This window comes from Cotesia glomerata, linkage group LG5, assembly GCF_020080835.1.
Source record: "Cotesia glomerata isolate CgM1 linkage group LG5, MPM_Cglom_v2.3, whole genome shotgun sequence".
NCBI lineage: Eukaryota > Metazoa > Arthropoda > Insecta > Hymenoptera > Braconidae > Cotesia > Cotesia glomerata.
Genome location: NC_058162.1, coordinates 23,042,447 through 23,169,404, shown reverse-complemented (window position 1 = coordinate 23,169,404; position 126,958 = coordinate 23,042,447). Strand labels below are relative to the sequence as shown.

At 26.9% G+C, this 126,958-nt stretch overlaps 5 protein-coding genes across 5 annotated transcripts; 2 read left to right on the top strand and 3 right to left on the bottom strand.

The window, feature by feature from the left end:
- Positions 1 to 5,796: 5,796 nt before the first annotated feature.
- LOC123265615 lies at positions 5,797 to 15,946 on the bottom strand. The gene is made up of 7 exons (XM_044729408.1): positions 15,476 to 15,946; positions 12,317 to 12,434; positions 12,103 to 12,235; positions 8,515 to 8,645; positions 6,735 to 6,990; positions 6,118 to 6,451; positions 5,797 to 6,013 (listed from the first exon to the last, which is right to left on the bottom strand). The coding sequence occupies exons 2-7, from the start codon at positions 12,359 to 12,361 to the stop codon at positions 5,896 to 5,898; spliced, it is 1,017 nt and encodes a 338-aa protein (XP_044585343.1). The 5' UTR covers positions 12,362 to 12,434; positions 15,476 to 15,946; the 3' UTR covers positions 5,797 to 5,895.
- A 20,606-nt stretch (positions 15,947 to 36,552) lies between these two features.
- On the bottom strand, positions 36,553 to 94,827 carry LOC123265256 (heparan sulfate glucosamine 3-O-sulfotransferase 5). Its single transcript, XM_044728939.1, has 4 exons — positions 94,556 to 94,827; positions 58,043 to 58,134; positions 38,887 to 39,454; positions 36,553 to 37,276 (listed from the first exon to the last, which is right to left on the bottom strand). Exons 2-4 carry the CDS (start codon positions 58,099 to 58,101, stop codon positions 36,611 to 36,613), a joined length of 1,293 nt encoding a protein of 430 aa, XP_044584874.1. The 5' UTR covers positions 58,102 to 58,134; positions 94,556 to 94,827; the 3' UTR covers positions 36,553 to 36,610.
- Positions 94,828 to 97,541: 2,714 nt separating this feature from the next.
- Positions 97,542 to 105,336, top strand: LOC123265188 (probable protein phosphatase CG10417). The gene is made up of 4 exons (XM_044728829.1): positions 97,542 to 97,894; positions 98,003 to 98,675; positions 101,423 to 102,345; positions 105,025 to 105,336. Exons 1-4 carry the CDS (start codon positions 97,784 to 97,786, stop codon positions 105,238 to 105,240), a joined length of 1,923 nt encoding a protein of 640 aa, XP_044584764.1. The 5' UTR covers positions 97,542 to 97,783; the 3' UTR covers positions 105,241 to 105,336.
- Positions 105,337 to 106,058: 722 nt separating this feature from the next.
- LOC123264891 (intraflagellar transport protein 20 homolog) lies at positions 106,059 to 107,222 on the bottom strand. The gene is made up of 4 exons (XM_044728408.1): positions 107,207 to 107,222; positions 106,960 to 107,089; positions 106,530 to 106,684; positions 106,059 to 106,455 (listed from the first exon to the last, which is right to left on the bottom strand). Exons 2-4 carry the CDS (start codon positions 107,081 to 107,083, stop codon positions 106,342 to 106,344), a joined length of 393 nt encoding a protein of 130 aa, XP_044584343.1. The 5' UTR covers positions 107,084 to 107,089; positions 107,207 to 107,222; the 3' UTR covers positions 106,059 to 106,341.
- Positions 107,223 to 110,138: 2,916 nt separating this feature from the next.
- On the top strand, positions 110,139 to 124,066 carry LOC123265209 (BTB/POZ domain-containing adapter for CUL3-mediated RhoA degradation protein 3). The gene is made up of 5 exons (XM_044728865.1): positions 110,139 to 110,398; positions 110,498 to 110,942; positions 112,460 to 112,772; positions 112,853 to 113,051; positions 123,560 to 124,066. The coding sequence occupies exons 2-5, from the start codon at positions 110,591 to 110,593 to the stop codon at positions 123,761 to 123,763; spliced, it is 1,068 nt and encodes a 355-aa protein (XP_044584800.1). The 5' UTR covers positions 110,139 to 110,398; positions 110,498 to 110,590; the 3' UTR covers positions 123,764 to 124,066.
- The last annotated feature ends 2,892 nt before the right edge of the window (positions 124,067 to 126,958 follow it).

Sequence of the window (126,958 nt, the reverse complement as noted above, 5' to 3'; positions counted from 1 at the left end):
AATATCGGCTTAATTTTTCATCTCAGCAACGTTTTAAACAAAAGCCTTTGTGATAGTCAAGAAGAATATATAATATTTCAAGTTATTATTATTATTGTCAGACTATTTTATAATCTATTTGGTGTAAGAGTTTAAAAAGTCTCTATGAACATCTGCAGTTTACAGTTTGACGATTTATTCATAATATTTATCGAAAATTTCAATTATAATCTGTGTAATAAATATAAAATTATTAATAAGTCATAAAATGTAATGATTGTTTAGTAAATGCGTAGATTTATTGATAAATATTGTTAGTTTGTGAAATAGAACGCTGTTGACAAGATGGCGGGTGTCTACAAAATGGCGGCTTAAATTCTAACCTCATTTTAATTTAAAAAAATATTTATTTTAATTGTTATGCTTGTGAGACTGATACTGCCCCAGAATTGCAAGCTATCAATTAAATTTGAAAGTAATTAATTTATTAATTAAAAAAAAAAATTAATCTACTTAATAAACTTGAGAGCAGTCGCTTAGAAAAAAACAAATTAGAGTAATGTCGTCGAGCTCAATTGTTAGCGTGATTAATTGTAGCAAAAAAATTGTATAGAATAATTCTCTCGCGCTTAAAAAAAAAAAAAAAAGTAATAATGAATAATGATAATTAAAATTGTAATCGTAAGTAATGAAAAACTATATAAGCAATTAATTGATTTGCCATGGTGTGAATTTTATGTTTATAATTATCGATGTCGTGGGCACTGATATTACGCTAATTAGCCATTATCATTTAACAATCATGATCATTTCAAGCCATATATACCTATTAATTAATTAATTTATTGATTAACCTTTAATGTTCTTGTTTAAAATATTTTAACCTCCAAAGTTTAAATTTTTATGAAAATGAAGTTAGCCATTTCAAAATTTATTGAAATAATTTCAATTAAACACTTAAAAAATAAATTGCACATTTAAAAAACTTGAAAAACTATAAGTGCATTTTTTTAAAAATATCTTTTTAGTTGTAATTTAATTAATAAAAAAAAATAAATTTTTAGACATTTGCTAACTTTAGTGTCATAAATTTTTCCATTAGTTCCTTTTTCGGCCGCTTGGCGCTGTAACTGATTTCTTATTGGCTGAAGCTCTATAGGAGAGTTTTGATTGGTTAATCGGCCTAACCTTAAAATGTTGATTAAAAAAAATGAGTTTTTAATAATTAATATTGTTTTTTAATGAAATAAAAAGGTGAAAATAGATTTTATTAACCAAGAACACTATTATTTAAAGAACGTACCATCGAATTAGCTCATGTACATTCAAAAAAGTAACAAATGAATGAAATTATTTTTATTGGAAGTACATATGAGTTTGATTGTAATAAAGTACCTGAAAAGAAAGGAACCTTGGTATTAAAATAATAAATAATAAAGAGTATTATTTGAGGCCTACTTCGTTTGTAATAAGTACAATTGCTTTTAAATTAACGCCTAAATATATAAATATATAAATATATAAATATATATATATATATATATATATATATATATATATATATATATATATATATATATATATATATAATTTATCAGTATGAATCAGAGAAATTTGATTAATGATTAACTAATAAACGAATCAGCCATTCGTTTATTTCTAAATAATTTATCAACTCATATGTACTCCCAATGCATTTAAACATAATAATAAATTTTTGTACGCGAATAAATTCGTCCACGTAGACTAATCGACTATTATAATTATTAATTAATTAATTAATTATTATTAAACAGTTAATCCTGGCATACCTCGATAAATAAAGTAACTAACCTAACATTGTTCACTTAGTCGCGTAACTAGCTGATCTTTTTTCTGGATTGTTAATTAATAAATTGTTTAAGAATTAAAGAAAGCGATAGAAAGACTTGTTCATAAATAACTATATAAATAAATAAATAATATAAATAATAAAGCCAGTAGATTAATCGATGTCTACATAAATGAGCTTCAGATTAACGCGACCTATTGTCTTTGATTATTGATTAATGATAATGACCTCAAACTTGCTGACATAGTTGATTGTAATCATCGCTGATAAATATATTGGTAAAATATTGAAATATATTATAATAAAAATAATAATATTACTAATTGTCGATGCAGGTGATTGTAGAAGTTGCGATTAGTCTCGTAGGGCTGTAATTAAAAGTAAACTACTTATTAATTAAAAGTCTAATGATTAATGATATCTTTATTATACTGGTATATATTATTAATTAATGATGATATATATTATATATATGAGTAATGTTAAATGCTAGTGGCCAAGTGCTAAGAAGCACAATTTTATTTTTAATGCTATGTTAAATGTTATTGACTTTAAATAAATCGATTATTTGAAAATATATTCATTTTTTTTATTAATTTTAATTTTTTTTTAAATGCCAAAAATTAGGGTCAGCTCAAAATATGAATCTTAATCAAATTAAATGAATTTAATTTATGAATAAAAACTCGGTTAAGTTTGAAAGTGGGTAAAATGGTCCAGTAATTTCAAAGTTGTAAACAATACTAAAATTAGCTGGCGTTAAAAAATTTTTGACTTTTTTATTAATTAAATTAGAACTAGAAAAATATTTTTAAAAAATTGCACATCTAGTTTTTAAAGTTTTCTAAATGTGAAATTTTTTCTTAATAATTTTTCAATAAAATAAATTATGAAAATTTTCAGATGTCAGCTAATTTAATTTTAATTAAAATAATAATAAAGTTAGCCGACATTTTCGATTTTTTTATTTTGCTTAATTCATTAAATTATAACTAAAAAATATTTTTAAAAAATTGCACTTATAGTTTTTGAAGTTTTAAACAAATGAAAAAAATTTTTTTTAATTTTTTTGTAATAATTCTTTAATAAAAAAAATCATAAAATTTTTTAGATGTCGGCTAACTTTATTTTCATTTAATTGAAAATTAAGTTAGCTGACATCTAAAAATTTTTAGAATTTCTTTTTTCATTTCAAAAAATACATTTGTAAAAAACTTTAAAAATTATAGGGTGCAAATTTTTGAAAAATATTTTATTGTTCTCATTTAATTAATGAAAAAAAATTAAAAATATTATCTAATTTTAGTATTATGAATTAGCCAATGTTTAACAGTTTTTGAATTTTTTTTATTAATTAAATTAGAACTAAAAAAATATTTTTAAAAAATTGCACGCATAGTTTTAAAAATTTTCTAAATGTGAAATTTTTTCTTCTTATTTTTTCTTAATAACTTTTCATTAAAATAAATTAAAAAAATTTTCAAATTTCAGCTAATTTAATATTCATTGAGAATTAAGTTAGCCGACATCTAAAAATTTTTAGAATTTTTTTTTTTTTTCATTTAAAAAATTTTATTCGTAAAAAACTTTAAAAATTATAAGTGCAATTTTTAAAAAATATTCTATTGTTCTTATTTAATTAATGAAAAAAAATTAAAAATGTTGGCTAATTTTAGTATTATAAATCAGCCGACGTTCAACAATTTTTGATTTGTTTTCGTTCAACAATTAAATTACAAATAAAAAAATATTTTAAAAAATTGCACAGATAATTTGTTAAATCTTCTATAAGTGGAATTTTTTTTTTCAATTTTTTTGCAATAATTTTTTCAATAAAAAAAAAAAAATTACAAAAACTCAAATTTCAGCTAATTTAATTTCTCATAAATTGTGAGTTTAAAAAAAATTTTTTCATTTTAATGAAAATAAAAATTTTACGAGATTTTCCTAAATAACTTAAAAATCATAATTGATAACTGAATTCTGACAATTGAATTTTGTTCATTTTCTTCTTTAATCACTTCTTCTATTTTTTCTGGAGCTTCTAAAATCAGCGAAAATATGAAAAACAATTATTTTTATGTCGGTATCTTCGAATAACAACTGCATAACTCATTGTATCAAAATTCTGTGAAGTGCATGAAATAACTCACAATTTTTAATAATTAAATGTATAATTTCCCGTAAATTTTTAAATTTTATAAGCATTTTAATGGTAGTATCAAATATTTTAACTATTATTACAATGAAAAAAAATTACCTTCAATTAAAAGAAAAATTCTTGAGTGAAAAAAATAATTTTGAAGAGTTTAATTATCTTAAATCAAGATGAATTATACTTAATTTAAATAAAATTTATTTAAATTAATAAAAATTTCTTAATTTAAGAATTTTTCTGCTCAAATCAAGAAGATTGTAACGTCCACGTTTTCAAAAATATAAATATCTAATTTGTCCCCGGCTCGAAATTTGCTCGCCGGAGTCCAGGGTCATAAACGGGGATCACATTATCAATAACAAAATATAAACAAAACACTTCATTTTAAATAAATCAAAAAAAAAGGAAACCTCTTTATTGGCCTGATCATATTAATAAACGATATAAACAATATAAGCAAATTAAACAATATAAACAATACATTAGAACACTCTTTTTACACATATTGGCGATTCAAAATCATTAACGCGGTTCAAAATCAAAAAAACAATATAAGCAATATACACTAATACGATAGAAACTTTTTATCCAAACATACACGACGGTATTCACGGTTCAAACTAAAAAAAAAAGAAAAAAATCGCGTTCTCCAGTTCGCGGCGCTAGTGGGTCAATTTCCTACTCGGGATTCCCCCGGAGAAACGAGAGGATAGTCTTTAACTCCCTTCTCCCACGGTGCTGCCACCCAGGTCCCCGAAGTCGAGGTATCTAGCCGACTTCCTCGACCTCCTAATCGCCGTCCCCAAGGATCGAGAGGATAGTCTCCAGCTCGATCCCACCTACACGACTATGATCACCTACCGTACCTCAGCTGAAGGATTCGGCACGGGGAGAAGCACTTTCATCCGATCGGTTCACGATACTTACCTGGGCCTTGGTCAGACTCCAGGTAGAGTATCATCCTCTCGAATTACTTGGTGAAGACTATTCAACCGAGTAATTCTCCCGAGAAAGAATTGCTCGCCTTATCGAGCCAAATTTTGGCGTTTATCATTTTTCCCCTAACTCTCTTGTAACGAACCGGAAGGGTCGTTTTAGACACCTGTCCGGTGTCCTCGAACTAGCATTCAAAAATAATTATTTATTATTTTAATCGTAATTTCCTTCATTTTCTATCCATTCGTCTCGCCAAATTCTAAGTTTTTATTTTCGAAACTCAATTCTTTATTATTTTAATCGCAATTTCTTTCATTATATATCCATTCGTTGATTTTCCATACTAAATCTTGTTCGGAACTTAAAATAATTTGCCCAGTCTTTTAATTTCTTTTACAGTTAATTCGCTCGGCTTCGTAATAATTTCTCACACGCTTAATTTCTTAATTTAATCATACCTTCGGTAACAATAATATAAAATTATTAACCAAATAAATACAATAATTAAATAATAATCACCGCACTAATAACAATAATTATTTCTATTAATTTTTAAGTAATTAATAAAAAATAAACTAAAATACTCAAATACACCAAGTAAAATCTGGGTCATAAGATGCTCTTCAAAATAACCCTGATAAAAAGAAAAGTATTGAGACAAAGAAAAAAGTATTGGTTTTCTATTCAATCCAATACTTTTTTCTTTGTCTCTATACTTTTTTTTTATTCAGGGATTATTTTTTCCGTGTATGTGCTCAAATAAAAAAATCTACTCTTTTTTTTTTAAGATAGTTACATTATACTTATTCATAATTCAAAAAGTATACCAAAAAAAAAGGAAGAAACTAATCCAGAACAAAGCAAAAATTATTTAAGGTTATGTCGGAACAAAGTGCTCAAACTGGCACTTCTAAGGAAATAAAAACAAAAAAACTGATAAATTATAAATGTACAAGGCATTTATTGATTATGAAAGCATTAACTAATAATTTTAGTAGCATTGACACCGATTAGCCGGACAATCTGGCGGGTTGACAAGGCATTTATCCATACAATAGACATCAGCGCCTTTTCTTCCACTGAATTCGCCAACAGCGTCGCATTGTTCTCTGGAGACATAAATTATTAATTAGTTTAACTGATGATTTACTGTCTTAACAACAAGTACATCAATAATAATAATAATAATAATAATTGGATAATTCATACTTACGGACAGGAACAAACAGTCTGTGGACAATTAGGCGGATAGCGAAGACAGTTTTCAAGGCACCAATCATTCATGCCGGGAATGAAGCGGTAAAGTTTTGTCGGTTGGCAAGTTTGGGCTCTGATAACCAGCGGATATACATTATCGTTATTATTATTGTTACCAGAAGTACGGTAGTCCTGATAGTACAATAGAAAGGGATTGTACTGGTGAACAAACATCGGAGGGACACCCGAAGTACTTGTTACAATATTAACATCCGCGCAATTGCGAAAAGTTTCCGGTTTTCCGCAACCAACGGCCTCGGTTCCATTCTCGCAGGTACCCCACATATTACCTGAAATTATATATAACACTAATTTAATATATATGAAGCTAAACTTAACTATACGCCCAATTACGCCCATCGTAATTTCGGATTTTTAAGTAAAAAAAATTGTTTTTGATTATATAAACCAAGTCAAGACCTTGGACCCTACTTTCTCTGGAAATTGATTTACCCAATCTGTATTGAAGTTATCTGGTGGCATTGAGTCTGGATACTCGCATTAACTCGGTAAATTATTTACGAGAAAAAACACTTACTGTAATTTATTTTTATTATTATTTTTGATAAACACCTGTCAGATAATTCCACTGGATAACGCACTGAGAGCAGGTTATGTACGGAGGCAGTGTTACTCTGTAATTAAATATCGCCTTCTTTGGGCTGTCTTCGGGGATAATAAACGCCGGTTCTCGTGTTCCTGATAAATACAGAGGGTACTTGTCGAAGCACTCTTGAGTTTCTTGTTGGGAAGGATTGTTGTGTGGGCAAAGGTTAAGTTCGAATCTGCCTTGGTGGTTCGCTGTTAGTTCTATCTCGATGTCGATGTCCTAAAAAAATTTATTTTTTAATAGAAATTGGTTTAAAAAGAAGAAATAAATTGTTTTTATTAAATTTTGCAGCTGATTTTTATAAGATTTCATTAATTTTTGATAAATATTCGTTGTAGTCACTGAAAACATCAAGATGGAGGGTTGTTACGAAATGGTGGATTAGAAATAGATCCACGTGCCATCTCTGTCACTTAATTTTAACTTTTCAACAGTATTAATATTTTTATAAATAATGAAGACGAATATCGAATGAAAATAAAGTTTGTAAAATTTATTTTAAAAAAATAAATTATCATTTTTATTTTGAAAATATTTTCAAACTGAGTTTTTAAAAAAAATGTTCAATTTATTGAATTTTACAGCTAATTTCTATGATGTATTGTGAATTTATGGTAAATATTCGTTTTAATAGCTTAGAACATAAAGATGGAGGGTTGTTACTAAATGGCGGATTAGAAATAAATCCACACGCCATCTATCTCACTTAATTTTAACTTTTCAACAATTCTAATATTTTCAAATTTGATTAGCAATAAAATATTTACAAATAAATAGTTTTTAATGATTGTTATAAATTATGAAGAAGAATATTGAATGTTTTGAATATTTAAAAGAAATAAATTATCATTTTTTGTTGAAAATAATTTAAAAATATTTTTAAATTGAGTTTTAAAAAAAATGTTTAATTTATAAAATTTTACAGCTAATTTCTATGATGTATCATACGTTTATGGTAAATATTCGTTTTAGTGGCTCAGAACATCAAGATGGAGGGTTGTTAATAAATGGCGGATTAGAAATAGATCCACGCGCCATCTGTGTCACTTGATTTTAACTTTTCAACAGTTTTAATTGATTTTAATATTTTTAAATCTGATTGGCGATATAAAACTAATAAATAAATAGTTTTTGATGATTTTTATAAATAATGAAGAAGAATTATTTTTAAAAAATAAATTAGTTTTCATTAAAAATATTTAAAAATACTAAATTTTTTTAAAAAATGTTTCATTTATGAAATTTTACAGCCAATTTAAATGAGTTATTATAAATTTATGCTAAATATTTATTTTAGTGACTTATAACATCAAGATGGCGAGTTATCACAAAATGGCGGCTTAAAAATAGATCAAGGTGCCATCTTTGTTACTTCATTTTAATTAGAAGAAATAATATATATCGAATATCAACAGTATTCAATAATTAAAACTTATTTAAGTATTTTTAAATCTAATTTTGTTAAAAAATTGAAAATAAGATCCTTTTTACTCTTTTTTAAAAATAATCCAACATTAATTGGATAAAAATAAAATTTATGTTAAAAATTTATAAAAGTAGAAAAATTCAGTTTCAAATACAGAATATTAATTTTATAAAATTTCACTCCACTTCATAGGACAAAAATTTTTATTCCTCGAGGCGTTTCAATGTAAATAAAAACAAAGATGATGACTGAAAAGTTGTTAACTGTCACAGCTACTAATTAGTGATGTTTAATCTTACCATAATTAAAAAACATACCTGTCCAGCGGTGTAGCGTCTAACAATAGTTCCTCTTGCGAATTCACCACCTGCTTCATGAGGTCTAGGATGACTCAAATGATAAGCGTCACCGCAAACTCCGCATTTTCCTTCATTTTGGACCCAGTGGACTTTAAATTACAGGTTGATTATTATTATTTATCAATATATTGCAATTTTGTTAATTTTTATACTAAATTAATTAATAAGATAAATATATTTTTTTTTAATTTTTAAATATTGATTTTTTTTATAGAAATTAATTTAGAAGATATTTGAAGATATATTACAAATAAATTATGGCGAAAAAAAATTGTCGTGTAGAAATTAAAAAAAGTTTGGAAAATCCAAAAGTGCACGCCTCATAACGCTCATTCATTTTTTAAGAAAACAATTAATTGTGTAATTGATTAAAAAAAAAAAAAAAATTATAATTAAGTAATTTCTTACAGAGTATTTTTTATTTTTTTTTTAAACATCGGCGCCCTTTTTTCTTGTCATATGCGCACGCAGTCTAAAAAAATCTAGCTTGATCAAGTGGCGCCATAGTTTTCACGTGACAAATAAGAAAAGTTCGTTTGGCTTTGTACGGTTGTATAGTAGTGAATTTTAATAAAAATTCAATTAAAAAAAAAATACGTAAACTAGGCCACTGATATGAAATACGGACCCAGTTAATCGAATTCTTAAACTAATAAAAAAGGTCCGGTCTTGAAATATCAATTTATTCGGGAGTAATCGTTGGTACATCCAAAATGGGGTGACATCCGGACGTCCACGTAAAATTTTTTTCAAAACGTTTTTCTTTTCAAAATAGCAACTTAAAATGATTTTAGAAAGTAAAAGATGGTTTAATTTAAGTGTTTTTTCGGTGTACATCTACTTATATCATTGTATAAGTGTAGTATGCTTGTGATAGAGGCATTTAAAGATCACAAAATTGCTTGAACTTGACGAGTCGAGTGTAAAGCACAACCTCACGCGCTTCGCGCTATGAGGTGTGCAAAAATTAAAAATGCAATTTTTTAAGAATAATTTTTCTGAATAAATTTATTTGTTAAAAAAAATTAAAAAATTATCAAGTGGCAGCTAAATTTAATGTTATATAAATTATGACAAAAAAAGTGTTAAAGTTAGCCGACATTTTTAATTTTTTTAAAATTTTTTCAATTAGAATTAAAAAATATTTTTTTAAAATTGCATTTGGGGCATTCCATAGTGACTAGTGGGACATTTGACTCTAGGATTCCATCAATTATAAGCTATAATTATGTCACTGAAACTTATGCTATAGTAAAATTTATCTTATAATATAGAAGAATAATTAACAACATCCCTTTGTCAAAAACCTCCATTACTTTTTAAGTTTCTCGTAATTATCATTTGACTGAGTATGACTGGTGGGACTAAGAAAAATCCTTCTCTCTTACCAAAGGTATACTTAAAGTCCAATTTCAGTTCGAACACTAAACTTTTGAAAAATACTTCCCTCTCAATAGAAAATTTATCCTACAAACATTCAATATTATGAAGAATTAGACTGATTACCTACGTAGAAACAATTAAAAAAATTTGTTTTTATTGTGACTGGTGGGACAAGTACAAAATGTCTACATCAAGTTGTTTATTAAAAAGACTTTTATATTATTGCAACCTTAGAAACATTATTATTTATATATTTAACTATAAATTATTTCGAATAATTAAAAAACACAAATTAAGGATTTAGCATGCTGACAACACGATATTGATAAACTTAGGTGTTAATTAATAACAAACATAAAATGAATTTATTCTTAAAACTATTAAAACAACGTTTAAACTAGATACAATTTAGTATGACTGAAAGTTACTAGGAGAGAAAAATTGATTTTCTTATTGATTAAAAAAAAAATTTTTTTACAAACTAGTAAAATATATAATTTTAATAATAAATTAGGACTAAATTAGAATGAATTAGAGGAATTTTAAAATTTTAGTCATTTTCCCATTTCGCATAGAATGTCCCAATAAGTATTTTTTTTTACAAATTATTATTTTTCTAGCTGCTGTAAAAGATCTACAGAAGTTTTTTTAAAAAAGGTTACTTGCGATGACCCCGATATCTTCAATTTAAGTCATCGATATTCAAAAATCAAAATTTTTTGTTGATATTATTTAATGATTAATCGGAGTAATTATAAAAGTATCAATTTTTAACAAAATGACGGCTTCATAAAAAACTATAAATTTTTACTAAACATTTTAGCGTTAATTATTTATAAAAATAGAAAATATTAATCGGAATTATTAATCCTTATGTCAATAACTAAAAAATATAGTTAAAATAATTAATTCAACAACTTAATTAAAAAAAAAAATTTCTAATCTAAAAATAAAATTATTTATTTAATGCCGTAAGATGGACGGCGGAGTTTCTTAGATGGTTCTAACTTTTCTCACCGGCTTTGAAAATTTTCTATATACTTAAAAAAATGTCCAAAAACAAAATAAAAAACTAGATTTTTAAAAAATTTCAAGTGCATAAATCCCCTTAAAAAGTAAAAATTCAAAACGTATATTAGATTAACATTTAAATAATAAATTTCCCGCGTTTGGTGCTGACTATTTCAAATGAGCCAATAGAATTTCTCGAACCCGCCATTTTAGTTTTCCCCGCCATCTTGACATTCTTGAGTGCTAAACCGAATTTTCCTCATAAATCCCTCAAATTTAACGAAAATTAAAAAAAAAAAATTACTGCATAATTACTAACACTACAACTATCCATTTCTAACTACCTATTATATGTAAAAAAAAATCCGTGTATATTTACTCACAAAACTCACCACTAAAAAAAAAAAGTAATCAACAAAACAAATAAAATCCTTGGATGTAACAAACCAGAAAACGAAACAAAGTGAATGCATGAGAGTGGGAGTGTAAATAAACCTTCTAAAAAGAACTGACAATAATTCCTTCTGGATACTGACAACACGATCTTGATAAACTCGGGTGTTAATTAATAACGATCATAAAAAAATTTGTTCTTAAAACTATAATAATAAATATGTTAGTTAATAACAAACATAAAATGAATTTTTTCTTAAAACTATCAAATTAACATTTGACTCGGATACAAGTTAGTACGACTGAAAAATTACTAGGAGAGAAAAATTGATTTTCTTATTGATTAAAAAAAAATTTTCTTTACAAATTAGTAAAATATAAACTTTTAATAATAAATTAGGCCTCAATTACAATGAATTAGAGAAATTTTAAAACTTTGGTCATTTCCCCATCTTGCATGCAATGCCCCATTTATGGTTTTTAAAATTTCTTTACAAATGAATTCTTTTTTTTTTTAATAAAAAAAAAATTTTTTTAATTTTTAGATGTCAGCTAACTTAATTTTTATAAAAAATAGACATGTAGAAATAAAAAAAATAAAAAATTCAATTTTTTAAAAGTAATTCTTTATAACAAATTTATTTGTTAAAAAAAAAAATTATCAATTGACTGCAAATTAATATCATAATTTTTTGTAAAAATCTAAAAAATTGTAAATATCTATTGAATTTAATTTAATAAAATAAAATTGTACAGTACCTGCATAACCGCCACAGAACAATTCATTGTCATTATAATTTACCGGATTCGGATATCCGAAGCGCCACATGCTGTTCCTGGAAGGCGGATCCATCATACGGCCATGTCCGTCAACGTCGACATTTTGTAAAGCCTGCAGGAAAATTGAGAAAATGGTGGAAAGTGAGAAGAAATGAATCTCAAGAAGAAATAGATTAATTTTTAAAAAACTTACCAATATAATGAGAAGAAAAACTAACGGGCGTGATAGTGACTCCATGGCGAGTCGATAAGAAGTGAGTAGATATAATATCTTCGGAATTCCCGGGGCGATCCGGGACCAGGAAGAATATCTAATGAAATTTATATTAATGCCATTAATAATACAGCTTATTAGCATAAGATCTACTGAAAAGGAGCGGCGCTTCTTTTATATAGAACAGAATATATAATACATAATATATGCGGATAAATAATGTAAGAAAAGATTTTTTAGCTGGGTACTTTGCTCCAACGGGTTATCGAACGTCCTAGAGCGTTAGTGGATTTAAATGATTTAGCATTACAGCTGATTTATCGAGAGTCCTCGATTATAAAATAAAATATATATATTTGTATTTAAACTTTCGAATAACTCTACCTTGACACTCTACGTGACAAGTGATTCAACTTGAATTACTTGTTAATTAAAACCTTTTTTTTTGGCTTATTCAAATTGGATGTCAATTTTTTTCTGGTAATCTTAAATCTAAAAAAAATATTTTTTGAGTTCTATTAAATTTATTAATAAATTTTTTGGTACAGATTTAATTACCGATAGCCCGATATTAAAATTTTTCGTATCATTAAATTAAAAACGAAAAATGAAAAAAAAAATTGTAGTCGGCCTCGGACGGAAATGCTAATCCTAAATGCATTATCTGATGAATAAATTTGTCGAGTGAAATTGGATTTATAAAAAAGGTTTGATTTTTTATTTTGTTTTATCTGTCGGGAGAAATTATTTTTTTTGTCCTGTCATTGACCGTCAGATTGTTTTTTAAGTACAATAAAACTGAGTTCAACACCAAACCGGACTTGCAAGGATGTAATAAATTACAATAAGTACTAAAACTTATTTTGGCTTTGATTAAAAAATAATCATTTATTTGACAGCAAACTCGATAGATTTTAATTAAGCGGTTCTCACTTTGGAATTAAAGATAGTCTGTTATTGTTTTTATTACGGTAAGTAGACATTACAAAAGCTCATTTAAGATAATTTTATTCTGTACTCATTTTTTTAGACATTAATTTATAATAAATTTGATACTTTGCAGGTAAATGAGAGTTTTTAAAAATAAAATTGCAAGTTAAATATTAATTTGTGGGAAAAAAAAATTTTTTTATGATACTTAATTTTGTGGGAAGAAAAATTTTTAAAATTACTTAGAAATTTATTAATTGTTAATTTTTGAATTGAATTTAAGTTATTGAATTTTTACCGCAGCCTTCACTGTCTAAATGGCAAAAGAAAAAATTCACTTTATGTGAATACAATACATATTTAAATTTTTTAATTAATTTTTACAAGATTAAAAGAACTTACACACTTGAACATTATAAATTTAGGATAAGAGTAATATTGCTTAGATATTATTTTTGTAAGAAATAGTTTAGATGTAAATTATTGCTAATAGTTTGCAACATTTATAATTTTAATTATAATAATTTAACTAAAATTTAAATTTACAATTTAGGTGTCTAGATTAAAGAGGTGATCATAAAGTTTACTCTTGAAAGTTTCTATACTGGAAGTATTTATCATGTAAACTAGTAATTTTTCCTAGAGACGAATGCAAGTAACTACAAAAGACAATTCATAAGCAATTGTCGCAAATTTTGGTAACTTAAAATTTACATTATTCTTTTTTGCTGCAAGTCTTTCAGAAATATTACTAAATTCTTTCAATATTTAATACAAATTTATCTTGAAGAAAATAACATTTATTAATTGCTAAGGAATATTTATTAATAGTTAATAAATATTGATTAACAATGAGAGTTTTTAAAGATAAAATTTCAAGTTAAAGTTTAATTTTTAGGTGAAAACAATTTTTCTTGATTAAACTTATTTTTTTGTAAGAAAAATATTTAAAATTATTTAAAAATTTATCAAAGGTTTATTTATTAAATATTACTATAAATTTTTTAATATTTAAAAAAAAATTATCTTGAAGAAAGGTACATTTATTTATTGCTAAGAAATATTTTTTAATATTTAGTAAATATTGATTAATAATTCATGAATTTTTTGGAGTGAAGGCGTCTCATTGTTTACAGCGCCATTTGAAGATCATTCATAAACAAACAATGCCAAAATTCTTATAATGAAGATAAGATACACTAATAATTTTCTCTACTAAAAAAATTCTGTATTTATTTCATTTCTTCTTTTTTTTATTCGAAAATTATTAATGATTTTGATCTTATAAAATTTTCTATTGAAGCTATAGCGTTAAAAAAAATGTCAAAGCTTAATTTTTATACTCACTTTTTATTTAAGGGTATAAAAAAATTTTATTAATAATTAACAAATATTTATTTATTTATTTTTTGGAAAATAAATGCATTCTTGTAACAAATTATTTTTTATGAAATTTTCAACAATTTTATTTCTTCAATGAAGAAATAAAAATTTTTCTTAATATAATAATTAAAAAATAACAATTTTACAAAGAAAACTTGTAAATTTACAAATTAAAGTTTTCTTGCCTTAATTATATATAATAATAAATAATAACAATAATAATAAATTATTATAAATACAATCGGTCAAAGAAAAAATAGCTATGAAAATAACTTTGTTAACTTGTAAATTTACATTCAAAATTGTTTTTTCTCCAAATCTAACAAACTTTTTTTTCAACCAAAATGTTGTTGTATCCACAAAAAACAAATTTCTTCCGCCAAGAAAATTTTAAGGAAAATGAAAGATAATTTGGAGCAAAAAAAAATTTTCTTGACTCAAAAAACTTTTTCATTCAAGAAATTTTCAACCTTTCTTAATATTTTCTTGAGCCAAGAAAATTTACACTCCAGTCAAGAATTTTTTTTTTTACTTTAAGAACAATTTTAATTTCTTCAGCAAAGAAATAAAATAGTCAAAAAAATATTCATTTTTTCTAAAAGAAAATTTTTTTCTCAGTATATCAATAAATATTTACCCGCAAACTGATTATAAATATTCTTTAACTATTAACAAATATTTATTGACTGTTAATAAATATTTATTAAATCACTTAATGTTAAAAAATAATTTATAAATTTTAAAACACTCAATAAATCTAATTAAGTATTAAAAAATCTTTCTATCAGTGTATAACAGTAATTATAATAAAATAACAACTCTTACCGTTGGATTCCCGATAGACGTCAAAATGGCGATTAGATATTCAAATGGCGTACACTAGCACGTAAGTAGGTAACTTACTTACAAAATTTGGCGCGAAGCTTAAAACCGCGTCCAACCGCGATCAAGTTTAAACTTGTAGTACGGACAGAATTCTGGGTTTATCAATATAAAACCTCCGAAAAACATAAAAAAGTTAAAAATTTTACACGTTTGACGGGTTTTTTTTAAACTCACTATCGAAATAAAGCTTGTTTTGGTTCAAAGGGGCGCGACATCACGCCGCGTGATTTTAACTCGCTTTTTTTATTTATTTTTTTAGTGTTGTTGTTGTTTGTTTTAAAAGGAATAAAGTTTGAGAGTTTTTATCCGACGTAAGTGGTATTGTGGTGTTGTTGTGATACGCCGAGACCTCGAAGGTGAAAACCAGCAAAAGAAGGGAACGCTTGAAGACCCGGAGGAATACTGAACAGCACGCTCTCGTGCGAAATCCAGTGGCCTATTGTAAAAATAAAAATAAAAATATATTTGTATGTGCACACACATATTTATTCGAGTCTCAGGTAAGAATGGATCATATACATGCGCAAGATTTATTGCGCACTTTTTTTATAATACTATTGTTTTTAGGACGGCGCTTTTTTACCCAGATCTTGATCACATATATGGCGTCATTAAGCAGATTTGGTGACAAAATTTTGTTCTTGTTCATTGTATGCGGTTCCATTGGTTCTGACGCAGTGTTGCCAGATAGATTTATCCATTTTTCCCTTAATAGCTATTTAAAATTCCCTAGATTGAATCAGAATTATTTTTTTAATTTATTTTTTTGATAAATAAATTATATAAAAGTAAATTTAAAATTTGTATAGGTAAAATTTAAAAAACCCGGGAAAAAAAGTTTAGATCTGCTCTGATAAAATCAGATCAAATTCATCAGATCTGAGCAGATCTGCATTTTGGCCAGATCAAATTTGATCTGATTAGATCAACTCTGATCTGTTCAGATCTGGTTCGATTGAAACAGAATCAATTTATAAAAAAGTTTATAAAATAAAAATAATAATGAAATTTATTTTATCTCTACTTGCAAATTAGAAATTATGTATTTTATATCAATTTTCCGTGATTTAAAGTCGAATTATCGTTGAAAAATAATTTGTGATGTTGGGGATTCGAACCTGGATCCTCCTGCATGTCAGTCCCAGAGCGTACCATTCAGCTACTAGAAGTACCTGACTGAATTACTCTTCAGATAATAGTGTAGGCACTGTATTATCTTTTCGTAAACTTTGAGATCGGTGTACAAAATATGATTAATTAATGTATTTTGACCCGCTGAAACCGAATATTGCAGTCATTTTTGCGAAATCCCGGGCCATCTATTGTTTATAGCCATTTGTTTAAACAATTATTTGAGAAATAATTTTTTATGAGATCCAATTTTTTTTTACAATATTTTAGGCAATTGTAAGATGAAAATTACTCTCATAAAATTTTCCGTAAGTTGATAGTTTCTGAGTTATAAATTTTTGAAAATTGAAAATTCTTGATCTTCAACAATTTTGATGATTAATTACAAATAAATAAATTACTTAACACCAGGTTTCATGCACGTGATTGTAAAGAATAATACTCAAAGTTTCTATTGAAAAAATAACATCCGGTTATAATTTTTATTAAATAAAAAAAACGTGATCAAAGTTAGTGCATTTGTAAGAGCTATTTATTAGAACATAAAGTATAAAAAGTCGTACCGAAGTAGATCTGCTCTGATCAGAGCAGATCTAATTAGATCTATCCATATCACCTTTATGATTACATATATTCATCAAGCTTGATCTGATTTGATCTAACTTGATCTGATCATATCTAAACTTTTTTTCCCACTTAATAATCAGATTAAATTAGATCTGCATAGATTAAGTCAGATCTATTTATATCTAATTTTTAATTTAATTTTGATCAAACTTGATCTGGATTGGTCTAATTTGATCTGACCGGATCTAGTTTGATTAGAACAGATCTATTCATATCTACTTTTTAATTTCATTTTGATCAAACTTGATCTGGATTGATCTAATTTGATCAAAGTTGATCTAGTTTGATTAGAACAGATCTATTCATATCTACTTTTCAATTTCATTTTGATCAAACTTGATCTGGTTTGATCTAAGCAGATCAAATTAGATCTGTCTATATCTACTTAGATCTAAATTTAGATCAAATCTGATCTGCTCAGATCAAATTTGATCAGAGCAGATCTAAACTTTTTTTCCCGGGAAGTTTAAATACTAATCGACGGTTTAATTAGCAATTGGTCTAGCTCCTTATTTTTTAGAGATTTTAGATTAGATTAGATTTATTAATTCATGCCAAGGCACAACAGCCAAATGGCAAATATAAAACAATACAATATTCACAGTATTTACAGTGAAGTAGTCTTAAAACTGTATTAATCTATATAAACAAAACAAATTTAGTATTCTACGTACAAAAGTACGAAGAATACTGAGGAAATTATTGTCAATACAGTTTTTAGTAGTTTTAATATCAATCTTAATCGAGTTAGCCAAAAAGTCTTATAGAACAACAATACAAAGTAAACTAAAGTTTATGTTTCGAAATTTAGTTATGGTATTTAAATTTTAATCTATGCTCATACTGCTTTCTTCATAATTTAACCAAAAGAAAATTATCAAGTATCGAAATCAAACAAGTAATTAAACATCAGATTTTTAAAAATGTCTAAGCTCGATGCATTTATAATCTCTGATCGAAGTTCTTCCCAAAAACGAATTGACGTAACAACAAACAAATATTCATAGTAGCTTGTACTATAGTTTGGAATCTTAAAGTTTACGTTATCCACAGATTCGGTAGAATCTGACGCCAAGTTCCGTTCAAATCCGTTGTAAACGGAGCGCCAGACTACCGAGTGTGTTTACTGTAAGCAGAACAGAACGGTATTTCGAGGTTGCAAAATTTTATTTAATTCTACGGTACTTCTTGTTCCTAAATTTTATATTATAACAGTAATTCATACTTTATTTTACTGATACCAATTAATTATATTCAATTATAACAATTAACCTACTTGAAATTATTAAATTTTATCAGCACAAACTATAGCAAGCTCAAAAATTTCGATCCTGACTTTTTTTCGATGTAAAAAGTGACATGCCACAGACTAAGTAATTCGACAATGCATGGTAATCCTCCAATAGATGGGAAACTACAGTTAAAAAAATAAATTTTACAGCTTGAATCTACACCCGCCAGGGTGCGCTGCAATTATTTTTACATAAATTGTAGCTTCAAGGGGATAGTTTGCTATAAAAAATGCAGCCAACTTGAGATTTAAGTTGGTACCCATTGTAAATTTTTATTATAATTACAAAAAATACTGAAATCCGAACAAAAACAGTTTCGCTGTGAAAAAATCGCGCCAAGTCCACGTTCATAAGACTATTAAAAAAAAAAAATTTTTTTTTTCTTTACAAAAAGATATAAAATAGAAAAATTAAAAAATCCAAGTAACCGATATAATTGTATATGATTTTCGGAAATTAAAAAAAATTTTGTTGTAAATTTAAAAATTAAGAAAAAAATTTTGGAACGTACTTGGTGTGCGTCATTGTGTATTTCAATTTTTTTAAAGTCCTAGTAAATAGATTTTACGAATTTCATGAAAAGTAAAATATTTTGCAACCACGCACACTAAATACGTTACAAAATTTTTTTTTAATTTTTAAATTTACAACAAAATTTTTTTTAATTTCCGAAAATCATAAACAATTATATCGGTTACTTGGATTTTTTAATTTTTTTATTTTATATATTTTCGTAAAGAAAAAAACAAATTTTTTTTTCTTAATAGTCTTATGAACGTGGACTTGGCGCGATTTTTTTTACAGTGAAACTGTTTTTGTTCGGATATGTATTTCTTGAAGCAAGAGAATTAATTTTGTTGGAATAAGTGAAATTTCTTGTGTCAAAAAATTTTTTTTCGCCCAAGAAAATAATTAGCAAGAAAAATATTTTCTTGGTTCAAGTGAACCATTCTTTCTGTGTATTTTTCAAATTACAGGATTTTAAAATTTTCAAAATACACTATTTTACAGCTTATTTATCGAATAACTTTTGAATATGACATTTTGTTAAATTTCTGTAAAATATACCTGAAAGCTTTTTAGATAAGCTTTAATTTTCATATTTTGTTGTATATGTCAAATAAAAATTACATTTAAATCTGCTATTTTTTTATGAAATTTGCTGTTGCATTAGTTTTTTTTTCCTCGAAATTACTGAAATTTTAGAACTTTTAATTGATTAAACGCCTTTAAATTTATTATTTTTATTGAAGTATGAAATCTACTTCTATTTCGGCTTCTGAATAGCCTTTTTTAACATTTTTATGTAGCGATAGTCCAATTATAAATTATTTGAACGATCCAAACCAAAATATTATCCCCCTATTGGATATTAAATTGTTTTTTAAAGTGATAATAAATTTTAAACTTATTTTTTTTCGTACAAATGGAAGATTCCCTAAAATTGAGTTAGACAATTTGCTAATTAGAACGTCGAAATTTTGGAATAATTTTTTTTTTTTTATAAAAATTTATCTGTTAGAAAAATCAAAAAATCAAATAATTTTATAGATTTTTTAAATAATTAAATTATAATGAAAAAATTCTACATATGAAAATTAAAAAATAATAATTTTAAGTACAAATTAAAAAAAATATTTTTTTTGTCTGCCAATTTCAATTTCATAAAAAATTACCAAGTTTCTTCTTTTACTACGATTAAATCAAATGTGGTATATTTGATAAAGAATCAATGTAATTATAAATTATTTAATAGTTAAAATTTTTTAACAATTGTTTAAAAAATATTTATTAAAATTTAATAAATTAAATAATTATCTTCAAATAAATTAAATTATTAATAGTTAATCCAGAAATCATCATTTTCCGTGATTTTTGGCTCTAAAAAAGTTTGACTTTGTAGCAAAAATAAATTTTATAATTAAAATTCTTAAAAGTTAATTGAATTGATAAGTTACAGGGAAGAAATAATAATGAAATAAAAACCAAAAAAGTTTTGACGAAATGTCGGATGAAAAATATGAAGCGACATCAACAAACGAGTGTATCGAAGTTTGGTAAGCTAGAAAGGTCTGTATGGAATGGAAGCAGAACACAAACTCCAATATATCAACAGAAGTGAAACGTACAAAGGAATAACAGCGGACTTGATTGACAATGTCAGGTAATTTGTAACAAGTTTAGACACAAACCCGTTAAATAAAATCAATTTGCCGGATGAAATTTGGTCAATACAATACAATAATAAAAAAAGTTCCAGATCAAGATGGTCATGCGCTCTTGCTCCTGAGAGAATTTTCCGTTTTCACTATCACAATCACCAGCTCCATGCTTTACAATCCAATCTCCAGAGCAATGAGAGATAACAATGACAAAGACAGTACCAGCTGACGAAGAAGACAAAGCGAGTTTAATGCACCATTCAAGAACAGAAGAAAAAATAACTGAAATTTTATATTTGCTTTTCTTTTCGGCTGTTATCTTCTTTTTTAATTTTAATGTAAATAAATTAAGAGATTATTTAATTAATAAATTAATAAAAAATTTAGGCATTATTTTTATATTTAAAATGAAAATCAACGCATTTTTTGTTTATTGATTTACTTATTAATTTTAATAAAACAATTCAACTAGACAACAAATAATAAAATTTACATAATTAAATTACATTAACGATTTTATCTTTATAATTTTCAGATTAACATAATATCTATTTGGGTTGATTCGCAAAGCATGTGTACTCTGTTTTAGGTATTATTGCTTTTGTTCGACACACATATACACCTTATCGAAGTTATTTCGTTTGTACGATGGATAATTAGTCAGAAAATGCTGTATATGATTGTATCTGATTTAGATTTTTGGTCTCAAATTCAAGAAACTAAAGTTGGAGCTATATCTGATAGTTATGTGATGTATCTGGTTTATATTTGTTTCTTTGTTTTATTATATCTAATTTATCTGGTTAATATGATCAGATATGGACTACATGATTCAGATATGTTTAAGTTTTTTCAATTTGTAGGGCCAAAATAATATCTGATATCTGGTTGATAGTATCTGATATATTTTAAATATATGACATGATTCATATATAATTATCAGATACTAGACTCATTATTTTTTTGTAATTAGAAGGTATCTAATATATCTGGTTCATAGTATCAGATATAGTTTATATGATTCATATAGACATCAGATATGATTTTATCTTTTTACCTTTTATAGAAAAAAAAATAATACTTGATGTATCTGGGTAATAGTATCAGAAATGGTTTATGTGATTCATATATAATTATCAGATATAATTTACATTTGTTCTTTTTTCTGATTAAACAATATTTGATTTATCTGGTTCATAATATCGGCTATGTTTTATATGATTCTCATATAAGTAACAGATATAGTTTGAATTTGTTACTATTGCTATCTAAAAATATCTGATATATCTGGTTCATAGTATCAGATAGAGTTTATATAATTCTAACGCATCTGATGTTATTAATTTGTTATTCTCACTATTTAAAAAATATCAGATATATCTAGCTTATAATATTATATATGACTCATAAACATTAGATAATACTTAAACTTCTTATCTTTTCTAGAAAAAACAAATACTACTTCATGTATCTGGTTTGCAATATCAAATACATTTTATATGATTTATATATAATTATCAGATATTGTTTACATTTGTTTTTTTTCTTGAATTAACAATATCTGATATATCTGGTTTACAATATCTGATATGGTTTATATGATTTTCACATAAGTATCAGATATATTTTGAATTTGTTACTATTGCTATCTAAAAATATCTGATGTATCTGATTCATAGTATCAGATATGACTTATATATGACTCATATAAACATCAGATATGACTTAAACTTTTTATCTTTTGTAGAACAGAAAATAATACTTCATGTATCTGGTTTATAGTATCAGATACGGTTTATATGATTCATATATAATCATCAGATATTGTTTACATTTGTTCTGTTTTTAGATAAAACAATATCTGATAGATTTGGTTCATAATATCTGATATGATTTATATGATTCTCATATAAGTATCAGATATAGTTTGAATTTGTTACTATTGCTATCTAAAAATATCTGGTTCATAGTATCAGATACAGTTTATATAATTCTGACACAAGTATCAGATAAGTTTTTAATTTGTTATTCGCATTATTTAAAAAATATCTGATATATCTGGTTCATAGTATCATATATGTTTTATGTGACTGATATAAAATAAGCATCATATAGGACTTGAACTTTTTATTTTTCACAATAAAAAAAGAACATCTGATATATTTGTATTATAGTATCAGATATGGCTTATATGATTCATATATCATTTAAATCAATTAAACCTTACATGCATATGAATCAGATATAGAATTTCATTCTTTACAATTAATATCTGATTCATATAACGTCTATAACTTGATCAGATATTTTTAATATATTTTTATTGATTTTAAAAAAAAATTATCTGGTTTAAAAATTGTTCAACATTTCTTCTTTAAGAATTTACATTTCTTCTTAAAAAAAAAAAAAAAAAAAAAACTAAATTTGTTCATATAAATCAGATACAATCACATACAGCAAAAACAAGTCATAAAAAGTTAAAAATCAGACAAAAGTCGCACAGATATAAAAAAAATTTGTTTTAACACACTGAATAACAAAATTATCCATGAATGATAAAAAATTAAATAATAATTATCTGTATTGTAAAATCCCGTATAATCGACGTATTGTATCGAAGCTCGATACACAACAATCAGAATTCAACGATTGTATATGCATTTAAACAATTATTTCATTTAATATATATATAATATATTTATAATTTATATATTTGTTCCATATCTGGCTATACACGTAAATGTCAATAAAAATTTAATCGTAAAATTGCAATTGTTATCGTTATAATAGTAATTATTAATAAGTCTGCTTTAATTCGTTTTTTACTCCGTGTATACATTACATTTTTTTTTGCTTTTCAGTTTAAATCTACGTTTTGAAGAATTTTTAAGCGATTTTTGTACGAGCACAAAATTTACACGGCAGAAGACTATTATTGGAACAAAAAAACCCTCGGAAATATTTTATTATAATTTTTAATATACTTTGTCACTCTCCGAAGGCGTTCGTAAAATTTTTATTTTTCGCATCAGACATTGTTTTTTTTTTTATTTTTTCTTTTTTTTTTTTTTTTTTATTAAATAGTGATATGTTATATATTTATTATTGATATGTTTAGACACCGTCTTATTATTTATTTAATTATTTAATATTATTATTAATATTACAGTATATTTAATATAAAAATAATAAATGTTGAGATATTCAGCCAGAGTCTATTGTTTTATATATTCTTTTCTAAATAATTTGTATAATTTTAATTCAAAACTGTTTTTTATCGTTTCTAGGCGTTATTTTTAATTATTTTTTAGTTTATAATCTTGTAAATATCTATAATTTTAAATAAAATTCGTTTTTTGAGTGTTTGATTGATTTAATGACTTTGTTCTGAGAATTATAACCTCAATCTTTGTTCCAACTCTGATTGGTTAGTTCCTCTTCTTTATTATAGTAAAGCGAACTTAAGGCGCGTTTTTATGAAAATTTTCTTAGGTTCTAAAAATTAATGATGTTAATATATAAAATAACAGTATTAATAATTAAAATCAAATATTTTTAAATTGAAGACAATAAATTTAATGTTTTTATTTGAAAAATAAAATTTTTGCAAGAAGCTAACCTTAAAAAAAATGTTTTTTTATTCAAATTCTGGCTAAATAGTTAAAAATATTGAAAAATTGATAAGAAAATTTCTTATAGTGAATTAAATTACCAAAAAAAAAGATATTTTATCATTTTTTTTATATTATCAATATCAAACTCAAAATTTTGATATTAAATTTTAAATATATTTCTTCTGACTCAATAATAATTTTTCAATTTTGATTTAAAATTTTTGCAAAAATTTTTTCAAAACACAGTAACTGACAATTTTAAGATTTTTGAAAATTTTTCTTATTAAGGAGGTTCGAACGAATCTAATGTGAAAAATAATTTCCAACTTTGAGCTTTGAAATTAAGTATACGTATAAATAAATACGTCATTTATCTAATCTCAAAATTTGAAAAAGATTCACCGTTTAGTTACTTAGATACTAAATTTTAAAAATCATATATTCTATCTCCTTATACACGGGCTCTTATGGCGAACAAACTTTTGTCAAGACTTTAATTATTTTTTTCAATATTAACCTGCCAATTTTAACGGATAAAAAACTATACACAAGAAACTTGGATTATTGCAAAATATAAAAACAATTTAATAATAATACATTAGCGATATAATTTTTGAAATATCTAAAGTTTAATTTTATGTTTGTAACTCGTTTATCGTCAGCTATTTATTCGAATAAAGATTTGACAACGTCGCGTCAACAGCTGAGAAAAAAGAAAAGGATAGAAATATAGTCACAGAGAGAGAAATGTTTAACTCACACAATCATGCACGTCTGTAATGGGTATAATCAAACGCGCTATTGCCAAATCTGTTTATTTAATCCGGCAAGTAATAAATACCGAAGTAACAATTATTAAATTGTTTAAATTATTTTTAATTAAGATAAAGAATTTTGAGAAATATTGGGAAGACTAAAATTTAAAAAAAATTTTAACATTATTTTGACTCATTAGTTACGCTCGAACTTCCTTAAAAAAAAAGTTTGCGCGCGAAATTAATAAAAAATTTGATTTATGAATAGAAAATACTTGAATATGAATATTTTTAAGAAAAATATACTTTAAATTACGGTCTACAAGATAGAAGAAATTCAGCAATACTAAAAAAAAATCAGATATAAAAATTTTGCAGTTACTGTGTTTTAAAATTGAGCAAATTTCCAATAAAAAAAACTCTCTTATAACTTCTCCATATCTCCAAAATTTAACCCTTAAATTACAATTTCAACTTTTCATGATTTATTTCAATTTTAAAAAGTCAAACAAAGTGTAATTTTTCATAACCTCAATCAATATTTTTGACTTTAATTGTTCAATTATTTCTTCTTCCTAAAAATTACATAAAATTTGCACAAAAACTCAATAAAAAGTTCAACAAAATTACAAACAACAAATTAAATTAAATTACACTAGGAATTTAAATTGCGCGCCTTAATTTTTCAACCAATAAGGAATCGGGGATCATATTTTCGCGATAATTCGATACTCAGTTCACTTCACACTTATTTTCAATTCATCTGTTTAAATATAGAGTTACATTATAAAATTTAGGTTATAATCCTCCATTTTGAGTAGCGCATGAGCATCCATTTTGTGCAAAACAATAACTAACAATTCTTTACACTGTAAATCCAAAAAAAAGAAGAAAATAACCTAAAAACTTTCAAATTGTTTTACAAAAAAAATATTAATAACATTATAATAAAAATAAAAGCCTAGAAACAACAAAAAACGCTCATTCTTACAAACGAATACTTAACAATTGAAATAAAGCCTATACTTGAAAATACTGTTTGTAATCGTCATAATTAATAAATCTAACTTCATCCATACATTGTTTACAATATCCACATTTTATAATACACATTTATATAATATATTAAAATTTTTTATGTCTATAAAGTAAGTAATAAATTACGCGCCATGCATTCGTTTATTAATTATAAATAATTATAAATAATAATAATTACAATAATATTTAATATCAATATATATATATATTTAATATCTTTAATTTTTTTTAGTAACTAGTGATATGTATCAGGGTTGAACTATCGTTCAGTTTGATGCCAGTCTCCCAGCGATAAATTATTACTATAAAACATCAAAAATACAAATGCGTAAGTAATATATTTATATATTAATATACTTTTTAATAGTAGCCTCAGATGAAAAGTCTTTCCAAAGACTTAGAATACATTGATGTGTATATTTTAAAAATTTCATTAAATCCTCAGGACATTAATTAATAGTTTATAATTAATAATTTATATATGTATATTTTATTTAAGATTTAGAAATATTAATTTTATTAATAAATATAGCTTCTAGTAATGGAGGGCAATTACATTGCATGAAAATGTTTAGTTATTAATAAAATCGTTGCTTAAAAAGCAGGCTTGACATTATTGCAAAGCAGATCTTGTGGTTTCCCTCACATTCTTATTATTTATTTATTTATATATTTATTTACTTAGAAGTAATGATATGTAATTGTAAGTGGGCGTAAATTTTTAATATTAATCACCGTCAGGCAATTTCTGATATGTATCGTTTCATTAATGGCATCGTCATTATTAAGACATTTCTTCTTTTTTTTTTCTTCTTAAATCTAATTAATTTTTAATTGTTAACCGTTAATTAATGATGATTAATTGTTGAAAAATTGAGTTTAACTTTGGTATTGGGGATTAATTATTAATCATTGATTGTTAACGTAAATTAATTGCTGATTAGTGAAGAGATCAATTGTTTATCAGTAAGGATTACTCATTAATTAGAGATCATTAATTGTTAATAAAAAGTAACTAATTGATTGATTATAAGTTAGGACTAATTATTAATTTTTTTTTGTAAAATAATTTTTCATTAATGAAGAGATCAATTGTTTATAATTAGGGATTAATCATTAATTATAAATCATTAATTTTTAATAAAAAGTAACTAATTAATTATAAGTCAAGATTAATCATTATTTGTTTTTGTAAAATAATTTTTTATTAATGGAGAGATCAATTGTTTATAAGTAAGAATTAATCATTTATTTTAGATCATTATTTGTTAATAAAAAGTAACTAATTAATTGATTATAAGTTAGGATTAATCATTAATTGTTTATGTTAAATAACTTTTGATTAATGAAGAGATTAATTGTTAACAAATTGGGGATTAATCATTAATTATAGATCGTTAATTGTTAATAAAAAGTAACTAATTAATTGATTGTAAGTAAGGATTAATCATGAATTTATTATGGAAAATAATTTTTGATTAATGAAGAGATTAATTGTTTATAAATAGGAATTAATTATTGATCATTAATCATTAAAGATGAAGATATAATAATGCTTAATGAGAATAATTACAAATTAAAAATAAATAATGATTAATATTGTGTTAATAAAGATTAATGTATGATTAATGAGATAGTAAAAATTAGGATTAATGACTAGAAAAAATAATTATTAAATTCTTGTCATAAAAAATTAATGACTAATAATTAGTTACAAAAAATTAATGATTAATAAACATAATAAATGACTAGTTGTTGACAATATTAAATAAAAATAAGTGATTGAAGATAGATTTTTGTGGTTAATGATTAGAAATTAGTTACGGATGGATAAATATTCTTGAAAATTTATAGTTAATCACTGATTGTTAATAATATTAATTAGCAACTAGTGATTTATGATTAAGTAATTGATTTATGATTCAAAAATTAGTTTTTAACACCGAATGTTTTATTAATAACTGATAAAAATTGATGATCAAGGTCTTAATATTTATAATTAAGAATTAATTAAATACTGATGATTAATCATCAATAACTAATTATAAAACATTAATAATTAATTAATATCTTCAAAAATTCATCATGAATAACTAGTTTGTTAACAATATGAACTTAAAACCAATTATTAATGATTAATCCAATTATTAATGATCGACAACTAATTATAAAACATTAATAATTGATTAATATCTTAAAAAATGCATCATTAATGATTAGTTTGTTAACAATACTAATTAATACCTAATGATTAATAATCCAAGTATTTTTGAAACATTAATAAATAATTAATATCCTCAAAAATTCATCATTAATGACTAGTTTGTTAATAATATAAACAAAAAAACCAATTAATAATAATTAAACAAATTATTGATAATCAATAATTAGTTATAAAACATTAATTGATTAATATCCCCGAAAATGAATTATTAATGACTAGTTTGTGAGTAATATGAACTACAAACCAATTAGCAATGATTAATCCAATTATTAAAGATTAATAACTAATTATAAAACATTAAAGATTGATAAAAATTGTAAAAATTTAACAGTTAACGACTAGTTTGTTAACAATATTAACCAATAACTAATTATTAATGATTCAATTCTTTTTAAAGCGTCAGTAATTAATTAATATCTTTTAAAATCAAGCATTAATGACTAAGTATCAACAATATTAATTATTAAGTAAGTCAGTGATTAATAATCAAAAATTAGTAATTAAGGACTAATTTTGAATAATAATCATTAACTTTTAATTTCTAAAATTTAAAGACTAAAATAAATTAATCAGTTATCAAAAATTGACGATTAACAATTACCAATAAATATTTATAACCTAATTAGTAATTAGTAATTAGTGATTAATGGTTAATGAGTGGCGGTTAGTTAGTGAAAAAAAATAACAAAAACAAAAAGTAAATAAATGAATCGACGTGACGCGAAAATTTTAATACTCTCGGGATCCCAATAATTTATCAATGCACCGCGATAGTACCATACCACACCACACCACACCATCCCTTGTACCTTCGGGATCGCGCATACACCCCCCAAGACCTTGATGCACCAATAAATCGATAATGCCAGGGTCGACCGGCAGAACAACGACCCGTGGATTTCGTGTAATCTCCACTTCAACCAACAAATATTTATCCCCGTTATCATTTTGATGATGCTCAATTTTTCATCCATGATTAACGATTATGATTATGATTCATTAATGACTACCTGCCTCATTTCACTCAACTATTCTCTTTGAATCATTCACACTCTACTTGTTTTTGGCTCAAAAACTCGGTTAATTATTTTAAATAATCTGAAACTGATAAAATTGATAAATTAATTCTAATTTTTTTATTGCAAAATTAAAATTTAAATATTTTTTCTTTAAAAAAAAAAAAAAAAAAAATTGAGGTTGCATCAGTTCATTTACTCGCGGGTTATAAACGAGAAACATTACTCTAGATGCGCTTGGAATTTTCAGTATGTTTGCGTGGTTTCAAAAAAATAAATACTCCAAAAAAATAATGAAGAAGAAAAAAAATATCATTCCCGAGAATAATGAAAGGAAAAGAGGAAAAAAGTTTTAATGGAGGAGGAGGGAGGGGGTGGAAGAATCTTGGAAAAAAGTGAGGATGCACGCGAGAGAGAGCCCATAATAGTAAACGAAGAAGAATGGGTTGTATAATGTTCGGGTATGTGTATAGTCTTCTTTAGTGTGCCGTATAATACTGGGGCTTGTGAGCTTTCTTTTCCTCGCAGAAGCTTCATTTCTATCCTCGGATTCTTGGCAACTCACGACGTCAGTGTCTTTATAAACAATTTTTTGTTGTTACTTTGCTTATGTTGCGGAGGCATAAAATCAATTTGTAAGACTTTTCATAATGTTTATATTTAGAGTTTTCTTCGGTATGTTGTTTCGGGAAAATAAAATTTTTTATCGGGAAATTTTGATGAAAGAAAAGAAAAACTGAGTTTTGTTATAAAAAAAAAAAAAAAAAAAAAAAAAAAAATTAGACTAAAATATTTGAAAAATTTTAATTGTTTTTAAATTTGGGGAAGAAATTTTATTTTTTGTAGAAAATTGAAAAAAAAAATTAGCAATTTTAAAAATTAATTCGAAATAATAAATGGTTAGAATATTTATGATGTAATTGGTAGATAAAAAATTTTAGTTCTTAATTTTCCCGATAGGTGGCGCCTAGTAGCGGTTTTCTCGTATGCAGTAAAATTAGTGCGATTTTTTTGCAGTAATATGAGATTTTTAATGTTTAAAATTTAACCTTGAACGTGAATAACAAAAGAAATTGTACGGCTATGATCCAATTGATTTATAGATAAATTTTCTTTATAAGAAAACTGCTAAAAAAAGATATTTATATTGTAATTATTAGAAATAAAAAATTATTTTATTAATTAAAACAAAATAAATTAGCAATTATTTGAATTTATATTGAATAATAATTTCTTGTAAGAATTTTTAATGGTTAATATAAAAAAATAGTTTTAAAATTGACCGCTAGATGGCAAATGATGAGGACTTTCTCGCATGTAGCGTCATTCGTACAATAATTTAAATTACAGTGGAAACTCTATTTAACGAAAAACTCGATACAACGTAGAAAATACCAAAGTTTGTTTGTGAAGAGAAGAGAGAAGAGAGAAGAAATTTCTGAAGAGAAGAGCATCAATATTTATCTTTGGATAATAGATAAACAAAAGAATAGCTTTATTTAAATTAAGTAAAAATTATTTTAATCAATTTAACAATTTCTTGAGCTGAGAATATATATTCTTGAAAATTTTCTTAATAAAAGTATTTTTTTTCTCAGTGTATTATTCTTAATTTAAACACTCTATATAGCTTCACAGACACTCTTTGTAATGAAATAATCCGCTTAAATTTAAATGCAGTAATCGACTCAAAACCATAAATATTTCTAGGAAATATTCTTAGAAATGAGGCCAAAATTTGAAGATTTAGATCAAGCAATGCTATCTTGGTATTATATTCACAGCGCTAAACTAATTGTTTGTATTTAATAAAATTCATGACGTTTTGTGGAATAAATTAGAATTGAAGTACTTATTGCTCGAATATTAGTCTCTATACGTCTTCTTTTCGTATAACGAAAAACTATTTATAACGTAAAAAAGTATTCAGTCCCTTGAATTTCGTTATATAGTTTTCACTGTAATTAAAAATTTTGTGATATTCTATCAAACCCTGAACTTGAGAAATAATAAAAATTATATGGCTAGGTTAAAATTAATTTATTAATCAATTTAAAAAAAAAAAATTGCTAAGAAATTAATTATTATAAGAAAAATAATTTTCTTCTTGATTAAAATGAAAAAATTCAGAAATTTTATGAATTTGCATAAAACAGTAAATATTTGTAGTATTTTGTTGTAGTTATTATAAAATAAAAGTTAGTTTTAAAATTGGCCGCTAGATGGCGCACAGTGGCGACTTTCCCGCATGTGGTGTAATTCATACAATAATTTAAATGAATTAAAAATTTTGTGATATTCTATCAAACCTTGAACTTGAAAAATAATAAAAATTATATGGCTGGGTGAAAATTAATTTATTAATCAATTTTTTACAAAAAAAATTGCTAAGAAATTAATTAATTATTATAAGAAAAATAATTTTCTTTTCGATTTCGATGAAAAAATTCAGGAATTTTATGAATTTGCATAAAATAGTAAATATTTGTAGTGTTTTGTTGTAGTTGGTATAAAATAAAAGTTAGTTTTAAAATTGACCACTAGATGGCGCACAGTGGTGGCTTTCTCGCATGTAGAGAAATAAATCCGATAATTTCAATCAATTTAAGATTTAAAATTAATTTTTAAGTTTAAAATTAAACCTTGAACTTAAATATCAACAAATATTGTATGGCTAAAATAATTAAAAATTATTTTAAAAGAAAAATTGCAAAATTTTTTATAATAACAAAAAAATCATGAATTTCATAGATTATTAATAGAAATTGACAAAAATATTTCTGATAATAATTAAAAAAAAATTAGTTAATGAATCTATTAATAAGACGACAGAAAGAATAATTGTATAACCGTAATTGCAGGGCGACGTAAATCAGAGCGGTCGATATAAATTAGATGATTGAATAAAGAAGCGAAAATACAATCAAGCGATCCCCTAACAGCCGACGACAAATGGGTAATATATAACATCAAATAATATCCACCATAACATAACAGTATGATCTAATAAAAGCACTGAAAAAGGAAAAAAAAATAAATTCCAGAGGAAAATAGCCTGCGAAAGTCTCGACGTTTAATGAGTGACGTCTAATCGATAGCCCTTGCACGTCCTTACAAATGTCCTAGTCCGCAATAATTTATTATTCTCCCCCCGTCGGCCCTTGCATTAAACCCCGTCAATACGCCCAATTAATAAATAAATGTCTTCATTAACCTCCTCCTTTGTTATCCGGAACAGAAAGAATAAAAAGAGAACCGTAAAACGCCTATTGTGCTCGAAAACTGTTCCGGCGAAGCTTTTCAGATCACAGACTCATAAATTATGATAAATAACCGAGCCTTTGAGCTCTTGTTTATAATACTGTTGCAAATTCTATTTAATTTTACTTAAATTATACATTTTTCTTTAATATTTTATCCGGAACTTTATAAATCATTTTTTAACAAAAAAGCTGCAGTATCGACAAAACTGTCTTAGTTCTTTGAAATGACAAAAAAGGAATAGATTTTTTGTGATTTACGATTATTATAACTTTAGATTTTATGTTAATGAATCTTTAGTTCATTTGAAGGCTTTTGAGTCTAAATTTTTAGCGCTAGAAAGGCTTAAAAAACTTTAATTGTTTCAGAAACTGCGTTGGATAACTTGAAACACTTGTAAGTGCATTAAAAATTGTTAATTTAATATATCTGAAAAGTAAATTTTGATAAATTTTGGGAACTAAGTTAATATTAATGATAAAAAATACAAATTTCCGTTTTACTGACTGTAATAACTGTGGAGAGGTTAAAAACTTAAAATTTTTAGCGTTAGAGGGAGGCATAAAAGTCGTAGAACTTGTCTTGTTCCAGGAACTTCACCTACATAATCACTTTCAAATCTGCAAAAAATTGTATTTTACATTCAAAATTTATAATTAAACAATTTAAATATCTAAATTTTGATCAATAAGTTTTAATTTATGATAAAAAAATACAAATTTTTGTTTCACTGACTGTAATAACTGTGGAGAGGTTAAAAAATTGAAATTTTTAGCGCTAGAGGGACTCAGTAAAACTAATTTTGCCAGGAACTGCGTCGGTTAACTTTAAACACTTGTAAATGCATTAAAAATTGTTAATTTAATATTTCTTGAAGGCAAATTTTGAGAAATTTTGTAAATTAAGTTAATATTAATGATAAAAAATATAAATTTCTGTTTTATTAACTGTAATAATTGTGAGGAGGTTAAAATGTTGAAATTTTTAGCGCTAGAGGGAGTAATAAAACTCGTGGAACTTGTCTTGTTCCAGGAACTTCACCTACATAATTGCTTTCTGCAGAAAACTTGCTACAAATCTGCAAAAAAATTATATTTTGCATTGAAAATTTATAATTTAACAATTTAAATATCTAAATTTTGATAAATAAGTTTTAATTTACAATGAAAAAATATAAATTTCTGTTTTACTGAATGTCTAAATGGTATAAAGGCTACAAAGTTGAAATTTAGAGCGCTAGAGGGACTCGGAGAACTCGCGGATTTTATCTTGTTCTAGGAACTGCAGAAAAATGATATTTAGCTTTAGAATTTAACAATTTAAATATTTAAATTTTGATAAAATAATTTTTAATTGATAATAAAAAATTTAAATTTCAAATATAGAGTGCGAGAGGGACTCGGAGAACTCGCGGAACTTGTCTTGTTCCAGGAACTGTATTGATTAATTTTGATTGTTTATAAATCTGAAAAAAATGATATTCTGCATTTAAAAATCTAAGTTTTAATAAATAAGTTCTAATTAATGATCAAAAATTTTTTTTCTGTTTTACCAACTGTTTAATAATAAAAAAAGTTAAAGAATTGACAGTTCTGGCTCTAAAGGGACTCAAAAAACTCATATTGTACCGAGAACTGTTCCAATTAACCTTAAACTTGCAGCAAAATAAAATTTTACATCAAAAAATAATAATTTAAAATTTTTTAAAGGTAAATTTTGACAAAATTCATGAATTTAATTAATAAAAAGTACAAACTTTTGTTTTAGTTAAAGTTAACTTAGTTAACTTTTAGTTAACAAGTTCAAGTTAACTTTTTCAACGCTAGAGGGAGTTAGAGAACTCGCGGAACTTGTATTGCGCAGGGAACTGCGCAGGTTAACTTTAAATACCCGTAAATCTGCAGAAAAATGATACTTTGTGTTAAAAATTGATAATTAAAAAAATTTAAAGCTCAAGATTAATAAAAATACTATAAATTTATGAAAAAAAATAAATTTATATAATTTATAGTAAATATAAAAAGAATTTGCAACGAATGAACTAATTCCTAAGCGACACAAATTTTTTTTGGTGATTTTTTTTAATTTTATAAATTTTTTTAAAATTTTATAAATTACCGACATTCACACAAGCAGTCAACGATATAACAACGTTCCAATGTGGATTATAAAAATATTAAATCTGTTATTAACTTTAACCTTAAGATCTACGGACCAATGTGATCCACGGAGATCGATTCCAAGTTCTGACAGTTTGTTACACTATTTTTATTCTTATTACTAGACTTATCAAGTTATTCATTAAATATTAAATACATTTACGGCGACCTGGCACGTCTGTCGTCGTTGTCGGTTGTCTGCGTGACATAACATTGATCACACGGCAGAGCGAGCATCCTCTAGTGTTATGTGTTATGTCCATGGAATATACTCATACTCCAGCTCTACTCGGAACTATTTATACCTTTTTTTAACTTATTAAAGATTATTATCGCATTACTGACGCCGGTAAGGGTTAATGCTGATTAAAAATTCAATTTGCGTGCTACGCTGGATTCTTCGCTTTTATTATTTAATTAGTTGGCTTTTCGGGTAAAGACTAAGTAATTGACTGGTTATATTTATATTGCGTGACTTTTTTTAATTATTTTAACAAATGGAGACTCGAAATTTTATAAGTTTTTTTTTTTTTAAGATAAAATTCCGAGTTTACGAGCGAAAATAGATAACAGTACTGCATAATTTGAATAATTATGCGGTTGTGATTACTAAAAGTCGTAAATTATTTTTATTGATTTTTTAAAAATACTTTTTGTTTAATTGTAGGTAATCAAAAAAATTATCTTCTTATTTTGTAATAATTTTTTTTTACTAAAAAAAAAATAATAAAATTTTCAGAGAAAAAATTTTTAAGAACTTAAGAATTTTATAAAAGTTCTTTTTTTAATTATAAAATTTAAAAAAAAGGTAAATTTTACTTTTTTAAGACACTAAAATTTTTTTTATAAAAATTTATTTATATTTTATTAATAACTTTCTGTGAGCGCGCAAAATTTTCAACTATGCCACGCCTAACGGTAAATTTCCGCAACTTTGTACGTTTTTTTAATTTCGCAATTTTTTTCGACGAATTCAAAGATTAAAATTTCTAATAATAAATAAATTTTTGTATGAAAAAATTTTTAAAAATTACAGACTTAGTTTTTGATAATTTTTATCTTTAAAAAAAAAAAATTTTAAGAACTTAGAAATTTTATAAAAATTATTTTTTTTTCAATTATTGAACAAAAAAAAAATTGAATTTTTACTTTTTTAAGACACGAAAATTTTTTTTATAAAAATTTGTTTATATTTTATTTATAACTTTCTATTAGCGCGCGAAATTTTTGCAACTTTGTACGTTTTTTTAATTTTGCATTTTTGAACCAATTTAATTTAAACATTATAATTTTTGATAAATAAATTTTGTATAAAAAAATTCTAAAAATTTCAAACTTAATTTTTGATAATTTTTTTGTTTAAAAAAATTGAATTTTTACTTTTTTAAGACACGAAAATTTTTTTTATAAAAATTTGTTTATATTTTATTTATAACTTTCTATTAGCGCGCGAAATTGCCGACCATGCGACACCTAGCGGCGAATTTCCGCAACTATGTACGTTTTTTTATTTTTGTAATGTTTTTCAATGAATCCAAACATTAAAATTTCTAATAATAAGTAAATTTTTGTATAAAAAATTTATAGACTTAATTTTTGATAATTTTTTTGTTAAAAAAAAAAAAAATCATTTTTATAATAATTTACTTAGAAAAAATTTATAAAATGATTAAAGGTCTAAAAAAATTTTTTCTCCAAAAAAAATGAAACTAATATTAAAATAAAATAAAAATTTTAATATTTTCAAGTCTCCACTTATAAAAACAAAGTCCAGCGTCAGAAACAAAATAAAAATGTTATTCCTCCGGCCAGCCGAGATCCTCGCCGACGAGTTCATAAAACCGTTGATTGTGTTCATTGAAGAACCTCCTGAGTTTAGAAACGACGAGGGGATTAACACGGGGATGTTTTCTGCCCTTGCTCTCTCTCAGACATTTGTCCGCAGTGTCGTTACGCAGACAGTAGAAACCCTTGGTGTGATTAAAATAAAAATTATGCCTACCGATACGGGGCTCCAGACCGAGGAACATTTCAATCCGTTTTAACTGGGGCAATGGATCCTCAATAAGCTGATCCCCGTTAACAACCAGAATTTGTTCCCGTGAAAATACTTCCAGCCATCGGTGCATGTAGTTGTGGTAGAGGGAGATCGTTATAGGTCGATAGGACTCATTTATACTACCGTCGGGCCGCAAAACCAGCTCTTCGAAGGTCCGACTTGACGCTGCTCCGCGCTGACTCTCTTCTTCGGCAAAAGTTGGGGTTAGGATTCCGCCTCCTCCTGGAGGTCGTGCTAATGATGATAAAGATGACGTTGAGGATGTTGTCACTGCTGAGGATGTCGATGTTGTAGACACTCGTGTTCGCAGCTGCGTGTAGTCTGATATCGCTCTCGTTACTGGTTCTCGGACTATCAGCAGCAGTTTTATACTCGCGTTCATTGCTCTTATTCTTTCTGGGACCTGAAAGTTTCATAAATTATTAATATTAATTTTATAAATCAAGTTTTTCACAGGAATTAATGTATTTTCTATTCAGCTAGAGTACTTGTCAAGATGGCCGATGACGCGAAATGGCGCAGAGCCGTAAAAATTCAAACTTAAAAATAGCGGGAAATTTAAATTTTTTATAAAATGCCACAAATTAAATCTTTTATTAATATTTAGTAATTTTTAAAAAATAAAATTATATTAAATTTATGAAATTATTACAGAAAAATTTTGTTAAAATTTAAAATATCTATATCATTTATAAATTGAGTTTTTTTACAGGAATTTATACAATTTTACTTCAACTAAAGTACTTGTCAAGATGGCCGATGACGCAAAATGGCGCAAAGTCACAAAAATTCAAATTTAAAAATAGCGGGAAATTTAAATTTTTACAAAATGCGACAGATTAATATTGTTATTGATATTTAGTAATTTTTTAAAAATGAAATTATATTAAATTTACAAAATTATTGCAGAAAAAGTTTGGCAAAATTTAAATTATCAATATCAACATTATAAATCGAGTTTTTTGAGGGAATTTATCAGTTTTAAGTTGTTAATCAGAGTACTTGTCAAGATGGCCGATGACGCGAAATGGCGTAGAGCCGCAAAAATTCAAACTTCAAAATAGCGAGAAATTTAAATTTTTATAAAATGCGACATATTAAAACTGTTATTAATATTATATTAAATTTAATAATTTTTTAAAAATAAAATTACATTTAATTTATGAAATTATTGCAGAAAAAGTTTGTTAAAATTTAAAATATCAATAACAATATTATAAATCAAGTTTTTTAAGGGAATTTATCAGTTTTAAGTTGTTGGTCAAAGTACTTGTCAAGATGGCCGATGACACAAAATGGCGTCGTGCGGTAAAAAATTCAAACTATATAATTGCGGAAAATTCAAATTTTTGTAGAATTTTACTATTTGTTGACAGTATATTTAACTATGTGACCGAGTGGGTAGAACTTTTGGCAAGTAGAAGGTTGGCACAACGAGTAAAGTGTGTGTACTGACACACGAGTGCCAAAAAATCTTTTTTACTTAGTTTATACACAATTTTACACAATATTGTGATAAATTAGTTAATACAATTATATATTATTAAAAAAAAATTATTTTCCTCAACAGTACACAGAAAAAAGAAAACAGGAATAATTACAGCGTAAAATGTAAAATCGGTCCTGTTGTAATCAAAACTAGAAAAATTACAATTCGAAATAACATTTTTCTAAATTCAAATTTTGAATGTTAATATTCAGAGCTTTCAATGTAATTCTTATAAAATCTGTAATAATGACAATCGAAAACTGTAATGTTTCCAGTTTTCTTCGCGAAGCGCCACGTTGCATTATATACTGTAATTTTTCGAGTTTTTTTTTTTTTTTCGTGTAGTAATAAAATAAAAATCAATCTTATTTCCAAAATATAAAATAAAAATTTTCTATTTTATCACAATATTGTGCGAATTTTTTTGCAAATTTCGGCTAATTCATTAATAATAATAATAATTTTAAATATTTCTTCATAATTCATGAACGAAGCCATCTCGACAGAAAAAAATATTTATTTACCTCAGGTGTAACAAAATAACTAGGACTTTTCTCAATAGTTATCTGGCCCTTGAGTGAATAGGGCATTTTTTTCCTGTACCACTCTAGACCTTTCTCATAGTTGTCGTCGCGGTCGAAGAAATGAACCTCCCCGGCGGCTTTCTGGATCTGGGGATGAAGGAACAGCATCTCTAGCAGAGCACGAGTTCCACACTTGCGCACTCCGACGATAATGGCTTGCGGGAGGTGCCGGTTTGTGCGTGAGAAGTGGGCCTTGCTGACTAGACTTGGTGGAGGGACGAGGTCCTTAAGGTTATTGGCCTGCTGCGAAGACGAGGACGGCTGGAGGCGACGAGGCGGCGCTGGATCGAGCTGGTTCGTCGCCAGCTCGTCCGATGAGTCGAAGACTGATGCCGCCGCGTCGAGACTGTAGACGGCGCTGTCGTAGAGGATGTGGAAGGTTAGGAAGAGCGAGACTAGGGCTACCAGTAGAAAGGCCGCTGCTAACTTTGGCCGTGACACGCCGACCACCAGGATGCAGTCTGACGTGTCGCCCTCGGCCGGCCTCATGGCGGAGCGGGGTATCCACCTACAAATAATAGTAATTTTTTATTATTTTAATTGTGTAATTTTTTATTATTTTAATTTTAATTTTTTATTATTTTAATTGTAATTTTTTATTACTTTAATTGTAATTTTTTATTATTTTAATTGTAACTTTTTATTATTTGTTAATTGTAACTTTTTATTATTTAAATTGTAATTTTTTGTTATTTTAACTGTGTAATTTTGTATTATTATAATTGTAATTTTTATTATTGCAGGAAAAGAAATTTATTAAAATAATAAGGAAAAATACATTATAATGATGGAAAAAGTAAACAGAAAAAAAGAATTTGAATCAAAAGAAAAATTCTTGGACCAAAAAAATAATTTTCAAAAGTTTCATTGTCTTGAATCAAGACGAAAAATTCTTGAATCGAGTAAAATTTACCTAAACCAAGACAAATTTTTTAGTTTAAGAATTTTTTTACTCAAGTCAAGAAGATGAAGTTCTTCAAAATTATTTACTTGATTCAAGTGAATTTTTTTTTCGGTTTATATCTTCAAATAATTTTAACTGAAATAATATAAAGTTAAGTGTTGAATTAAATACTTAGTAATTAAGTGCTCTCTCAAGTTTTTGATCTAATTAATAACTTTATATAATAAACAAAATTAAGTTATTATTTATGTCGTTAGTGTCTGATCTTATGAAGATTATTTTTTAAACTTATTTTACTGAATTTTAATACTAAAATAATTTCAACTTTATAACTATTTTTAATTTGGCGAAGGTTACTATGAAAGAAGAAATGAAGCAAAACTAAAAATTAACAATACAAAATCATTTAATAAAGTTAGATTGATTCGAAAGATTAAAAATTTCTTCATAAAATCAGGCGTAAATAAAAAACATTGGTAGTAATAATTTAATGTGTGTTATTATATGAATTAATTTAAGTAATTGATTAATTAGTTATATTAAAAACAACAGAAATTATGTAAGTTTTGGGTTTTTAATTAATAGTAATGTATTATCTCAGTCTTAATAATTTAACCAAATATATGTACTAATTTTATTCAATTTTTCAAAATCATTATTATTATCCTATGAATAATTTTTATGATTATAGAAAAAGAGATTTATTAGAATAATAAGGAAGAATACATTAAAATGATGGAAAAAGTATATAAATTTCTTCAAATAATTTTCACTGAAATAATATTACAGGTATTGAATTAAATACTTAGAAATTTAGTGCTCGCTTAAGTTTTTGATATAATTAATAACTTTATATAATAAACAAAATCAAGTTATTATTAATTTCATTAGTGTCTGATCTTATAAAGATTATTTTTTAAACTTATTCTACTGAATTTTAAAACTAAAAAAATTAGGAAAACGGTTGACCCTGAAGGCCATCCCTGCAACTTCCCGCTAATTCCATACTTAGGCGCTTAAAATTGCACAATGATGTTTTTGAGCTCTTCGAGCTTAAAAATACAATTTATGGGTTATTTTGAGCTCTCCGAGTTCAAAGAGATTGCTTTCCTATGCTTTTGAGCTCTTCGAGCTCAAAAGTCTGATAGAGATTTGATAAGACACTATTTTTTGAATTTTTAAACCGCAATAACTTTTGAATGAATAAACCGATTTTCACGCGGTTGGCAGCCTTCGACGCAGTTTTTCAAGCCTCATAAAGAATCTTAAATTTTGAATTGATCGCGCTAGGAATTTCGGAGTTATTCCGAAAAAACACTTTTTTCGGTTTTCTTTCGTTCACGATATCTCTCGAACGAATCAACCGATTTTGACCGGACTGGTGGCGATCGACGTGGTTTTTTGAGGTTAAGAGCTGATTATTTTTTGGAATTGAACCATAAAGCCGTTTAAAAGTTATTCCAAAAAAACCACATTTGAAAAAAATTTTTTTTTCAGTTTTTTGAAGATTTCTCAAAATCTATCTATCTGAATCGGTCCAAATAGTTTTCAAAACCTAAGTTTGGTCAAGCCCTTTCGAATGGCACCAACCACGATGAAATCGGTCAAGCCGTTCAAAAGTTATAAGCGGTTCACATACTTTCACACACACACACACACACACACACACATACAGACGCCGTGACAACCTCGCGGGGATAGTCAGGGAAGCTTCCTGTGACCTTCAAACGTCGAGATCTGATGAAAACTCGATTTTTGCAAAACAGGGTGAAAACAATAACTTCCCGATTTTTGAAAATCTTCGATTTTCTCAGCGGGAAGTTAATAATATTAACTTTATAACTATTTTTAATTTGGTGAAGCTTAGTATGAAAGAAGAAATGAAACGAAACTAAAAATTAACAACACAAAATCTTTTAAGGGGGAACACCACTGTGACGATCGAAAAAAAAGATGATTTTTGGGAATTTTTTTGACAGGGAAAATAAAGGAATTTGGGAATCGGGTTTTTTTTTATTTTATTAAGGGTACATTAAAGATTATTACCCTAAATTTTTATTAAAAAATATTTAATTATTACAAAGTTATTAACAATCTCGTCAAGCATAAGTCAAAAACAGATCATCTGAAAATAAAAATCCAAATTGCTTTTTAATCAGTAAGAATGTAGTGATCGTCGCACGTACGGAATTTGAAAAAGTTTTGTTTTAAAGATTTTTTTAGCTGGGTTAAACCAAAAAAAAAAGAGTAAGAATAGTGAGAAAATTTTCAATCAGTCGCCATTTTTTTAAAAATTAAAATTTTCAAAATTCCGTAAGTGCGACGAGAACTACATCCTTACTGATTAAGAAGCAATTTAGGTTTTTATTTTCAGATAATCCGTTTTTGAGTTATCGAACCGACCATGAAAGGGGAAACTTTTTCTAGTGCTCTACGAGATTGTTAATAACTTTGTAATAATTAAATATTTTTTTATAAAAATTTAGGGTAATAATCTTTAATGTACCCTTAATAGATTAAAAAAAATTCGATTCCTAAATTCCTTTATTTTCCCTGTCAAAAAAATTCCCGAAAATCACCTCTTTTTTTCGATCGTCACAGTGGTGTTCCCCCTTAATAAAATTAGATAATTTCAAAAGTTTAAAAAATTTCTTCATAAATTCAGACGTATAAATAAAAAACGTTGGTAATAATAATTAACTGTTTGTTATTGTACGAATTAATTTAAGCATTTGATTAATTAATGATATTAAAAGCAGCAGAAATTATAAATTTTTGGTTTTTAATTAATAGTAATGTATTATCTCAATCTTAATAATTTTACTAAATGTACATCCTTATTTTGAAATATTAATTAAAATCTTTTTCCATTAACTTGTTTTAATTATAAAATAAATATTCTGAATAAAATAATAACATTAATAATTTCAGAAATTTTCATGATAAATTTATAGAGAATTGAATGAATTTTAAAATATGCTGCTTTTATTCATGTAAATTTAATCAAAGTTTTTGAATTTTTGATAAAAAAGCAATGGATTAATTACTCTTGTCCTTTTAATTCCAATAAAAGCTTTTATTTATTAAAACAGAGATTTGTTGAATTAAATAAATGCTTTCTATATAGAAATTCAATTCAACAAAAGCTCGAACTTTCTGATCTATTGAAGTTATTTTTTATATCTCCCCGCTTTATTTAAAGTACCTTTAAACTTACTTCTGAAGAAAATACATTAAAGGTAATCTTAAAAAAAAAAAAAAAAAAAAAAAAACAATAATTTTTTTTTTTTTCAAATTTTTGTTATTATTATTTTCATTAATTTATTTCTAAGTACTTGTTTTAACCTAAACTTATGTTATTTTTTTTATCTCCAGATTCTATCGTCACGTTACTATTTTCTCTCAGCACGCGATGATTGTGTATTAAAAATATATTTACCCATTACTGCTGTTTTAATGAAGCAAGTGAACTTGATATTTTAATTTTTTTTAATATATAATAAGATCAATATAATTAACTAAAGCTTTTGTAATTATAAATAAAATTAGCATTTAGCTTTTATTACTGGTTACTAATAATAATTATAATTTAGTATTAATATATCTGAACTTTAATTTAACTATATTTTTAGTATAAGAAATTGATATTAAGATAATCGTCTAAGTGAATTGATGAAAGCTTCTATTAATTTTATTAATGAATTCCCCAGAAAGCTCTTAGAAATATTAATATCATAATCCATTATAATAATTTTGCGAAATCAAAATTGTTTCTTATTTTTAGGTTCCAATTCTCTGAAGAATATTAAACTTTAATAATTAAATAAGCAGTAGCTAAATTTCTTCTTAGAAAGTAAAGTATTAATAGAAGTTTCCTCAGTTGGCTGACGCATGGTTACTATATAGCTTAGTATCTAGAATTTGAGCTTAAAGAGCTCAAAAATATAAAAAGTGCAACTAGCAACCTTGCAGTCACTATGTGACTGCCGTGACTTGTGAACTATAAATAAATAAAATTTTGCTTTATTAAATAATGAGTTTTGTTAAATTACCCTGTATTTTCTTCACTATTGACATTTATGAAGATATAAGCTCATACCGATGTTATACTTATCAAGAGCTTTCATTTGAGTACCCACATGCATTTTGATATATTTTTCATATATTTATATATAAAATATATATAAATATATAAAAAATTGATGTAGGTACTCAAATGAAAGGTCTCGATGAGTGTAATGCCAGGATGAACTTATATCTTTAAAAATGTCAATAGTTCATTAGATACAAGGTCATTTCTTAATTATTGAGATTTTTTAAGATATAAACTCATTTCGATGTTATACTCATCGAAACCTTTCATTTAAGTACCCACATGGCATTTTTTATATATTTTATATATGTGGTATTTGTGAAATATATAAATATAAAAAAAATATGAAAAATTGATGTGGGTACTCAAATGAAAGGTCTCGATGAGTGTAATGTCGGGATGAGTTTATATTTTTAAAAATGTTAATAGTTGACAAGATACAATGTCATTTCTTAATTATTGACATTTTTTAAGATATAAACTCATTTCGATGTTTCACTCATCGAGACCTTTCATTTGAGTACCCACATGATATTTTTTATATATGGTATTTGTGAAATATATAAATATATAAAATGTATGAAAAATTGATGTGGGTACTCAAATAAAAGGTCTCGATGAGTGTAACATCGGGAAGAGCTTATATCTTTAAAAATGTCAATATTTTACAAGATACAAGGTCATTTCTTAATTTTGTATGTAGAGATAGAGCATTTTTGAATGCAGCTTAAATACTTATTATAATAAATTGAGAATGATATGAAAACTCGAAAAGGAACAAATTCAAATTAAGACCTCTGCAATGACACTAAATTCCAGTTAAAATACCGATTTTATCATTTGACTATCCTGGACACAAAATTTTTCTCATTATCTTAATAATATAGATTATGAGCGCTTAACTATGAAATTAGCAGCAAGTTACAGGGATAGCCTTGAGAGTTAAACATTTTCCAATTTTTTTTTTTTAATTAAAAATTTTTACAATTTTATTTAAAACCAAACATACAAAGTTGATTAAATATTTATTGAAATTATTGACACACAATTGCACTTAATTTCAAAAGTCAGAACATTCCCATTGTTTTTTGTTTTTTATTTTTCACAAAAAGAATTAGACAGTCTGAAGAAAAAACCTCTTGGATTAAACAATCACCCTGTGTATAAATTCATCTCGCAGGTCCGGTTCGTCTTGGAGAATTTCTTGTATTAGACTCACGGTTCGTTCTCTTGTCAAAATTTCCATAGTGTAAAAATACAAAGTTTTCATGAAATTCATACGTGCATCGTACCTTCCAGTTCCTAGACGATTATTAACTCTCAGTACATAATTCCATAATTCTACTAGTGTCAACTTATAGAACGGATAAAGCACTACAAAATACACACTAGCCAAATAGTTATTAAACATTTTATCCAAGATTATATTTAATTTTTGGTACTATTATTTCACTATTTAATTTTTTGGAAGTATTATTTCACTTTTGTTCGCAACCGTGGCCAGTAATTTATATTAATTTAAGTATTTATATAAATTTCAAATTTCTATTTTCACAAAAAAATTCTTTCGTTACAATTATTATCACAACTCAAAAATTTGAATAATTACAGTATAATATTTTTATTTTATATTGGATTATACTTGAGTAGTAGTTGAATTTGTACTAATATTACTGTCCTTCAGCACTGTCCCAAACGGTCTGTAAGAATTTGGAAAACAAATGGCGGAAAATCCGATGTGAAAACAATGGTAGGGAGTTACAAATTGTTGAACCTTTTAGTAATGTTTTAATCTTTTGTCGCACTTCAAAGAACTGAATTTATTTATAGACTGTATTGAAAATGTATAAAGTATTCTATGAAGTTTTTAGAATCTTTGATACTATATACTTTAGCATTGATATTAATATTGTTATTATTTCTACATTTTTTTTCCCACTTTAACGCACGTGCAGTTTTAGAAAAAAATTTCAAGTAACTGCGCATTTTTGTCTTGTTAATTAATTCTAAGCTTTCGTAAAAATTTTAAGATTTTTTTTAATTAAAATTTTTGGTAATGGAGCTCGAAGAGCTCAAAAATAAAATATGCGATATGTTGAGCGCTTAGGTACACAGAAAAATAGGTTCACTTGAGCCGAGAAAATGTTTTTCTTCCTAATCATTTTCTTGAGCGAAAATAATTTTTTTTTGACACAAGAAATTTCACTTATTCAAACTAAATTAATTCTCTTGCTTTAAGAAAATCTTGTTTTGAGAAAATCCAGCCTCCTGCTCCAAAAAATTTAGTTCTTGATAGAAATAAATTTATTTATCTTGAGAAAATTTCTCTCTTGCTCCAAAAAATTAAATATAAAGATAGAAGTAAATTTTCAGTAATATTTTTATTAATTAAGGGGCACAACCAGCGTGAAATTTTCAAAAAATCGATTTTTTTTTCATATAACGATAGATTATACCTGTAAAAATAACATATTCAAATTTTAAATCGATATCTCAAATAGTTTTTAATTTATAGTGTTCCGTCGTACGATTAGTTTTATTAGAAAAATTTAAATTAATTAAATAATTTTATATTTTTTATTGTATAGTCAAAAAATATTATTTAAATTAGTAAATAATATATTTTATTTTAAATTCAAACCCGTATTCTTAAGTATTTTATGTTATCTAGAAAAAGATGAGTGTAAATTTCCCAGCCTATGTATTGCAATAGCAGTCTAGACAATTTTTTCCTTTTTTTTATATTTTAGTTATTTTCTAGCTTTAGAATAGAAAATGAATTTTTCATGGTAATTTTTAGGATATTTTCCTAAATAGTTTTTAATCTGCTTATGGTCATAAATTTGATACCTGGGTTATATTACTCTGGGTTTTTACTTTTAGCAAATTTTTTAATCTTTTTAATTGCCAACTAAGTTTAGAAATATTTTGTAAATCTATCGCCCATCCAGATAAAAACCTTAACATCCGTATTCCCTTTCCTGCTTATTTTTCCAAAATGCATAGCTTGCAATTATCCCGCCTCCAAATTACTTCCTGGTCAACTATTCGTTGCCAAATATTCCTACTCCTAATTTTTCTTGCTTGTAATTGTAACGCCTAGTTCTTACTCTCCTTGTAACAATTTTTGTATTTTCTCTAAGTTAGTTATTCTCACATACCTTGTAGCGCACAGTCACATTTCTTTGCTTTAAAATAAATTTAAGTTAAATTGAACCTCATTGGTTTTTTTCCTTGGCGCAATCTAATTGTAAGATTGCCCACATACCTTGTGAATTAAATATTTAATTCACAAACAAACTCAATTAATTATTCGGTATAAAATATAATTATTAATTTTATACGTAACCGCAAAATTACTCGCGATAAACTAATCGCGAGTCAAAACATACAGCCATGTAAAAAGTAGCCGCTCGGCAGTTAGATCGTTGCATTAGTTAAAGAAAAACGCGTTTTTCTCGAAACAGCATTTTTCGAATTTGCTGGAGTAATTACTCGAAGACAAATGATCCGATCACTACCAATTTTTTTTCTGCATGTTCTGTATATAATTCTCCGTGCGATAACTCTCCAGTTTTTTGATCTGATTTTTGATATTTATCTGTCAATTGTTGATATTCTTTCGACCGTGGGTCGTCGTACGGACAATATCTTCTAGTTTAACGAGAATGTTTTTTTTTGGTTTTATCCACGGAGAAAGTCGGAATCACTCGAGCAGTGGAGGACCTTTTTTTTTAACGCCGTCGAAGATCGCGTGTAACTCGGAAAATATTTAGTTTTTTTTCTTTAAAAATTTTACTGTATATTCTTAAAATATGTATTAATACACCGTTAAAATTTTAAAACAATTCATACAGAAGTTTTTTTTTATTTTAATTCCCAAAAATCACCTTTTTTTTTGCTGTCAAACTGGTTGTGCCTCAAACATGTCAAATGGGAAGATCAAATAATATTGAATGATTTTTTTCATTCAATATGTATAATTGCACGTTAAAATAATATAAAATGGGTATCAAATGTTCAAGAGAAAAATTTTCTCAAGGTGAGAACATTTTTTTCTCAGCTGAAGTAGGTAGCGCTGCTTTTCTAAAGTATCTAAAAATCTTGATCAAATATAAAAATTTACTGTATCAAGTATTAACGATAATTTAAATTAAAAAAAAATAACTTCCACCAAGAATAGAATTTCAAGAAAAATTTTTACTTTAACCAACACAGCTTCGGTCTTCCTTCAGGCACTCGAAAATTTTCTTAAGTCAAGAATTTTGTTATCCAGTCAAGAAATTTTTCTTTCTGTGTAAACCTTAATAATAAAATAAGCGGTAGCTAAATTTCTTCTTAGAAAGTAAAGTATTAATAGAAGTTTTTTCAGTTGACTGACGCATGGTTACTATATAGCTTAATATCTAGAATTTGAGCTCAAAGAGCTTAAAAATGTAATACGTGTAATTATGAGCGCTTAAGGGGTTATAGGGGTAGTCAGAATTTTCAAAAAATCAATTATTTTTTTTTTGCATTTTCGTTATGTGTAATATCTTAAAAATATTCTCTGAAAATTTCAAGTCGATCCGATAATTAGTTTTTGAGTTATTCAACAAATAATAAAGAGAGCTCGGGTACTTCAAAGCGCTCGGGAGCAGATAGCTACACAGAAAAAAAAATTAACTTGATTCAAGAGAAAAATTCTTGAACCAAGAATATAATTTTGAAGAGGGTAATTGTCTTGAATCAAGACGAAAAATTCTTGAATTAAGTAAAATTTCCTTAAATCAAGAAAAATGTTCTTAAATCAAGAATTTTTCTATTCAAACCAAGAATATTGAGCTCTTCAAAAATATATATTTGATTCAAGAACATTTTTTTTTCTGCGTAGCGGCAGCTTCAAGAAACCCTCTTTTAGGGTTCTATTGTCATCCATAAACTAAGACTTTGGTGTATGTAGTAGTACCTAAATTTATAAATACCTAAATATATATAATTACAATTTCTAGGTAGTATAAGTGCTACAAATTATTTTTTTTTCGCCACGTCACTAGTATTCCTGTGGCAGTTGCGGAGAGCAGTCAATAGTTGTGCGTTACTAAAATATATTATTTTTGAAGTTATTTATTATGGGACGTGATACGAGAAAAGTTTCGAGAGAAGTTCGGAAATCTGAAAGTATCCGTAAGTCGTATTCAAAGAAACGAAAAAATATATTTAACCCAAAAACGGCGGAACGTGATGAAAGTATTCGGAGTACATCATCTAAAAAACTGAAACAAAATACTGAAAACGATGTACCCGAAAGTTGCACCTCTGAATTTCGAATAATTAATTTTATTACGGTATTCACTGCCATTTCTGCTCTTGTGAAATGTAAGAAATGTGATGGAAACATTGAATTTCTAACAGCTAGTACACGTGGGCTGGGATTTAAAATTGTAGTTTCATGTAATAACTGTGACAGTGAATATATTCCTTCCTGCTCTTTCATTGGGCATTCTTATGAAATAAATAGACGCTTTATTTTTGTGATGAGAATACTAGGGATAGGATACGAAGGTTTGTGCAAGTTTTGTGGCCTGATGGACATGCCGTCTTTTTTAGATAAAGCTACGCATACAATATTATTGAAGCACATTTTAGATTGTGGTAAAACCGTTGCAGAAGCCTTGATGAAAAAAGCTGTGAATCAAGAAAAAGAAGCGACAAGTGAAAATGAGAATAAGAACGATTTGACTGTATCGGGAGATGGAACCTGGCAAAAACGGGGATTTACATCGTCATTTGGAGTTTCTTCTATAATTGGCTATTATACTGGAAAGATTCTTGATATAAACATTAAAAGTGCTTATTGTAAGCTATGTGAGTATTGGAAAATTGCCATATTAAAGCAAATTTTAAGGGAGTTGGGAAAGAACGGATAGGGGAAAGGGGGGGACCTACTCAGTGGGAATTTTTCCGTAATTGAAAAAATAATCAGACAGCCCAGACTGGGAATCGAACCCAGATCTCTCGGTTACGCGCCAAGGGCTCTACCAGTTAAGCTATCCGATACAAGTACTGACTACTTTATTCAGTCACGTATACAAGACCCACCGAGCAAACAACGCCACCGTCCATCTTACGGTAAAGAGCCATATTAAAGCAAATTTTAAGGGAGTTGGGAAAGAACGGATAGGGGAAAGGGGGGGACCTACTCAGTGGGAATTTTTCCGTAATTGAAAAAATAATTACAGAAAAGAAATACGGTTGAGTTCGAGGAATGGTATGAATCGCATGAAAATGAGTGTAGTGCTAATCACAAGAGGTCCGGGGAAAATGGAGGTGGATGCGATGATTGAAATGTTTCAGCAGTCTGAAACAAAACATGGAGTTAAAAATACAAACTACATTGGCGATGGTGATTCAAAATTTTTCTCATTATCTTAATAATATAGATTATGAGCGCTTAAGAATGGAATTAGCAGGAAGTTACAGGGATGGCCTTTAGAGTTAAACATTTTCCAATTTTTTTTTTTTTAATTACGAATTTTTACAATTTTATTTAACACCAAACATACAAAATTGAGCAAACATTTATTGATATTATTGACACACAATTGCACTTAATTACAAAAATCAGAACATTTCGATTGTTTTTTATTTTTCACAAAAAGAATTATACAGTCTAAAGGAAAAACATCTTGGACTAAAGAATTACCCTGTATATAAATTCATCTCGCAGGTCCGGTTCGTCTTGGAGAATTTCTTGTATGAGACTCGCGGCTTCTACTCTTGTCAATCTTCCCCTAGTGTAAAGACCCACAGTTGTCAGGAAATTCATACGTGCATCGTGCCTTTCAGTTCCTAGGCGATTTTCAACTCTCGCTACATAATTCCATACTCCTCCTATTGTCAAATTATACCTCGGATGATACAGTTCTCCAATTTATCCACTAGCCAAATTTCCATTAGACATTTTATCCAAGATTATATTTAGTTTTTGGTACTATTATTTCACTATTTAATTTTTTGGTACTATTATTTCACTTTTGTTCCCAAGCGTGGCCGGTATTTTATTTTTATTAGTAATTAATTCTAAGCTTTCGTAAAAATTTTAAGATTTTTTTTAATTAGAATTTTCGGTGATGGAGCTCGAAGAGCTCAAAAATAAAATATGAGATATGTTGAGCGCTTAGGTACGCTTTTTTTTTTTTTTTATTTTTAAGCACAAAGTTAATTTTTCTCTTATTATTGAAATGAAAATTAACAATTTAAAACATATAAGTATTTCAATGAGATACGGCATTATTGCCTGGACTTATGTCTAAATAATTTAGGATATTCTGAATGTCGCCAACTAGTGATATTTTCAACATCAACCGGTTAAATTCAAATAAATAGTTTTTGACAAAAAAGAAGTTAAAATTGCTCTAAAGACTAAATTTTAACGACTTTAAACTAAAACTGTCTACATGATATTGTATTTATAGATAACTATGAATATAATTGCAAATGAAATTGATAGAGACATATATTAAGGACGTTCACGTTCAAGACTTAATAATAGATATAAATTTATACTTTTTGGTTTTGATAAGTTTAATCATACAGTGATCTTCTCTCAAAAATTTAAAATTCGTTATCGATTATTTCAAAAAGTTATTAATGATTAAAAATTAGATTTTTAACATACAACCTTATGGCAGATCAGCGTTTTTTTAATTTTAAAATTATAATATTTATATTATTAAAGTAGATACCGTAATAATAGTATATTTCTAACCTAGGGCAGGAAAATAAGAAATGTCTCAGATCACATGTAATTGTTGACCGAGGCGAAGCCGAGGTCGACAAACATGTGATCTGAGGCTTTCTTATTTCCTGCCCGTGGTGAGAATACTATTTTCCTCCTCGACGGAGGCGGAAAGCGGCGTTTTCGCTTAGCGCCGCGAGAGGAAAATGACACTTTCCGCCTGGAATGGAGGAAATAATGTTTGTAAAAATTATCTGATCCATGCAGTTTTTATAAATGCATCAAAAAGATAGTGTTGACGAACGTTTAAATTAATTATTTATTATTTTACTTGGTATAATTAAAATTATTTTAGTTGATTTTCGACCGTACTGAAAACAACTACCTGAATACAGCTGACTACATTGTTAGAAATGACAGATTTGTCAAATTTAATAAGCAATAAAGATGAACGTCAAATCAACGACTAATTTATATTTACTGATTTTTTAAAATAGAAGCCTAAAAAATATTTCAGGCAAATAAAAAAAAATTATAAGTCATTATAAGATTATTGATATACTTAAAAATTTTTCTTAAGACCCTAATAAATTTCATAAAAAGTTAGTATTCATTTGACTCTAGCATACTGCATGAACGTCCTCAAGTTATTGTTAATAACTTCTATTCTGAATTAAGTATTATTGAATTATTATTTATATTATTAATATATTATTTAATTTAAGTATTAAAAATTATTATTAGCCGATCATTAGTATAAAGTAATTCTGAACATTTATCTATACTAATATTATGAAGAGGAAAGATTTGATTGTTTGTTTGTTTGTTTGTTTGTTTGTTTGCATCGAATAGGCTCCGAAACTACTGAGCCGATTTGAAAAATTCTATCACTGTTGGGAAGCTACACTATCCCCGGGTGACATAAGCTATATAACATCATAATTAATGTTGAAATTTTTGTTAAATAGCCGTGCGAAGCCGGGTGGACTGCTAGTATCTAATATTCTCAAACTAGTGAAAAATTGACGTACTAGTTTCTCACAGTAAGCCTTCACTATCTAGAAAAATTGGGCCCATAACCTTCTTAAACAGAAAGTGTCAACAATACATCATATTATTTATTACGAAGATTAATGACGTCACATATACTACTGCCATCTAACAGATTCCCTTCGTACTAATCCTCAGCGGTTAAGTTGCTGATGATCGGACGAACTGCGAAAATTTTATCACGAATTAAAGTACAAGACGTTTATGGAAATAAGAAAGTTTGAGGAACAAGTGAGGTAATTGCTAAAAAAAACTATAGAGCAATTATTTATTTATAGTTTACAAAAGCAATTTCTCTGGCATTTCAGACATTAAGACGTTGATTTAAGTTGATTGATGTAAGATTGAGCTAAAAAATGATTTTTATACCGAAAGTTACTATCATAAGACGTTAGTTCGTGACTGTAAGCCATTTCTCAGTGAAAATTGAGGAGCTTACTACGTACACTAGAAATACATATTCAAGATATTCTCCCGGGAATCAACATCGATTTTTCATCCTCTTTTTTTGCACTTGGAGACAAATTTTCTAAAGCTCTAGTCTGCCGTACTTTATTATAAACACTGAATAGTAAACGGCTTATAATAACAATACAATAATAATAATAATAATAAATGTACCTGAAGTTCCGAACGTTCGTAAAAAAAAATTTAATTTTTTAAAAATAAAATCACATAATAATAGCATCAACTTGAATTTTTAGGTACGTCAACAGTAAATAGCTGTGAAACTATAGAAAAATTTCCACCCCTCTAAAACCACCGGAACCACCCCAAACTTCATCCCTTAGACAAAAAAAATTTATATTTCAAGAATAATTTCGATTGACGCCCTGGATTTTTGTACATACTCTTGTATTAACCCCATAAACATACCAAAAAATCGCCATCCCTTTAAAACCGCCGGAACCACCCCTAACTTCATCCCTTAGACAAAAAAAATTTATATCTCGAGAGTGGTTTCGATTGACGCCCTGGATTTTTGTACACAGTCTCGTATTAACCCCATAAACATACCAAAAAATCACAATCTCTCTAAAACCACCGGAACCACCCCTAACATCATCCCTAATACGTAAAAAAAACAATAAAAATTTATATCTCGAGAGTGGTTTCGATTGACGCCCTGGATTTTTGTACACAGTCTCGAATTAACCTCATAAACATACCAGAAAATCGCCATCCCTCTAAAACCACCGGAACCACCCCTAAGATAAAAAAAGAAAATAAAAATTTATATCTCAACAGCGATTACGATTAACACCCTGGATTTTTGTACGCACTTTTGTATTGACCCCATAAAGATACAAAAAAATCGACACCCATTTAAAACCACCGGAACCACCCCAAACTTCATCCCTTAGACAAAAATAATTTATATCTCAAGAATGATTTCGATTGACGCCCTGGATTTTCGTGTACACTTTGTTATTAACCCCATGAATATGCAAAAAAATCACCATCCCTCTAAAACCACCGGAACCGCCCCTAACCTCATCCCTTACATAAGAAAAGAAAAATAAAAATTTATATCTCAAGAGTGACTTCGATTGACGCTCTAGATTTTTCTACACACTCATGTATTGACCCCATAGAGATACAAAAAAATCGAGACCCCTCTAAAACCACCGGAAACACCCTTAACATCATCCCTTAAACAAAAAAATGTATATCTCAAGAGTTTGACTATTTTAAAATTCATTTCTCGGTGTCTATCAGTGATGAAGGAAAAAAATTCATGGAAATCGTACACTGTACAGAAAATTTCCAGACCCATAATCGATCGATCAACCCCATAGGCACCGAGAAACTGCCCCGTAAGTGGCGATTTCTGCCAAATTTGCTTGAAACTTGACTTATAAAAAATTCAGTTCTCGGTGGCTACTGGAGATTAAGGAAGGAAACTCATAGATATCATACAGGAGACTCTATGGAAGATTTCCGCACCCATAATCGATGGATCCATCCCATGGACACCGAGAAACAGCCCCGTAAGTGGCGATTTCTGGCAAATTTGCTTGAAACGACATAAAAAATTCAGCTCTCGATGTCCACTGGAGATTAAGGAAGGAAACTTATAGATATGGGATGAATCCATTGATTATGGGTGTGGAAATCCTCCATGAGTTTCCTTCCTTAATCTCCAGTAGACACCGAGAACTGAATTTTTTATAAGTCAAGTTTCAAGCGAATTTGCCAGAAATCGTCACTTGCGGGGCTGTTTCTCGATGCTTATGGGGTTGATCGATCGATTATGGGTCTGGAAATTTTCTATACAGTGTACGATTTCCATGAATTTTTTTCCTTCATCATTGATAGACACCGAGAAATGAATTTTAAAATAGTCAAACTCTTGAGATATACATTTTTTTGTCTAAGGGATGAGGTTAGGGGCGGTTCCGGTGGTTTTAGAGGGATGGTGATTTTTTTGCATATTTATGGGGTTAATAACAAAGTGTACACGAAAATCCAGGGCGTCAATCGAAATCACTCTTGAGATATAAATTATTTTTGTCTAAGGGATGAAGTTTGGGGTGGTTCCGGTGGTTTTAAATAGGTGTTGATTTTTTTGTATCTTTATGGGGTCAATACAAAAGTGTGTACAAAAATCCAGGGTGTTAATCGTAATCGCTGTTGAGATATAAATTTTTATTTTCTTTTTTTATCTAAGGGGTGAGGTTAGGGGTGGTTCTGGTGGTTTTAGAGGGGTGGAAATTTTTCTATAGTTTCACAGCTATTTACTGTTGACGTACCTAAAAATTCAAGTTGATGCTATTATTATGTGATTTTATTTTTAAAAAATTAAATTTTTTTTTACGAACGTTCAGAACTTCAGGTACATAATAATAATAATATAAATCTGACTTTTTTTGTTGGCTATCCAGTCTATTGCACGAATTTTTTATCTAATTATTTATCTAATAATTTATAATATCGTTCGCCTGTATTCCCTCCAGGCATAAACGATTTTAAAATTCGTTTATAAATTTGTCATTAAATGAATGGTAATTCTGGACAGTGTCTCGGATAGCTTAAGGGAAGAGCAGTTGACGCAATACCAACAGCTCCAGGTTCAAGTCCTGGTCTGGGCCGTTCGAATTATTTTTTCAGTCAAATTTACCTTTAATGACAAATTTATATACGAATTTTAAAATCGTTTATGCCTGGAGAGAATACAGGCGAACGATATTATAAATTATTAGATGAATAATTAGATAAAAAATTCGTGCAATAGACTGGATAGCCAACAAAAAAATTCAGATTTATAGTATTATAAAAACCAGTCTTCAGAAAATATATTGTATATTAATATTATTATAATTATTTATTTTTTATTAGCTAAGCTATTTAAAATTTCATTTAGGATTTGTTTTACAATAAATTTTTTTATTAAATATAAGATAAAAGCCCCAATTATTGACACTATTAGAAATAAAGTAATGATTTTATTTTTTTAAGCTATCAAATATCAGTATCGTTGAATTTTGTTGGTGGTAATGTCTCAAGTAATGTTTTTACTAATCAATTTCTTTTTTTAAAATGATAATCACTGATATTTACTAATTAATTTTAAATAATTAAATAGATTATCCGGATACACTAATTATTGGCAGGTTAAAAAACTGATTGATCTAATTATTGACATACCTCAGCCCCAATTATTGACACCTATACTGCGCATGCGTCAAATCATCTGCTTATTCTTATTTATCGAAACTGATTATTAAGTAATCAATTTTATTAAATGTTATTACTATCAATTTCCATAAATGATTAATTACTTTTAAAAATATAAAAATTAATTTAAAAATAATTTATTGAATCAGAAGAGTTCAAACTCTTACAGTAAATTTTTTAGGTTAAAGTAAAAAAAAGGCGTGATAGCGCTGTCGAATGGCTGTCAATATGAGATTCAACTTAAAAATTATCAACTAGTTATTGACACCCATTATTTACATATCATAAAGCATACAATTAATTTCGATTATTTAATTTTATAAATTTTTCATACATCGGTAATTAAAAAAAAAATAAAGATCATATTATTAGATGAAGAAATTAATTTAAAATCGGCATTTAAAAAAAATGCTTTTCTAATCAAAGTTGTTAAGAAAATAAACGTTCGTAAGCTGGCTTGATAAACTGGTACTAACTTTATTTTTAACTTCCCGCTAAGAAAATCGAAGATTTTAAAAAATAGGGAAGTTATTGTTTTCACCCCGTTTTGCAAAAATCGAGTTTTCATCAGATCTCGACGTTTGAAGATCACAGGAAGCTTCCCTGACTATCCCCGTGAGGTTGTCACGGTGTCTGTATGTGTGTGTGTGTGTGTGTGTGTGTGTGTGTGTGTGTGTGTATGTGTGTGTGTGTGTGTGTGTGTGTGTGTGTGTGTGTGTGTGTGTGTGTGTGTGTGTGTGAAAGTATGTGAACCGCTTATAACTTTTGAACGGCTTGACCGATTTCATCGTGGTTGGTGCCATTCGAAAGGGCTTGACCAAACTTAGATTTTGAAAACTATTTGGACCGATTCAGATCAATAGATTTTGAGAAATCTTCAAAAAACTGAAAAAAAAATTTTTTTCAAATGTGGTTTTTTTGGAATAACTTTTAAACGGCTTTATGGTTCAATTCCAAAAAATAATCAGCTTTTAACCTCGAAAAACCACGTCGATCGCCACCAGTCCGGTCAAAATCGGTTGATTCGTTCGAGAGATATCGTGAACGAAATAAAACCGAAAAAAGTGTTTTTTTGGAATAACTCCGAAATTCCTAGCGCGATCAATTCAAAATTTGAGATTCTTTGTGAGGGTTGAAAAACTGCGTCGAATGCTGCCAACCGCGTGAAAATCGGTTTATTCATTCAAAAGTTATTGCGGTTTAAAAATTCAAAAAATAGTGTCTTATCAAATCTCTATCAGACTTTTGAGCTCGAAGAGCTCAAAAGCATAGGAAAGCAATCTCTTTGAGCTCGGAGAGCTCAAAATAACCCATAAATTGTATTTTTAAGCTCGAAGAGCTCAAAAACATCATTGGTGCAATTTTAAGCGCCTAAGTATGGAATTAGCGGGAAGTTGCAGGGATGGCCTTCAGGGTCAACCGTTTTCCTAATTTTTTTTTTAATAATTAATATTTAATATTTTGAACTGACAGTAATTTTTTTCAATTTTTTAATTAATTAGAATTTAATAAAAATTTATATGATAGTTATTCTTATTACAGATGATTAAATATATTTAAAAATATTTTAGGGTGTCAATATTTAGACCTCTGTCAATAATTGGGGCTTTTACTTTAGTAATAATAATAATAATAAGTGTAAAAAACTTACAAAACATTTATGAAGGACTCAGATGGCCACTCACGACGAGGCCGAGCCTTGTTGGGCATTTGCTCTCTGTTTTCTCACATCCTTAGTTTGTTCTGCATAAAAAAAAAGAATAATATCATCAATAAATATCAAAATATTACAAACTTATTTAAATTAGAATAACATACTGATAAATAATTTTGTAAATTTTATTGTTTATTCATAGGAAGAAGATTGTATACCGAAGTACGCGAGAACAAATCAATAAATCAGTGTCCATTAAAATTTAATCGAGTTTAATAATTTATGATTGTGCTGTTTTGGATGGAGTAAAGTTGTAAGACAGATATTATTCTGTGACGAAACTCGATTAAGCTTGTATATAGCGTCCATTTGTGTCAACGATATCTATTCGCGAGTATTCTGTCAAGGACACCGTGAATAATATACAATTTAAACCGCAAATAGCTTCTGGTTTACATTTAGTCTATATCTTGGTGATATAACTGTTCATTTCGGATTAAATTGGATAATCTAGAACTTTTTGTTGTATAAATCAAATTTCAAAAGGAAAGTCTTTTTTTTTCTTTATTTGACGGATTTTAAAAAGCTTTCCATGCTCTTGTCAGTCCATTTTTCAGGTAGATTTCACCAAGAGCTTTTTTGTAGTTTGCTGAGAGCAAAAATTTGAAGGATCTTTGAGGTTTGAAGCGTGCAATTTTAGTCAAAAAATAGATTAAACAACTTAATAATTGCATTGCAATAAATTAAGGGATTCTATACACTTAGAAAGTCGAAAAAGGCGATTTTTAATAGACTTTTTTATTGATTAATATAAAAATTGATAGACATATATTAATAACTTGGAACTTTAACAATAACTTTTGTTTTTTTTACAAATTCTTATTTTTCTAGCTCCTGCACAGAAAGAAAAATTTCTTGACTGCAGAACAAAATTCTTGGCTCAAGAAAATTTTAGGGTGCCTGAAAAAAGACCAAAGTTGTGTTGGCTGAAGTAAAAATTTTTCTTCAAATTCTATTCTTGGTAGAAGTAATTTTTTCTTAATTCAAATTATCATAAATACTTGATACAATAAATTTTTCTATTTGATCAACATTTTTAGATACTTTAGGGAAGCAGCGCCACCTACGTCAGCTAAAAAAATTTTCTCAAGGTGAGAAAATTTTTCTCTTGAATATTTGATACCCATTTTATATTATTTTAGCGTGAAATTATACATATTGAATGAGAAAAAATGATGAAATATTATTTGATTTTCCCATTTGATATGTTAATCAATAAAAATATTAATGAAAATTTACTTCTATCTTTATATTTAATTTTTTGGAGCAAGAGAGAAATTTTCTCAAGACAAGAAAATTAACTTCTATCAAGAACTAAATTTTTTGGAGCAAGAGGCTGAATTTTCTTAAAACAACACGATTTTTTTTACTTAAAAATTTTTTTTCGCTCAAGAAAATAATTAGGAAAAATATTTTCTTGGCTTAAGTGAACCTTTTTTTCTGTGTAGACATTTATTAATATCTTTGAACTTTGATAATAAGTCTTTTTTTTTTACAAATTATTATTTTTTTAGCTCCTGTAGAAGATCTAGAGAAGTTTTTTTAAAAAAAGTTATTTGCGGTGAGCACGATATCTTCAATTTAAATCATCGAAATTCAAGAATCAAAAAATTTTTGTTAATTTAAGATATTATTTACAATTAGTAAATAATATCTTAAATTAACAAAAAATTTTTGATTCTTGAATTTCGATGATTAATCGGATTAATTATGAAAGTATCCATTTTTAAAAAAATTACAGTTTCATAAAAAATTATCAATTTTTGCTAAAAATTTTAGCGTTAATTATTTATAAAAATAGAAAATATTCATCGAAATTATTAATCCTTGGATCAATAACTGAAAAATATAGTAGAAAATAGTGTAAAAATTAGCCTGATTTTATCAGCCATTTTCGATAAATCATATTCACCGTCTTTGAAAATTTTCTATATATTTAAATAAATGTACAAAAACAAAGTAAAAATGTAGATTTTTAAAAGGGTTGGCAATAGCCTAGTCGGCTCGGTGCCCGCTTTTCGAAAGAGTGGGACCCGGGTTCGATCCCGGTACGCACCAATATTTTTCAGTGATTATAGATAAAAATATGTGCGTTACGTTGCCAGCCTCTGAACGTGGCAGAGATAGCCGGGCGGCACACGTCTGACTTGAGCGATCACCCATTTTAAGCAACAACTTGAATGAGTGACCGCTCTAGTCAGCGTTGGCTAGCGCGAGGGATCTCTGTACACTAGGAGAAGGGCCTAATGCTTCAGTGGTCGATAAAGAAGAGTTTCTTATCAATCACTGTAGACTTAGCCCAGCTCCAACTGTACTATCATGGGTTTTCTCTGTGGTTTCCCCATGATTCTGTTCCAACAGCCTGAGAGGCAAGGTGCAGGGTAAATACGGTACAGAAAGCACAAGTCGGACCACAGCCGCAAAAATAAAAGCAGGAAATACAGGTTGAGGATATAAACAATTGTAAAATGTAACAGAGTTACTAAAATAACTGTACATCTGGAAACAATAAAAAAAAAGAAAAAAAAAAAATGTAGATTTTTAAAAAATTCCAAGCATATATTTATAGCCCCTTAAAAAATCAAAATTCAAAACGTATGTTAGATTAACATTTAAATAATAAATTTGCCGCGTTTGGCGCTGGCTATTTCAAATGGGCCAATAGAATTTCTCGAGCCCACCATTTTAGTTTCTCTCGCCATCTTGACGTTCTTGAGTGCTAAAACGAATTTTCTTCATAAATCCCTCAAATTTAACGATAATAAAAAAAAATTATTTTACCTGGAATAAAGAAAACAAGAATAATTACAATTTAAAATGTAAAATCGGTCCCATCATAATCAAAACTAGAAAAATTACAGTTCGCAATAACATTTTTCTAATTTCAAACTTTAAATGTTAATTTTCAAAGCTTTCAATGTAAATATTATATTCTACAATGTAATTTTTATAGAATCTGTAATAATTACAATTTGAAACTATAATTTTTCCAGTTTTCATCACAAAGCGCCACGTTGCATTATATACTGTAATTTTTCGAGTTTTCTTTTTTCCGTGTATAATTACTAACATTATAACTCCCCATTTATAATCACCAATCTTAATGAAACATTTAAAAAAAAATAAACTATCCATTTTCCGGTGAACCAAAAGGTTAAAAATATTCTCTAAGCTTCTCTGAACATAAAATTCCATTGATCGGTTGAATTAACCCAAAGAGAAAATTTATTCTAAACTACTAAAACTTTAGATCCACCACTAATATGAATCCATTTTCCAGGTCCATCTTCCAGGAGTGAATTCCCATTACAGTTATCATTATACACAATATATATGGTAATCCCTATCCGAGGATTTCTCTTCCCACTACCCAGCTGAAAATTAAAAAGCAGCGACCGAGAAAGCAGATGTCAGCCAGGAAAACACACCACCTTGATCTTCTGCTAATTTTAAAGTATTGACTCTGTGGAGCATCTCTACCTATATTTCCACCGAGCACTTAGAAATGTCAGGGGATTCGAGTCAATTGATTACGTCTGATACGACACGTGGTTCCAAAAGTGGCAAAGCTCTAGGATACCTGCACAGGATACCCACTACATCCTGATCGCGTAGTATACGAGCAATGTAGTAGTACTACTACTACCTACTACCTACTACCTACTACCTACTCCACCTTGTTCCACCAACCAACCAACCAACCACCCACTCGACCCCCTCACAATACAGGTAAATACGAGGGAGCTGACTATTTACCAGTGAACATATAGTTATAAGACATGATAACAACGCGGCTGCGCGTTTTTATCCGGTGATGTGCATTGTGAGTCAAGGTCTCACCCCCAGTACCCAGTAGCCGCGATCGACCTGACCTCGCACCTTTTCGCCCACCAATGGTCTATAGTTCGCCTTACACTCTATAGTCTATTCTACACTCCATAATATCATTTGATTATGCATGTATAGTACGACATATCCACACATCCACGTATCCACAATAATTTACCAGTCCATAAGTTGAGTCTACATTAGATTCCGGGATCCTAATCCAACAACCAGCAACTTACAACCTACACACACGACACAGACATCGTTAAATAATTTTTACCTCTATTTTTTCCGACCTTTTCATTCCTATATCCACGTACGAATTGCTAGCTACCTACTACCTCATAGATTCTCTACCACCTATCTAGATTCTAGATCCGCTGTAGACTCTATACGTATGACCTACGACCTGGCAAGTTTAAGTCTCGCTCGGCAAAGTGAGTCTTTGATGTTTCAACGAGGGAGCTATACCCACCCAACTTTTATGGAATCGCTTAGACTTTAGTTTAAAGCTTATCTGACTTTCTGCTCTTGAGCAAGATCAAACTTTTCAGGATTAATTGCTCTTCTGAGTTTCAGGGATTATTTATTCACCGAAGATCAATTTTGGTTTCAATTATTTCATTAGTGAGACCGAGGTATTTTTGGAATTAAAGCGTGTGTCAATGTGGATATTTTAGGGAGGTTTATTTGGAGTTGAAGCTTCTGAGTTTGGAGATGTTGGAGATGGGTGAGAATAGTTTGATGGTTAGCTTTTTTAGGGTTGTAAATTGAAATTTTAATGGAAAGTTCATTGTTATTGGGTTGGAGAATTTGTAAGATTGAAATTTTTTGGAAAATAGGACATTAGAAGAAAATATTGTTAGGAAAAAATATGAGGAATTTTTTGGAAGAATTTTAATTTTGAAGATAATGTTAATTGGACTGAAAAATTGATAGTTGAGAAAAAATTTTTAGGATTTAAGGAATTGGATATGATGAATAAATAACCTTACATTTGAATCTATTACAATAAGCGTCTACGCGCTTCCATACATTGTTACAGACTGAAAATATTAAACATACACGGAAAAAGAAAACTCGAAAAATTACATTATAAATAGTAATAAGTGTCCCGTTGTATTCAAAACTAGAAAAATAACATTTTTCTAAATTCAAATTTTGAATGTTAATTTTCAGAGCTTTCAATGTAAATTTTACATTACACAATGTAATTCCTATAAAATCTTTAATAATTACAATTTGAAACTGTAATTTTTCCAGTTTTCATTACGGAGCACTACTTTACATTATATAATGTAATTTTTCTATTTTTCTTTTTTCTGTGTATGTAAGTAATAAGTAATGACTAATATTACCGAGTATACATAGTGTGCGCACGCATGCAATTGACTCCAACAAAAATTTGGATATTTTTTCAAGATAATTAGTAACTAGAAAAAACAAAATTTATTTGATTTATAAAAATGGATGAACCCGAGTCGAAAAAATGAACTTACATGAGCTTAAATCAATTGTTTTAGTATAGCAGCTAAGTTCATTTAAGTTAATTTTTTCAACTAGGGAATTTTTAAGAAATTTGTAAAATTTATAATTATTAATTATTAAAGTTTTTTCAATTTTTTTTTTTTTGATTGATGTTATTTTTTTTATCAATAATCTTGTTAAATTGACAATTAAAGTTATAGAGTAAATTCTCTAAAAAGTATAAGAACAATTTTGAGAAAATCTTCGGATTTCTTCAACCAAGAATATCAACACTCTTAAGTTAAATATATTTTTCTTAAACTATCAATATTATTTCTTAATTTAAGAAAACCTTGTACTTTTGAACGATTAAATTTTTATAAAGTTTTTACAACAATTTTTAACAAAGTACTCTGAAAGAAAAAATTTATTTTGAACAATAAATGAACCATGATGTAATAATAAATTTATTTGTTTAAAATTTTAAACAATTTTATTTCTTAGCTGAAGCTGTTAGCTCGCAGTAACTTTTTTGTTGAAAAAAAAAGTGTTCTAGATTTGGGAAAAAAACAATTTTGGATAAAAATTCGCAAGTTGTTTATCTAAAAATTTTTATTTCTTCAGCTAAGAAATAAAATTTTTAACAAATTAATTTTTTATCACAACAATGCACATTTTTTTCAATATAAATTTTTTCTCTCAGTGTATTACTAAAAATACTATGCCCAAAACTGGTTAAAAAATAATTCACTACAGCATTTAGGAAGAAAGTGAAGAAAAAACAACAATATATCACGAAAAAGTTTGATCGAGCCAACATTTAATTCAACTTTGCCTGAACTCTTTTTTTAATTCTATTTCTCGACTCCCGATAGCAAATATATAGAAAACAACCACAGTTGTTGTTCCAGAACAATTCTGGTATATTGTATCGACAAAACGCGGGTAATAATTTATTATCCAATAAAAATTTATTATCGGTTAATAATTTGGTTATGCGGTTTTTATTCCGATAATTTTATTTATATACTTTCGTTCTATTCTGTTCCTTCGATTTTCCGGTTGAAGATAAATAAAATGAACGGTGTTCCTCAGCGATAGTCCGGCAATTTGTACAGCGCAAAGTAAAATATTCCCGCGAGATCTTTTTGCTTTTTTACCCCGACACTTTCTTGTAAAACTTTTCTTTCATTTTTTCCTCGTTCTTTTTCCTTAACTCGACTCGACATTTTGTTACGCTGGATAGATATAGATGTAATGCTATGTAAAAAGCTGAACTTAAACCTAGAGACAAAATCGCACAAAGTCTTGTTTCTATGCTCTATACTCTGGTTATAGTGTAAAGCGTTGAAGCGTTAAAAACCAAAACTTTTATATTTGCGCTCTATGTAAATTTATTTTTCATGCTGCAATGCTTCACACTCGTTATACAGCATTTATTAAGTCATTATTGTATGCACATTTTTTCCTTTCTTAAGGGGTTATACGCAGTTGCAAAGCTAAAAAAACAACATTTTTTTATGAATTTTTTCTAGACACAGTTTTTAATTATCAATTACAAGTGATGGTTATTTAAATAGAGCCTACTTTCAAGAATACAATAGTGCGTCAATCATGTAAAAATATAAATGTGCACCGCTCCTGTAGAAGATGTTCTGAACGACCTCTAAAAAAAAGGCGCTTGGCGGTGATCTCCATTTCGGTGGTTTAGATTATCTGAAATCAAAAAAAATGGTGAATTCTTTTACAGGATAGATTAATGCAGGTGTTGGACGAAGGAATAAGATTCAAAAAAATTATTACTATTTTTTTTTTTAACAATTTGGAAAATTGTTTTTCAACAAAAACGAAAAATTTTTTACAAATAGACGCCATTTTGTCAAAAATCAAAATTTTTCTTATTCCTTCCCCTTATCCTGTAAAAGAATTCACCATATTTTTTGATTTCAGATAATCCAAACCACCGAAATGGAGATCACCGCCAAACGCCTTTTTTTTAGAGGTCGTTCAGAACATCTTCTACAGGAGCGGTGCACATTTATATTTTTACATTATTGACGCGCTATTGTATTCTTGAAAGTAGGCTCTATTTAAATAACCATCACTTGTAATTGATAATTAAAAACTGTGTCTAGAAAAAATTCATAAAAAAATGTTGTTTTTTTAGCTTTGCAACTGCGTATAACCCCTTAAGAAATTTAAGTACAAAGGTTACAACTCTAACCAAGAGAAGATATGAGTTTGAGGTTATGGCGCACTCAAACAAGCCGCAGTAACTTTTAAAATTTTTATAAAACTTTGTGTAATTATATTGATTAAAAAAGAAAATTGCACGCCTCATAAGCAAAGCCTTCACTGATAGAAGGATTTGTTCATATTTAATAAGCTTTATTACCTGTTAATAAATGATTTTTTAACATCATAGGATTTAATGAATATTTATTAACAGTTAATAAATTATTTATTAAATACGATTTATTAAATATTAATAAATATTTTCTAACAGTTAACAAAAATTTATTAACAGTTCATAAGTAATTTATTAAATACAATTTATTAATTATTAATAAATATTTATTAATGGTTAATGAATATTTGTTAACTGTTAACAAATATTTATTTAAAATAAAAAGCAAAAGTAGTAATTTTCTTTTGACACTTTTTATAACCCTATAGCTGGAATACATGATAATAATTCAACTCACTAAATAAATTAACGTTTTTAATATTTAAAAATATAAAAGATAATTATGAGCTGTGATAGAATTTGGTATTTTAGAATCTGAACAAAAACAGTTTCACTGTAAAAAAATCGCGCCAAGTCCACGTTCATACGACTTATAGAAAAAAAAATTTGTTTTTTTCTTTACAAAAAGATATAAAATAAAAAAATTAAAAAATCCAAGTAACCGATATAATTGTTTATGATTTTCGGAAATTAAAAAAAATTTTGTTGTAAATTTAAAAATTAAAAAAAAATTTTGTAACGTATTTAGTGTGCGCGGTTGCAAAATATTTTACTTTTAATGAAATTCGTAAAGTTTATTTACTAGACTTTAAAAAAATTGAAATCCACAATGGCGCACACCAGAGATTCATTCTATAAATAATTTCTTTTCTTTTTAATAAATTAAAAAGTCAAGTCAATTTTTTGATTTGTAAAAATATGATTTTTCCACAGTTATCATATTAGTAAAATTTTATACAATTCATTCCGTAAAAACATATTTCTTCATCAAAGAATAAGAAAAAACTGATAATTCGTTCAAATCAATGTTAATTTTTTGAAGTTGTCGATCATTTTAAACCAATATTCAAACCATTATCTAAATCCTTTGTTATTCATTTAAAATCATCTGAAGTTTGTAAACATATCATTAATAATAAACGTCGTTCACCGAAATTGCTTGTCAAAAATATTTTTGATTCAGGTACTCAAACTGATCAAGATCGACAAGTATTTATCAACGAATTTCTACACACGCATGTTTATAAATTGCTGAAACTCACTAAAATTAAAGCAAAACAACGAAATTTCAAATATGTCTGGTCCTCTGAAGGCAAAGTCTATGCTAAAAAAGATGATGATTCGTTGAAGCTCTTGATAAGCTCTGAAGCTGATTTAGCTAAATTGGATTAGCAATTACCGTATAAAACTACTAACATCTTGTCATCTATCAATATTCTGAGCCTAAATATAAATAGTCTCTCTGCTCATTCACCGAAATTCGAAGCCTTAGTAAATGAGTTAAAGCCTCATATTATCACTATTGTTGAAACATGGCTCACACCAAATAACCATGTCACTTTCAAGGATTATGTTATCCACCGTCGAGATCGAGGTCTTATTAATTCAAATGGACAGTATATTAGAGGTGGAGGTATTGCTTGCCTTATACACAACTCTTTACAATCCAAGTTACTTTTCTCATCTGAGGCACAGGATATCAACTATACTGACAGAAGATCTAAAACATTATCATCATCTTATTAGAAGAAGATCTGACAGAATTGCAGCAAAATTTAATAACATTCTTTTCAAAATGCCAAATTTCTCGACTACAATCTACAAGCATTCACTTGTAATCTCTGCAATTCGAATCTGGAAAGGGCTACCCACTGAAGTCATAGAATCACTCAGCCTAGACTCCTTCAAAAATAAAGCTTTTGAATTTTTTATGAAACTAGAACGAGAAAATGTACTATAAATGTCAAACAGGCCATTTAAAAATTTAAAATCAAAAATTTACATTCTAAATTACTAAAGCATCTAATATGTTACCATTGAAAAAATTAGCTTTCAAATATTGCTCATTGATTCTATTGTTGTTCTCATTCTTATAAATAGTACAGTACTATTAAATTTTGCAACTATGTTATTAAATCATTCAAAATTATTAACTTCCTTAAAATATGATGATGTTAGTCTTATATATTTAATATTGTTATACGTGTACTTTATTATAAAAATTATGTGTATTATTGTCATTCGGCTAGTTTGCCTTGACATAAAAATTGAATTAATAAAAATAAAAAAAAAAAAAAATGTTCGACTTCTTCCGTAGTCTCTAAAAAAATTAGCATTTAATTTTTTTTAATTTCAAACAATTTTAAATCTAAATAATTATATTCTGGTTAACTTTAAGGTTAACATGTTGAGAATATCTCATAAATGTTATTTATGCTATGAAAATGGTACTAAACCTTAAAACTAGCAACCAATAAAAAAAAAAGGTGCGCAATCATTTTGAATAAAAAATATCGTTCCAATAACTAAAATAATCTCTTTAAAACATTCCATATACTTTTCATGGCTGAAAAATATGATTTTTGTATTGAATTTTATTGTCTAACTACACTGTAAAAATTTCCCATTAAATTTTAAAATGTTCCATAGTAAACGTATGCGCATTAGTCATAAAGTAAGCTAACGCGAATACGTTTACTATGGAACATTTTAAAATTTAATAATTACAACTGATAAAATTTTGTATCAATCTCATTATAGCCCACGAATGCAATGCATTATAGTAAAATTTAATAGAAAATTTTCACAATTTTCAAAGTTGTACTCAAAACTTGAACAAGCTTACGTCGCATATTCAATTTTTGGTCCTTATATTTTCTAATTACAGCAGTATAGTAGTTGACCAGTCTATAGAGTAATGGTACAACAGTAAACAATGTGGTTTAATTACTTTTCATAGATATAAGCGATGTAAATACAATAGTGTCATTTAGTAAGTAATTAGTGCAACAATTACAAATAATTTTAAGTGAAAAGTGATTTCGTACAAATAAAATTTTGACCTTAAATTAATAACACTAGTAATCAGCATTGTGATCAGAATCACTTAATGCAAGTTGAACAAATATTATATAAAAAAATTAACGTAATTAAAAATAATCAAAGGTTAATTTAAATAGATTAATTTCAAATTTCTAAAGAATTAATTAAAGCAAAAAATAATTCAAGAGAATAATTTCTCTTTAGATTAATTATCTTGTATCAAGATTTCTTCATAACTGCACAGTAAAAAATTTTTCGTAAAATTTAACACAAAAATTAGTGTTGATGACTTTTTTTACACAATTTGTGTTGAATCAACATACTAAAATGTTAAATTCTACACACTAAAATGTTAAATTCTACACAAACATTTTTACACTTTACACAATGACGAAAAATTTTTTACTGTGTGTCTAAATTCACACTGACAGAAGGATTTGTTTATATTTAATAAGCTTTGTTAACTGCTAATAAATTATTTAATAAATACAATTTATTAAATGTTAATAAATATTTGTTAAAAGTTAATAAATATTTATTAATGGTTAATGAATATTTGTTAACTGTTAACAAATATTTATTTATAATAAATATAAAAAATAACAATTTTCTCTTGACACTTTTTATAACCCTATAGCTGGAATATATGATAATAATTCAATTCACTAAATAAATTAACGTGTTAATATTTAAAATTAGAAAAGATAATTATGAGCTGTGATAGAATTTGGTATTTTACAACAAACGTTATTATAATGTAATATAATTAATGCAAATAATTTATAAAAATGATTTTTGTTTATAAGCAATCTTCATATTATATGACATTGCAAGCGAAACAAATTCACTCAATAAAATATTTATTAACTGTTAATAAATATTTATTAACTATTAATAAATACTTATTAATAAATGTACTTTCCTCCCAAATAAATATTTATTGAATGTTGAAAAATATTTATTAAAATTTAATAAATTAAATAATTGTCTTCAAATAAATTAAATTATTAATTGTTAATAAATCCTCCTATCAGTGTAAAAATAAAATTTTGACCTTAAATTAATGGCACTAGTAATAAGCATTGTGATTAGAATCACTTAATGCAAATTGAATAAATTTTATCTCAAAAGATTAGCGTAATTAAAAATAACTGAAGGTTAATTAAAATAAATAGATTAATTTCAAATTTTCAAAGAATTAATTTAAGCAAAAAAATAATTTCTCTTTAGATTAATTATCTTGTATCAAGATTTCTTCATAGCTGTCTAAATCCACGAATTTATCTGAAAATTTTTCTCATTTCCCAAAAAAAGCTTACAAATGATACTTATTTTGATTAAAGAATTATCTAAATAGAGTTGATCAATAATCTAAATAGTCTGAAAGCGAAAAAGGTGAGTTTTATCAGAGGGTTCTTAGGATTTTGTGGATAAAATATGACACATTATCTCAAGTAGGCGGAAAAGCCGCCTTGGGCGACCGTTGTGAGCCTCTTATCATGAGAGGGGAAACTTCCTCTTATTCTTCATGCCTGTATTGCCCAATACCACCCACAGAGTATCTTCCGGTGAATAATTTATGAAATAACTCATAATGTATAACATAACATTGAGCTCGAGAAGAAAGGAAGAGAAGAAATAGCAAGATATCTTAATTAACAAAACGAATTAATAAATAAAAGAAAGATAGACAAAAGTGAAGAAGAAATAAGAAGAATAGTCAATAGTAGAACAAAAAGGTGAATTATTCATAAAATAAAGTTATTCAATTAAGAAAAAAGTTTAGTTGGCAGACAGGCAGCACATTGCGAATTCGTTAAATTGAATAAGTGTTTTGGGGTACACAGGAGGACAGCCTTTGGGAGGGACGTAGGCCTTTCAGCAGCTTCAACGAATCCAATTGACCTGCCTGCCACCGTTGTCTGGTGGTATTCCCTCGAGGGTGCTCTCTTAATCACCCTTGACCCGGTTCCCGTGAAATTGTGCATCCTCTTTCGGCTTCGTGGCTCCCAATCTTTCGCATCTGCATCATCCACAATGACTCCTTAAAGGTCCTTCGCTTTATACTTGATTCGTCGAGAGCCAAGTACCCTCGCTCCTTTTGTCTCTTGTTCTAGACAAGACTTTGTTCCGCTAGATAGACACAAGGCACACTCCTGTTCTCACAAGTCTATGATGAGTTTTAGGAACCAACATCAAGGCTATTTCGAGATTTATAATTGTCCAAATCTTTCTTTTGACAGAAGAATCCACACTTGGGGATGATTCAGGCCACGGGATTTATTTTTATAGAAGTTACGGTTTCAAATGATCGATAAATTCAAAAAAAAAATTTGGAAAATCCAAAAGTGCACGACTCATAATGCTCATTTAATTATAAAATAAAAAAAAAAAAAAAACATAAGTCGTTCAAAATTAGTTGCCGAAAAAACAGCTGTACTAGGAAGATAAAGTCCATAATTTATAGCTAAATTTGTCGTTAAAGACAAATTTGGTAACTGGGGAAATAAAGGATAAAGGGGGGAGGAGGGACCTTACTCAGTAGGAATTTTTCGGTAACCGAAAAAATAATTCAGACAGCCCAGACCGGGACTCGAACCCGGATCATTTGGTTACGCGCCAAAGGCTCTACCAGTTAAGCTATCCGAGACATTGTCCGTAACTACCATTCCGTCACCTAATAAGACCTACCGAGTAATAAACACCACCGTCCATCTTACGGTAAAGAGCCATAATTTATAGCTAAATTTGTCATTAAAGACAAATTTGGGAACTGGGGAAATAAAGGATAAAGGGGGGAGGAGGGACCTTACTCAGTAGGGACTTTATCCTCTCGGGGAAGAGGGACCTTACTGCACAAGCGCCTCTGGTGGAATAAATGTACATAATATCTATAGATATGTCACCATCCATGTTAATTTTACATGGATATATATAGATATACAGTCTTGTAGTTTTCGTTTTTTATTAATTGCAATTAAACGACACTGAATTAATTAATCATTCGCATTCAGTGACCTACAATCGTCGATTAGAATTTTTTAAAAAAAAATTTAACTCAAATAATGGATTTTTTCACAAGTTACAGTGTTTCCGGGTTTCACACATGACGGACAGGAAAATTTTTTGACCTATTTTGGTGTTTTTTTCCAATTCTATTGCAGTAAATCAATTTTTAAAAAGTATGAAAATAATCTCCATTAAATTATCTCGACAATAGTATGCAAAATATCTTGATTCCGTGAACTAACAAGGCTATAATAATAAAAATAGCCGCCAAAATGAGGCGAAAAAAATTTTTCGATCGTAAAGCACTCTCTGATGCTTCGCATCATGAGTCGTGCAATTGATAATGATTTAGATAAAATATCAGTTTTTTATAATCCTTGGGTGAAAAAATCATAATTTTTACGATTGTTTGTGAAATGAAGAAAATTTTGAGATAAATTTGTGGATTTTGATAACTACGAAGAAATCTTAATACAATATACACTCAGATAACAGTTAATTTGAATCAAATCAGACTCGTTTATTATAAAGAGATTTCTTATTTAAATATCACCAACTAATCTATTAGCTGCGAGAAAACATACCTTCTTTAAGCCACCCCTTTTTACTACGAGCTATTTGGAAAAACCTTTTTTGGTGATTATACACGGTAAAAAGTAAACTGTAATATTCACTCGGATTCCGGTTAATTTTTATAGTTTCAAACAGTAAAGCGGACATCGGGGTGGCAAAAATATAAATATTACAGAACTTAATGTAGAAAGTATAAAAGCCACAATTTATAATTTAATATCCAAAATAAGTGATTCTTTTATGTAAAGAGTAAATTATAACGTTTAAATGGTAAATATTATGAAGTGAATAGTAAAATCACAATTTTACTGTTTCAAATGGTAATTTTTAGCAGTTGATCATTACTTATTATAAATCGACTGTTATTTATTACAGTTTACTTTTTTCCGTGTAATAAGACTTTGGGAAGAACTTTCACGTGAAATTGTAAATCCGAGCAGCTTGCAGGTCTTCAAAAAAATAAGCCTTCAATTATTTATTAAATCTGGACAAATAGAATAACGTCTAATGAAGAGTAAATATATGATAAAATCTCAAATATACTAAGTCAAAAATTAATTCTTTAGTGACTGTGATAAGGATAAACTCAGTGCAATACGTAAAATTACTTAGTTGAACTAAGTAAAAGTGAAATTAAGAATTTTTACCTTAAATTATCGTTTTTGAATAGTTATTTACCGAGTGAATATCGATGTAGTTGTAAACCAAATTTATCTAAAATATTCTTATTTTATATAGTTGTACTATGTACTCACAACTATATGTTTCTTTATGTAATAAATGTACTTACTATGTAATGAAATTTGCCATTTGGCCTGGGCCTTGGCATTAATAAACGAAATTCTAAATTCTAATACTTATTTGACACAATTAAATTAATTTATTTGAGACAAAAATATTGTTTATTTATTGTATTGATTTGAATGAAATAGTTATTTGCTTATAGCTAACAAATATTGCTTTAATCCTTTAAAATCATTTATTTCAGTCAAATCAGATTTGTTAACTATAAATAAATGTGATATTTGAATGTCGATAAAGAAATCATACTCTGTAATATAGTAAACAATATCTAACATATTTTTAGAGTTATGAAAGCAATGAAGATGAGTTTATTTATATAATTTATATTGGGGTATTTTCTAATAAACTAAAATCAGAGATCTGAAGTGGATTTTGATAGTTTTTTTTTCCATTATTAAATTCATCAAAAATTTATGTGTTTATACAAACTAACTAAATTACAATAGGCAACGATAAAGGTATTAAAAATACGATAACTGAAATAGCAACAGTAGCGACACAAACGTCGTGATTTATTTCAAACGAGATTTGTTAACTATTAACAAATCTTATTTGAATGAAATAAATGGGTGAATTCAATCGAATAAACCAAAACAAAATAGGATTTGGTTCAAAGTAATCTAAATTTAAATCAAACAAATTTGTTCATATTTAATATGTATTTTGAAGTTATTTTAAACAACTCTACAAATTTAAATCATGCAAACTGCTCTGATTAAAAATACTGATTGAAAAGAATTGAGAAGCGGTCACTCTACACTGAGAAAAAAAAAGTACTACTCTTGAGAAAATTTTCTCGTCACAAGAATTTATATTCTTGATCATTTTCAAGAATATATTTTTTTGTCTCAAGAATTGAATTATTTTTTGTTTAATTCAAGTGAACTTATTCGTTTGTTAATCTATCAAAATTAATGCCAATATTTTATTATCATGATAGATATTGTTATTCTTTTGTCAAAAAACCAAAATTTATTTTAAACGATTCTTAAGCCAAGAAATGTTTTTCTGGATAAAATTTTTTTTTCTCAGTGCATGCAAACTGTATTTCTATATAAACAAATAAAAGAATTGAAATTATCGAAAAGAATTTAAATTTCATATTTTTTTATGATTTTCAATTACTATTTTTAAACAAACTGTTTTCTCAGTGTATCATTGAATAAATATTAAAAGTATTGTTATTAGATAAAGTACTAAGAAACGTTATTTAACGGTAATTTTTAAAGAAAATTTCAATACAAGTTTCATATTTCACAAAGTTTTCCGAATGTATCTACAAATTCCCTGGGGGTGTGTTAAATGTTTTCGGCAAAGGCTCGCAGATTAAATATAAGTAAAATTTTTTATAATTTATAATTTAAAGAAACTTAAAACGCGTTTTTCTTAAAACTTTTTTTTCACGGAAAAAAAATTTTTTTTTTCGGTTTTTGTTACTTGAAATTAACAATAATTAATCAAAATTAATATCAATAGTCTTTTTTATAGCCCTTGTCATATTGAATATAAAAGACTTGAGTTTTTTTGTTAAGTTATTATCACAAAAAATTTTTTACTGTTCAATTTACCTCGTTAGATTAAAAAATTATCAAAATCGGTTGACTTATTCCAAATTTTTGGATATTTAACCTTCCAAAATAACAAAAATCATTACCTGGGACTCTATTTTTATAAAAAAAACTTCAACAGTGAGTTGCATAATCTCAAGAGAACTATTATTGACCTTGGTGTTATACCGAAGTCACACCCTCGATATTAAATAGTTTTTCATCACTATTAACCGTCGGGCTTAGTGTAAATTAAAGTAGTGCACGAATAGGAAGGCAAAGTCGGGGTGAAATAAAAAAAAATAGATATAGCAATAATAAAATAAAAAGTAAAGAGGAAGGAAATAAAAGGGATGATGATAAAAAAGGGTAATCAGAAAATAAAAAGGTGAATCTCGTTATACTAGTCTCTTTAACTCCCTCTACTCTTTGAGTCATTGCACTGGTTTAGCGATCACGAGACGTAGATTCGGCTCTGTAACCAATTACCAGAGCTTCAATCAAGGTGTAATCAGCGGAGCGAACAACGTGGTCCGGATGGAAAATTAATTGTCCTACTCAAACTATTTTCCTATAATTAATTGCGACATGTCTGATGCATTATTTATCAGATATTGGATATTGGGAATTACATATCATTAGACAGAAGTAACAAGTCCCTAAAATTTAGTAAGAATTACAAAATATTATAGCAAAATTTACTAACAGAAATGAATTGATACATTACTTATTGTATTTTTAAATAAAATTTACTGTTTTGCAGTTAGTACTATACGCATATTTTCAATCCTCTTATAAGTAATACATATTTCATTAACTGAATCATAAATTTATCTTAAATAATATTAAATAAATACAATTTTATGAAAAGTATACTTTACAATGTTATTTTTATAAATTGTTGAATATAAACCTAGCTACTTACGAGAACTATTTATTGAAGATATTGATACTAGACATTCTATAAGACTTGCAGCAAAAAAGAATTATGTAAATTTCAAGTTACCTAAATTTACGACAGCTATTTATGAGTTATCATTTGTAGTTACTTGCATTCGTCTTTGGGAAGATTTGCCAATCGATATGATAAATGCTCCCAGTATAGAAATTTTTAAAAATAAGCTTTATGATTACCTTTTTAATCTAGACATCTAAATCCAAACTAAATTTTCAGTTAAATCTCTAAAATTATTAAAATCAGTAAAAGTTATTAAATCACTAAAATTATTAAAATTAAAATCTTTAAAATCATAATCATAAATATTGTAATCTATTAGTTCTAATTCTCACTTAAACAGTTTCTTCAAAATTAGCATATAAGCAATATTACCTTTACTAATATTTTATTATGTATACACGGTGAGAAATTTCCATTATTTTTTATTCTGCATGGATTTTAGATATTACAATGGTGCATATTACTAGTGAACCTTATTGACTCAGAATAAAATTTTACAATGGCCCATAGTAATTTCCGAAACAAATGAAATCAGACATAGTAAATGGTAGAAATTGAAATGTACCATAGTAAAATGAAATATGCAATAATTTAAATTTCCGAATGTACTATAGCAAAAAAAATAAGAAAACGTTTGTAAAAAGTAAAAAATTTTAGAGTAAAAATGTTTTTAGCAATCAAAAAATATCAAACCAAACAAGATTTTTTGTTTGCAATAATTTTTAAAAATATTTTTTAAAATATAGTTTTTTTTATTTTTTTTCATTTTTAACAATGAACGTAGGATTTATTTTGGCAGTTAATTTTATTATGAATAATTATAAACACAATATATAACTTTTAAATTATTTTTATTATTATTAGAAGTGTCGGTTGCAGGTTAACCATCAAATGTTTGTTTTCATTTTAATTTTTCACGGTAAATTATTAAATATTTTATTATTTATGAATCTTACAAATTTTCATTAACTATTCATGTGTTGATGGATTTATAAACTAATATTTATTTAAAACTTAATGTTTATTGCAATTTTCATAACACCGTTAACCACTACTGATAGCGTCTGTACACTTATGTTGACAAAACAAAGCAGCACGAAAAAATGAAAGAGCCCGCATAGCGACTGACGCGCATACGTTTACTATGGGACATTTGAAAATTTCATAGTCACAATTTTAAATTTAAACCGAGTACACGTGACTAAATGTGAAACTTTTTTATAAATTTTTATTGTCGACTGAGCAACAGAAATTTTACTATGGAACTATAATGAAAAGTTTTAAGCACACTAACAGTTTTTGTTCTGTCAGTTTACGAAAATTTTTTATATATGTTTATGTAACAGTTGCATGGTCAAATTTACTATGGTCCCTAGTAAATATTGATTGGTACAATATGATATTCTTAAATTTTTATGGTAATATTTTGAATTGATTCATTAAGGTTCAGTCTTATTATGTATGCATAGTAAATTTCTACAGAAATTTCTCACCGTGTAATTATATATAAGTTCTAATTATTATGTTTAAATTAAAAATTTAAAATGTATTGTATTCACAAAATGTATATTTTTCTTTTGCCATCTGGCCAGTGAAGGCTTTCGCATAAATCAATAAATTCAATTCAATTCAATTCAATGCTATATAGTCATTTTTATGTTATTGAGATTGAATAATTTATGAAATACAATATAAATTTTACGATTCATGAAATAAAATTCACTCTACGAATAGCAATTGTTACAGTAAATTTGTAAAATTTATTAAACGGATACCAATTATTCGACTTAGCTGTTTAATACTTATGCTTATAAGTTTACTCACTGATAAAAAAAATAACTTGATTCAAAAGAAAAAATCTTGACCCAAGAATACCATTTCGAAGAAAAGAAGTTTCTTGCATGAAGAAGAAAAATTCTCGTGTCAAGAAATTATTTTTGATTCAGATAAATTTTTCTGGTATGATAAATTAATTAAAATCTTGCTTCATTCTTCTCTTATATTAGTTCTTCAAAAATTATAAGCGACAATAACTCCATGCAAAAAATAATTATAGAATTAAAACCATGATAGATAACTACTTAGAATTTGATAATCTTTTATTTTTCGAATTAAAAATGAAACTTATCACATATAGAATCATATAAATTAATTAAAATCAACAATATTTACTGATTAAACTTTTATTATTACGTATGGGGTTTATTTTAGAAAGGATAAAGTAGCGATTCTAATATTAAAGATGAAAAACTATTGAATCCATTGTAAAATATACTTAACTACATCACGAAAAAAAGTAAACTGTAATAAATAATAGTTAATTTATAATTAGTAATGATTAACTGCTAAAAATTACCATTTCAAACAGCAAAATCGTGATTTTACTATTCAATTTATAATATTTATTATTTAAACGCTACAATTTATTCTTTAAATGGAAAAAATACTATTTCAAACAATAATATTTGCTATAAAAATGTCAAAATGTCAACGTATTTAGTGTGCGTGGTTACAAAATATTTCACTTTTTATGAAATTCCTAAAATCTATCTACTAGGACTTTTAAAAAAAATTAAAGTCCACAATCATGCACACCAAGTACGTTCCAAAATTGCTCCTTTTAATTTTTAAATTTACAAAAAAATTTTTTTAATTTCCGAAAATCATATACAACCATATCGGTTACTTGGATTTTTTAATTTTTTATTTTATATCTTTTTGTAAAGAAATAAAATTTTTTTTTCTTAATAGTCTTATGAACGTGGATTTGACGCGATTTTTTTTACAGTGAAACTGTTTTTGCTCGGATTTCAGTATTTTTTGTAATCCCATAATAAAATTGAGATGAAATGTATGTGAAACCAATCTATTCGTGATGTGATTGGTTGAAAATATTTATTCTCATTCTGATTGGTTGAAAGTGAATATAATATACATAAACGACACATAAATATATCATGACAATAAATATGAGGCGCGCGCTTGCGCGCGCAAATTCAATTCTAGTTATAATAAAAATTGACAATTTTAATTTAATACATTTCCGGTGGCAAACTATCCTCTTTAAGCTATAGTTCATGTAAAAGTTATTCTTGCGCTGCCTGGCGTATGTAATTGTAAACTGTTAAATGTCTTTTTTCACTGTAGTTTTCCATCTATTATAGGATTAGCATGCATTCTTATATTATTTAGTCTCTGGCCGTCCGCTTTTTACATAAAAAAAAAAGTTAAAATCTAAAAATCTGGGTCGCTATAGTTTGTGCTAATTATTTTTAATAATTTTAAATAGAAATTATAAAGATAATTGATAATAATCAAGTAATACGTGTAATAAAAAGCATGAACTACTATTATAAAATATCATATAAAAAAAAAATCAAAATAAATTTGAAAAATAATTTGCAACCTCAAAAAACCGTTCTGCTTACGGTATATACACACTCGGTAGTCTGGCTTGAGAACGGAACTTGGTGCCAGACTCTATCGAGTCTGTTGATTGAAAAATTACTGAACGCATTGTAAAATGTATTTATGTCAATATGAATTTCTCAAATATTTCAATAGCGTTTCAACATTAAAATCTAGAGTTAGTAATTTTTACCCATATTTTCTAGTAAAACTTGCTATATTTTTTCTCCCTGTATCCAATCGTCCAGGAGATCTCGGCAAAAAGAAACTTTTCACCGTCTGAAAAAATGTAATTTTAACGAGCACTCTGGTCTACATACAACCAAAAATTACACTTTGTTACGACCTATTTTAATTTTTCTTTGGTGTAATAAAATACCCTAGAGTATATTCTCGCTTAGAATTTTTCTTTGGTCTCATGAAACGTACTGAAGTATTAAGTTCTTTTTAAAAAGTTCACTGACTTCTAGTGTAATTAATAATTACGTGTTTGATAATTTAATTATTCACGGGTTGGGCTACCTTATGTTGGGTTACGTTACCGAAAAAATATTCAACTATGTTGAAAGGCGTCATTCGAAGATATGTCGAGGGTTGTAAGATCATTTTTTATTTATACTCCGATTCCGATTAATCTATACGGTTACACTTAACTATTTATGTTAAGACAAATTTAACTAACGGATGATTGCATGCCCCAGAAACCAAGTTATTGGGAAGGAAAAGAAATTATTTATTATTTAGACTTGCTATTCGCAGAAAGTGCCAAGGTTGCTTTTAATATTACTTATCTTCTGAGAATTAGGTGAAGTTTAAATAGGATTTATAAATTTAATACTTTTAAAATAATAATAGTAAAATATTATTACTAAAATTGTTGAGGTATGGTTTTTTTATTAACTAGAGTATTTTCTTGAGAAGTAAGTGTAATGATACTTAAAGAAAAAAGAGAAGATATCAAAAATATCTATAACAGTTCAAAAGCTCTAGTTTTTGTTAAATTAAATTTCCTTAGTCATTTCCTTAATCCAACAAATGTCTATTTTGAGGAATTAAAGCTTTTATTGGAATTAAATAGACAAGAGTAATTAACTCATTGCACTTCCGTCAAGTATTAAAAAATAACTCCGATGAAATATACATGAATAAAGACAGCTTATTTTTAAATCCATTCAATTATTTATAAATTTATCACGAAAACTTCCGTTATTTTTAATATTATTATTTTATTAAAAAATTTATTATTCTAATTATTTTATAAATAAAATAAATGAATGGAAAAAGCTCTCAATTAAAATTCAAAAATAAATATTTGTATATTTCGTTAAATAATTGAAACTGGGATAATACATTACTATTAATTAAAAACCAAAAACTTCTCTGATTTCTGTTGTTTTTAATATCATTAATTCATATATAATAACAAAAATTAAATTATTGTTACTAATGTTATTTATTTACGTCTGATTTTATGAAGAAATTTTTTAAACTTCTGAAACAATCTAATTTTATTAAATGATTTTGTATTGTTAATTTTTAATTTCGGTTCATTTCTTCTTTCATAGTAAGTTTCACCAAATTAACAATAATAATAAAGTTGATATAATTTTAGTTTAAAGTTCAGTAGAATCAGTTTAAAAAATAATCTTCATAAGATCAGACACTAATGACATCAACAATAACTTAAATTTGTAAATAAATTTTTTTTTCTGGAATAAAAATTATTCATACAAAAATAATAATGCTTTTGAATAATTAAAAAAAATCAGTACATATATTTAGTTAAATAATTGAGACTGAGATAATACATTAATATTAATTAAAAACCAAAAGCTTTTCTGATTTCTGCTGTTTTTAATTTAGTCAATCAATTAGTTGCTTAAATTAACTTATATAATAACAAACATTTAATAATTATTATCAATGTTTTTTAATTACGTCTGATTTTATGAAGAAATTTTTTAAACTTTCAAAACAATCTAACGTTATTAAATGATTTTGTATTGTTAATTTTTAGTTTCGCTTCATTTCTTCTTTCATAGTAAGCTTCACCAAATTGAAAATAATAATAATAAAGTTAATATTATTTTAGTATCAAAATTTAGTAGAATAAGTTTAAAAAATAATCTTCTTAAGATCAGACACTAATGACATCAACAATAACTTAATTTTGTTTTTATATAAAGTTATTAATCATATCACAAACTTGAGAGAGCATTAAATTTCTAATTATTTAATTTAATTCCTAATTTTATATTATTTCAGTCAAAATTATTTGAAGAAATTTATGTACTTATTTCCATCATTTTAATGTGTTCTTCTTTATTGTTCTAAAAAATCTTTTTTTCTGAAATGATAAAAATTATTCATATAAAAATAATAATACTTTTGAATGATTAAAAAAAATCACTGGGAAAAGCTCTTAATTAAAATACAAAAATAAATCTGTACATTTGGTTTCATAATTGAGACTGAGATCATACATTATTATTAATTTAAAACATAAACCTTTTCTGATTTCTGTTGCTTTTAATATTATTAATTAATAAGTTGCTTAAATTAGTTCATATAATAACAAACATTTAATTATTATTACCAAAGATTTTCAATTTACGTCTGATTTTATGAAAAAATTTTTTAATTTTCTAAAACAATCTAACTTTATTAAATAATTTTGTATTGTTAATTTTTAGTTTCGCTTCATTTCTTTTTTCATGGTAAGTTTTATCAAATTAGAAATAATAATAAAGTTAATATTATTTTAGTATAAAAATTCAATAGAATAAGTTTAAAAAATAATCTTTAAACAATAACTTAATTTTGTTTATTATATTAAGTTATTAATTTTATCAAAAACTTAAAAGAGCAGTCAATTTTTAAGTATTTAATTTAATAACTAATTTTTATATTATTTCACTCAAAATTGTTTAAAGAAATTTTAATACTTTGTGGCATCATTTGGATGCTTCCTTCATTATTGTACTAATAAATCTTGACTCTTCTTCTGGAATAGTAAAAATTATAAATAATAATAATAATCATAATGATATGCATATAAACCCATCGTAACTTCTGAATTTTTAACACGAAAAACGTGACCGTACTACAGACGATTTGATATTAAAAATTAAACCAAACGTTCATGTGCTGACGCAGTGACTCAAGAGTATCATAAATAAAGTTGAAGAATAAAAATAAATATAAAAATTACTTTATTTTCATTTTTTCACAATTGTAATCCCGCAATTTAATGCACGACAGAGTTTTGAAATAAATAACAATGTCCAGAGCATTTCTTCTTTTTTTCATTTCTTCTCTTCATCTCATTCTACTCTACTAAAATAAAAAAAAAATAACAAACTAAGCCCATCGAAAAATATTTACAGTGTAATTTTAATTTAAAATCTATAATTTTAAAATTCAAATTTATGTAAATTGAATATGGAAAATAAGGAAATGTAAATAAGGTTTTAAATGTCTTGATACGCGAGTTAATGTTTTTTACCTTACTTTTTTTTTCATAAATAAAATTACATTTTATCATTAGATTAAATTAAACATTTTTTTTTCTTACAAATAGCAATATTAAAATTAATATAAATATTTAATTAAATGATTTCATCAATTACATTTCCGTTATCGCAATATTTATTTTTAATATTGAATCCAATATGTTTATTCAAAAAATAAACTTAAACAAATATTTCTTCTTCCGCTATTAAATAATAAAAAAAAGATGCTCAGAAATTTGTCGATTTTTATTCCCTAGGGAAATGCTATTTCTTCAATAAAATAATAAATAAAATAAAACTGATGTTTGATAAGCCACGAGGATGAAGTTGTCAAATAAAAAAGATAAGACAAAAAAATCTAAAATGGAATCGAAATGTGTCCGAGCATCGGAGCGAAATAAAACGGAAGGGAAAGAGTTGGACTGGTGATAGAGGAAAGGAAACGGATCTTGAATCGACACGTCTTCAGCTTCCTCTACACTCATACTCACACACCGCATAAATACATATATCTGTTCTGGTGTTGGTATTAATACACAAGTATATAATATTGGATGCACACGTGAGCGCCTATGCACATCAATAAGCAATTCTATCTCTAGGTAATTAGATCCGCTTGCAATTCTCAGGGCTCATTGCTTCAAACATAAGATTGGTCTTATTATATACTTTTTAAAAAAGACCATTTGACAGCCAAAATGAAAGTAAATTTTTCTAACTAAAAATTTGCCCACAAAAAAAATACTTGAACCAAGAAGATTATCGTCTTCAATTTTTTTTGTTCTTGAATTAATACACTGATAAAAGGATTTAGTTCTATTTAATAAGATTTAGTAATTTATATTATTAAGAGGATAAGCAAAATTTTTTGGCCAGGTTATTTATATGATGAAATGGGTTATTATGGTAAAATTTGGTATGATTGAAAAAGTCTTGACTTGAATTTGTGCCTTTTCAAGGTTTCATATTATTTTCACCGATAGTCAATATATGATGATAAGCATTTAGGCTGCATTCGAAAATGCTCTATCTCTAGATACATGATTAAGAAATAACCTTATATCTCGTGAATTATTGGCATTTTTAAAGATATACGCTCATCCCGATATTACACTCATCGAGACCTTTCATTTGAGTACCCACATTAATTTTTCATATATTTTATATATTTATATATTTCACAAATACTACATATATAAAATATATAAAAAATGCCATGTAGGTACTTAAATGAAAAGTCTCGATAAGTGTAACATCAAAATGAGTTTATATCTTAAAAAATGTTAATAATTAAGAAATGATCTTGTATCTTGTGAACTAGTGACATTTTTAAAGATATAAACTCACCCCGACATTATACTCATCGAGACCTTTCATTTGAGTACCCGCATCAATTTTTCATATATTTTTTATATTTATATATTTCACAAATACCACATATATAAAATATATAAAAAATGCCATGTGGGTACTCAAATGGAAGGTTTCGATAAGTGTAACATCAAAATGAGTTTATATTTTTAAAAATGTCAATAATTAAGAAATGACCTTGTATCTTGTGAACTATTGACATTTTTAAAGATATAAGCTCACCCTGGCATTATACTCATAGAGACCTTTCATTTGAGTACCCACATCAATTTTTCATATATTTATATGTATTATATATATACATGTATATATGAAATATATAACAAAATGCATGTGGATACTCAAATGAAAGCTCTTGATGAGTGTAACATCGGGATGAGCTTATATCTTTAAAAACGTCAATATTTAAGAAAATACAATGCAATTTAACAAACGTCATTATTTAATAAAGCAAAATTTTATTTATTTATAGTTCACAAGTCACAGCAGTCACATAGTGACTTAATTAAGAGAATAAGAAAAATTTTGTGGCCAGTGTGTTTATATGATAAAATGGGTTTTTATGAATAAATTTGGTATCTTCGTAAAAGTCATAATTTCTATGAAATTTGCCAAAAATTGTAGTAGTGCAATCGCTTTGACAAGGTAATCATTTAGATTTGTCCATAAATTTTTTATCAACGCCGAATTTGAGTTACTTTTAAATAAAAGGGACAGGTAGCAGGAAATTTGTCCTTGTTTCTCGCAAATTTAGTATCTTTGCAGGTCAAATCATTGATTGCCCATGAACAAGTCGTGGATTGCAGTTAAATAAAAAAATATTTTAATCAACCTGAAAGAAAATTCTGTTTTTGATTGTATGTCATCATTTCATCAGATTCGATCGCGTATATTTATATTGGAGTTTGTATTCAGCAATGACAAATGATAATTTGAGGATTAGAACGGATTTTCGTGAAAATTTTAGCAATTTACGTTGAAAAACAGTAACAATGAGTAAAATTAATTTGTTGAAGAAACAATGGAGAATTTTTACTAAAATGAAATCAAAGTATTAAAATAATGAAGAGAAAAACGACAAGTCTTGTTAAATCGATAAATTACTGCTAAAATATTTAACAAGAGTCGGATAATTAAAACAAAGCAGAAAATGACTGGCGTGATAGCTTTTTAATAAAATTAATGGAACATCCATTAAATAAGTAACGAAAAAACAATAAAAGGTTTGCTTAACCAAAAAAATACTCGTTGAATATTTGTTTTATCGTTTTGCGAGATCGCGATTGGAAAAGGTGAAAGCGACAAGCTTGGAGCTTGGAGCTTGAAGCCCGAGTGTACACGGTTGCTGTTATTATTGTTTCCCCGTTATTATTATTACTGTTATTATTGTTGGTTACGAGGAAGCTTTATACTATATTGTACAACTGCAGGTGTATTTACCCCGTAGCTATTGGTGCTGTTAAACCATTCTCTTCAACAACGACAATCCAGCATCTACCGGCACACTACTGCTCTGTTGCTATTGCCATTGCTTTTACTTTGGATGTACATATAAACGCGATAGTTTACGGCGAATGTGCGAGCCGCTTCTATTCCATTCGATTCGAGGCAGTGCAGCGTGAGTTGAGGGTGAAAAACCCTCTAGTGCAACAGAGAGGTCTGAAGAAGAGCAAGGGCTGCTAGAGAGTAAAGAGCTTTAGGTACTCGATCCCGAGGCCAACGAACCAAATGCTTCCATCGACAACTTTTCTTCTCTGTGCTCTTTTTTTTTTCTTTTTATTTATCAGCTGTTTTCCCACTCGACTTCATTGGAAATTAATTATATTCATTTAACGCTCCATCACACAAACCTTTTATGTTTAATCTGCAGTTATAATTATCATTACGTCGCTAATTTTTTGAAAAAGAAGCATTTCTTTTCAATAATTCAATTCAGTCTTCTTTTTTTCAATGGTTTTTCATTAATTATTCGCTTCATGATCAATGTGAATAATTTCCAGATAAATAAGTTTATATCTGATCTTATATGATGACACACAAATGATATAGTGTCACATGAAGTGCATAAGATTTTTTTTTGATTAAAATTATTTGTTTATTATAGTTAATATTATCGTCCATAGTTATCATAAATAAATTTTTTTATCTCAGGAATGTGGACAAGATAGGATCATAATAACAAATTACAAGTGTCGTGTTGACTTTATTTCTGGAGTTTGTAATTAATTAATAAATTTACCAGTTTTATTAATTCTGTAAAGATTTATATGACTAAGGCAACTGTGCAATGTAAGATAGTGATTGTTAGAATTCGTATTATGGTAAATATTGTATTTGTAACAATTGTTATGTTATGTTGTTGGTTATTAACATGTGAAATTTTCAGATGCCTGAGGAAGGTCAAATAAATGACCGAAACGTCGCAGAAATAATAATGTAATTTGTTATTATGATCCTATCTTGTCCACATTCCTGAGATAAAAAAATTTATTATTTGTTTATTTTACTGAAATATATCATTTGATTACAACAAATCGATATTATTCTAGTGAATATACTAAATTTGCGGTGAATTCCTGCAACTTTAGCGCTACTTGTCATTTCTTGCCCTAATGGTGTTTACTAAAAATACTTGCTAGCAATTTTACTGTTTCTTCTTTATGATTTGAACATTTGGCTTCATTTGAATCAAAATATTCAATTATTTCTTCACTAAACAAATTTAACTCATAATTTCGACAAAATTTTGGCCTTATTCTCGAAATATCTCTTCACTTTTTTAATATATATTCAATTCGTGAAGATTAGATGATTAAATCTGACAAAAATACTAAATTTGTGGCTAATACCTACAACTCTGGCGCTACCTGTCATTTCTTGTCCTACTAAAAATACTTGCTAGCAATTTTACAGTTTCTTCTTCACAATATTAACATTTGGCTTCATTTCAATCAAAATATCCAATCATTTCTTTACTAAACTATATTCAACTCATAATTACGACAAAATTCTAGCCTTATCTTCAAAATATTGCACCACTCTTTAAATATATCATCAATTTGTGAAGATTATATGATTAAGGTAGTACTACTGTTACCATAAGAGTCAAATCCCAAAATCTAACCATATTTGGTTAACGTAGTAGATTTCCCTATATTAAATCACGTTGGAGAAAGAGACAGAGACAAATTTTGAATGTTTTTTATCAATAAATATTTTCATATGATCGGAAACCATACTGATTGTTATTAAATATGTTTTAGATGTTATTTTCTCTCGTTGTCTCAATTTTTATAAGAATCTGAACGTCCAGGACTCGCCAGGCTTCCAAAAATTTTACTGCTTAATTATGATATTATAAAGTACCAATATGCCAAATTTCATTAAATTCTGAACACAAATTCTAAAACCGGTAGTACTACCTTAATTCTGACAAAAATACTAAATTTGCGACAAATATTGGTAACTTTGGCGCTACTTGTCATTTCTGGCACTACTGGCCACTATTTGAAATACATTCTAGTAATTTTACTGTTTCTTCTGTATGATATTAATATCTGGCTTCATTTTAATCAAAATATTCAATTATTTCTTCACTAAACTATATTCAACTCATAATTTCGACGAAATCCTTGCCTTATCTTCAAAATACGCACCACTTTTTAAATATATCATCAATTTGTGAAGATTATATGATAAAATCTGACAAAAATACTAAACTTACGACAATCACGGGCAACTTTGGTGCTATTTGTTATTTCTGGCAAACAATTTTATTGTTTCTTTTTCATTACATCAATATACAACTCTATTTGGGTCAAAACACTTCATTGTTTCTTCACCAAATTAAAGCTATCTTTTATCTGATATTTCCATTGTTTTTAGACGTCAATTGCTACAGTTTAGGTGAAAATCTAGTCTTCATAATATTCATCGTCATCATAATATTCATAATTTCATCTATCTTCATATTATTCCATTAGCTTTCAAAATTATCATCAATTTAGGGTGATTAGATGCTCAAATGTAATAAAAACACCCAACTGATGGCAAATAACGGAAACTTTGGCGCTACTGGTCATTTCTAAGCTAGCCATTTTTATTACAAACGCAATTTCTTGTCACAAAAAAAGCCTAAAATTAATTACTCTGATAATTTTTACAAAGAAGAAATAAAAACAAAAATCTTACGTTAATATTATCAATTCAAGTGAATTATTTTTTAGGATTTGTAAATTTCTCACCTTTGCTTGCTATTCTCAGTTTTAACTTCCAAATTCTTGGTTTCTATGAAGAAGAATACAGTAGCCATTCGGTACAAGAGAACACACGACAGAAACGTGTCGAAAGAGCGACCACTAACGGGGATTTAAACTCAATCCAGTCCATTTTTTTAACTCCAAGAACGAGCTGGAGGTTTACTGGGCTCGGACGTGGACTTGGAGCTGATGTAGCTTAGAAAAGAGCTCCTTTAATGTGAGTTTCTCGAGTGAGATACTTGTCTCATTTAAAGTTGCTCTATTCCATTCCTTTAAATCCTTAGATTCTTATCTTTCTTCCTCTCGGCTCTCAATCCTACTTATTTCTTCATATTAAAACCTCCTACATGTCGCTACAGCGAATAGAAGATAAAAGGAAGACTAAATGCACAACGTCAGCGCTATTTGTCACCACTCAAATCTTATAACATTTTTTTTACTACCCATTTACTGTTACTCGTTACATTACACTTATTATTATTATTATTATCATCACCATTGTTTTTAGATTAACTTTGGAGTATTTTCTCTAGGAGTTAGTGTAATGGTACTTTAAAAGAAACGGGAAGATATCAAAAATAACTTTAACAGTTCAGAAAGTTCCGGGTTTTGTTGAATTAAATTTTTTTATATAAATCATTTCCTCAATTCATTAAATCTTTATTTTGAGGAATTAAAGCTTTTATTGAAATTACTAGGACAAGAGTAATTAACTTATTGCTTTTCCGTCAAGTATTCAAAAATAACTCCGATTAAAAATACATGAATAAAAATAGCTTATTCTAAAATGCATTTAATTCTCTATAAATTTATCACGAAGACTTCCGTTATTTTTAATGTTATTATTTTATTAAAAAATTTATTATTCTCGCTATTTTATAAATAAAACAAATTGATGGAAAAAGCTCTTAATTAAAATTAAAAAATAAATATGTACATTTCGTTAAATAATTGAGACTGAGATAATACATTAATATTAATTAAAAACCAAAAACTTCTCTGATTTCTGTAGTCTCTAATGTAATTAATGTAATTAATTAATTAGTTGCTTAAATTAATTCATATAATAACAAACATTCAATTTTTATTACCAATTTTTTAAATTTACGTCTGATTTTATGAAAAAATTTTTTAAACTTCCAAAACAATCTAATTTTATTAAATAATTTTGTATTGTTCATTTTTAGTTTCGCTTCATTTCTTCTTTCATAGTAAGATTCACCAATTTAAAAATAACAAAGTTAATATTATTTTAATATTAAAATTAAATAGAATAAGTTTAAAAAATAATCTTTATAAGATCAGACACTAACGACATTAATAACTTAATTTTGTTATTAATTATATCATAAACTTAAGAGAGCAGTCAATTTTCAAGTATTTAATTTAATAACTAATTTTTACACTATTTCAGTCAAAATTATTTAAAGAAATTTGTATACTTTTTTTTATTATTTTAATGTATTCTTCCTTATGATTTTAATAAATCTCTTTTTCTATAATAGTAAAAATTATTCATAAAATATGAACAATAATAATAATAATGATATGAACAATAATAATAATCATGATTTTGAATAATAAAAAAATTAGTTCATATATTTGGTTAAATAATTAAGACTGAGACAGTATATTATTATTAATTATTAAAAACCTAAAACTTTTCTGATTATTGTTGTTACTAATTGATTAAATAGTTTCTTAAATTAATTCATATAAAAACAAAAATTTAATTATTATTACCAATTTTTTAAATTTACGTTTAATTTTATGAAAAAATTTTTTAAAACAATCTAACTTTATTTAGGGTCAGTTTTTCAAACCGAGATAAAATGATATCCAAGATATAATTATTATTGTCTGTATATCTATGTACTTGAAATATATAAAATATATAGATATATTTTAGCATTGAATAAAAGTTTATCCCGGATTGAAAAACTGGGCCTTAATGATTTTGTATTGTTAATTTTTTAATTTCGCTTAATTTCTTCTTTCATACTAAGCTTCACAAATTAAAAATAATAATAAAGTTAATATTTTTTTAGTATTAAAATTTAATAGAATAAGTTTAAAAAATAATTTTCATAAGGTCAGACACTAGAGATATTAACAATAACTTAATTTTGTTTATTATATAAAGTTATTAATTATATCAAAAACTTGGGCGAGCTCTAAATTTCTAAGTATTTAATTTAATATTAATTTAGTCAAAATTACTTTACGAAATTTCCATCCTTTTAATATTTTCCTCCTAATTGTTTTAGCAAACCTCTTTTCCAAAAATAAAAAACAAAAATTACCGCCTGGAGTACCCACCACCAAAGCACCCCTGATTCGTGGTATCCACCGATCAATCTCATTTGATGTTTAAATTTCGTGGTAACGCAAGATGCGTGTCTTATAATACTCGGCATTTACTCACCCCATTCTAGCTCCCTCGGAAGTGAACACACAGAAGGAGCACAGGCACTATTAGCTTAAACAACAGCCTAGCAGTCACAGTAGTAGTAAGCAATAACTATTCCCATTCCACTACACATCAATCCTAGCTCAACCAGGAAGGTCTAGCTCACTCGTACCTGCACCCACACCAAGTACCGTCCCGAGTACCGAGCCAAGGAAGGGGTTTCTAGAGGGCAAAAGAGCCACTGTTAAACTTATACCGAGTACAAGTAAGCATTCACTCGAAATGTGCAAACTAAGGAACCGAGTACCGAGTGGTTAACTCAGGCGAGGGCAATTCGTCCAGTAATCGATCTCCAACCACTTACTAAAAACTACCGCCAACTTTTCTGAAAATAAATAGCTAATTGCCATCATCATCATCATCATCATCATCATCATCATCATCATCATCACACTAAATAGTCATTAAATTATGATACTGAAGTTAGCTGTCAATTTTAAAAATTTTTATAACAAATCAATTATAATAAAAAAATGCTTCTAAAAATTTTCACTTGTAATTCTTATTAATTTTCACATGTGAAATATTTTTAATAAAATTTTTTTTTTATAATATTTTAAGGTAGTTCTTTCCCAACCTATAGTTTATGCTACTGCTGTCTTTTTCAATCGCTAGTGTCGCCTCTCTTACGGGCTATCGCTCACTTACTTCCACGTATGACTTTATTTGTTTACTTTACTAATTTATTAATGATTTCTCAATATAACTATGTGGTAGGGAATTCCAGAATTTTATAGGGTAATTATACATGTATTAATCTAAGTAATATTAGTTTTTCGTGAAATTCTTAAAATTTCTTCAATACAAAAATAATAAAACTTCGCGGTTTTCTCTCTCTTTTCCCATACCGTCTGTGTAAAAATGTCATTTTCAATTGCAATTATCTTCGGTTAAACGTGGTAAATCGTCTCTAAATTTTAACAGCGTGTGTATTATGTATTTAAATACTTCTATACGGAGTTAGGGACATTTCTTGAATTTTTGCTTTTTGGGCCTAACTACCTTAAGGAGGTATGGTGAAAAATCACTTTTCTTACAATATTGCTCAATTTTTGAATATGCATAATTCTAAGTGTCCTCTATACGAATAAATTTTTTTTAATAGTCCTTGCGGTGTTAATTTTCGAAATATTAGCAATTAAAAATCGTATATTTAACATGTATTCCCTATCCTGACCGTAGTTAGAGCGAACATTTTATTGAATAACAACCATACTTTTCTTAGGATTTTTTTTTAAAACTGGGAATATTTAATTGAAGTTATAACAAGTATTTTTTTGAAAAAAAAAACATAAACGAGCGGTATTAATTTTTTTTATAAACAATGTTCAAAGTTTGTTAATTTTAATGATTTTCAAGCGTTCTCTTATAACCTAATAAGTGAGAGATAGTGTCTTGGCAACGTTGCACTGCGCGGGAAGTTCAAAATACAGTAGAAGCCCAACAGATTCAAATAACTATAAAAATTTAATGGATATAGGTTAAGCACAAATTTACTGTATAGGAAAAATAAATATGTAAAATAATAAATAGTATAAATCAAGAATATAGCTACAATATTAATATAATAAATATTTATTTATTTAAAAGTTTATTTTTCAATAAATATTTTATAAAGGCACTTATTAAAAATAATTTATTTTTAACTTTAGAAGAACATTAATTGTACTAATTATTTTATTCTTTTTTAGAAACTCTTTCTTTCTTAAAATTATTTTTTTTTGGTTTCTTAACTGAGTTTTTTGGTAATTTTTTTAAAAAGTCTAAGACGTTCTTTATAATATCTTTCTTTTTTGTTATTTACTTTTTCAGTAAACAACTGCACGATAGCTTCATCACCTTCTTGTTTAAATATTAGTTTCAAAGAATCAACTGAAATATCATTCATAGCTAATTTTTTACACATATTCAACGAAATAATATCTTTCAAGTCTGTTAATACTTTTAAATTATGTTTTGTTTTATTTGCATCAGATAGTTCTTGCAAATAAACGTCACATTTTTTATAACAAGTGAATAAATTATTTTTTAAATTTAATATTTCCACTAAATTCTGTAAAGTTAGAACGTCATAAGCTGCATCATGGAATGATTGTTGTTCATCATCTGAATTTTTTAAAAAATCTTGACTGAGACTCTCTAATTTAAATTTACCAGGACCTTTTCTATCACTCAAGACCGATCGAAATATTGCTAAAGTAGAATCTGCCATTCTTCAGCCGCGAAGTCATTATTTATTATTTGCATTCTCCAACTATACGTAACCTCAAAATTATTTCAAAACATTAAATTTTTCTACAACACATGTCTCAAGGGGCAAACGATTCTGAGCGAGAGTGCAACGTAGCCAAGTCAAAAAAAAGACGCAGTCGGATTATTTTTCTAGTTCTGCGCATGTGAGAGGAGGCGCAAAAGTGTACTGCATCTCAACTATTTCATATTGTAGTTATAATGCTTAACATTAGGGCATATGAGGGAAATTTTTTTAAAAGTTGAGAACTGTTGTGGGGTAATACCTCCTTAATTACCGTAAAATTCTAAAAAAATTTTCAATGTCTGTCAACTTTAGTGTCATATTAAATTATAACTAGCAACCTTGCAGTCACTATGTGACTGCCGTGACTTGTGAACTAAATATAAATAAAATATTTCTTTATTAAATAATGACTTTTGTTAAATTGCACTGTACTTTTTTAACTATCGACGTTTTTAAAGATATAAGCTCATTCCGATGTTACACTCATCAAGAGCTTTCATTTGAGTACCCACATGCATTTTTTATATATTTTTCATATATACATATATATAATATATATAAATATATGAAAAATTGATGTGGGTACTCAAATGAAAGGTCTTGATGAGTGTAACACCGAGATGAGCTTATATCTTCAAAAATATCATTAGCTGACAAGATAGCAAAGTCAGTTCTTAATTATTGACATTTTTTAAGATATAAGCTCATTCCGATGTTAAACTCATCAAGAGCTTTCATTTAAGTCCCACATGCAATTTGATATATTTTTTATATATACATATATATAATGTATATAAATATATGAAAAATTGATGTGGGTACTCAAATGAAAGGTCTTGGTGAGTGTAACACCGAGATGAGCTTATATCTTCAAAAATATCATTAGCTAACAAGATAGCAAAGTCAGTTCTTAATTATTGATATTTTTTAAGATATAAGCTCATCCGGATGTTACGCTCATTAAGACCTTTCATTTGAGCACCCACATGGAATTTGATATATTTTTCATATATACATATATATAATATATATATATATATATATATATATATATATATATATATATATATATATATATATATATATATATATATATATATAAATAAGTATATGAAAAATTGATGTGGGTACTCAAATGAAAGGTCTTAATGAGTGTAACACCGAGATGAGCTTATATCTTCAAAAATATCATTAGCTGACAAGATAGCAAAGTCAGTTCTTAATTATTGAAATTTTTTAAGATATAAGCTCATCCGGATGTTACACTCATCAAGAGCTTTCATTTGAGTACCCACATGCATTTTTGATATATTTTTCATATATACATATATATAATATATATAAATATATGAAAAATTGATGTGGGTACTCAAATGAAAGGTCTTGATGAGTGTTACACCGGGATGAGTTTATATCTCTAAAAATGTCAATAGTTAACGAGATACAAGGTAATTTCTTAATTATGTATCTAGAGATAGAGCATTTTCGAATGCAGCCTAAATACTTTTCATAAATTGACTATTGGTAATAATGATATGAAACCATGAAAAGGCACAACTCCAAGTCAAGACTTTTTCAACGATACCAAATTTAACCATAAATACACTGGCCACAAAATTTTGCTTATTCTCTTAATAGTATAGATTAACACCTAACCTAACATGCACTTTTATTTTCCAGTTTAATCAATCACTCACCTCCAGCTCCAAGGTCATCGCTCCATCAATTAAATCCACAAATTAGCTCCCGAGACGAGGAAGATGATGATTTTTTTTTAATCAGACACTGAAACTTCCGGACACGGGAACAAGCACTCCAGTGAGTCGGCATACGATCAGGTGTGTAATTTAACAGATTATTTATCTTTAATATTATAACAATAATAATAATAATTATAATTATAATAATAAATATAATTATAATAGAAGCTGCTGCGCTAGAGCGCGACCAGCCGACGAGGACAAGCCCCGAGCGCGTTGAGGTTTGTCAGAGAACTGGCGGGAGCCGACATGAACGTCAAGCTCCGTCTTTAAGCGCATGCGCACAACCCAGCTATCTCTTGTTTTAAATTTCTTCTTCCTTTACTTCTACTGAGCTTAACTCGGTCGCCGTCTCATTCTCACGCTACGGCTATGTATGTACAACTACGGGTACTACGGGCACTACGACCCCCCACTACTTACTCCTCCGGTAAGGTAAGAGCTAGAGCTAGTAGAGGAATTTTTTCTCCTCGTCGAATAATCGGAGCACCCTCATCAACCCTACCTGTCATCTCGCTCGATTTTTTTATCCATTTAATTTATTTTTTCTTTCAGTCTCAAGAGCAACACAAGAGGATGCTGGAGTGCACCCACTCAATGGTAGTTTTTTTAATAACCAGCTCTGGTTGATGACCCAACGGCCACCTGGTACGCCGGCAACCTGGGAATCCTGCCAAAATCTTCGGGTAAACAATCTTCGGGGATTACCCGTTATTTTATTACGCAAAACTACTGCCAGGATTTTCATTTTTCTCGATGCGTTTAATCTGACACTTGTGTGACAGTTTTCTGGATTGGTAATGTCTGCTTTTTTTTTTTTTTTTTTTATGGACTTTTATTAGCAATTGTCATGGAACTGAAGCGTACGGATGAGTGTAACGTTAACTTGCTATTGTACACTCGAGGAGATCGATAAACGCTACTACGCAACTTCTATGACCTAGAGGTTGTTTTTCATTCATTTTTTATGGTATTTATTTAATGATAAGGATATTTTGTTTATTTTAGCTGGTAACTTTTTATGAAAGCTGTTGACAGGTTGGAAAAAAATCCGTTTTATTATTTAAAAGTCATTACTTTTTTTTTTTAGTTTTAATTTTATTAATAAATTAATTTTACTACAGGTGCTAAATCCCCCATATTGTTTTCTGAAATTAACCTGATAAATATGTTGAATTTTCATTTTTTTATGATATAAATTATAAGTAAAATAATTATTCCTAAAAAATAGTACTTAAAATATTAAAAATTGTTTTTTTAACAGTTTTTAATTTAAAAAATACTAGAGTATTCATCGGCGCGCGCATGCCGCCATTTTGTTAAAAGACTCCATTTTGTCTTACATGCTAATTTAATTATTTAAATGATACTAAATTTATGATATAAATTATAAGTAAAATACATATTCTTAGAAAATATTAAAAATTGTTTTTTTAACAGCTTTTTATTTAAACAATACTAAAGTATTAATTTATCGGCGCGTGCATGCCGCCATTTTGTTAAAAGACTCCATTTTGTCTTACATACAAATTTAATTATTTAAGTGATACTAAAATTATCTGAAATTTAATGAATCATTTTTTTAAATGAATGTATAAAAAAAATTATAACAAATTTTTAAAAATTTATCTAGAATTTTTGAATTTATAAAAATGTTAAATTTATTTTTAATCACTTTAATAAAATTAAAAAAAAAAGGTGCTTGTTAATAAAAATTATTTTAATTTATAAAATAAAATTAAATAATAATTCATAAGTTCAATATTTTTTTATTGCCAAAAGCGATTAATTGATGAAAATTAAATTAGCCGACATTTGAAAATATTTTTAATTTATATTAAAAAATTATTAAAAGAAAAAGTTTCACATGTAGAAAATTTCAAAAACTATACGTGCAACTTAAAAAAATTTTTTTTAGTTCTTTAACTAATAAAAAAAATTAAAAATTTTTAAACGTCGGCTAATTACAATACTAAAATTAGCCGACGATTTTAATTTTTTGATTTTTTTTTAATAATTAAATTAAAACAAAAAAATTTTCAATTTTCTTAGCGAGAAGTTAAAAATATTTTTTAAAAATTGCACTTACAGATTTTAAATTAAAGTTTTTTACAAGTGAAAATTTTTTAAAAATTTTTTCATTTTTTCAATAAAAAAAAATTCTAAAAATTTTTAAATGTCTAGCTAACTTAATTTTCAATAATCATAAAGTCAGCCGACATTTTCGATTTTTTTATTTTGCTTAATTAATTGAATTAGAACTAAAAAATATTTTTAAAAATTGTTCTTATAGTTTTTGAAGTTTTTAACAAATAAAAAAATTTTTTTGTAATAATTCTTTAATAAAAAAAATCATAAAAATTTTTAGACGTCGGCTAACCTTATTTTTATTTATTTTCATCGGCTAATTTTAGTATCATATTAATTGAAGAAAATAAAAAGACGGCAAAAATTATATGAAAATTAAATTAGCCGACATCTGAAAATTTTTATAAATTTTTTTTATTGAAAAAATCATTACAAAAAATATAAAAAAAAATTTTCATTTATAAAAAACTTGAAAAACTATAAGTGCAATTTTTTAAAAACACTTTTTAGTTCTAATTTGATGAGAGAAAAAATATCAAAAAATTAAAAACATCGGCTAACTTTAGTATCATAAATAAAGTTAGCCGACATTTAAAAATTTTTATAATTTTTTCTATTAAAAAATTATTACAAAAAAAATTTTGAAAAAATTTTTTCATTTGTCAAAAACTTCAAAAACTATAAGTGCAATTTTTTAAAAATATTTTTTAGTTATAATTTAATAAATTAAGCAAAATAAAAAAATCAAAAATGTCTAACTTTATTATTATAAAAAAGATTCAAATTTTCCCGCATAAAAACTAGAGGTCAGCAGCTGCGTAAAAAACACGATCGTAATGGCGGATGAGCATTAGCTCACATTCGCAACTCTTATTTGTTAAGTAGCCTTAAAAACCGGTCATGGATATTCAACGTTAACGCTCCGAGTTTCACTTCAATTAAACAAAACTCAACAATAAATAACAACGAAGAAACAAACACAAGTACTGTACATTAAAATAATTAACAGTGTCGAGATAAAAAAATTATCACTACTAAAATATCATAATACCTCTTGATAAATATTGAAAAATAAAAATGGGCGCGTATTTGTCCGAGCCGGTAACCACAAAGGAGTCCGTTGATGGTTTTGGTAAAAATGTGGTATTTGGCGCGAGTTCTATGCAAGGATGGCGGATAAGCCAAGAGGTAAATAATTATTTATTTTTCATTTCAATAATAAATTACTAATTATTAAAATTAATTAAAAAAATTTTTTTTTAATATTTTTCTGACATTGTTGACATTTATTACCAGGACGCTCACAACTGCTGCAGCGATTTCGACGAGAACGTCTCGCTCTTTGCAGTTTACGATGGTCACGGCGGGCACGAGGTCGCGAGTTACTGCGCGAAGGAGCTCCCGGATTTTATAAAAGAAACAGAAGCTTACAAGCGCGGTGACATAAGACAGGCGCTGATTGACGCATTCCTGGAGTTCGACGCGACTCTCGCGACTCCCGAGGTGATAAAAGTCCTCAAAGAAATCTCCTCAAGCGCCGGAGACTCGGAGAAAGTGAAGGAGGAGGCCGAGACTGATGAAGAAGACAATATCAGGGACTTGAAGCAGGAAGCCGCGATGCCGCTCGAGCAGGTGATCGCCAAGTACATGGAGACTCCTGCTGGCGACAGGCTTGGCAAGAAAATTATTTCCAGTCCTAATATTCGCTGTCGTCGCACCAAAGAAAGGGACCCTGCTGCTGGGTGCTCTTCTACTTGGACTAACGAGGCCGATGTTAGCTCCAGCTCTGTTTCTGCTTCGGCTTCTGGGGAGAATAAGGATAAAGAGAAAGATGGAGAGGCTGAGAAATGTTCAGAGAAGGATGTTGAGAGTTCTAAGAGCAGCGAAGCTGAACAGACTCTTGATTCTACGACTGGAACTGGAACTGGGGCTACTGTCAATGGAGAAGTTGACCATAAAGTTGTGAATGGTAAGATTTTTTTTTATTTTTTTTTTTTCGTAGAAATTTAATTTTAATTAATTATTTTTAAAATTCATTTGAAAGAATTGTGATACTAAATTTAACAGGCATCTAATATGATAATTAATTTAGCAGATATTTAATAATTTTTAGAATTTTTTTTAACAAATAAATTATGACAGAAAAAATAGAAATGTAAAAAAAATATAAATGCAATTTTTTTTAAATAATTTTTTAGAAAAAATTTGTTTATTAAATAAAATTAAAAAATTATCAAGTGACTGCTAACTTTAATGTCATACATCTAATAATTTTTTAGATTTTTATAATAATTAAATTATAATTAAGGGGGAACACCACTGTGACGATCGAAAAAAAGAGGTGATTTTCGAGAATTTTTTTGACAGGGAAAATAAAGGAATTTGAGGATCGGATTTTTTTTTATTTTATTAAGGGTACGTTAAAGATTATCACCCTAAATTTTTATTGAAAAATATTTAATTATTACAAAGTTATTAACAATTTCGTAGAGCACTAGAAAAAATTTTCCCCTCCATGTTCGGTTCGATAACTCAAAAACGGATCATCTGAAAATAAAAACCCAGATTGCTTTTTAATCAGTAAGGATGGAGTTATCGTCGCACGTACGGAATTAAAAAAATTTTTATTTTAAAGATTTTTTTAGCCGGGTTAAAACCAAAAAAATAACAGTAAGAATAGTGAGAAAATTTTCAATCAGTTGCCATTTTTTTTTAAATTGAAATTTTCAAAATTCCGTACGTGCGACGATAACTACATCCTTACTAATTGAAAAGCAATTTAGGTTTTTATTTTCAGATGATCCGTTTTTGAGTTATCGAACCGACCATGGAGGGGGAAATTTTTTCTAGTGCTCTACGAGATTGTTAACAACTTTGTAATAATTAAATATTTTTTAATAAAAATTTAGGGTAATGATATTTAATCTACCCTTAATAAAATAAAAAAAAAAATCCAATCCCCAAATTCCTTTATTTTTCCTGTCAAAAAAATTCCCGAAAATCACCTCTTTTTTTCGATCGTCACAGTGGTGTTCCCCCTTAAAAATATCCAGAAAAAACATACACATGTAGAAATTTAGAATCAGTTTTTCAATCTGAGATAAAATTTTATCCTATGCCAATATACAATCGTGGACATTAATTTAAGTATGTTTTTAAGTTTACTGAAAAATAGCCTTTTGTAAACTCGTTTATAAACTATAAATTTGAAAGTTAGTTGATGTCATTTGTAAAATTACTCGCGAATAAAAAATGATATTAATGAAATTAGCGAAAGGGAAATTTCAGAAAACAAAAATTCAGTCATTTATAAAATAACGAAAAACAAAAATCTGTGGCTATGTGAATTTAGCCAATTCTTACTGCGGAAACTTATAAAATTAGCCGATTGTAAACTTTGTGAATTGTAAAATTAGCCATTTTTATATCTCGTAATTCTTGAATAGATCGACGGATCAAAAAACGATTTGAGGCATCTAAAAGGACTTTTATAAGTTTAGTTTGTCTGAAAATTAAAGCAGATTCAACCGACCTATTCAAAAGTTATAAGAAGTTTAAAAACGGCTAATTTTTCAACTTAAATTAACGACCATGATTGTATATCTATATATTTTATGTTTATAGATATACTGGCAATGATAATTTTATCCTGGATAAAATTTTATCTCGGATTAAAAAACTTGCCCTTAAAAAAATTGAAAAAAAATTTTAATTTAAATTTTAAAAAATTCAAAAAATTGTCAGATGTCTGCTAATTTAAGTATCATAAATAATTTTATGACTTTTATGAAAAAAATTGGTGATTTTTTTAAACTTTAGTATTAAAATTTTAATTATTTATTTTAGAGGTTATTAAACCTATTTTTGTTTAAATTTTTATGATACTGAAATTAGCAGACATTTAACATTTTTTTATTAATTAAATTGGAACTAAAAAAATATTTTTAAAAAATTGCACGCATTATTTTATCAAATTTTTTACATTCTAAAAATTGTCAGACGTCTGCTATATTTTTATAAAATTTTTATATTAATAAACAATTATTTTTTTTTATATAAATTATTTGTAGAAATGTAAATTTTTTATTGAGAGACATTTAATAATTTTTAGAAATTTTTTATCTACACAAAAAACTTCTTGCACCAAGAAAATTTTAAGGAAGACAAGTTATTTTGGAGCAAGAAGAATTTTTCTTGGCTCAAGAAACTTTGACTTCATTCAAGAAATTTTTAATCTTACTTAAAGTAGTGTAATAAATTTTAGTAATGAAACTTTATTTAAAAAATTTCATATTTAGAACTCATAAAAAATAATAAATGCAATTTTCTAAAAATAATTTTTTATACCTAATTTATTATTCAAGAAAAATAAAAAAATCGTCTTGTGTCTGTCGATTTTAATGTTATAATTTTTTTTTTAATATTTTAATAATTTTATAAAAATTTCTAATTTTTTTTACAAAAAAAAACAATTAATATTGAATACTTATTTAATTATTTATATTTATTTAAATCAATAAATGAACAAATAATAATTTATTTAAATAAAATAGACAATTTTTAAAAACTTATAATATTATTAATAATAATTGAAAATTATTGTAAGCTTAAAATTAAACTTTAAATAATTCAAATAGCAATAAAATAAATTATACATTAAAATACATTTATATAATAAAAAAAAATGATCCATTAAACAAGACAATAAAATTTCAGAACCGGCAGTTAAAGCAAAGGAGGAAATAAAAGAGATTAAAGCTGAAATGCCGGACAGTTCCGAGGACTCGGATGCAAAAGTATCCCCCAGTAAAAATGAAACCGAGAGTAAGGAAGTAAACGGCTCTGACGTTAAAGATAAACCTGAGAGCAAGGAAGAGGCTAAAAATAACGATGTGACGAGCAGCTCGACGATGGAAAACGGAGAGACGAGTCAGGAAGGAATGACCAGTACCAGACGCAGAATTTCAGCTGCTGCAGAAGCGCTCTTCCACGGACTGCTCGGAGATTCGGACTCGGACGAAGAGGATGAGGATGACACAGACGAATCCTTTGATGCTCTCAGCAAGAGTGACGAGGAGGAGCTGGACCAGAATGAATTCGACGAGGAAGATTCGGATGACGAATATGCGGAGTACGAAGACGACGAAAATTACGATGCACAAGAAGACATCACGATGGATGAAGAGCCCGGCTCAGACAGCGGGTGCACGGCAGTTGTCGCTATTCTCAGAGGAGATGATCTGTTTGTCGCGAATGCTGGAGACTCCAGGTGCGTGCTTTGTAGAGATGGCCAGGCTTTGGAGCTCAGCTTGGACCACAAGCCCGAGGATGACCTCGAGATGAAGCGGATCAATGAGGCTGGGGGTAAAGTCACTGCCGACGGACGAGTCAATGGAGGGCTCAATTTGTCCAGAGCTCTGGGAGATCATTCTTATAAGCAGAATTCTGAGCTCCCGCCAGAGAAGCAAATGATCTCTGCGATGCCTGATGTTAGACATGTTAAGATTGAGGCTCAGAGAGATGAGTTTCTCATTCTTGCTTGTGATGGGATTTGGAACTTTATGAGCAGTGCTGATGTTGTTCAGTTTGTTAAGAAGAGGATTGATGAGAGAAAAAAATTGTCCGAAATTTGCGAAGAGGTAATTTTTTTTTTTTTTTTTTTTTTTTTTTTTGTAATTGAAATAATAAGGGATTAAAAAATTACGTTGATTCAATCACGGAAAAAGGAAAAATAAAAAAATTACATTACATTTTAAAATTCTTTTGCAGTCTCAAATTTTAAACTTTAATTTAATTTGTATAAAATTGGATAGGTGTTAAGTGAGTATTTAATATTCTTGTGTATTATTTTTGATAAATTAATAGCTATTGTAAATTACACGTAAACGTTACATTAATTTAATAATTTAATATGTATTAAATTTGCCATTTGGCTTCTGCCTTGGCATTAAAATTAAATAAATAAATAAATTATATAATGTAACGTGGCGCTCCGTGATGAAAACTGGAAAAATTACACTGATAAAAAAATTAACTTGACTCCAGAGCCAAAATCTTGTTGGTTCGTCATATATTCTTATGTATTTTTTTTCATATTTGCCATTTGGCCAGTAGGCCTTGGCATAAATAAACAAATCTAAATCTAAAAAATCTTGAACCAAAAATACCATTTTGAAGAAAATAATTTTCTCAAGAGAATAAATTCTTGAGGCAAGAAATTATTTTTGATTTAAGTAAATTTTTCTTGTCTCAAGAATTTATTCTCGTGACTCAAGAAAATCATTTTCTTCAAAATGATATTCTTGGTTCAAGATTTTGGCTCTTGAGTCAAGTTAATTTTTTTATCAGTGTACAGTTTCAGATTGTAACTATTACAAATTTTGTAAGAATTACATTAAAAAATGTAAATATTACATTGAAAGCTCTGAAAATAAACATTCAAAATTTGAATTTAGAAAAATGTTATTTCGAACTGTAATTTTTCTAGTTTTCTTTTTTTCGTGAAGAGAATAAATTTTGAACCGGGAAAATTATTTTGAAGAAATTGATAATTTTGGTAATTATTTACAAGTGGGGTCTAACCCATTTTGGGTCATAACTAAGTGAAAAATTAAAATTTTCAATTTTTTTTTATTCTGCTTGTTTTTACGGTGCATTTATAATAAAAAATGTTGTGAAAGAAAAAAATAATAATTTCGATAGCTTTTTTGCCTTCAAAAGTTGGAAAAAATTTTGGCTCATGTTTTTTGATAAAATTTCTATTTTATCTTTTTTTGATATATTTCTTTTATAAGTACATAAAAAAACGAACAATTTAAAAAAAAAGAACGAATATCACAATTTTCTAAAAAATTTATAGTTTTTTGAACATTTGTTTAAATTGTGATAATCAACTTTTTTTTTTTTTTAACTGATCATTTTTTTATGTATTTTTCAAAAAAAAATATGTCAATAAAATTAAATAGAAATTTCGTTCAGAAAAATAAAAATTAAAATGGTTGACCCCACTTGTAGATATTTACCATTTTTTTTATTGCAATATACAGGGATAAAAAAATTAAGTTGATTCAAGAGAAAAAAATTTTGATCCAAGAAAATTATTTTATAGAAATTGATGATTTTTTATTTTAGAAAATTTTTTAAGCCAAGTTAGATTTACTCAAGTCAAGAGAAATTTCTTGGTAATTGATTTTTTATCTTGAGTCAACTTTTTTATCTGTAAAAGTTTGTTTATTATTTTATGGTAATTGTTTAAATTTGAAGTTTCATCGTTTTTTTGACTAAAAAATTTATTTATTCTAGTTTTTTTTTTTTTATTTTTTGTTACGGTGGATTTTATGAAATTATATTTTTTTTTATTTGAAAATTGAAAAATTCATACTTGTCTTTTTTATTGAAATTTTTTAAAATATGTAAATTTTTACACACGATCAATGATTTAGAAGTACTAAAATAATTTTTCAATATTGTTAAATTTTACATCAAAATTTGAATAATTGAAAATAAAAGTAGACGTCAACTTATAGAATTTTGGTTAATATTGGATTCGATTTGGCCTAGTTGTTTCACACTTGCAATTTTATTTTAATTAAAAAAATAAAATGGTCTCAAAAAACAAATTATCTTAAAATTTATAATTCAAAAATGATGTTTATTAATTTATTAGAATTGATTTGTTTTTTTTTTTTTTTTTTTTTAATTAAAATAAAATTGCAAGTGTCAATAACTAGGCCAGTGTCAATAACTGGGTCTTTTACCTTGATTAAAATTTCTACAATTTTATTTATTTTTATTCTTGATTATTTTATTGGTGCAAAATATGAAAAAAAATATTTTAAAATAATCTTTATTTAATAATACTTAAATATTTTTTTTTATTTATTTTTTTAATTTTTCATTCACTTAAAATTAAATATTGAACTCATATAAATTAATATTTTAAAAATATTATTAAAAAAAAAGACAAGTAGTTAAAAAAATTAAAATAAATTTTTCTAACAATTTTATTGAATTTTTCCAGACACGAATAACGTGAGAGTGAAAGTAAACAATTACCTACTTTTTACAAACTCATTGATAATTATTATTATTATTGAATAAATATTAATCAGGGAAGCAGCCGACAGATATTGAACTTTTTAATTAAAATTTTTAATTATAGAATCAATTAAACCAGCATTTGCATTATTTATTCTAGTAAAAGTTTTAATTGAATTCACAGTTTTTATTGATTCAATAAAAATTTTCTACTCCGTATAATATTTTCCTTCTCTACATTACATATACATAAAACTAATTTATTGAATTATTTATTGCAGTTGTTTGATCACTGCCTAGCACCAGATACTTGCGGCGACGGTACCGGGTGTGACAACATGACAGCAGTGATCGTAAAGCTGAAGAACGATACAGAGGACCAAAAAAACAAGACCGAGGAGTCAGCAGCTAAAAAAAGGCCGCTCTCGCCCACCAGTGAAAAAAATTCAGCTAATGAACAATCTAACGAGTGTAAACGGGCCAGAGAAACCGTTTAAAGTTTTTTTCATTATTATTAATTAAAATTACCTAATTTCAAACATTTTTTACAACCGTACAGTTTTCTTTTGTTAATTAAAATTACGGAGCATTTTTTTTTTTTTATTTCAAAAGATTCCTGACACACGGAAAAAACAAGATGATACTGAATATCATCCCAGATTATACTGAGTGAAAAAAATTTTTAGATAGTAACTAGTATAATCCAGATTACAATGAGTATAATCTAGATTATAATGAGTATAATCTGGATTTTTCTAGCTGCTATCTGAAAAAAAAAATTTTATTTTGCTTAAGAAATTTTATATGAAAATTATTTTTATTCTGAGTAATTTTTTTTCTGAAATAATAATAATAATAATTATTATTATTATTATAATTTCAGAAAAAAAATTACTCAGAATAAAAATAATTTTCATAAAAAATTTAAAAAAAAAATAAAATTTTTTTTTTTTTTTTTCTACAATGATTACAATTAAGATTACAATGAGTATAATCTAGATTATAATAAGTATAATCCAGATATCACGCAGTATAATCTGGATTTTTCTAGCTACTATCCGGAATTTTTTTTCACCACAAATATCACTGAGTATAATCTGGGATGATATCCAGTGTCATCTTGTTCTTTCCGTAGGTATAATTATTTTTATCTTTATAATTAAAAAAAATGAAATTCACTTTATTAAATCAGCTCCGACTAGATAATCTGTTTCCGATGGTCTCTAGATTTAACGTTTATTAGAATTAATATGTAAATGTAAATAAATCTAGACAATAGGGTTTATATTTGTAACACGATTTAATTTTCTTATTATTTTTTTTCATTTAAAATAAAATTTATTTTCAAAATTATGCTTTTTTTTAGTGTGTCAGTGGCTAGAAAATTTAACGTGCCTTTTAAATCTAAGGATTATTTTTAGGAATCACAATACAACAACAATAATTATAATAATAATAATAATTACAATAATGATAATAATGATAATAATAATAATAATTAATATATAAATAGTTAAAAATTAAGGATTCATTTAATTAAACTTAAGTTTAAATTTTTACTGTCTGAATTATAAATATTTAATAAACAAATTGGTGTGTTAATTAATAGTCAAATGTTCAATTGTTTCTAGTTGCTCAAGTTCTATTTTTTTTACCGAGTCATACTGAACTCGTAGCCGCTCCAACTCCATTGTTTTTTCAATTATCATTGCCTGTAATTATTATTTCAAATTTATTATTATTATTTTTTTAATATTATTATTAATTATTTAAATAAAAAATTTACTTGGATTTTTTGTTTCTGTACGTCACGTTGTTTCTCAACAGAGCTCAGTAAATTTCTCGCGCCAATAGTTCGCATTTTTTCTTTTTCAACTTCTGTCGCTAGTTTGTCTAGCAAATTTATAAAGTGCTCGGAATTTTTTTTAAACTCGGTTATTTCTGTAAAAATAATTTATTTTTTTTATAATTTTAAATTTATTATAAAATAATATGACATTAAAGTTAGCAGTCACTTCACAATTTTTAAATTTTATTTAACAAAAAAATTTCATCCAAAAAATTATTTTAAAAAAATAGCATTTTTAATTTTTTATAATTTTTACAAGTCAATTTTTTTTTTAAATAATTTTTTTGCACTGATTTATTTCTTAAAAAAATTCTAAAAATTATTAAATATCTGCTACTTTAATTTTCATAAAATAATTGTAATTTACTATTGACAAAATCATGACATTCATTTTTTAATTTGTCACTCTGAGTTGTTATCTCAGGCTCGAGGATGCGGATTTTACACAAGTCGTCAACGAATAATCCATATTTTGCCAGAGATTCCGCCATTTATTTCTGTAATTTTTTACAATTATTATTTAATAATTATAAAAAAAAAATAATTTTGTTTGACAAATGTAAGTTTACAAAAGCGGTTGCTATGTTTTGATACTGAATGTATTGCCTAGTTACCTGCGCACTTGTACTGCACATTGTTTTGTTTTATTCATTTTTCGTTTTAGTGTAATTTTTATGAAATTTATTATTCTTTAATTAATAATTTAATTAATTAATTAATTTTAAAAATTAAAAATATTTTTTTTTCTTGTGATGTAAAATTTACAAAACAAATTTTTTTAGTTCATAAAATTACTTTTAAAAAATTAACTATTAAATTTTACAAATAAAATTATCAGACATTTAATCATTTTTTTTTTTTTTTTTAACAAAAATTATGTCAAGAAAATTTTTTACAATTAATATATGAGATTAAAGATAAAAGTCATTTGATTATTTTTTAATTTTATTTAATAAACAAATTTATTCTGAAAAATTATTTTTAAAAAATTGCATTCATAATTTTTATGATCTTTTTAACTTCCCGCTAAGAAAATTTAAAATTTTCAAAAATCGAGAAGTTATTGTTTTTACCCCGTTTTTCGAAAATCGAGTTTTCATCAGATCTCGACGTTTTGAGGTCCTAGGAAGCTTCCCTGACTATTCCCGCGATGGTGTATGTGCGGCTGTATGTATGTGTGTGTGTGTGTGTGTATGTATGTAAACCTCTTATAACTTTTGAACGGCTCGGCCGATCGGATCGAAATAAGTGGCGATCCAAAGAGTATCATTGCCATTAAATTTCGCAAAAATTTGAATCGATTCGGTTCGCTAGATTTTGAGAAATCTCAAAAATAAAATTTTCAAAAAATCGTTTTCTTGGAATAACTTCTAAACGGCTTTACCGATCAATTCCAAAAACTAATCAGCTCTTAAGCTTAAAAAACCACGTGGATTGCCACCAGTCCCATCAAAATCGGTTGATTCGTTCGAGAGTTATCGAAAACGAAAAATTTCGAAAAAAGTGTTTTTTTCACATAAGTTCGAGATTTCTTTTCGGATCATTTTTGACGAAATGGAATAATTATTAGTGCCCAAAAAATCACGTCGATCCCCACCAAGAACGTGAAAATTGGTTGATTGGTTCGTGAGTTATCGTTGTCGAAAAAATTCGGAAAAAGTGAATTTTTCAAATTTCTCTAAGATTTTCGGTTCGATCAGTCTCTTATAATTTTTTCAAACTTTTTTACCCAACCAAAAAAAAGTTATGAATTTAAAAAAAAAAAACCGCTTTTTTATTTTTAAATTGCCATAACTTTTTCAAAAATTGACTTATCGGGAGGTTTTTTTTTCAAAATTTTTGTTATTAAATATTCTTTTTGGGAAAAAATAGACAAAAATTATTCAAACCTATCTTCATCGTTATTTTTTAGATTTTCTGAAAAAACTCCGAATTTCTTGATGATAACCATTTTTAATTTCTTTTTTCTTTCTTTCATATAAAACTTTGACATTTTCTACAAATATCCTGAAATTTTCAGAATGGTGTTTTTTCGATTTCTATTTTTTTTTTCAATTAAAAAAAAAAATTTTTTTTATTAATCCTATTTTTCATAACACCGGTCCAAAAATTTCCGGGAATCCTCAAAAAACAAGAAAAAAGTATAGAACCAAAAGTTGAACATATTAATCATCGAGAAAATTAATTTTTTTAAAAACAAAGAAAATTGAAAAAAAATTGTTTTTTTATTTACTGCTTAATAAATGGTGGGCATTGAAATAAACGATTCTCCGATAATCTGAGTTTTATGGTTAAAACGCTTTCATCAATTGGTTTAATACATGACTATAATGTCTCAAATGCAATAATTCTTAAACTAATAAAGACATTTAGCTTAGCTAAGCAAGAAAATGTTCTTTAACTTATAATATCAATTCTGAAGATGGCACTTAATCAGTTTTTTTTATAAAGATTCATAGGCGCAAACTATCATTTCTCGAAGAAGTTTAGAGTGATTTGAAAATAGACTTGGACCTTCGCAAGGATTAAAAATTTAAAAAGCAATTCTGAGAAGCTTACCTGGTTAACTTTTAGTTCTATATTTTTTTTTGTTTTTAAAAAAATTAATTTTCTCGATGATTAACATGTTCAACTTTTGGTTCCATACTTTTTTCTCGTTTTTTAAGGATTCCCGGAAATTTTTTGACCGGTGTTATGAAAAATAGGATTAATAAAAAAAATTTTTTTTTCAATTGAAAAAAAAAATACAAATCGAAAAAATACCATTCTGAAAATTTCAGGATATTTGTAGAAAATGTCAAAGTTTTATATGAAAGAAAGAAAAAAGAAATTAAAAATGGTTATCATCAAGAAATTCGGAGTTTTTTCAGAAAATCTAAAAAATAACGATGAAGATAGGTTTGAATAATTTTTTTCTATTTTTTCCCAAAAAGAATATTTAATAACAAAAATTTTGAAAAAAAAACCTCTCGATAAGTCAATTTTTGAAAAAGTTATGGCAATTTAAAAATAAAAAAGCGTTTTTTTAAATTCATAACTTTTTTTTGGTTGGGTAAAAAAATTTGAAAAAATTATGAGAGACGTTTCTGATAGGGTAGAAAAGAATGGAAAACTTTCAGCCAAATAAAAAGGGGTCAGGGTCAAAAGTGGTTGATTTGGCGTGGAATGCCCCATATATAGATATATCCGAACAAAAACAGTTTCACTGTAAAAAAAAATCGCGCCAAGTCCACGTTCATAAGACTATTAAGGTAGTTGTTGCGTGATAAGCATTTCAACAGAAAATTATGAAATTTTTTTTATTGAAAGATAAATATATTAATAAGTCACTACCAAAATTTCAGATCAATTGACCGCACCGTTTTTGAGTAATTAATTTTCGAAATCGCATCTTTTACACGTAAAGGTATAGAGAGATGGTAAAGTTAGTATGAAATCTTCCGTACCACTCGAGTAGGCCAAATAATTTATTTTTTTCTAAAAATAATTTTTATCATTATGGTACCTATAAAATTTTTTTTTCCGAAGTTGTCATCCTGTAAAAATCATCCAGTCTCGGCAACTTCAAGTGACTGTCAACTGGTTGTGTTATTGCATTACATACTCACATAAATTGTTAAAATTACAATAAATAATAATAAGAAAAAAAAAACGTCGAGCACTACCAGTATGGACATGGAATTAAAGACATGATTGAATTACGCGTAATAAAATCAATATATCTGCAGAAGAGAACTTCCTCGAACTCGGATCATAAATATTTAAAATGACGAGTCTAAGTGTCACGTAGACTAGCAATTATCGCAGTAAGTTTTGCATTTATAATAATTATTATTTTAAAAAATAATAATATTCACTTAGATTATTATTATCAATAATAATAATAATTACAATATTAATTTTAGAAACTAGGTACAGTAGGATCGTTAGATTAGCAGCCTGACCAAAACCAAGACTGACAAAGCAGCGTGTCGACGTTGCTCGTGTAAGAAAATTAAATGTTGATTGTGACACCAGATAAAATCGAGGCACCGTCGTCATCGACGACTCCAGAACCTCTAGCTCTGCTGCCAGTTTCATCTTGCTCGGTGACTTCTTCCCCGGCGAGTTCGACTTCAACTTCGACTTCGTCAACCTCGCCAGCGCTGATCGTCAGCACCACCACCAGCACCAGCAACACCACCGTTATGTCTGGTGACCATCGCCCGGTGATTCGCTATCCCTCGGAGTATGTCAAACTCAATATCGGCGGGTCCTTGCACTATACGACCATCAGCACTCTCAGGAAGCATGACACTATGTTGCGCGCTATGTTCAGTGGCCGTATGGATGTTCACACTGATTCTGAAGGTGGTTATTTTTTTTTTTTTTTTATTAATTATACTTGAATTAATAGAATTATATTGTTTTTTTTTTTATTTTTTATAATAATTTAATTTTTATGAAAATACTTTGGATCAAAATTTCAATAATAGAAATTTTAAAAATTTTAAGTATAAATTTTTTTTATCTTAGTTAATTTGTTGTAAAAATTTATAAAATTAACAATCTATTAATTTTTTTAATTTTTATGCAAAAAATTTCATACGTAGAAATTAAAAAAAATCTTTTTTAACACAATTGAATTTTTGTAAAAATTCAGAAAATTAAAAAACCATCTATTTTTTTCAGTTTTTATAAAAAAAATTTAATTAAAAAATTTTACGTGTAGAAATTAAAAAAAATGTTTTTTAAATATTTTTTTTATTATAATTGATTTGTTATAAAAGTTGTTAAATGTCTGCTGATTTAAAAATATTCTTATGATACTTAAATTAACGATTATCTCAAAATTTTTTAGTTTTTTATAATAATTTAATTTTTATGAAAATAATTTTGATAAAAAATTTTAAGTAAAAAATTTTTTATCATAATTAATTTGTTACAAAAGATTAGAAAATTAACAGATATCTAAGTATTCATTTTTTTAATTTTTATACAAAAAATTTAATGAAAAAAATTCACTTGTAAAAGTTGAAAAAAATTTTTTTTATATTTTTATCATAATAATTGAATTGTTTTAAAAATTAAGAAAATTGAAAGATCGATTAATTTTTTAATTTTTATGCAAAAAGTTTAATTAAAAAATTTCACTTGTAGAAATTAAAAAAAATTTTTTTAATATTTTTTTTATCATAATTGATTTGTAGTAGAAATTCAAAAAATTAAAAAGCATTCATATTTTAATTTTTTATAACAAATTAATTATAATAGAAAAAAACATTTTTCTAAATTATTCGTAAGAATATTTACAAATATTTGTTTTAATATGATTTTGTTAAAAAAATTCTTAAATGTCTGCTGATTTAAAAATATTTTTATGATATTTAAATTAACGATTATTTCAAAATTTTTTATTTTTTTTATAACAATTTAGTCATTATAAAAAAATGAAATATAGACATTTCATAAATAGAAATTTTGGAAAAATTGTAAGTAATAATTTTAAAAAATATTTTTTTTTATAATAATTAATTTTTGTAATCAAAATTCATAAAATTAACAGACATTTAACAATTTTTTATGAAAAAAATTTTACATGCAGAAATTCAAAAAAATTTTTTTAAATATTTTTTTTTATAAATTATTTTCTTGGTTATTATTGTAATTTTTATTATAATTAAAACTAGCTGTTTTGTTAAGTACTTGAATTCAATTTTTTAAAAATAAAAATGATTATTTTTATGAAATTAAAATTACTAGATATCTGAAATATTTTTTTTTATTTAGATAATAAATTAAGTACTTAAAAAATATTAAAAAAAAATTCATGCATAATTTTTAAAATATTATTCATGTCAATAAATATAAATATTAATTATTGACAGGTTGGATATTGATAGATAGATGTGGAAAACATTTTGGAACAATTTTAAATTTTCTGAGAAACGGATCAGTAGCTCTGCCAGAAAGCACTAAAGAAATAACTGAGCTGCTGGTAGAAGCTAAGTACTACTGCATCAGCGAGCTAGCAGAGTCATGTGAACAAGCACTATTAAGAAAAGAACGCGAAGCTGAGCCTATTTGTAGAGTTGCTTTAATAACTTCCCAAAGAGAAGAGCAATTGCTCATTAGCAGTACTACCAAACCAGTTGTTAAGTTACTTATCAATAGGCATAATAATAAATATTCATATACAAGGTATTTTTCATTATTATTATTTATTTACTTAGAATTAATATTACTTGGAATAAATAATAAATAATAATATTAATTTTCAGCACGTCAGATGATAATTTACTGAAAAACATCGAATTGTTCGATAAAATGTCTTTGAGATTCAATGGAAGAGTCTTATTTATTAAAGACGTTATCGGTTCTATTGAAATATGCTGTTGGACGTTTTATGGACATGGAAGAAAAGTCGGAGAAGTCTGTTGTCATTCGATTGTTTATACTACTGATAAAAAACATACCAAGGTAAAAATAATGATTTTCAACAGTTCAGAAAATTTTGGGTGGACATCAATGACCCATAATCCGATTGCCCAGACCTAGTATTGGACACAATTCTTTTACTTAGAATTCGTTTGCCCAGATTTCTATGATACAGTGCATCTTTTACCCAGAGTTCCAATTATACAGAATTTCTATTACACAGGCATCCGATAACACATGATATCTTTTACTCAGTAATTCATTTACACAGGTTTCTTTTGCCCAAACTCTTCAATTTGATCTCAGTAGTTCTTGCAATAAATAGCGCCAGCATAACTAATTATAATTTGAAAACATTTTTTTTATTTCAACAATTGACGAATCAGAGCCGCCTTATTATTTAATATTTCCACGTCGTACATTTAATTTTTTAATGCTCAAAATTATAATACTATGTAAGGTAAAAGTACCCATTATTAGACAATGTCCGTATTTATGATTCACAGCTGAAATATACGGAAAAAAAAAAAAATCTCTGAATTGTACTTAAATATAAAATTTTTTATTAATACATATTTTACTAAGCTGCAAAAATAATCAACAAATTTTGCTGTTTACTTATTAGATATTTTTTAAAAAAATTTCTAATTTCTGGTTCCATAATCCGGACTCAAATTCACAACTAAAAAGAAAGAATCCATGATGACCATAGAATTTTTCATTTTAACCGAATAACATTGTTTTTGTGATATCTACAAAAGTATTATACACCAATTAAAGCTAATGAATGTCAGATTTCGTCTATGCATGTATTTTTATGTTATTTTTTACGAAAATATTTTATTATCGGCTGTCTCAGAATATGTACAGTTATGTGCTTGAATGTCCGGACATATGAGACACTTTATTCGGTGTATCACGCAACACGGACACATGTTTTCTATCTGTTGTCCCGGTTTGATGAGACAGTGGTTAGTTTCCGTAATTTTTATTAATATAAATTGATAATTAATAAAAAAACAGTGCACACATGTAGTGTAAAATATTATAAATGTACACAGCTTTAAATTATTATTTTTAAGTAAGTATATCATATTAATTTAAATAAACTTATAAATCTAACCTAAAAATAATGCTAGAATATTGATTTTTCAAGCTAATTTTTTACATGTTTTATTTAAGTAAATAAAATAAAAATTTTCAAAAATAATATTAATATTTATTTATATTAAATTTCAGATTATTATACAACGACTAATTATTAGAAAATTTTTCGTAAAAATGCCAAAAAAACAAACGGAGTCAAAGACCAAAAAGCATTTAAAATCGAAAATTAGAAATGTAATTATTTCTAATAACATTAATCACAATTTGAAAAAAAAGAAAAATAAAAGAATGAATTATGATAAAAGTAATATTGAGAGAGCTTTAAAAGCCATCAAGGACACAGGACTCTCTATAAGAAAAGCTGCTGCTGCATATGGAATTCCAGTAGCTACATTGGGAAGGAAAAAATTGTGCGACCCTGAGAAAATAAAAAGAAGAACAGGCCCTGAAACAATTTTATCAAGTAAAGAAGAAGATGAGATTGTTAAGTGGGTGCTACATCGAGCAGAAATCGGAGCACCAATTACAAAGACTGATTTATTAGATTGCATTCAACAGTACGTCCAAGCTAATTCCAAAAAGACGCCCTTCACTGATGATCGACCTGGCCGCCACTGGTACGAAGCATTCAGAAAGCGACATCCTGAACTTTCAATTAGGAAACCTCAACAATTAAGCACTAGTAGAGCGGAAGTTAGTAAAGAAGAGTTGGAGGATTGGTTTGAAAACACCGAAAGATATTTAAAAAAAAAGAATTTGTTGAATATTTCTCCCAATAGACTCTATAATTGTGATGAAAGTAGTATACTTTTATGTCCCGATGCTGAAAGTGTGCTAGCTGGAAAAGGAACTCGAGCTGTATACACGATTGTAGATGGAGGTAAAGAGGCTTTAACAGTACTGTTCATGTATAGTGCTGAAGGTGTTCGTGCTCCTCCTATGATTATGTATTCGTACAAGAAAAATATACCGAAAAAAGTTGTTGAGAATACTCCAACAGGCTGGGGTATTGGAATGTCAGATAATGGTTGGATGACAACGGAAACATTTTACGAATATATAACAAACGTGTTTTACCCATGGTTAGTCCAAGAAAATACACAGTTTCCTGTTATTCTTTACTTGGACAATCACTCATCACACTTGAACTTACCGCTGGTAACTTTTTGTCGAGAAAAGCAGATTGAATTAATTATGTTACCTCCAAACTCCACTCATATTATGCAACCACTCGATACATCTTTTTTCCATCCTTTTAAGGAAACATGGAAAAAATCTGTTCCCAAATGGAAAAGTCAACAAAGAGTGACACATATTAAAAAAGAAGATTTTCCTCTGGCTCTCCAGTTTACTCTACAAAATATGAAAAATGCAGAGAAGGTAGTTAAAAGTGGTTTTCGAAGAACAGGACTATATCCATTTGATGCAAGTGCCGTGGATTATGATGTTTTAAACCAGGGTAAAAAATCGAAGCAAAGACTCGAAACTAATGACACAAAATATTCCGATGAGGCTATTGAAAAAGAACAGTTTTTACAACTTTTTGAGAAAAATTTACCAGAAGAGTTAGTTTCTGATTTTAAAGAAGCAGCAATTAATGGATCATGGACCGGTGATATAGAGAAAAAAGCTTTGTTTCATTACTGGTTTAGCATTTACAAAAAATCGACGGGTATTTAAAACGAACAATACCATAAATTTAATTTACAATTTTCAATTATATACTTATACATTTTTTTTACTATATTTACAATCGATATTTATAAGTAATTTGATCAAATTTAATAATTACAATTTATTTTAATACTTACAATTTATTTTTACACTTTATTTTAATATTTACAATTAATTTTTACAATTTTTTTTGTACAATTTATAATACTCGAGATCAAATTCTAAGTTAAATAAATTCAATTTTTTTTTATTTATTTTTTCTATTGCAAATATTAATCTTTTTCTTTTTTTTTTTGTAGAAAAGTCGGATGAATAATTTGTTATTAATTATTTTTATCATAATTATATACATTTTTTACAATAGGTGATACTCCGAAGCAAAAGCCAGTAATAAAGAAAATAGAAATTCTAAATGACCGTAGTATTCGAGGTGATTTATGTACAGATATTGATTCAAGTATTAAAACAGGTATTGATTCCGGTATTGATCTTTTTAAAACAAATGATCAAGAAGGTTTAACAGATGTTGAAGTACACACTAACTTAGTGAGCAATGATGAAGCAACGCAATCTGTTATTATTTTCAACAATAATTTTGAAACGTTGAATGGCGAACAAAATACGATTGGAAATGAATTTAATTATGAAGTTCTATACGAGCTTCCGGTCCAAATCGGTAATGAAGAACCAGTTCAAATAATTGATGAAGAATTGAATGATACCAATACAATAAAGACTCTGACTACTTGTAACGAAAACGTAACTGGTAGCTTCAATGAGACAATTGCTATTGATATCAGTAATGATCATTTACTCTCTCAGAATGATTCTAGCAATGTACAACTGATAGTTGAAAACCATTCTACTAACCAAAATCATCAGACAGGTATGTAAATTTTACATTGTGTTAGTTATAATTCAATTACAAAAAACTATAAATTTAAAAATTTTTCAGAACTTATGAAAGAGAATTTGGAAAATGTTTGTGAACGAAGTAGTGGACAAAGTTCTAGCAGAGAAGAAATTTCATCAGTTACTGTAGGAAAAGGTAAAGCAAAATTTTTTTTGAAAAATTATTCTTAATAAAATAAATAAGTTTTTGATAAAATTATTATAATTTCAAATTTTAGATAAAACACCACTAAAGGAGATCTTCACATTGCCGGTGAAATATTTACCTAAAAAAAAAGGGCTAAAATTGAAAAATTAGGTAAATCCAAACTACCTTCAGTAGGAACCTCTGATGAATGGTATAATCTACAATTAGAAAAAGAAAATTTAAAAAAAAAGCAAGAAGAAAAAAAAACAGAATAAGAAAAAATTACAAGAAGAAAAAAAATTATTAATGGAAAAAGTAAAAGAAATCCAGAAGAGAATAAAAGAAGAAAAATAAAGTTAAATTCAAATTTTTTGTGAGTTAATCGTTTAACTGATAAAAAATTGATAATTTGCTGTTAAACAAATGTTTTAATTACATATTTTGTAAAAAAAAAATGATCTCATAGTAATAAAAACTAAATATAAAAATTGTTTTATTTATTTTTCAGCTGTCTCAAAAATAGGGACCTCTTAGATGAGACACTAGGGCCATATGTCTTGAAGCTGTCTCATAAAAGGGGTCATAAAGGTTGTTCCAAAAAATTGCATATTTTTATTTACTTTTGAGTAAATAAAGAGTATTAACATGAAATATTTATTAATTAATCATAAAATAATCGTATAATGCTCATAAAATTGTATTTTTCTCTGAAATACATTTTTAAATGGTAAAAATGTTCGACCTACTATGAAATGTGTCCCATAATGGGTACTTTTACCTTATCTGCATAACTTTACCTTATTTATAAGTTGCAAAAAACAAAAAATAGTATATTACACACCTAGGGAAGTAAAGTAAGAAATGTCTCAGATCACATGTAATTGTTGGCCGAGACGAAGCCGAGGTCAACAAACATGTGATCTGAGGCTTTCTTATTTACTTCCCGAGGAGTGTATACTATTTTTTCTCACCTCCGGGCGGAAAGCGTCAATTTTCCTCCCGCTGCGCTAAACGAAAATGCCGCTTTCCGCCTCCGTCGAGGAGAAAAATAGTATACACACCACGGGCAGTAAATAAGAAAGCCTCAGATCACATGTTTATTGACCTCGGCTTCGCCTCGGACAACAATTACATGTTATCTGAGACATTTCTTATTTTACTGCCCTAGATGTGTAATATACTATTTTGTCCGACGAAGGCGGAAAGCGGCAACTTAGTTTAGCGCAGCGGGACGAAAGTTGCCACTTTCCGCCCGGAGGGCAAAATAGTATATTACACACCTAGGGAAGTAAAGTAAGAAATGTCTCAGATCACATGTAATTGTTGGCCGAGGCGAAGCCGAGGTCAACAAACATGTGATCTGAGGCTTTCTTATTTACTTCCCGAGGAGTGTATACTATTTTTTTGTCCGACGAAGGCGGAAAGCGGCAACTTAGTTTAGCGCAGCGGGACGAAAGTTGCCACTTTCCGCCCGGAGGGCAAAAAAAAAAATTTTTTTTGAAATTTAAAATTTCTTATTTTTGAAAAAACAAAAAACAGTGTTCTCAAATTTTCAGAATCTTTTAAGATCAGTACAAGGTATTATACGAAAAAAATTGAACCAAAATTTTAATCTCAATCGTCATTTTTGACGATTTTCAAAAATTCAAAATTTGTTTGGCATTTTTCAAAATTTTTTTCCAAAATATTTTTTTTTTCAATAGCACCAAGTGTCCCTTAACCAAACGAAAGGTCATTCCTATATCTATAATAGCGTTCGAGATATTACAAAAATGAAATTCAAAAGCTGTAAAAATCGCGAAATTTTGAATTTGCATATCTTTTGAAAAATTTTTTTTTTATTTTTTTTTCTTTTGTCGATTATTGGTCGATTTGACATGGAATGACCCAGGAGTTTAACAAATGTTACAGAAAAATAAAGCGGCTCTGATTTGTTAATTGTTGAAATAAAAAAAATGTTTTCAAATTATAATTAGTTATACTGGCGCTATTTATTGCAAGAACTACTGAGATCAAATTGAAGAGTCTGGGCAAAAGAAACCTGTGTAAATGAATTATTGAGTAAAAGATATCATGTGTTATGGGATGTCTGTGTAATAGAAATTCTGTATAATTGGAACTCTGAGTAAAAGATGCACTGTATCATAAAAATCTGGACAAAAGAATTATGGGTAAAAGAATTGTGTCCAATACTAGGTCTGGGCAATCGGATTATGGGTCATTGATGTCCACCCAAAATTTTGGGTTTTGTTGATTTAAATTTCTTCATAGAAATCATTTCCTTTATCCAGCAAATCTCTATTTTAACAAATTAAAGCTTTTATTGGAATTACTAGGATAAGAGTAATCAACTTATTGCTTTTCCGTCATATATTTAAAAATAACTCCGATTAAATATATATGAATGAAGAAATCTTATTTTAAAATCCATTTAATTCTCTATAAAATAATCATTAAAACTTCTATTATTATTAATACTGTTATTTTATTCAAAATTTTTATTAATTTTTTTTAATATGATTAATTAATTAGTTGCTTAAATTACTTCATACAAGAACAAACTTTCAATTGGTGTTATCAATAATTTTTATTTACGGCTGATTTTATGAAGAAGGTTTTTTAAACTTTTAAAACAATCTAACTTTATTAAATGATTTTGTATTGTTAATTTATAGTTTCGCTTCATTTCTTCTTTTATAGTAAGCTTCACCAAATTAAAAATAATAATAAAATTAATAATATTTTAGTCAGAATTAATTGAAGAAATTTACCTATTTTTTTAGATCATTTTGATGTTTTCTTCATTATTCTTCTAATAAATCTTTTTTTCTGAAATGAAAATAATAATAATAATAATTTTGAATAATTAAAAAAAATTAGTAGGTACATTTAGAGCCAGTTTTTCAATCCGGTATAAAATTTTCTTCAATGCTAAAATATATCTATATATTTTAGGTGCATAGATATACTGACGATAATAATTATGTCTTGAATAAAATTTTATCCCGTATTGAAAAACTGTCTCTTAGTTAATTAAATTAGACTGAGTTTATACATTAATATCAATTAAAAACCTAAAAATTTTCCGATTTCTGCTATTTTTAATATAATTAATTAATTAGTCGTTTAAATCAATTCATATAATAACAAAAATTCAATTATTATTATTAATTTGTTCAATTTACGTCTGATTTTATGAAAACATTTTTTAAACTTCCAAAACAATCTAACTTTATTAATTAAATCATTTTATATTGTTAATTTTTATTTTCGCTTCATTTTTTCTTTTATAGTAAGCTTCACTAAATTAAAAATAATAATAAAGTTAACATTATTTTAAAATTCAATAGAATAATTAAAAAAAAATATGTGTGTGTACCAGAGTACACAGGTAAGAAGTGAAACTTCTTTATGACATATCATTTTTTTACTATTTACAACTTTACAGAAATTGGGTAGATGAGACTTAAGAAAAAAAAATTTTTCCGGATTAAATTAAAGCTATTTTTAGTATTATAAACATGCATACAAATAATATGAGTAATTCATTTTATCATTGCTCTTATCTATACTATTAAGAGAATAAGCGAAATTTTGTGGCCAGTGTATTTATATGATAAAATGGGTTTTTATAGTTAAATTTGGTATCGTTGGAAAAGTTTCGACCTGAAGTTGTGCCTTTTTAAGGTTTCATATCATTCTCACCAGTAGTTAATTTATGATGATAAGTATTTAGGCTGCATTCGAAAATGCTCTATCTCTAGATACATAGTTAAGAAATGATCTTGTATCTTGTGAACTATTGACGTTGTTAAAGATATAATAAGCTCACCCCGATGCTACACTCATCAAGACCTTTCATTTAAGTACCCACATCAATTTTTCATATATTTATATGTATTATGTATATGTATATATGAAAAATATATCAAAATGCATGTGGGTACTCACATGAAAGCTCTTGATGAGTGTAACATCGGGATGAGCTTATATTTTTAAAAACTTCAATAGTTAAAAAAGTACAGAGCAATTTAACAAAAGTCATTATTTAACAAAGCAAAATTTTATTTATTTATAGTTCACAAGTCACGGCAGTCACATAGTGACTGCAAGGTTGCTAGATATAATTATTGTAATTCATCAATTTTATGATCTCATCGTCATTACCATTGTTGTCATTTTTTAGATTCTGCCATTATTTAATCTAAAAATTAGTTAATCAGTTTACAAAAATTAAATAAAGAACTTTAATATTCATATTTCATGCCATAACTTAGTAAAAATAATTCAAAGCAGATATTTAATAACTTACTCAATTACACAAGTTATGTGTAAATAATTGGAATTATCTATTCAAAGTAATACAATTATTTGATGACAGTTAATCTTATAGACATGCAATGATTTTATAGAATTCAGAATGAATAGATAAATCATTAGAAACGAATAATTAAAAAATATGTCCATATACATATTTTTATTTACTAATAATTGTTTTGTTTTATTTTTAAATTATCATTTGATTAGTTTTTTTAATTGTTTTTAGAATTAATAATGCTTACTAGATTTATTCTTTACGGCGCTATACTGAACTTTGATAAAAAAAAAAAAAAACAACAAGGCGCGTAACGGAAAATTGTGACGATTTTTTTTTACATTGCTACAAAATTTCTCTCATACGTCGATAAAGAAGTTTCACTTCAAAAACTTAATTTTGTTTATTAGGGTAAAAGACCCCATGTAACGTCCACGTTTTCAAAATATAATTATCTAATTAGTCCCCGGCTAGAAATTTGCTCGCCGGAGTCCAAGGTCATAAACGGGGATCACATTATCAATAACAAAATATAAACAAAACACTTTATTTTAAATAAATCAAAGAAAAAGGAAACCTCTTTATTGGCCTGATCATATTAATAAACGATATAAACAATATAAGCAAATTGAACAATATAAACAATACATTAGAACACTCTTTTCACACATATTCGCAGTTCAAAATCATTAACGCGGTTCAAAATCAAGAAACAATATAAGCAATATACACTAATACAATAGAAACTTTCTATCCAAACATACACGACGGTATTCACGGTTCAAACTCAAAAACGCGGTCTACAAAATACTAGGTAGTTTCCCAATAACACCCCCTCCCCCCTCAGGGCGACTAGCCGTCATCCCTGTGGGGTCCTAAACTCTACCCTGAGAGCAAGTGGAGAGTATCCTCCTCGCTCCCACCTACACGGCTTATGATCACCTACCGTACCTCAGCTGAAGGCTTCGGCACGGGGAGTAGCATTTTCATCCGGTCGGTTCACGATACTTACCTGGGCCTTGTTCAGACTCCAGGTAGAGTATCATCCTCTAGAATTACTTGGTGAAGAGTATTCATCCGAGTAATTCTCCCGAGAAAGAATTGCCTTGCCGTGCCAAAATTTTGGACTATCATATTTAAAATTTTTACTTAAAGCGAACGAAATTGGAAATTTATCGCCATCTGTCCGGCGTCATCGAACGAACATTTAAAAATAATTATTTATTATTTTAATCGTAATTTCCTTCATTTTCTATCCATTCGTCTCGCCAAATTATAAGTTTTTATTTTCGAAACTCAATTATTTATTATTTTAATCGTAATTTCCTTCATTTTCTATCCATTCGTTTCGTCAAATTCACAATTCTTTATTATTTTAATCGCAATTTCTTTCATTATATATCCATTCGTTGATTTTCCATACTAAATTGTCCTTGGGACTTATAAAATCTTCGCTTACCTAAATTATTTCTTACAAAATAATAATCGTCATTTCTTTCATTTTATATCCATTCATCGCTTTCCCATACTAAATCTTGTTCGGAACTTAGAATAATTTTCCCAGTCTTTTAATTTCTTTTACAATTAATTTCTTTTGCTCGATTAATTCGCTCGGCTTCATAATAATTTCTCACACGCTTAATTTCTTAATTTAATCATATCTTCGGTAACAATAATATAATATTATTAACTAAATAAATACAATAATTAAATAATAATCGCCGCACTAATAACAATAATTGTTTCTATTAATTTTTAAGTAATTAATAAAAATAAACTAAAATACTCAAATACAAAAAGTAAAATCTGGGTCATACACATTAGTGGCGGGGACCCCATTACTGACACTTTCTTTGATTTTGGTATTTATTCAATTAATGAAACCATTAATTTCAATAATGAATATATTATTTCAAATCATTAAGACCTTTAGATCAAGAAAATTTTTAATTTTTATTCCAAGTAGAACATTTTTTCATTGAAAAAAAAAGTGCCACTAATAGGGGTTAAAGGTGCCACTAATGGGGTCTTTTACCTGATATAAAATTATTAATTTTATCAAAAACTTGAGAGAGCTGACAATTTTTAAGTATTTAATTTAATAACTAATTTATGATACGAATTTATTTAACAAATCAATTATTATAAAAAGAATATTTAAAAAAATTCACATTTACAATTTTTTTAAATTTCTACATGTGAAATTTTTTCGATAAATTTTTTTCTTTACAATTAAATTGTTATAACAATCTAAAGAATTGTTAGATGTCTGTTAAATTCAGTATCATACTAATTTTATATTATTTCATTCTTAATTATCTGAAGAAATTTACATCCTTTTAATTTATTCTTCATTATTGTTCCAATAAATTTATTTTTCTGCTAAAAAAATTCTAAATAAATTAAAATTACTAGGTGGAGTTCCCAGAAGCTAGAATTTACGAAGAAACATTAAACATTTTATTATATGAGCATCGTAATGGCCCGGACCAAGAGCTGATGCAAGCAACGTCATCCCGCGGAGCAGTTGGTGGCGGACCGCCATGTACGAGCGACGAAGAAGAGGGCGAGCGTTCTGGGTTAGCCCGTCTCCGGACCAACAAGCAGAACACCAACTGACCCTCCCTCACTGTACTGACACCCGCGCATCCTGCAATCATGAGCTTGGTACGGTCTTTTAGGACCCGTGCTCATATAAAATAACAATTTTTGATAATCATTAACTATAAATTATAAATTATTAATTACAATAATGATCTATGATCATTATAACTTATAACTATTATTTATTCGCACTAATTACCAAGCAGACAAGTGCCAAACGATAATATTATTTATTAGTGAATAATTAATAACTTTTGTAACTGGACTATCACTTAAATTCTGTAAAATATGTAGATTACTTTTATTTATTCATGTGTATTTATATTGTTTTTCTTTTCTTTATTTTTTTCAACTTATCGAATGCATTGTTTTGTATTAAATTAAATAAATACTGCCAATTTTTCGCGACAGGGTAATTAAATTTTAAATACTTAATATTAAAAATTTTAAATTCCGTATTGATGTTTGAATTTACTGGACTAGAAAAAAAAAATTAGTTGAATTTAATAATAAGATTGTTACAATCACCAATTATTTATAAATATATATATATATTTAAATATAAATATCCATTGTTTAATTGTTAACTGTAATTAATTGCATATTAATTGCTCATAATAAAAATTGATTGGTCACGTATTATATTTATTTAATTATTTTAATTAAAAAAAATTAGTAATAAATTTTTTTTGCGGAATTTTTTTAAATAATTATAATTATAAATTATTTAAAATTTTTATCAATTGACATGTTAAATATTAAAAAAAAACACGATATTAAAGTTAGCTGTCACTTGACCAATTTTTAATTTTATTTAACAATTAAATTAATTCTAAAAAATTATTGTTAAAAAATTGCATTTTTAATTTTTAAAAATTTCTAAATATGTCAATTTTTTTTTCCACAGTTTATTTGTTAGAATAATTCTAAAAATTGTTATATGTCTGCTAAAATAATTTTCATAAAAAAACACTTAACTTAAAATCCGCCATTTTTAATAATTGTCACTTGAATATTTATATAATTTTAATTTATAAAAATTGCAAGTAAGATTTTTTTTTATTATTTTTTTTTAATAATTTAATGACATTCTTAATTTTATGCAGATCTGATAAGAGCGCTTAATAAAAGATGACAGCTGCAATGTAACAGACAGTTGAGAACTGTCAAATTTTTTTTATAAAACTGAAGTCAGCTAATAGCTGTCAAATTTTTAAAATTTTTATACGAAAATAAATTTAGCAGATGCTAAATAATTTTTAAAATTTTTTTTAACAAATAAAATATGAAAAAAAAAAATTAGAAAAAAAATTGACATGTAGAAATTTAAATAAATAAAAAATGCAATTTTTTAAAAATTATTTTCTGGAACAAATTGGTTTGTTAAAAAAAATTTTAAAATTCTCTAATGATTGCTAACTTTATGAAAATAAAGTTAGCCGATATCTAAAAATTTTTATGATTTTTTCTATTAAAGAATTGTTACAAAAAAATAAAAAAAAATTATTTCATTTGTTAAAAACTTCAAAAACTATAAGTGCAATTTTTTAAAAATATTTTTTAGTTATAATTTAATAAATTAAGCAAAATAAAAAAATCAAAAATGTCGGCTAACTTTATTATTATGCTAACTTTAATGTCATAATTTTTATAACAACTTTAATTACAATAACAAAAAATGATACTGAAATACGCAGACATTTATTATTCAGACTAAACTTGAAAGTAAAAACATTTTCGACTTAAATAATAGCACTGCTTCTGGTGGACAAATCTATATCAATGAATTTCTTCACGGTGAGGCTTATAAATTACTACAATCTACTAAAACAAAAGCCAAAGATTCCAAATTCAAATATGTCTGGGTTCACAAGGGAATAATTTATGTCAAAAAAGATGATGATTCGTCGAAGTTCATGATTAGTACTGAATTAGATTTAGCTAAGCTTCAATAGCAATTACCGAGCCAAGCAAATGTTCGTATATCATCAATAAACATTCTTAGCTCTAAATAGCCTTAAATATAGGAAGAATATTTTATCTACTTCAACTCGAAAATTGCTGGTTGTTGCAATGATTATTCCTATCATTGACTACTGCTCTTTGGTCTTGATAGATATATCGAAAAGGCTAGATTATAAGCTACAGCGTCTAATAAACAATGGCATAAGATTTATTTTCAATCTGAAGCGTGATGAACATATTACACCTCATAGACGCTCTTTACAGTGGATCACAGTCAAATCGAGGTGGTATTATTTCTTGGCTTGTTTTTTTGTACAACCTCTTCAGCTCTGGTGAACCTAGTTTCCTCAGAAGCCTATTCGTCGAAGAGTCACCTGATATCAGACGTTCCGAGAGAGTAGCTGCCAGAAATAATAACATCACATTTAAAATTCCCAATTTTTCAACTGCTTCTTATGAACACTCATTTTTAATCTCTTCAATACGTCTTTGGCGTGAATTACCACCTGATGTCATCAATGCACTTAGTATTGTCACCTTCAAGACAAAAGCTTATAAATTCTTCCATGACCTTGAGCTCAAGGAGAGCCTAATACCTGGTACCACTGAGGAAATTTCAAGTTGTTAAATTTGGTATAACTTGCAGTGCACTAAATCTAACTTAGTCTGGCAGTTATATTATATTTTTAACTTCCTTGTTACTCTTATTTCATTTCACTTTGACTGATTGTAATTAGTTGATTATTTCTTCTAATTTAAATATTGTTAATATGTTTATATAGACCTGTTTATACTCTTACATGTACTTTATACTACTTACTTTTGTATTTTTGCCATTTGGCTGATGCCTTGGCATTCAAATCGAATAAATAATAATAATAATAATTTATGATATTAAAGTTAGCTGTCACTTGACCATTTTTTTAATTTTATTCAACAAACAAATTTGTTCCTAAAAATTCTTTTTTAAAATTTGCATTTTTAATTTATTAAACTTTCTATGACATTAAAGTTAGCAGTCGCTTAAAAATTTTTCAATTTTATTTAACAAAAAAACTTGTTTAAAAAAATTAGATTTTTTATTATTTTTAATTTCTGTCAATTTTTTTTTTCATTATTTTTGCCATAATTTATTTGTTAAAAAAAATTCTTAAAATTATCAAACATCTGTTAAATTATAATTTTCATAAAATTTCTAAATGTCAATTCATTTTTTTCCAATTTTTTTTACAGAAATTTATTTCT

Bases quoted from the DNA above. Each gene is read 5' to 3' on its own strand.
- LOC123265256 (XM_044728939.1), bottom strand. From the start codon at position 58,101: ATGCCCAACAAGGCTCGGCCTCGTCGTGAGTGGCCATCTGAGTCCTTC. The intron at 39,455-58,042 runs GTAAGTTTTTTA...TATTATTTGTAG, and splicing joins GAGTCCTTCATAAATGTTTT to GTGGATACCCCGCTCCGCCA. The intron at 37,277-38,886 runs GTAAATAAATAT...TGAAACTTTCAG, and splicing joins GTTATTTTGTTACACCTGAG to GTCCCAGAAAGAATAAGAGC.
- LOC123264891 (XM_044728408.1), bottom strand. From the start codon at position 107,083: ATGGCGGAATCTCTGGCAAAATATGGATTATTCGTTGACGACTTGTGT. The intron at 106,685-106,959 runs GTAAATTACAAT...TTATTTTTACAG, and splicing joins ATGTCATGATTTTGTCAATA to AAATAACCGAGTTTAAAAAA. The intron at 106,456-106,529 runs GTAAATTTTTTA...TAATAATTACAG, and splicing joins TACAGAAACAAAAAATCCAA to GCAATGATAATTGAAAAAAC.
- LOC123265188 (XM_044728829.1), top strand. From the start codon at position 97,784: ATGGGCGCGTATTTGTCCGAGCCGGTAACCACAAAGGAGTCCGTTGAT. The intron at 98,676-101,422 runs GTAAGATTTTTT...ATAAAATTTCAG, and splicing joins TGACCATAAAGTTGTGAATG to AACCGGCAGTTAAAGCAAAG. The intron at 102,346-105,024 runs GTAATTTTTTTT...TATTTATTGCAG, and splicing joins TGTCCGAAATTTGCGAAGAG to TTGTTTGATCACTGCCTAGC.
- LOC123265209 (XM_044728865.1), top strand. From the start codon at position 110,591: ATGTTGATTGTGACACCAGATAAAATCGAGGCACCGTCGTCATCGACG. The intron at 110,943-112,459 runs GTGGTTATTTTT...AATTATTGACAG, and splicing joins TGTTCACACTGATTCTGAAG to GTTGGATATTGATAGATAGA. The intron at 113,052-123,559 runs GTAAAAATAATG...TAAAATTACTAG, and splicing joins CTGATAAAAAACATACCAAG to GTGGAGTTCCCAGAAGCTAG.
- LOC123265615 (XM_044729408.1), bottom strand. From the start codon at position 12,361: ATGGAGTCACTATCACGCCCGTTAGTTTTTCTTCTCATTATATTG. The intron at 6,452-6,734 runs GTGTTTATCAAA...ATATAATTTCAG, and splicing joins CCAGTGGAATTATCTGACAG to GTAATATGTGGGGTACCTGC. The intron at 6,014-6,117 runs GTAAGTATGAAT...TTATGTCTCCAG, and splicing joins CAGACTGTTTGTTCCTGTCC to AGAACAATGCGACGCTGTTG.